This window comes from Gymnodraco acuticeps, unplaced genomic scaffold, assembly GCF_902827175.1.
Source record: "Gymnodraco acuticeps unplaced genomic scaffold, fGymAcu1.1, whole genome shotgun sequence".
NCBI classification, from domain to species: Eukaryota; Metazoa; Chordata; class Actinopteri; order Perciformes; family Bathydraconidae; genus Gymnodraco; species Gymnodraco acuticeps.
In genome coordinates this window covers 38,161-160,056 of record NW_022992247.1, presented here as the reverse complement: position 1 = coordinate 160,056, position 121,896 = coordinate 38,161, and the positions used below count along the sequence as shown (strand labels likewise).

The 121,896-nt window shown below is 43.0% G+C and overlaps 3 protein-coding genes across 3 annotated transcripts; 1 reads left to right on the top strand and 2 right to left on the bottom strand.

The window, feature by feature from the left end:
• Positions 1 to 3,531: 3,531 nt before the first annotated feature.
• LOC117540002 (xenotropic and polytropic retrovirus receptor 1 homolog) lies at positions 3,532 to 65,242 on the bottom strand. Its single transcript, XM_034206383.1, has 16 exons — positions 64,791 to 65,242; positions 28,167 to 28,218; positions 20,708 to 20,809; positions 20,347 to 20,570; positions 20,026 to 20,175; positions 15,031 to 15,114; positions 13,466 to 13,547; positions 12,594 to 12,683; positions 10,780 to 10,877; positions 10,166 to 10,345; positions 9,327 to 9,492; positions 9,039 to 9,233; positions 6,346 to 6,512; positions 6,108 to 6,247; positions 5,512 to 5,733; positions 3,532 to 5,016 (listed from the first exon to the last, which is right to left on the bottom strand). Exons 1-16 carry the CDS (start codon positions 64,857 to 64,859, stop codon positions 4,962 to 4,964), a joined length of 2,076 nt encoding a protein of 691 aa, XP_034062274.1. The 5' UTR covers positions 64,860 to 65,242; the 3' UTR covers positions 3,532 to 4,961.
• Positions 65,243 to 84,727: 19,485 nt separating this feature from the next.
• On the top strand, positions 84,728 to 87,098 carry LOC117540017. Its single transcript, XM_034206407.1, has 4 exons — positions 84,728 to 84,836; positions 85,698 to 85,892; positions 85,983 to 86,059; positions 86,177 to 87,098. The coding sequence occupies exons 1-4, from the start codon at positions 84,741 to 84,743 to the stop codon at positions 87,096 to 87,098; spliced, it is 1,290 nt and encodes a 429-aa protein (XP_034062298.1). The 5' UTR covers positions 84,728 to 84,740.
• A 319-nt stretch (positions 87,099 to 87,417) lies between these two features.
• On the bottom strand, positions 87,418 to 89,722 carry LOC117540009. The gene is made up of 4 exons (XM_034206394.1): positions 89,241 to 89,722; positions 88,496 to 88,631; positions 87,866 to 88,287; positions 87,418 to 87,833 (listed from the first exon to the last, which is right to left on the bottom strand). The coding sequence occupies exons 1-4, from the start codon at positions 89,375 to 89,377 to the stop codon at positions 87,812 to 87,814; spliced, it is 717 nt and encodes a 238-aa protein (XP_034062285.1). The 5' UTR covers positions 89,378 to 89,722; the 3' UTR covers positions 87,418 to 87,811.
• Positions 89,723 to 121,896: the final 32,174 nt, after the last annotated feature.

The following is a 121,896-nucleotide window of genomic DNA, read 5'->3' as shown; positions in this document are numbered from 1 at the left end:
TCATAAAATAAGGGCTGCTAACAGAACAGAAGGTGATGTGAATTAGAAGGCTCAGGTGCTCATAATGCCCCCCCCCCCAACATAACACCTGAATGAAAGCACAGCATATCATGTGTACATGGAATGATTGTCTGCTGCATGGACATTTCAGAAAACAGAAAGCAACGGCCCTAATTCAAAGCTAGTTACTTGGTGTGTGTGTGTGTGTGTGTGTGTGTGAGAAACCCTGAGTGTGTAACAAAAAGGGAAGGTAGAAAAAAACCTCTGCTTCTCTGTCCAGCCAAGACAAAGTGAAACCAGGGAGCTGGGACCGATTTAAAAGACCTTTTCAAGACCGAAGATGTTAGTCTTTCAAATGGATCATGCTTTCATTTAATATTATCCACTTTTTCTTTGTCAAGCTCACTTCAGATCACCACTTTTGGTCACCATGGATACGTGAAGGTTAAACAAATTCCACCATTAAACTGGAGAAAATGTTTTTGTTCGTACTCTAGAGGACAAGAGGCTATCGGGTAAGACGGAGCAGATTATCAAGATGCAGCAAAAACACAACAAAGATGTGTGTGTTACGAAGCAAGTGATAGAACCCTAAAGATGCTGTTTAGTGGCAAAGATCATATGACTAAGAAGGTTTGAGTATTTGAGTTATATGATGTGTTGCACACATGTGATCAGCTGCCTCTCATCCCGTACTCTTTCTAATTGGCCTTTCCCCTCTGCTGAGAAGCCAGAACTTCACCTATCAAATATTGCTTGGTTTTTACTATTTACCAAAACATTGTATTTCATATTAACCATGACATACTGGACACTGTTCCACTTCATGTAGAATGTCACATATTTGTCCATCTTGCACAATAAGAAGAGTGGAGAGGAAATGGGAATGTTGCAGTGAGAGATCAAAGCAGTTATGATAAGGTTATTTCTCAAATGAACTGAATAGGAAAATAAAGACCTTCACAATAGTGAGAGTTCAATCATTAGTTTTCTGTTAATGATTGGCTTTTCAACGTATTAACCTTTCAACGATATCCCATTGGCTGATAACAGGCTCCAGTGTTTAACATCACTGATGAATGAAGCACTGAATCAAGATGACGAACGTTAGACGTTAAGCAGCTCCTGGTTCGGAACGACAGACTGTCACAAGAACAGTGGGAGCATTAAAGAGTCAGCTTCTGATGAGATCAGCTCAGTCCATTCAGCCTCACTGACTCCACACGCTGCAACACACACACACACACACACACACACACACACACACACACACACACACACACACACACACACACACACACACACACACACACACCACACACACACACACACACACCACACACACACACACACACACACACACACACCACACACACACACACACACACACACACACACACACACACACACACACACACACACACACACACACACACACACACACACACACACACACACACACACACACACACACACACACACACTTGTGTTTTTCAATGCACACACAAATGTGTTCCGTTTCATATACATGTAAATAAAATCCAAATACAGAAAAATGTTTTACATGTGTATTTTTTATCCTCACTTATTAGTTTTCCGTTTAAATCCCCTGAACCTGCAAACACAAACCGCTTTCTGTGCACGGATCGCTGTGCATTCGTGTGTGGGTTTTTTGAGACTCCCCTGACGGTCAGCCGATTCGTACTTGTAATTTTTTCCAACTATAGCCAATCAGATTTCTCCTCAATTCTAAGCCAATCACAAGAGCGCGCCCCCACGAGGGTAGATTTCTTGCGTTCATGACGTAGCACTTCATGTACGCATTTTGCGCAGTCCGGAGCTGACAGCTCCATGGAGCCTGCCTGCAGGCGCTAATCTCAGGACACCCTCCACTCTCAGTACAGCGCCACTTTCCGAACAGGAAATGCACGCAAATACAAGCCTTTATATTATTAAGGTACAGCGCCACTTTCCGAACCATTGATGAATGCTTGTGTACACAAAAACGGCAGGCAAAACCGTTTTAAATGTGTGTTTCCTGTGTGGCGAATACAGCTGCTGTATTTATGTCTGTATGAAGTTGTTGTGAGTGTGGAGGGAGCAGCTACAGGTTAGCTAATCGATCAGTGCACTACGAAGCCAGTGCTCGACAGTGACCTGTTAACGGGGGGGAGCCCCGCCGGTCATTATCGGCCGATATTCACTCTTAATAGTTTGATCGGTGCTCTCTATAAAGGCTGATCAGGAGAGCTGGATCTGATCGATATGGACATAAACGCGAGTGAAGTATAACCGGACGCGAGAGAGAGATCAGATCAGCTGCTGAGTCTGATGGAGACACGCTGCTCTGCATGATCACCTGAAGCTCCGCCCTCTGTTTAGCGAGCTGACAGGACTGCGCAAAATACGTAGGCCTACATGAAGTGTCATGAACGCAAGAAATGTATTTGGATTTGATTTACATGTATATGAAACGGAACACATTTGTGTGTGCATTGAAAAACACAAGTGTGGATCCGGAAATACAAGTGTGAGTCCTTCAGTGTGCATGTGTGTATTATGAGACTGTTCTGCGCGCGCACACACACACACACACATTTCCTGCTCTCTTCCGTTGGTCAACAAGATGAAATCATCACTAAAACGTCCCTTTTCCCGCTCCCTTTCTGTAGCGCGACCATGAGTGCACGCGTGTGAGTCTACAAATATTTAAACATACATTTAACTATATTACACGATACTTACGTGACGGGCAGCGAACGGAGTTTCGCCGCCGTCTCCCCAGCAAAGGGAATGTGGAAAACGAGTTAATTGTGTAACCTGTTGACGGTAAGCCTGTGGGGAGGGGCTTTGGGTTCAAAGGGGACGGTGTTGGCCCTGGAAGAGTCATTCGGGAGATTGTTGCAGTGAAGGCAACAGCTAGGATGTGTTTAGAGGGATAGACAACCTCATTTGGTAAACTTTGATTTTATTTAAGTTATACTGTTTCCCTTTTGTCAAACAGTATACCATTTTTTGTGGCGGTTATAAATAAAGTTTTTGGAGCTTAATTCAACCGACTAAGCCTATGTTTGCAAACGGACAAACAGATTCATTTAAACAGAGAGAAGAAAAATAAAAAGCCAAAGCTCCTCCACTGCTTCAAGCTGTTGTCTCAGAGCACAGCACGAGCGTTAGTGTGGCAACAACTCACTCTCTTAGAAACATTTCCTCCAGTGTTATCACATGTAGGCCTACCTGTCCTTATTATACAGAAGAAGATGCTTTAATGTAGCTGTGTGTGTGGGGGGGGGGGGGGGACAGTAACAGTAACAGCAGTCAGTAACATCAACAAGCTGAAAGGTCTGGGATGCATGTTAGAGAACGGGCAGGAAGTAGCAGAGTGACTGTTCTGTGGAAGCCAACACGATACTGTGTTTCGCATTTAGGAATGCAACACTGTCTCTAATACAGGTCATTAAGGCCAGAGCCACTATTGGAGAATTTACTGTAGACTGACTAAATGTGTTAAATACCACATTTACACTGAACATACATTAAAATGACAAAAACCTTATTTATTTCAACCAACATTATGTGTTAGGAGCAAAGCGGAGTGTTAAAGGGAACTGAGGTATATTAGCATGCATCTCATGTAAACACATTCACTCCACAGCCAGAAGAAGCCGTTTGAACCAGCATGTGACAGACAGGTGCGCTCCCCTTTTCTTCGTCAGCACATTGCAACTCTCCCAGGAGACAATAACTGTTTCAGGCTTCATCGACACGGCAGGGCGCAACAGAAAATGTTCCTAGAACTCATCGGAGCTCTCAGGATGGTAATGGGCCCGAAAGCGTGGACTGGTGGTATTTAGGCACCTCTCCCACTCATACATACATAAATAGGTTGGCATACATTCAGTAAAAGCATTTTTTAAATGAAGGATACTTTATCAACATGGAGTTAGCGCAGGTCTTCATCTTTCTTCTGGAAACAAAAGAAAGGTTCCTCTCAGCTCACGGCCGCTGGTCCATGCAGTCTGAACAGGATGTACTATGTTATTTTCTAAGTACTTTCATACTGCTCCCTAACTTGGTCCGTCTCGTATTTAAAACCACGGTTACAAATATTTGCAACGCTTTGGGAGTATTTCTTCTTCCATGGGTCTCAAAAAGATGAATGGTCAAGTTGTGCACATCCATGAACAATACAACACACCAAAGTCTGTGTGAACAAAGTCCATTTCAATTCACATCTACAAAGTGCATCTTTCTAAATATGTGTGTGTGTGTGTGTGTGTGTGTGTGTGTGTGTGTGTGTGTGTGTGTGTGTGTGTGTGTTTCTAAAGCGTGTAAGGTGCAGGTAGGCAGCTCTGTGATGATTTGAAGGGAAGCTTAAGAGTGAGGGAGACTCACAAATGTTCCCCAGCAGTCTGTCGGCCGGGGTGGCTAAAAGTCGCTGAAAGGGGGGGTGGGACTTATACTATTTTCTCTTATAGGAAAAAAGAGGCCAATTTACAAGTCCACTCTGCTCTCATGAGGTGTGGTGCAGGTGGAGACCAATCACTGAAGCTTTTGGAAGCAGGAACACTTCCTGTCAGAGGCCTGTTGGTCCTCAGCTCAGACTCACAGCCCAAGCAAAGGCTGAGCAGTGGGTGTAGTTATAGGTCCACCTCTGGGGGGTGTGGATGAAAGGAAGAGAAGTTCTTCACCCACTGCTGCGATAAGGTAGATGCTCAGTGAGGAGCCCCCTAGTTATTATTGAATGTGGGAGAAATAGATTGATGGCCGTGGTGCGGGGGTGTTGCTCCGCTGAAATACTTCAAACAGTAGTGAACCATGTAGAGGCTCATATCTCGTAGCTTTAGAATCCCTCTTGGTGGAGGGTTCTACGCCCGACTCGCTGGGTGAATTCTCGGTTAGGAGGTGGAGTTTCCTCCTTTAAATAAATTCTGGACCCAGGCGAGGGGCGTGGCCTGATGTCAGGAGTCATCGTCTGTGTCCTCGATCAGAACCTTGGTGTCCCGGGTCTTGGATCTGGAATGGGAAAGAGGCAGAATGTGTTGATATGAAGGTACAAGTCAAATGGGTGCCGAGTGGCTTGTGACAACAACAAAATATCTGCCCGCCCCCGCCCCCCATTACTGCACCCTCTCTTCTCCTTTTCTCTCTATTTCCTAACAACTACACGGTAATCTTTATTGATTTGCATTTTAGTTTTAACAAACCCCGACTGAACCCTGACGCCCTCACCAACACTGACGGCTCCATTGTCCACTCACGACCGTCACTTTAACTCCCTCATGAAGACCAGATCTCCCCCCTAAGGAGCGTCCTCCCTCATCCTGATCCATGCCTTCATCCAGACCTGATACTGCAGCAGCATTCTTTACGGTTCACCTGCCTACATCCTGAATAAACATCAATATGTCCAAAAATCAGCTGCATACAGGCTGACCTCCCTGACGCTCTGACCACGCCCCCTCCAGCTCTAAGGTCCCCCCCCATGTTGCTGAGTGTTGTTGGACTCACTGAGAGGCCAGCCTCGGCCTGCGTAGACTCATGCTGTAGCTCCTCTTCCAGTTCTTCTTGCCCTGCCGGTTCCGGACCCCGTCCTCCTGGTCCATCATCTGCTCCAGCAGCGTTTGGTCGTCTGCGTTGAGCGGAGCCACGCTGATGTCTCTGACGGCCCTGAACTCACCACAGTTATTCAGGTGTTCGTTCTCCAATCGGAAGAAGTTCCACACAAAACGTCTGCGAAGTACAAACACTGACTGTCAATAAAAAACGGGCTACTTACTAAATATTTGTAACATTATTGAGTAAAAGTGGTCCACATCCTGAACCAAAGTCACATACTGTATCAGCAGGCGGTAATATTTTCTTCTGATTGAGAGAGTACATTGGTCATTACTTGACAGGAAATCAGATCAGATGGAAAAGATAAGACATCTTGGGCTTTGGAAGTTTGATCAGACAATACAAGTGATTAGGGCTCTAGGAAACATTCAGACCGTTTACTGAATAATGGACCAGTAAGAATAATTGCAAGATTAAGAAAGAAAGAGGCAAAAGAAAAGAAAAAGGGTGAAGACAGAAATCTTTAAAGATATGATGACTGTGTCTACCTAAAGACCTCCATTGGGGCCAGCACAGTGGCCAGGATGTCAGAGATGCCGTGCAGCCCAGAGACTGTGCTGAGGGACACGGTCAGAATCCAGGAGAAGCGCAGCAGCACATCCTCCACTATGGCACTGTAGTAATAGGCCTGGGGGGAGAGAGGATGAGGAGGACAGCAGTTTTAACACATCATCACAGGATGGGTTATATTGTCAGGGACTCGCGCCTCCTCCTGTGAGGAGATACCTTATGTGGGTACACTATCTCCTCTCTCAGGAAGGTATTCTCTCCTGCGTTCCGGTCAAACAGGCCCCAGTCCATCTTCAGATCCCAGATCAGTGTGTAACAGGAGCTGACCACCAAACAGCCGATATACAGGTAGAGGAAGATCTGTGTGTCAGCGTGGCCTTCAGCTGAGGAGAGACAGAGGGGGGGTGGTATCAGACAGCTTCCACAGCAACAGGTTTATACGTTTAAAAATGGCAATGCATGTCCTATTTGATTTCTGATAAAGCAGACTATTGTATTTGTACTTAATGAAAAGAAGACAGCTATAAGCAGGACCATGAAAAACCATCTCAAGCCTTTAACCTCTACATACATCTGCTAACCTGCTGTTCTACATGACAGCAAAATATACTTATACTTATACTATACTAATATACAATGTCCAAACAAGTGTGCTGAAGCACAAGTGAGAAATAAACTATATTATGTATGCAATAACTAGGGGTGTAACGGTACACGTACCCGTACCGAAATTATTCGGTACGGGCCCTTCGGTTCGGTACACATGTGTACCGAAGTGTACCGAACGAATATAACGTTAAACGTAAAAAATTGAGAACGTGAACAACTTCTTGGAAGTAATCTCAGGTGCTGCGTTGTAGCATTCAGAGTAATTTGCTCACATTGGGTTCAACGCGTCATAGAGCGACCAAGTCATTTCATTGGACGAGAGGCATACTATGAGAGCTGGTCACAGGGATGCGTTCAAATTTAGTCAGTAATTTGAGGAACTGTCGAAATGGCGAACGCAGATAAAGTTGAGCTCGAAAATCCTCCAGCATCATTGAAGTCTCCGGTTTGGGAACATTTTGGTTTCGCAGTTACGTACAAGGATGACGGACAAAGACAGGTGGACTGAACCAAAGCTGTTTGTCGGCATTGTTCAACTAACATTGGTTACGCGGCGGGTGGCAATACATCAAACTTGCACACTCTTGAAAAGGCATCACCCGAACGTGAATATCACCGGTACCAAAAGAAAAAAGACTGAAGTGCAAACCCAACTCCCGCTAGCATGTAAGCCTCCACCACTCGCAGAAAGATCAGACCGAGCCAAAGCTATTACAAACGCCAAGTATCCTTATGTTGCCATGTTAGCAAAGCGCTACCTGGCTGTATCGGCTACCTCTGTCCCTAGAGAGAGGGTGTTCTCCACAGCAGGAGACATTGTTAGTGCCAGCAGATCTGCCCTTTCAGCAAGCAATGTGGACAAGTTCATCTTTCTTTAAAAAAACATGAAAATACAATGACAAGCAAGTCCTAATGTCAAGCTGGCTGCTTAGGTACTAGTACAGTATAGTTCAAATACAGATTATTTCAGTTCATCGAAATGCTGCACCTTAATGTTTATTTTATTATATTTATTTGAGGGAATACATTATTCACAGTTTAATAATAATTAAAAAAAAATATATATATGTTATGTTTTGTGATAATTTTTTCTGCTGTATCGAAAACGTACCGAACCGAACCGTGACCTAAAAACCGAGGTACGTACCGAACCGAAATGTTTGTGAACTGTTACACCCCTAGCAATAACATATTGCTGTCAGTGTGTTTTGGACTTTTGTTCCCATTGTCTACGGCTTCAGTGGTCATATAGAATTGTTAGCTGTAGATGTGATGAGTGGCAAACATGTTTAAGTAAATAAGCGATGAAAGAATTACAATTCAGACACCTGATAATATTAATTAATTAATGATATAATAACAGCACAAGCACACCTTTGCACAACATGGAGTCATGGTGTGGGGCGTGATATGCGTAATCTGTTTCATTGAGATGGACTCATACCCTCCCAGAAATGTGAAGAAAAACGTTCTTTGAGCTGCAGGACGGCCGAACTTCAATAAAAAGGCCTTTTTAGTGTGACAGGGAATATTTGTTTTGTATTCAGGGCACGGAGTAGGAAATGACTCTGCTGTTGCATGAGTTTTCTGAAATTAAGGTTTCTCAAAATATATTGCAAAGCTGATTTCTTTTGAAAAACATATAACCACAAACCATCACTAGGTGGCACCACACAACATGTAATGCAGTGCTTCTCAAAGTGTGGTCCAAGGACCACTGGTGGTCCGTGACCGCCCCCTAGTGGTCCGTGAGTATATTGGTAACATTTCACATTTGAAATAAATAAATAATTAATTTAATTAAATTGCATGATATAGCCCAGCGCAACACCTTCATCACACATGTTGCCACTTGTTTGTACCATTTTCAGGCAGTTTGTAATCTGTTCTAGAAAAACTATGTGATTTTAGATATTTGTGGAGTTAGGTGGTCCGCAAGTGTTTTATTATTGGTAAGGTTTGAGAAACACTGATGTAATGGGACCAAAACACTTTTTTTGTTGTTCTTATTATTTATTTATATAATTAATTTATATTTCTGTATGATTATTGTATTATTTGTGTGTGTTTCCTATTGCCATCTATTTGGGTATTTCTCCTGTGCTAAATTAGAAAAACGGAAATGGGAAATTAAAAACAGAAGGGGGCTCCGAAAACAGGAAGACCTTTTACAAAATTATGTAAAATTATGAAACTACCATAAGTGAAAATGATAAATAAAGGTCTTTCTCCAATAAAAGCATGTTTAAGCTTAGCTGTCTGTGTATTGAACACCACACGTGTTGTGTACTAATATCTACCTTTATGTGTGCTGTATAGGGCAGCAAAGGTGACAACAAAGAAGGAAGTGGAGTATTTCCCAGCGTTCACAAGGTGAGGGAAAGCCCGTTTGGTGTCGCGGTAACGGCGCAGACACTGCACGAACCGGAACCAAGCAGGAAGACACTGGATCACGGCTCGCACTCCGTATGAGTAGGAGTTACACACATCTCTACCTGCAGGAGAGGGGACACAGACATGTGGTCAGGAATAGGTGTAGGTCCATCGTCATTGGATCCGGCTGCCAACCTTTCACTGTTCACTCTCACCCTCGCTGCTGATGAGTCCATCATGTTTTTTCCAGTCTAGTTCAAAGCTGTAGAAACAGATCATATACTCCAGGTCCATCAGAACGACACCCAGAGAGTTCAGCTGGTCCGCCAGCCAGAAGTCTGCAAAGCCAACATGATGGAAGGGAGCAGTCACCACTCGAAACTGTGGAGGGGAGACAGAGGACAGAGAAGAGATATTAGCAGTTTCCTTCACAATCATACTGGATAGATAGAATCGGAGGGATGAAACCCTCTTTAATGGTCACACATGCACAGCACACACAGTGACATTTGGCCTCTGCATTTAACCCATCCTAGCACCAGGAGCAGTGGGCAGCTATTGTACAGTGTCCGGGGAGCAATGGGAGTGGGGGGGGATGGGGGGGTTGTCCGGTGCCTTGCTCAAGGGCACCACGGCAGGGCCCAGGAGGTGAACTGGGACCTCTCCAAGTAGCAGTCCACACTCCATATTTAGGTCTGGTCGGGGACTTGAACCGACGACCCTACGGCACACAGTCCAAGTCCCTACTGACTGAGCCACTGCCGAACAATTGAATTGAAATTAAATGCAATGTAGGTATATGGTTTAAATCTGCTGCTTCATGTTCATAGATTAGGAGCTGCAGAATGCTTAATGTCAAATAAGAAATAAAAAGGAGGCACAGATTGCATCAAATGGTAAACTGAATATTTTAGGCTATTTACACGATCAGTACTCTCTCTCAAACCCTGAAAACAATATCATTTTCTGCATCGATTACACTTTACAGTTACACAAAGATGAACAATGGTGAGAAAAAAAACGGATTTTTGTAAAATGTAATTGAGTACTGTACCAAGAGTTTTAGGAGCCAGAAGCGTGACTTGTAGTAGCAGGTCTTGAAGGGGTTGATGAGGAAGAGGAAGAAGAGGCCGTAGAGAGCGAGAGGGTTAGCCTGCATTGGTACCAGGATGCTATCACTGAAGAGGCAGGACAGCAGGCTCACACACCACAGCACCCCCAGCAGACCTGCAATCTACACACACACACACACACACACACACACACACACACACACACACACACACACACACACACACACACACACACACACACACACACACACACACACACACACACACACACACACACACACACACACACACACACACACACACACACCACACACACACACACACACACACACACACACACACACACACACACACACACACACACACACACACACACACACACACACACACACACACACACACACACACACACACACACACACACACACACACACCACACACACACACACACACACACACACACACACACACACACACACACACACACACACACACACACACACACACACACACTATCAGCATTAAAAAAAATCATATTTTTCCAAATAATTCGGTAGTGTTGTGATTGTTGGACAGAAATATTATTTGCTCGGACCTCAAACAGATGTTGGTGTGACAGGTTGTTTCGGGGGTTGAGTTCAAATATGAGCACATGGTTAACTCCTGCCTGCCTCCAGCCGTAGGTGTTGATGCCTGAAAGAGCAGAACAGTGGCTCATGCATTAATAGGATAGACACAGCTTCCTTCTTTAGGCCTTAGGCTTTTCTCAATTCTCAATTTGTTGCCTCCTCGACTCCTTAGCTGGTAGCTTGTGAGACGGAAATCAAACTCAGCCCACAATCTGAAGGACATCAGATTCCTAAAGTGCATCTGGAGGAGCGGTAATGAGGATGGAGGAGGATATACCGGTGTATTCTCTGTAAGTATTTCCGGCATCAATGATGTTTAAAAGAGGCCTGGCACATTGGAATAATCACAGACCCAGTCAGGTCTCAGCAAATGTAACTCTTCCCCTTGTAACCATGAGTCGTACTTATTTAAGATGATCAAATGTGCGATCAAGCTTTCTTCATGTTTATGTAGTGCCTCGTAAGAAGCTGTCCTAAGATTCATCAATGACATTTCTTCTGGATTTTACTTATGTTTTTAATGAATTTGCTATAATCATGACCTGAGGCCTGTACTACGAAGCTGGATGTTCTCTTAGCGGCTAACTTCAGGGAAAACTCCGGGTTTCCGGTCCTACGACGCTGGTTCTCTTTTTAGCGGGCTAGATCTCCATGGTAACTTATGCTGAACGGCTAACCTGCCCCGGAGCAGGTTAGGTTGCAGGCTAAGAGCTCAACTCAGTGAAAGCACCGCCTGCTGACCAATCAGAGCTCAGTGTGCAGAGTTTAAAGCGATCAAGTCATATTACAGGAGAAAGGAAATACAGAAAGACGGCCGGCAAAAATCAACTGACTGTGTGAACGTGAAAATGAATCACCTCCCATCTTCAGAGCAATCTGACTATTATAACATTAGCGTTAAGAAAGCTTACTTAAATATCTGTCACAACACAAGTAACCGGATCAAAGTAACATTACGTAGCCTACAGTCCGCGGCACTGTGAGTACAGACGTCGATGTGTCCCATTATCATTCATATCACATCATAATGTATCATATATCTCCTTATCTGAGTCAGCTGAGCCGTATCTGGCCGTGCAACACTCAGTGTCACATACTGTATGCAGAAGTATTATTTTACGATAACACTGGAGTCAAATGTAATTAAAGTCAGATCGTGTTTTAGACGGGGCAGTGATATCATAAACCTGTTAATGTACGCATTCAAACACTTGTTCTGTTCCCAGCTGTATTCACCTTGCAGGTGCAGCTCTGTGGCTTTGATCCTGGATAAAGTGTTTAAGTCATGGATGTTTAAAGTTTAACTTCTTCATATGTCTAATATTATAGTTCACTTTTCATTCAGGAAGTATGACGCTGCGCTGTCAGTACGCTTCTCCATGTTTGTGATTGGTCAAATGTTGCTAACCCCGCCCCTTTCATGTGAACGCGCACCTAACTAGATAGGGCACACCGGGCTTGAGTTACCAAGTTGATAACCAGCGTCGCAGGACCGCTTAGCGAGAGAGCGTTTGTTTTGGATTAGGTAAGCCAGGTAACTCAAACATATCCAGGGTATGTTGAACTGGATTCGTAGTACAGGCCTCTGGTGTACAAATCCAGCTGCTAACGTCTGCTAACTGTGTCTCTTTATTTGCACAATTGGCTACTTTATATACAAACATGTGTAGTGCTTTACACAATAAAATATTATTATTATTATTATTATAAACTGCTTTAATATACAGAAACTTGCCTGGATTTAATTGTATAATTTCTTTGTGTGTATGTGTGTGAATACCTAACAGGAAGAGGAATTCTATCAACAGGAAGCCTCCTCTGTAGATCCTGATCATAGGCCAAACATCAGCCGTGCGGATCACCACAGCCCCTTGTGAGAGAAAAGCACATCACTTTACCAACCATGTGTAGAACTAGTTTTAAACATTCAAAAAACTGTTGTGACTATTTTTCCAAATATTATCTTTAGATAATGTCCCATTTTAAAGCAGGCCATGCTGTTTCCACATAGGGCTGGGGACCATCACCTTATAATATCAATATTGTGATATGAGACGAGATATTGTCTTAGATTTGAAAAATAGTTATATCACAAATGTGGTCTATTCCTGGTTTCATGATAAATGACAGTAAACATGATTTGAGAAATTCTCCTTATATAAACGTTTTGTTTGTCATCACATCTCCCAGCCCTATTTCCACATATCATGTTGCTGTGGCAAACAGTTTGAGGTTAGTTATTTACAAAAGCCATCAATTTGAATGCAACAAGTTGAGAGTACAAAATAAAAACCCTTAACATATAAGTCATGAAAAACTAATATAGTGTGGTTATTTCCAAGGAAGGAAGGAGAGAGGAAAGATGGAGGGAAGGAAGGAAAGAGGAGAGGAAAGGAAGGAAGGAAGAAAGGAAAGAGGAAAGATCGATGCAAGGAAGGAAAAAAGGAAGGACAGAAGGATATAAGGAGAGAAGGAATGAAAGAAGGCAGGAGGGAAGAATGCAGGAGGGAAGGGGGAAGATAGGTAGGAAATAAGGAGGGAAGGAAGCAAAGAAGTAACAAAGGCAAGGAGGAGGGAAGGAAGCAAAGAAGGAGGGAAGGGAGGGAGGGAGGGAATGAAGGGAGGGAGGGAGGACTTGTGCTTGAGGAGTACCTGTAATGACCACTGTGACCATCAGCACCAGGAACACTCCACAGTACAGCCCCACTCTGAAGGTGGTCCAGGCAGGAGCCGGCTGAGGGGACACCACAACACTCTGAGCACATTTGACAGCATTATACATACATGTGATCATTAAATAACATCACTTTACAGGCATAATGCTGTCTATCAGTGGGGAGACCACTACAGGTGTCCTCTTAGCATATTGTATCATGATTATATACAGTACAATTGCAGTGTAAGTTGAGAGATGTAAAGGTTAGACTTGTATGTTTGTTTTTGGGTCAAATAAAAGAGAGAGTAGTTTTTTGTTAGAAATCCATTCTGAAGTAGCATCAACATTCAAAAGGATCAGATCAAAAAATCTAACTGTAGATTGTGTTTAACTTTTGGGACAACACATATCCATTTAAGGGTCACTGCTAAAAGTTGCTTTATTTGACTAAAACAGGACAACAGGAGCATGTGAATGCAGAGGATGACGAGTTAGTGAGCAGAAGCTATGAGTAGGGTTGGGTACCGAGAACCGGTTCCGAATGGGAACCGGTTCCAACATTTCGATTCCAACGTCATCATTTAGACATGTGAATTTTGGTTCCGCTTTTCGATGCCTGAGGAAATGTTTCTCGCCGCTCTCCGTAGCCTACTGTATGACTGCGGCGGGGCGGGAAATTGTACCTACACTTCCTACAGCGTAACCTGAGACCAGGGCCGGCCCGTCGCACTGGCGTTATAGATGTTCGCCTCGGGCGCCAGATCTGTGGAGTCTAAGTTATCTCAGTGGGTCTCAAACGGTTTGATCACAATTCATGTAAACACATATTTCCAAGGCACTCCTTTATAATTATTGGGATAAAACAGGTTTGAAATCATTCCAATGTATACTATAGGACAGTAAACCAGACATATCGTTTTAAACTGGAGATAAAAAAACATATGCATAAATAAAATAGTAAAATAAGATATGAATGAAACACAAACATAAAATATGTTACATGTATTTTCTATTGGCTATGGTAGGTTATTGGTTATGTTCACATATTTATTTAATTATTAAAATGTAAACCGATCTTTTTCATATGGGTGTTTAGAGTTGTACCCCCTAGATCTAGTCTCTAGTCATTCTGCTTAAAGTGCACCAGATTGAAGCATTTTACTTTAAAATGTTCAAACATTTCTTCCCGGTATGCCTGAGAAGGCAGATAGGCTTGTTTTTCTCAACAAGAACTGTTTTGAAATGGGGGGGGGGGTCCTTTAAAAGTTGGACTGTTGCACTGTTGTAGCTTCAGTGGTTCTCAGGTTACATAGCAGTGAATATAAACAGACTGATTCATGTGAATATTACTGTAAACTAACCTGTGTAAAAGTTTCTCGAATAAATGTAATTTTTTTGGTGGAAGAAGCATGTATACTTTTTTTACCCTGCCCCTCAAAGAATCGGAATTGAGAACCGTTAAGAACCGGATTCGAAAAGTAGAATCGGAATCGTGGAAATACAAACGATACCCAACCCTACCTATGAGTTGATACTGTGTGTGTGTGTGTGTGTGTCAGACCTGTGCAGCTCCCAGGGGGGGGACCCTCAGTCTCTTCATGGCCCTCTGCCTGTCACCGCCTTCCAACTCTGTTGTGACCAATGCCTGAAACACAGAGAGGATGTTGATGTGTCCTAGCTCTCATGTCTTTTCTACATAAACATGTTGTGATGGCCACACATTGATTCAAGTTGTTTCTTCTAAACTGTAATGGCAGGGGAAAAGGGTTAAGGCATGTTGTTTATCATGAAATGAAATGAACTATGACACATGTATATTATCCTCACAACTGCAGTTGTTAATGTCCACTGTTATGTACGGTTTGAGGGTGTGGGTCTGCAAGCCTCATCTACATATTCACCTGTCGCGGCGCGCCCAGAGGCTTTTGAGTGGGCGCGTCACCGGGACGCCAGGGGCTGGTTCTCACGGGAGGAGGAAGTGTGTGTGTGTGTGTGGCGAATGCGGGTATTCAGGGAGATATTTAAAGGGGACGACATATGCTATATTTGAACAATATATTGTAGGGCCATACCTATATAAAGTATATAAATATAGTTTTTAGCCATGCCTCATTTCGCTCTATTTGCTCTTTCCAGCGCTGTTTTTGCAGGGAGCTGATTCTGTGAGCTGCAGCTGACCACGCCCCCCTGCAGGAGAGGGGAGCGTGCTTTGAGATCAGCTGCTAGAAAAAGAGATCTCCGTCCTCCGTGTTTTATTCTTATAGAAGTAAGAAGAGAAGTAATGGGGCAGAAACCCTCCTTTTTACGCAGCGGTCCAGACATAGACATCAAACGGCGACACATATTCAGTTGCCAGTTCCTTTGTTATTAGGGCAGGGATATCTAGATACTTCCCAAGGTTTGACATAATGAATTGTGCTACTTTTAAAGCAACGATGTTTTCAAATCTGTAATCAAAAAGCTCCTCAAAAACACTGTTGCTACGTTAGTTCAAACGGTAACAAACTATTTTTCTTAGCGGATGCATCCATCCATCCATCTTCTCCCGCTTATCCGTGGTCGGGTCGCGGGGGTAGCAGTTCCAGCAGAGAGCCCCAAACTTTCTTTTCCCTGGCGACATCAACCAGCTCTGACTGGGGGATCCCAAGGCGCTCCCAGGCCAGCGAAGAGATATAATCCCTCCACCTGGTCCTAGGTCTACCCCTTGGTCTCTTCCCAGCTGGACGTGCCTGGAACACCTCCCTAGGGAGGCGCCCAGGTGGCATCCTAACTAGGTGCCCGAACCACCTCAACTGGCTCCTTTCGACGCGAAGGAGGAGCGGCTCAACTCCGAGTCCCTCCCTGATGACCGAACTTCTCACCTTATCCCTAAGGGAGACACCAGCCACCCTGCGGAGAAAACCCATCTCGGCCGTTTGTATCCGCGATCTCGTTCTTTCGGTCATGACCCATCCTTCATGACCATAGGTGAGGGTAGGAACAAAAATGGCCCGGTAGACAGAGAGCTTTGCCTTCTGGCTCAGCTCCCTTTTCGTCACAACGGTGCGGTAAAGCGACTGCAGTACCGCTCCCGCTGCTCCGATTCTCCGGCCCATCTCACGCTCCATTGTTCCCTCACTCGAGAACAAGACCCCGAGATACTTGAACTCCTTCACTTGGGGTAAGGACTCATTCCCTACTTGGAGTGGACAGTCCATCGGTTTCCTGCTGAGAACCATGGCCTCAGATTTGGAGGTGCTGATCCTCATCCCAGCCGCTTCACACTCGGTTGCGAACCGATCCAGTGAGTGCTGAAGGTCACAGACCGATGAAGCCATTAGAGACATTAGCGGATGCATGTCAATTTAAATCAATACAACTATTTTTTAAATCAATAACACCTTCATGCCGATCTAGATCCCTCCGCTTCGCGTCGGGCTCCTGATCAGCTGTCGGTGTTCTTTTCCCCATAATGACCGCGTCGCTGCACATTATCCCTTACATATGATTATATAGAGTCATTATTCATTTGTTTTAAAGCAGGAGGCGCAAACGCTTGCCTCGGGGAGGGAGAAAAAGAGCCACAGCGGAGAATAAACAGAAGGGCAACCATGGCAACCATGCAAGGGAAGTCTTCTTCGCTGCTTTTGTGGCAGACTACAGCGCCACTTAAAGGCCTGGCATATGTACTACAGCGTCTCCAGCGCTTTCGAGCAGCAATGGCCGGCCGTGGCCCAACCTCTCATTCCCGATAGGTGGAGAATTGACCACTAAGCGGAGCACCCCTTTTGTGACGTAGAAAATAATTCAAATCTGGATCAGTCTGTATCAGATCCGTTGCAGTCCCTTTTTCAGAGATTTGGGTATGGAGGAAAATAGAGAGGGTTGTGTTTTCTGACACTTGATGAGTTCTCTGACACACCGGGGACACATATTCATGTATAAAAGACGTACATTTTGCATGATAGGTCCCTGTAGCGGCAATAACTCCCTATGAGTTAGCTGCTGAGAGGCTAAAAAATGCTCTTTGCTGTGACGCGTTCCATGTAAGAGTCCGTAGTCATTTGTAGTCCATGGTGTTTAATAAAGACGAAAACAAACAATATACAACTCCAGACCTGACGGTCAACAGAAAGTATCGGAGCAAATTCACCCTCTTCCTACATCATATCCTCCCAACCGGCATCCAACAGGTGACTACATACCAATAAACCACACCCACGTGACCATTGCCAGAAGTGATAAACAATAAGAATTAAACGCGATGCAAACAGAAATACAAGATAATAATACAAATAATAAGTAAGGCAAAAACAAGCATTTTGGCTCCTACAGTCCCCTTTAAGTTTCCTCAGTATGTATACAAAGGTAAATGCAACGGGGAAGTAACTGAAAGTAACTGATTGTGGATATTGCATCGACCGACCTGGAAGCACGTCTCCGTGGAGAGGACGCACACAGATAGAGAGAGAGATTCTCTGGAGAGATCGCTCCTTTGTGCCACGCCGATCATCGTGTTTTCCTTTTTTGTGGATTATGGCCTAAATAGGCCGACAAACATTTCCGTGTTTTGCTGCCGACGGGCGCAGGAGCAACAGCTTTTTTGTCAATGAACTATGGTGGCCTGGATTAGGCAGTAAAGACCATTTTGGTTTATCGCCGAGCGGACTTTTTGTTGAGTTTTGTTTGTGTTTTGCTTGGCTGGAAAAATGTCAATATAATTGAATAACGTATAAAACCTGCCTTTGTTTATTTTGTGACAGTAGTACTGTAAATACACTTTCGTGGGGATTATTTTGTGGAAAGAGTAGATTGTCCGTTTATCAGTTCTGTTTTGCCTTTATAATATTAATTCATATCAAGAACAAAAGATTCTCTCTTTTTGATCCATTTCTATAAAAACCTGTCTGAAAATGAGCTGATCAGATTTTGGAAACTTTATGATGTCATAACGATGTGTTGTCTTGTGTAACCATTAGCCAATCAGCAACCAAGGTAAACCCCCCCCCACCTTATCACCTGAATCTCCTCCTAGAGCACCATTGAGTTCTTTGTAACCAAATGTCTCTCAGAGGGGCGTGGGGAGGGGCTCCTTATTTTCATCTAAAGTAACAGACAGAGAATCAGCACTTTGGAAACAGGGCTGAAACAGAGGGGATTATGGGTAATGCTGCAATGATCTGTTTGGTGTTTGGAGCCAAACACTTCAGAGACATGTTCTGTATATATCTGAGACCTGTAATATATTGATGAAAAACAGTATAATAGGGAACCTTTAAGAAAACTCTTCTTGCTGTATGCACATCAATACTAATGAAGCATATGCAAATTAAAAGTGTGTGTGTGAGTGTGTGTGTTAGGGATGTTAAGATTCACCGATTCATCTGCATAAACATTCAAGATGCGAGTGCACCGGTTGAAAGAGTGCACATCGGCTACAGTTTGGGTTGAACTCATGATGCATCGATTGTAGCGTCTTTGCAAAAACGATTCATTCATATAATATCCTCTCATCCTGTCAGCACTCAGCAGAGACGATCTTTGCTTCGTACTACGGAGGCCGAGAGTCTCAGTTATCAACACACATGGAAGTCGAGGAGAAATAGAAACACAGCGCACCGAAAAATACCTTCAAATCAAACGTCTGGCAACACTTCGGATTTTTCAAGAAAGACGGACAACTTGAAAAAATCGCTCGCAAATTGTAAACGATGCCGAGCCGCTTTAAAGTACACAAGTAGTACGAGGAAGTTAGCGACGCACATAAAGAGGCGACATGGGGTCTGCGTCTGAAAAGAGAAACCTGAAAGTTAGACTATGAGTGAAATCACTCAGAGAGCTGTTCTGTCAGAGAGAGTGGTGTTTAGTTTACAGCAGCCTGGGACGGCCAATAACAGTTGAAATGTCTTCCTCACTGTAAGCAGTTATGAAAGAGCTGTTTGTGAAAGGTTCTTTGTATTCTTTATTGTTCCTATAGAAACCAGTGCTTTCTGCTCACTGGTGAGTTAGCCTATGGATGAGTGTTGAGCACATCAGTCAGCAGCTGTATGGGCATGGCACTATGGTAGCTGTTATTTGCACATTGTTAATCCGGCAATGCATCCTTACATTGTTTAACTGTGAGGTGTTATAACATTGAACTGTACTCTGGAGACAGAGAACACTACTACCCTTGTGAAAAGGCCAGCTTGTGAAAAGTCCAAGTGTTTTTTTATTTAAGGTCAAAAAGAAACAGCATGATGGGATGCACAGTACTAGTAGAGAGAACCAATTATGTGAAGCACTTTCTTGTTAATTTATGATTGTATCGCCCCGAATCGCATAATGTTGAATCAAATCGTATCGAACTATATCGCAGCAGGGGTGAATCGTATCGTATCGCATCGCCTGGTGCTTCAAATGTATCGTTAATGTATCGTATCGTTGGCAACGTATCGAGATGCGCATCACATGGCCTCAGTGATGGAGATGCACATCCCCAGTGTGTGTGTGTGTGTGTGTGTGTGTGTGTGTGTGTGTGTGTGTGTGTGTGTGTGTGTGTGTGTGTGTGTGTGTGTGTGTGTGTGTGTGTGTATACCTCAGTCTCAGAGATGAGCTGTGTGATTTTCTTGCATGTGTAAAATGGAGCCACTTCAACATGGACTACCCTCCAGTCGGCCCCTCTGGAAGTCTCCAAAATCTTATCATGCTTCTTCAGGATCTTCCTGAAACCTGTGAAGTTCAGGTTCTGCAGAGACAAGCAGGGAGAGAGCACTTTTAATGAAAGAACAATCAAAGCTGTCAAAGCGGCTGATTGAAGATGTGAAACTCTAATAATATCAAATCAAGAGAAAATAAATGAGGTGTAGAGAAGGACTGAGTGTTGGATCACGCTTTGTGTTCTAGTGTGAGAGCGTACCTGATAGTTCTGCAGCAGAATGAGGCTGAGGTAAAACTCGGAGAAGGCCAGCTGCAGGTCCTTTATGTTCCTGTGTTTGCAGCGCTCCTGCTGCGACAGGGCGAACACCGTCTTCCTCTTCCTCAGCCCCCGCCCGTTGGCCCAGCTCTCCCTCTGAGCATCCAGCGATGACTGCAGCTCGTTCTGCAGCGTGGCAAACCGCCGCTGGGCCTCAGCAAGCTTTTCTGGAGGGAGGAGAAGAATACAAGAAAAAGGATTTTAAGTGTAGAAATGATGTGCAGGATAATAATCACAACAAACTCTCAGAGGTTTATTGAAATGAGTGTGTGTATGGAGCAGTGGTAGTAGTTGTAGTCATTACCAGAGTAGAAGGTGTTGATCTTGGCCAACTCTTTTTCACACGTCTGGAAGAACTTCTCCTCAAACTTGGCATAGTACCTTTTAACTGTATCCTCATCTGTGACTGTAAGAAGATATCAGAGGTAAGATTAGTGAACCTTCAAAACCACAGTGAAGACTATCAATCACCTTAATGGACCTGAATGGAATTAATGATGAAGAGGAGGGCACAAAACAAATGCAATTTAAGAGCCAGTGTGTTGTGCTGTAACAATGGAGATGTCCCCTCTGTGGGACGAATACATGTACTCTGTTTCTCAATCTGATTCTGAAAGCTCCGTGCAGAGGCCTGCAATGGGCTGCTCCGAGCAGAGGGAGCAGCAGAGCACACCCTTCTGGATTCTTTTCAACCTAAAAAGGTTTTATTTAAGCTTTGCAACAACATGTGTACGTTTATTGCATGCCACACCTTGTTAGATGATTCTCAAATATTCTGCATGGAATGCATGGTGCATGGTGAATGGAATGCATGGTGCATGGTGAATGGAAGTGCTACAATGTTGCTACCTCAGCTCACATCATCCATCTGCACCTCTCCCCTGGCCTGAAGATACAGATAGAACGACAAGCCTTGGTTATAGTGCTGTTCTTTTGTTCACCTCCCTAATTTTAGCTAGGGATCAGCCACTTTGGACCACACTGAAATAGCGTAATAACTATTAGATGCATTGCCAAGGGATTTATTTACAAAAATGTATATTCTTCTACTAAAGAAGTCTTCTGAGTCTGGTAATGCCCTGATGTTTCTCTCCCATGATGTTGACATGTGTAGTTTAAATGTAGTAATCCTTCAGAATGAATTAACTTGCTGTGATTATCACCTGATTTTAGTGGCATTCATCTCAGCATGTAAATACATGAACTTAAAACATGGATGTGTCCATATAACGTGCAGTGACAAAGACATTGTGGTATGGCTCACAGACTGACTCATTTGCAGCATGCCTGATTTGTCTGAGCCTATTCTTAAATGGCTCTGTTATATACAGATCTCTATAGTCACATGTTGCAGTGATTCACAGTTTTCCCTACTCCATTCTCTTATTCTGATTTGGAATGTGATTTAAAATAATCCAATAGTTACTGCCCTCAGTATAAACAGACATATATTATCCACAGTAATTTGGACACCGGAAAGAGAATGAGAGAGAGAAACTGGGGTTACATATTGTAACCCAGCTTCTATGAGTATAGGCGCAGCCCTCTAAGGCTATCACTATTGGGTAATCCCACTGCGCATGCGCAGCACTGACACACTAAATCCACGCCACCTATGACGTGGGCCCACCTATGGACTCATTTCCGTATAAATAGGAAGGAGGCCCGACAATCTGCTTTTAAAATCATTGGTTGTCTTTGTAGTTGACAACAAACATATTTGCATGTCCTCAGGTACATAGAGAGGATCCTGACCTCATACAGGTGCACCATAGAGAGCATCCTGACCTACTACAGGTGCACCATAGAGAGGATCCTGACCTTCTACAGGTGCACCATAGAGAGGATCCTGACCTTCTACAGGTGCTCCATAGAGAGGATCCTGACCTTCTACAGGTGCTCCATAGAGAGCATCCTGACCTACTACAGGTGCTCCATAGAGAGGATCCTGACCTTCTACAGGTGCTCCATAGAGAGGATCCTGACCTTCTACAGGTGCACCATAGAGAGGATCCTGACCTTCTACAGGTGCACCATAGAGAGGATCCTGACCTTCTACAGGTGCTCCATAGAGAGCATCCTGACCTTCTACAGGTGCTCCATAGAGAGGATCCTGACCTTCTACAGGTGCACCATAGAGAGCATCCTGACCTTCTACAGGTGCACCATAGAGAGCATCCTGACCTTCTACAGGTGCTCCATAGAGAGCATCCTGACCTACTACAGGTGCTCCATAGAGAGGATCCTGACCTTCTACAGGTGCTCCATAGAGAGGATCCTGACCTTCTACAGGTGCACCATAGAGAGGATCCTGACCTTCTACAGGTGCACCATAGAGAGCATCCTGACCTTCTACAGGTGCACCATAGAGAGGATCCTGAACTTCTACAGGTGCACCATAGAGAGCATCCTGACCTTCTACAGGTGCTCCATAGAGAGGATCCTGACCTTCTACAGGTGCACCATAGAGAGGATCCTGACCTTCTACAGGTGCACCATAGAGAGGATCCTGACCTTCTACAGGTGCACCATAGAGAGCATCCTGACCTTCTACAGGTGCACCATAGAGAGCATCCTGACCTTCTACAGGTGCACCATAGAGAGCATCCTGACCTTCTACAGGTGCTCCATAGAGAGGATCCTGACCTTCTACAGGTGCACCATAGAGAGCATCCTGACCTTCTACAGGTGCACCATAGAGAGGATCCTGACCTTCTACAGGTGCACCATAGAGAGGATCCTGACCTTCTACAGGTGCTCCATAGAGAGGATCCTGACCTTCTACAGATGCACCATAGAGAGGATCCTGACCTTCTACAGGTGCACCATAGAGAGTATCCTGACTGGCTGCATCACGGCCTGGTACGGCAGCTGCACCGCCCTCAATCGTAAGACTTTACAGAGGGTGGTGAAAACTGCACAGAACATCACCAGGACGGAGCTGCCATCCATGGAGGCCTCTACTCCCAGCGGCTCAGGAAGAAAGCCCTCAGGTTTATAAAAGACCCCCATCACCCCAGCCACAAACTGTTCAGTCTGCTGCCGTCTGGCAGGCGTTACCGCAGCATCAGGACTAAAACCACCAGATTCAGAGACAGTTTCATCCCACAGGCTATAAGACTGTTAAACACCTGAACTGTTGAAAGAATATCCACAACATTAATCTTAGAAATTATTTATCTAATATATCATATTCAATCACTTGCATATAGACTCTTATTGCACTATTTTGAACTATTTTTCTTTTTGTATTTACTTGCACCATTTTTTCTGTTTTATTGTGTTGCACTGTTGGAGGAGCCTGTGACCTAAGATTTTCATCGTCATAACTACACTGCAGCTTTGTACGTATGACTAATAAAAGCCTTGAACCTTGAACCTCACTAAGCATCATTCATTGAATATTGAAAATAAAAATGGCCAATTATACCAAAACGTTATCATAAAAGGCCTCTAGGTTAACTTGTTTTCTACATGTTAACACTGGACCTTCATGTTTCCAACCTATTGTAGGTGCTTACAGCAGACAGTAGCTAGCAGATTTCGACAGATACAGCCCACTCAAAAATATATTGTTTTATATCAAATGAATTGATATATATATATATATTAGCTGTACACTTTACGAATATAATAGTTTTTTATGGACAACTTCACCAATAAATCTCGTCCAATTAATCTTGCTGCTGTCACTCCTCGGCTCTTGGTAGTTCAGGCAATGATCAAACCTGGCAACTCCGGGCTTCCTGGCAGCTGTCAATCAAAGTCCAGTGGCTCCGCCCCAAAGTGTCAGAAACTTTTCACGCGCACCCAGACAGACTCTGCGAGCGAGTGAGGCTGACACTCCCGCGAGCAAGCAAGAGGGCTGTCTCTCGCATAGCCGCTGTCACTACCCGATATGCCGCCCTGCCCGATCTGCAGTGCGCATGTGCGAGATGGTCCGCCATATTGGACAACTTCGTATGGCAACCCAAGTAGGACACTTGACACAGTGGCTTTTGGCAAAGCTCAAAAAGAAAACTCGAGAGAGATGAGTTATTGTTATTACAATGTGACTTCACTATTATTTTGTCAGAATAAGTGAGAAATGAATGTAACTTCTGTTAGACAGCTATATGCCATACATTTTTGCATACATTCACAGTAAATATTTATTCAGTATGATAGCTGTCTAACAGAAGTTAAATCCATTTCTCACTTCTTTTTGAGCTTTGCCAAAAGCCACTGTGTCAAGTGTCCTACTTGGGTTGCCGTACAGGGTTGTGCAATATGGCGGACCATCTCGCACATGTGCACTGCAGATCGGGCAGGGCTGCAGATCGGGTAGTGACAGCCGCTCGCGGGGGTTTAATCTGCGCGCCAGGGTCATTTTATGCTCGTGTAAAAGCACATTTTTCGCTCGTGAGTAGCTTGTTTTGCGCGCTACAATATTGACCCAATTCTGGCTCCATACCAGGCAGGACTCACACCGTGAGCGCCGGTCGTAACTCATAATGTATCCTGTTTGGCATCTTAATAATTGGAACAAAAGCTTTTTAGAAGAGGAATCTTTGCTTTTTAGCTTGCGGCTCTGAAAAGAGCTTGTGCCTGACAGTGCTTCTGCAACGGACTGCTGAAGAAAAATGGGAGCAGATTGTCGGGCCTCCTTCCTATTTATACGGAAGTGAGTCCGTAGGTGGGGCCCACATCATAGATGGGCGTGGATTAAGTCTGTCAGTGCTGCGCATGCGCAGTGGGATTACCCAATAGCGATAGCCTAAAACTGCGTTCACACCGGACGCGATGCGATATTTGGGGGCGGCGCGATTACATCTAAAGTCAATGCAGAGACGCGGACAGAAGCGAATTGGCTCCGACGGCGAGCATGAAGCGGTGGATGCAAATTCTGCGGCGCGATTGAGGCGATTGAAGGGGGCAGCGACAAACGCTCGAGTTCAATTTTTTCAACTCAAGCGTCATATTCGCGTGACGCGATCTCGCGGTAGCCAATCAGCGGTGAGGATCTCAGCCTGCCGTCACTGACGTTCAACCAGAAAACATCAGCCGTTAGCTATTAGCAATTAGCACTCAGAGCTCACAGCTCCTCATATCTGTTCAGAAACTGGACAAAAGCTAAACAAGTACAAACCACAGACTGTCTGTGTCATGGTGAATACAGTCGCTGGTTTATTTATGTCTGTAGGCCGTTGTTATGAGTGTGGAGTGAGCATATACAACGTTAGCTTAGCCTGGTCGACCCGATCTCCATTCAGATAACAAGCATTTTAAAAGGTTTTTCGCCTGCAGACTTGTCAAAGCATTAATTCATGGTTTTTACTAACCAGTATCAGTATGTTGTTACTTCGGCATCATTTTGAAACGTGTATTACAATTTAATCACGGTAAAATATGTTCATTTTGTTGTAGTTAGCTCCCGAGCCAGCGCGTCTTGTTTGAATGACGCGAGTAAACACAGCTGGCAGCCTCGGTGAAACTTGAGCGTTTAGAGCGATGCGATAAGAGCGAAGCGAATATTCGCATTGCGTCCGGTGTGAACGCAGCATTAGAGGGCGAAGCCTATACGATATAGAACAAAGTATTTATTTGTAATGCTCTGAACAACACAACCAAATGTGAATGTGAATGTGAAATGTGAATGCATTGCATTGATGTGGATGCATTCATCCCAGAGAAAGACATTTGCATGGCTGGATAGGACAAAGTAAGAGAGAACATGTATTTTTGGTTACCTTTAAATGACATGTTTTGCTATTCACAAGCTCTAAATACTGTTTAAGTGCCTTTGAGCACGATACAGAGTTCTGATGGCACACCTCCACAGTGTTAATGTGGGAAACTGTGACAGTAAAGCAGGGTGTTGCTGGAAAATGGAGCCAAAAAACATCAATTGTCAAATGGAAAGTATAGCCTATTACCGAAAAACAGACATGTCATAATGATAATAATTATAATAATCACGGTACATGAGCCCAGTCACAGAGAGAAAAGAGCAGAATAAGGCAGAGAAAGGATAAGGAGATTACTGGAGTCTGACTGCTGGCTGTTTTGCACCAGGGAGGGGGGGGGGGGGGGGGGGGGGGCACTCCAACTGAGTTAATTTGATGTCTTGTTTAAAAGCTGAAACAGTGAATCACTGAGTGTGCAGAGTCTGACTCAAAACCACCTGCAGTCTGCGTCTGGCTGACAGAGGGGAGCTGGGTCCACACACAGCTTCCTGTCTCCTTTTTGATGAAATCACACAGAAAACATTTGAGGAGTACTGAAACAGATGCTCTCGCCTCACTGACTATACATTTCTTATGATCAATGCTAAATTGCCATGAAAAACTGAATCAAACTGTTTGTTTTGTTTGTCAAATATGTTTCCCAAACATTTGTGTGTTGTCTGTCTTATGAATTTGTATAAGTTGTCATTTATTTTAGAATGTTTGACAGCCAGCTGAAGGCTCAAGTGAACGGCTGTTCATGTGAAAGTAAAGAAGCTTCTGTGTCTCCTTCAGGGTCTTGAACAGGTCTTTAGTACAGCAGTGTGATAACAAAGGATTGCCATAAACTCTAACCCAAAGAAAACTCTAATTATTGATTATATTCAGATCAGAGGTAACACCACAGAGAGCATTATGGTCAGCTCTTTTTTTCTGAATAAGATCTACATGACAAAAGCCAATAATATACTTCACAGCAGAGCTTTTTAATTGTTATTAAATATAGCGGAATAGTAACCAGACACTGGCTGGTTCAATCATTTTGTATAGAAAAAAGGCCAACCTAACCAACGTTAGCTTGGCTAATCAAACGGAAGAGGGGGCACCTCTATATGGGTCCTAGAGCATGATCCCCCTAAAGAAAGTTATGTACATTTTTGAGTTCAATGGGAGATTGGGAAAGGAGCAGCGGAATTCTAACGGCTAGAGGAAGGAACTTTTTCTGGGCCTTTCTGGGACTTCGGTCACAGAGCATCATGGAGGGCTGCACGGGCTGCACGATTTGGGGAAATAATCTAATTGCGATTTTCTGACAGATATTGCGATTCGATTTGCGATATTTGTTTTTAAGCGACCCAACGGAAGTTTATTGTAGAATGCGGCCATTGCTCCGGCTAGGAAGGTCGCATCAACGTGCTCCCTTCTCTAGCACCCCCGCAGCCCGAGCTACAAGTGAAAGAACTAAACTTACATGAAACTTCCGTTGGGTTGCTTTAAAGTCAAGCTTCAGTTTAAGATTCACCCTGTGATAGAAACATGTGATGGAGCATTACTAACCTGACCCAGATGCTTTCACCAAACCATCTAGGAAAGCTCCATTGGAAGCCATTTGGAAAAGTATTTCAAAAATACTTGGCAGGTGATTGGATCAATCTTTCTATCACTTGCTATCATGGGCCACTTCTGATTGGTTAACAATGACTGGTACATGTGGAGCACAGCATTTCTGATTGGTGTGGATGACTGACACACAAGAAGAAAAAAGAAAAAAATCGCAGGCTTTGCGATTTGATAATTGCATTAATCGATTTCGATTTAAAATCGATTAATCGCTCAGCCCTAGTTGAGTGGACAAGCATTTTTGGTTCATTATGAAACTGTGGCCATATACATTTGTTAATTAATGGGACTCTGCAACACAAACAGCAACGCCACATTCAAAATAAACACAAAGATCAGATTCTGAGATCATCAATCGAATAATGTGTTTTTATAACAATATGGGTCTTTGAGTACTGTAATCATACTTGGATGAATGTGTGAGTGTGGAATTAGTACCTTCGATAGATGGGGCCTGGTCCTGAGCAGCATACAGCATCTCTTTGAAAGCCTGTAGACACAACAGGAGAGAAACCGTTTCCATCGTTAGACATTGTCACATGATCTTGTTATTCTAACGTGGCCTCGCAAAGAAGTCACTTGTCAGACTGCTTCAAAAGGTAATGTGATTTGAGCAGGCATGGAACAGTATTTTGTCAGGTTTTTTTTATGAAAAAGGGCCAAATCCAGCAGGAAAATAATTGGAGTATTGTTTGTTCTCCGATTTCTCATTTGAAACCCAATTGAAAACAACAAATGAGACACCAAAGTGTCACACTATTCACTCTCACTTATGTGACATGAGAAATACTTCAATGCTGATGTGACCAGCCCTGCTAAAAGAACCAAAATCAATCAATCATCAACGGACTGTCAGACCCTGCTGCAGTCAGAGAATATACTGTATGCACACTAATCACAATATCATCTCAACAAGAGCAGAATCTTGCCGTGTCGCAACCCAAGCTGTGAAAATAATCCATGCCTTTGTTCTCCCTGTTCTTCAGTTATACTTTTTTTTTTACGAAAAAACGAAAACACAAAGATATCTTTTGTTCTCCTGGTTTGGTTTTTAAACAGAAAAACAAAAGCACTAACAAAACACTGACTGAAACATCCAGGCTTTTTTCTTCATGTTCTGAGTCTGTGTTCTCTAGTGTTGTCATATTTGAGGCTCTTGCTATTGTTTGTACGGGAGTCCAAATCCAAGAAGAAAACTAGAAAATGCATTTCCTGCTGAAAATGCGTGTGAATCCTGAAAGCTGTGCACATTTTGGAGAAAAAAAACGTGATAAAGCTTAATATAAAACAATATATAATATAAATTATTATATGTTATATGGTTATATGTATATTGTCCTTAAATAGCCAAATATTTTAATAGTTGAATGGTTTCTGTAACTGAAAGAAGTTTGGTGCCAAAATAGGTACATAGTAATATAAGTTCTAGTAGTAATTTTAACTGTAGTAGTAATTCTAAAAATCCCGAGCTTATTGTTTGCATACAGTGATATTCTAGGGCGATTATTTGCAGAAAAAACATACTATTCCTACGCTACCTGTAAGGATACAGTAACTATATAGTGCTATTAATTTATATTGAAGGGGTGTGGGGGAGTGAGAGGGGGAGCGAAACCAAATGAGATGACTGATGTCCATATATGGGAGGTTATTCCATAAGAACAATGGTTTAGTGGGAAAGGGCCGTGTGTGTGTGTGTGTGTGTGTGTGTGTGTGTGTGTGTGTGTGTGTGTGTGCGTGTCCCATTCAGAATGCATTGAGGATTATCTCATTGCATTGAGGATCTGACCTGACTTGCTTGTCTGAAGAAAGATCTAGACAGATTTAACATCTATTGGGAAGCTTGGTGGACTTTTGATATGATGAAGGCAATCGAGCAGGTCTGACTAATTTTGCTCCTGAAATATTTAGAAATGATTTGAATAGAGGGTTTATTTTGGGTGTGAGAGCCGTTTTAAAATATTTTCTTGGAAGATTTTAAAGACTCTCTACACTCTAAGTGATGATGTCACGCACTCTAGCCCTGAAGAGTCCCTGCCATAGACATCCATTATAAAATCTAAAACGGCCTGAAAGTGTACCAAAACTTAAAAGTCTAAATCTGTATAAGATATCAATAACAGCATTCACACAATAACTTTATGGTCTGTATGGTGATTTTACACCCCTTCTTGACTAAAGAAAATGAATGCATTAGGATGTGTTGTATTGTGATATATAAACTGTGTGGTTTTATCTACAGACAGTTCCTACATTTATTTTTCAGAAACAATGACATAAGTTATAACAATATACAGTGGGGCAAAAAAGTATTTAGTCAGCCACCAATTGTGCAAGTTCTCCCACTTAAAAAGATGAGAGAGGCCTGTAATTTTCATCCTAGGTATACCTCAACTATGAGAGACAAAATGAGAAAAAAAAAAAATCCAGAAAATCACATTGTCTGATTTTTAAAGAATGTATTTGCAAATTATGGTGGAAAATAAGTATTTGGTCAATAACAAAAGTTCATCTCAATACTTTGTTATATACCCTTTGTTGGCAATGACAGAGGTCAAACGTTTTCTGTAAGTCTTCACAAGGTTTTCACACACTGTTGCTGGTATTTTGGCCCATTCCTCCATGCAGATCTCCTCTAGAGCAGTGATGTTTTGGGGCTGTTGCTGGGCAACACGGACTTTCAACTCCCTCCAAAGATTTTCCATGGGGTTGAGATCTGGAGACTGGCTAGGCCACTCCAGGACCTTTAAATGCTTCTTACGAAGCCACTCCTTCGTTGCCCGGGCGGTGTGTTTGGGATCATTGTCATGCTGAAAGACCCAGCCACGTTTCATCTTCAATGCCCTTGCTGATGGAAGGAGGTTGTCACTCAAAATCTCACGATACATGGCCCCATTCATTATTTCCTTTACACGGATCAGTCGTCCTGGTCCCTTTGCAGGAAAACAGCCCCAAAGCATGATGTTTCCACCCCCATGTTTCAAAGTAGGTATGGTGTTCTTTGGATGCAACTCAGCATTCTTTCTCAGTATGTCTTCCATTTTGTAATAATTGCTCCCACAGTTGAGTTCTTCACACCAAGCTGCTTACCTATTGCAGATTCAGTCTTCCCAGCCTGGTGCAGGTCTACAATTTTGTTTCTGGTGTCCTTTGACAGCTCTTTGGTCTTGGCCATAGTGGAGTTTGGAGTGTGACTGTTTGAGGTTGTGGACAGGTGTCTTTTATACTGATAACAAGTTCAAACAAGTGCCATTAATACAGTTAACAAGTGGAGGACAGAGGAGGCTCTTAAAGAAGAAGTTACAGGTCTGTGAGAGCCAGAAATCTTGTTTGTTTGTAGGTGACCAAATACTTATTTTACCGAGGAATTTACCAATTCATTCATTACAAATCTTACAATGTGATTTCCTGGATTCTTTCCCCCCATTCTGTCTCTCATAGTTGAAGTGTACCTAGGATGAAAATTACAGGCCTCTCTCATCTTTTTAAGTGGGAGAACTTGCACAATTGGTGGCTGACTAAATACTTGTTTGACCATATACAATTAGATGCACTGTGGTAGAAGATGATATCCATACCCCATTCTTAAACTCATTCCATACTATAACACATACAGTACAATAAAAGAAAGGTTTAGTTGTAATTCTCTGTCCAATCATTGGGAACCAATTCCTACTATGAACTGGCTGTTTGTTGTCTTCATTTATTTACAAATGTGTAGCTAAATGAAGAAGACATACACATGCATGTTTGAATGAACTTGTAGGTCCATACTTTAGAACAGGGGTCTCCAACCTTTTTTAAGATGAGAGCTACTTTCAAAAAAATAAAACAAGTTGTGAGCTACTTTTATTCCTCTTTTTTTTGTTTTTTTGCAGTGTATATATTTAGCACATTTTAACATTATTATATGCTGACCTTTAACCTTTGTGTGCTGTTTGGGTCTGTGGGACCCTTTTTCAGTGTTTACTAGGGGTGTAACGGTACACGTACCCGTACCTAAATTATTCGGTACGGGCCCTTCGGTTCGGTACACATGTGTACCGAAGTGTACCGAAGTGTACCGAACGAATATAACGTTAAACGTAAAAGATTGAGAACGTGAACAACTTCTTGGAAGTAATCTCAGGTGCTGCGTCGCAGCATTCAGAGTAATTTCCTCACATTGGGTTCCACGCGTCATAGAGCGACCAAGTCATTTCATTGGACGAGAGGCATACTATGAGAGCTGGTCACAGGGATGCGTTCAAATTTAGTCAGTAATTTGAGGAACTCTCGAAATGGCGAACGCAGATAAAGTTGAGCTCGAAAATCCTCCAGCATCATTGAAGTCTCCGGTTTGGGAACATTATGGTTTCGCAGTTACGTACAAGGATGACGGACAAAGACAGGTGGACTGAACCAAAGCTGTTTATCGGCATTGTTCAACATACATTGGTTACGCGGCCGGCAATACAACAAACATGCACACGCATCTGAAAAGGCATCACCCGAACGTGAATATCACCGGTACCAAACGAAAAATTACTGAAATGCAAACCCAACTCCCGCTAGCATTTAAGCCTCCACCACTCGTAAAAAGTTCCGACTGAGCCAAAGCTATCACATTCCGTTTGTGGAGAATATAGGGTTCAAACACATGTTGAGAGTGGTCGAGCCTCGTTACCAGGTTCCCTCTCGTCCGCACTTCAGCCAGGAAGTGATACCAGCACTTTACAATAAAGTAAAAACGACAGTTGTACACGACCTATCCAAGGCATCTTCTATTGCTCTAACGACCGATGGGTGGACATCTAGGGCCACCGAGAGTTATTTAACTGTAACGGTGCACTACATTACACCCGACTGCAACTGGAACATGCAAAGCCACGTCCTGCAAACTCGCCCCCTTTACGAACAGTACACAAGCACACATCTGGCAGAGGTACTGAAGGAGGTAGTGTCAGAATGGAAGTTGGAGAGGCCAGGTAACACAATTCCAGTCACAACAGATAACGCTAGAAACATTGTCAATGCAATCAGTGAAGCTGGACTGGGCCCCCAAATTGGATGCTTTGCTTACACAATTAATTTAGCAGCACAAAAAGCAACAGGAATCAACCAGGTGTTCAGGCTGCTAGGCAGAATCAGGAGTGTTGTGTCTTTCTTCCACCATAGCACAACAGCTGCACATATATTGCAGTGCAAACAGGAGATGCTCAATGTGCCAAAACACAAACTCATCCATGATGTCCCCACTCGCTGGAACTCCAGTTATGACATGGTGGAGCGGTATCTTGAGCAGCAAGCTGCTGTTTACTCAGCATTGACAGAAAAGGCCCTCAAGAAAAACAAAAACATGAATACATTGAGTGACCAGGATGTGAGAATGGCAGAGGAGGTAATTGAGGTCCTTAAACCCCTAAAAACAATTACAACACTGATGTGCACTGAAACAACTCCATCAGTGTAAATGATCCTGCCTCTCAAAACAATGCTGATTAAATCCATGGGACCAAATGAGAAGGACTGTCCAACTGTGAAGGAAGTCAAAGCTGCCATCAGAGGGAGCCTAAAGGACAGATACACTGACCCTGCTCTTCAGGACTTTCTTCATAAATGCACAGCTGTAGATCCAAGGTTCAAGGCCCTTTCTCATATGGATAATGCCTGCCGTGAACAGTCTACAACAGTCTCACCACAGAGATTGTGGCCATTGAAGAACAGGTATACAATTAATTAATTTCCTTATGCATAAATTCAATTTTTGCTTAATTTGAAACATGTTATAGCTGTTACAATGTGAATAGTACTCTCATTTAAAATATAACATTATTTCTGTCATTTAATTCTGCAGAGGGAGGCCACAGAGACAGCAGGAGCCATGTCATCCGCAGGGAGAGCAGACCCAGAGGAATCTGGAGAATCCTCCTCCTCCTCCTCCTCCTCCTCCTCCTCCTCCTCCTCCTCCTCCTCCTCCTCCTCCTCCTCCTCCTCCTCCTCCTCCTCCTCCTCCTCCCCCTCCTCCTCCTCCTCCTCCTCCTCCTCCTCCTCCTCCTCCTCCTCCTCCCCTCCTCCTCCTCCTCCTCCTCCTCCTCCTCCTCCTCCTCCTCCTCCTCCTCCTCCTCCTCCTCCTCCTCCTCCTCCTCCTCCTCCTCCTCCTCCTCCTCCTATCAGGAAGTCAGCCATGGCAGAACTGTTTGGTGAGCTCTTCAACACTGAGGAGAGAAACAAGCCCACTTTGCAGCTGGTGAAGGGAGAGGTTACCTCATACGTGGCAGCGGACAACACTTCACTGGACTCCGACCCACTTGCATGGTGGAAGAACAATGAGGCCAAATATCCTCATGTTGCCATGTTAGCAAAGCGCTACCTGGCTGTATCTGCTACCTCTGTCCCTAGCGAGAGGGTGTTCTCCACAGCAGGAGACATTGTTAGTGCCAGCAGATCTGCCCTTTCAGCAAGCAATGTGGACAAGTGCATTTAAAAAAAATACAACTGAAAATACAATGAGAAGCAATCTGCCGGCTAATGTCAATCTGCCGGCTGCTTAGGTCTGAATACTAGTACATTACGAAGAGAGTACTACAGTACAGTTCAATCACAGATTTCAGTTCATCGAAATGCTGCACCTTAATGTTTATTTTATTTTGTATTTATTCGAGTTCACAGTTTAATAATAATACAAAAATATATATATATTTTATGTTTTGTGAGAATTTTTTCTGCTGTACCGAAAACGTACCGAACCGAACCGTGACCTAAAAACCGAGGTACGTACCGAACCGAAATGTTTGTGAACCGTTACACCCCTAGTGTTTACTAAAAGAAAATGTATAGAATATAATTATTTTAACCTGCTTTATTTGGGGTTGGACCTCACCTCCTCTAGGGGGGTCCAATCCAATCCATTTTATTTCTATAGCACATTTAAAAACAACAGAGTTGAACAAAGTGCTGTACATCAATAACTGTATAAAAACATAGTATAAATACATAAAAACAGACAGGACATGAAACAAATGTAAAACAGGAGACAATGAAACCAGATCAGAAGCCACAGACTGAGAAACTTTCCTACATGACGTAAAAACAATACAAAACACTAGTAAGATAAAAACCCAAATGTAAAAGCACAAGTGTCACCTGGTCTGTACATGCAAGGGAAAAGAAGTGGGGTTTTAAACGAGATTGAAAAACAGGCAGAGTTGGAGCAAGTCTAACCTGGAGGGGCAATTCGTTCCATAATTTTGGAGCTGCTACAGCAAAGGCTCTGTCTCCTCGCTGCTCTAACCTCGATTAAGGGACGACCAGAAGGAGTCTGTCAGCAGACCTCAGTGACCGTGGGGGTGTGTATGGTTTTAAAAGATCTGCCAGGTACGGTGGGGCTAAACCGTTTAGGGCCTTGTATGCGAACAGTAACATTTTAAATTGGATTCTAAAGCAGACTGGTAGCCAGTGTAACGAGGCGAGTACAGGCGTAATATGTTCACGTCTGCCTGTCCTTGTAAGGAGGCGTGCAGCAGCATTCTGGACCAGCTGTAGGCGTGACAGGGAAGCCTTGGTTACTCCAATATACAGAGCATTGCAGTAATCCAGTTTAGTGGATATAAAACAATGTATTACTTTCTCAAAGTCATTAAAAGAAAGGAAAGGCTTGACCTTTGCTAAAACTCTTAGCTGAAAGAAGCTGGATTTTACCACAGAGTTAATCTGTTTGTCTAGTTTAAAATCACGATCAATCCGTACACCCAGGTTTGTGACAATGGGTTTCACACATGGGACAAGATAATCCAGCCCAGGCGGGGCATTGGGGCCACCACTGGGTCCACATATTATCACCTCTGTCTTTTTTTCATTGAATTTTAAAAAGTGCAAGGCCATCCAGGCTCTGATGTCCTGCAGACAGTCAGACAGACGTTGCTGGGGTTTGGGTCATTTATTTTCAGGGGCATGTAGATTTGCGAGTCATCTGAATAAAAATGAAATGAGACACCATATTTCTTAATGATAGCGTCCAGGGGGAGCAGGTAAAGGGAAAATAAAATCGGCCCAAGAATGGAGCCTTGGGGTACCCCGTACGGGAGAGGAGCAGAGGAGGAAGTAAATTCATTAAGATTTACATTAAAACTTATTTCAGACAGATATGACTTAAACCAGTCTAGAGCAGTACCACTGATTCCCACAAAATGTTGCAGGCGAGAAATGAGAATACTGTGATCTACAGCAGTGATTCTCAAATCGGGGTACGCGGACCCCTGGGGGTACGTTGGGGTACTGCAGGGGGTACGCGAGATTTAAAAAAAAAAAAAAAAAAGGTTAATTAAAAAAATAATCATAATAAAGTTAAATAGAAAACACAATTGTATATAAAACATTCCTAGAACCACCAAGGGGGTCCTCATATAAACATGTCAAATGTGTGTATTGTATTTGATAGTTTTTCACAATAACATATTACTTAAATTGAAAAACTCCTGTTTTATAAAAGTGTTATGTTATTTTTTTTCATGCATAAAGTGAAAATATCCTTAGTTTGTTGTAATGCATACCACGAAGGAGTTAATACATCACACACTGAGGGAACATCACTATATTGTAATTATTTATATAGGCTTTTTCGATCAAAAATGTTCTGGATCGGTCAGTGGGTACTTGGCTGAAAAAATGTTTCAAAGGGGGTACATTACTGAAAAAAGTTTGAGAAGCACTGATCTACAGTGTCAAAGGCAGCTGTCAGGTCTAAAAGTATAAGAGCTGTTCCCAGAGTCAGTAGCTAAAAACAGGTCATTAAAAACTTTTAAAAGAGCAGATTCAGTGCTGTGAAGGCAGCCTGTCCTCCTACAAAAAACGACCATATAGGTCGATTGTTCAGCAGCTAAATACGACCCAGAGTCACGTTTTAAAGTGTAGCACCTCTAGTGGTCGTGTAAGAAACAACATGCTCCTGTCGATCGCAAACGCTCCGGAGGGTCGTTTATTCACAAATTACCCTCTGGAAAATCCTAAATTGTGGAATAGTTTGGCCATTAAAATTATTTTTTATTAGATTTCTAGCGAGAAGTGTATATTGTACTTTTATAATCTACGTCCAGTGGATGTGTAGGATCTACAGTTTGATAGACGAAGATGATTTGAGGTCTCGCCAGGAGAACGTGTACTGTATATGGGGCAGCTTCCATGTAAAGTTAGCGTGGGTGAAAACAGTATTTCCGGTCTCGAAGTTTTCATAATAAAACCGGAAGTATTCCCCACACTGTCAAATTATTACACAGTAGGCTTGTTTGAGACGCGTTGCGGCCCGCCTCGAAAGTAGACGAGAATAGCCGATCGCAGCCGGGGGAGGTCTCAAAAAGCTCGCCTGAAGTCTGACAGCTCGGAGTCGGCTTGACTCGGTTTGCATTTATAAAGAATGCACACATGTGTTTAATCGTTAATGTCAGATATGTACTAAGTAAATACATTTGTTCCTGCTCAAGATTAGATTCAACTTTATAGTTATTGCACAGATTACAGATAACGAAAGGCAGTTTAGCTTCTAACCAGGTGCAACAAGCAGTAAAAGGAAAAGTAATGTACACAATAGACAGAATAAAATATAATGAATTGAATGATGAATAAACAGTGAGGGGTATGAATACACTACATATCAGCCTGTGAGCAGTATGAACAGTGTGTATGAATATGCTAAGATATATAAAGTATGAAAACGGTAAGCAGTGCAAGTATAGTATAACATATATAGATATTAATGTCATGATGATAAACATTGTGGAACAATTATGAAAAATGTTAATGGAGGGGACGACGTAAAACTGACACAAAACAACAACAAACTTTTGCCGAGCCAATTGGAGAGTTTCATCAGCAGCACGGGGTAAAAACCACCAATGAGCGCTCAGCTCGAGATACCAGCGAGTCGTTTCCCATCAAGCATTTCGCTTCCGCAGCCCGCGCCGCCTTGCTGCGCCTCGCTGCGCCTCGCCTCGCTGCGCCTCGCTGCGCCTCGCTGCGCCTCGCCGCGCCGCGCCTCGCCTCGCCTCGCCGCGCCGTTTTTTCAGAGTTTAGACACTCCAGAGTTTCCGAAGACACTACACTACCCAGAATCCCCAGCTATCGTTTGGGACTACAACATCCGCCTTGCTTTACAAACCCCGTGATTAGCCCTCAAGCTCTGTGATTGGATGTTGGAGTGGCAGTGCAACAAGGTTACGCCGAGTGTCAAACAGCTCTTTGAAATGGAATGGAACCACGCCAGACTATCCAAAACTGGACTTGGACGGGTCCAGCCCAGCCCTCCCCCCCCAGAATTACACATGCTGGCTATTGTGTGTTTCGCAACATGTTCTATGGCACGTCTCTACTGGGAATTGTAGTTTTAAAAGACGTTTTCGTATTTCCCACAATTAGAAGTTGCCAGTATTAAACTGTATACATCCCTGGAGGTTTAGGGGATACGAAACACATTGGTGTTATCAAATTTAAAATATATAATTAATACATGGGTGAAAATTGCTTGTGTCCATAATGGGCAGCATTAATATACCCACATGCCAGCTAAGGTCAGAAGAGCTTTATTTAACAGCTGGTCTTATGTCTGTGACCCCTCCTGTTGTTAATTGATAAGCCTGAAACATGCACTTGTCAAGGTTCAGATGCACATTTAGCAAATATGGCAGTAGCCATCGATCATCTTAAGATAAGATACTTTATTGATCCCAAGTTGGGAAATGTTTTTGTTACAGCAACTCTTCACCTTTCCCTGTAACCTTCAGGGCTGGAATGTAGAGTAGGCCTTGTTATAGAGTATGAGGCTGATGTTCTAATCCAGGTGGGTCTAGCCTGTGTTCTGAAACCCAGGCTGTTCTAGCTGGTTCTGATGGTCCTATGTTCTGAGCCCCAGACTGTGTACTAGCTGGTTCTGATTATGGGTCCATGTTCCGACCCCCAGACTGTGCACTAGCTGGTTCTGATTGTCCTTTGCTCTGACCCCCAGACACTAGCTGGCTCTAAAGGTCCTGTGTTCTGACTCCCACACTGTGAATGTTAATTAAAACATTTTGAATTATATTATGTTGTATTTGATTTACTTTTTAGTACTTTGGGTTACTTTCAAGTGTTTAAAAAAATGTGCTTAATTGACCAATCCCCATGATTCTGATACTAGTCCGACATTAGTTTTGGAATGTGTGGTTGTCAATCTAGCTATCAGGTTTTTAATTGTTACAACATGTGTTGTTATGGTAGTTTTAAAGTGGAAAACGTAAGTGCATCAGCTTACCCCCAACTGGTTCACTTTACCCCCTTGATTTCTCTGGTCTGTCTAAGTTTACCCCTTAGCTGGGGTAAAGTGAGACACAAGACCACTTTTTTTTAAACAATCATATTTTCATTGCCCTTTGTCCTGAAGACATTCTGATCATTTCCATAGCTAGGAAACATCCTGAATTAATAGGAAATGTGTACATTTTACTGATATATCATTTTAGCTCGGCTAGAGGGGAGCATATGTAAAAAATGGCTCACATTACCCCGCTCTCCCCTACTTTGTTCTACTCCACTACAATTCAGAGGTTAACCTGGTATTTTTACTCTACTACATTTATTTTTGTTACTTTGCAGATTCTGATTAATGATGTGAAATATAAACAACCCTTAAATCAGACTTTAGTTACACCTGAGTAAAATTCAGCCTTATCAGTTTGTCTGTTTTGCACATCCTCCTGTTAATATCTTTGGACGTCCTGCACTACACTGTTTTATTGTAGAGATCACTACAGTATCTTCTTGATATTTTCTATTCTATATTTCTATCATTGACCCCTATTTTGTATGTAGGCTACTCTTAATATTTAAATGTTTTCATCAAATATAACTTATTCAACAACTAATTTCAATAACGTGCTTTAACCACTAGGAGGTGCGGTTTAAAAAAACAGTGGTCTAGTTAATAAAACATAATAATATCAAACATAATATGTAATATGTATGTACATAATTTTACTAATCACTCCCCTATTAAACTGTTTTTAATTGTTGTTACTGTCCTATAGTACACATTGGAATGATTTCTTACTTTTTTCTTCTTTTTTTTTACAACTAGGCTATATTAAATAGATGTGCTCTCTCTCCCTCTCTCTCTGTCTCGCTCGCTCACAGAGGCTGTGTGCTCATCCGTGGCGATGACGGCTTGCGTTAAAAAAAAAAAATGCGTATGTGTGCGTCAAGTGCAATATACACTGAACAAAGATATAAATGCAACACTTTTGTTTTTGCTCCCATTTTTCATGAGATAAACTCAAAGATCTAAAACATTTTCTATATACACAAAATAACCATTTCTCTCAAATATTGTTCACAAATCTGAAAAAATCTGTGATAGTGAGCACTTCTCCTTTGCCGAGGTAATCCATCCCACCTCACAGGTGTGGCATATCAAGATGCTGATTAGACAGCATGATTATTGCACAGGTGTGCCTTAGGCTGGCCACAATAAAAGGCCACTCTGAAACGTGCAGTTTTGCTTTATTGGGGGGGTCTGGGGGGGTCCGAAAACCAGTCAGTATCTGGCAGAGGTGGGACCAAGTCATTGTTTTGCAAGTCCGAGTCAAGTCTCAAGTCTTTACGCTCAAGTCCGAGTCAAGTCTCAAGTCTTTGCGCTCAAGTCCAAGTCAAGTCTCAAGTCTTTGCGCTCAAGTCCAAGTCAAGTCTCAAGTCTTTACGCTCAAGTCCGAGTCAAGTCTCAAGTCTTTGCGCTCAAGTCCGAGTCAAGTCTCAAGTCTTTACGCTCAAGTCCGAGTCAAGTCTCAAGTCTTTACGCTCAAGTCCGAGTCAAGTCTCAAGTCTTTGCGCTCAAGTCCGAGTCAAGTCTCAAGTCAGGATGGGCAAGTTCAAGTCAAGTCCAAGTCCTAAACTTTGACAAAACGAGTCTTAAACAAGTCATTATGTGCTTTTCACCAAATGTAATGACATCGATCACCAGAATAATACTTAATTATCAAACTGCTCTTTATTAGTCACATTCATAATTTAATAATCCATTTTCTCTCTGCTGGTAAAGTAACGTGTTTTTTCTAATTTAAGAGGGATCAGTAAGGTAAGGCTGTGTACAACATGTTGTAAGGGACCCACAATCTATCTTTATGCAAGGGATAATGTGCAGCGAGGCGGTCTCTATGGGGAAAAGAACACCTGAATCTAGATCCCTCTGCAGGTGGTACTTTAACTATGTTTTGATGCTAATACTTTTCTACTTTTACTTGTAACATTTTGAATGCAGGACTTTTTATTGTACAGGGTTCCTGCAGGTTTCGCCAACTCAAATTAAGACTTTTTAAGACCACTTTGAATAGAATTTAAGACCTATTTCACGGCAATAAAGTATGAAGGAAAATTGATATGAAAGAAGAAATACGTCCCATAATCACTTACAAAGTAAATGTATTCATGTTCAACATAAGAACAGTTACTGAACATAACAGCATAACAGTACAGAACTGTGTTAGCGTGTTAGACAAAAAGTGTGTATGTGTGTGTGCTTGAGTGTGCGTGTGTGTGTGTGTGTGTGTGTGTGTGTGTTGTGTGTGTGTGTGTGTGTGTGTGTGTGTGTGTGTGTGTGTGTGTGTGTGTGTGTGTGTGTGTGTGTGTGTGTGTTAGGGCTGTGCAATTAATCATATTTTAATCGCAATTACGATTTTGGCCTGCCACAATTACGAAAACAACATAATCGGAAAAAACGATTATTTTGCTTTGCTAGGTTGTGACAGTGCACTACAACATATTTGATCTAATTCATTTTTTAGTAATGTATCATTTATTTAATTAATTTTTGTATTGGTTTTTCAGTTGAATTATACGTTCAGGGTAATCAACAGTTAAAAATATACTGTTCAAATTATTATTTGTTTTAAAGTTCAATAAATGGATGTTTTCAAAGTCAATGAATAATCGTATTTAATAATCATGATATTAATTACAACATAATCTTGATTATTGCCATAATCGAGCAGCCCGTGTGTGTGTGTGTGTGTGTGTGTGTGTGTGTGTGTGTGTGTGTGTGTGTGTGTGTGTGTGTGTGTGTGTGTGTGTGTGTGTGTGTGTGACAAGAGCTATATTCAGAGCTCTGCTGCCTTGGCTACACTATTTCATCGTTGCTGTTGTATGATTGGTGTTTAGCTACGGTATTTAGCGTCTACAGCACCTCCGCTTTTAGGGTTGACGTAGACCCAAACTTCGCCCGGAGGTCCCCCGGTGTTGTTGCGGGAGCTGCTGCACTAGCTAACGCTACATTAGCAAAACAAACGCTAATTTCTTTTGCAAAAGGTGCAGCGGGCTTCAAACACGTTCCCTCCACTGGTTTCAACCAAGCACTAAATTAGATGTTTTCCAACCAAATACGGTTGAACTTACACTTCCCCATATTTATTTGTAAGTAGATTCGAAGATAGGCTACATGAGCTGAAGCTTGGTTGCTAGGTTACTAGCTGGGTGTTCTCCAATAAGGGGCCGGGGGAAACAAAGTTAGTGATTACTGGTTCCATGTTGATTTAATTTGATTTAAATTTGATTTAAATTGTTGGGGGGAACTGAAAGGCTGTTACCGTACTGGTTACTTTGCAGCCCGGACATTTCCCCCAAAACACATTTAGACGCTATCGCAACACAGAAGTACATTTCAAAATCCGATAATTTTTAAGACCTTCTAAATCATATTTAAGACCTTTTTAAGGCCTTAAATTCAGATTAACAAATGTAATACTTTTTAAGACTTGTTAAGACCCCGCGGAAACCCTGATTGTAACTTTTTTTTAATTGTCTGAACTTCTCCCACCTCTGACAATAAATCCTGAGTGGTTACCAAAAAAAACCTGCTCTGAAGGTTATTTTCATTTTACAAATCCTGCACTCAGCTTTGCTTTCTCCAATATCATTGAAAATAAGCCAGATGGTGCTTCTTTTTTCGGTTTTCGCTCATTTCTTGACTTTTTCCGACGCGCTTGCATTTAAATCCGGCTCTGTGCAGCTGGCCTGTACCACTACACATGCTGTGCCCCCCACCCTTCTTTCACATAATGGTATGATCCTTGTGTGTTCTCGCATATGATTGGCCGCATGGTGGCCCAGCTAAATAAAGACCCGCCCCTGCCTGCAAGGATTCTCAGCAAGAGTAGGAGCGGCTGCCGGCTGAAGATTCTGCTCTCCCCAACGGGAGTCTGCTCTTCTAACGGCAGCTCGCGATCGGCGTGTTGGAGACCTCTGAATTAAAGTATCAAGTCACCTCAAGTCAGAAGGCTCAAGTCCAAGTCAAGTCCCGAGTCATTGGTGTTCAAGTCCAAGTCGAGTTGCAAGTGTTTTGTGATGTTGTCAAGTCGAGTCTCAAGTCATCAAATTTGTGACTCGAGTCTGACTCGAGTCCAAGTCATGTGACTCGAGTCCACACCTCTGGTATCTGGTGTGACCACCATTTGCCTCACGCAGTGCAACACATCTCCTTTGCATAGAGTTCATCAGGTTGTTGATTGTGGCCTGTGGAATGTTGGTCCACTCCTCTTCAATGGCTGTGCCAAGTTGCTGGATATTGGCAGGAACTGGAACACGCTGTCGTATACGCCGATCCAGAGCATCCCAAACATGCTCAATGGGTGACATGTCCGGTGAGTATGCTGGCCATGCAAGAACTGGGATGTTTTCAGCCTCCAGGAATTGTGTACAGATCCTTGCAACATGGGGCCGTGCATTATCATGCTGCAACATGAGGTGATGGTCGTGGATGAATGGCACAACAATGGGCCTCAGGATCTCGTCACGGTATCTCTGTGCATTCACAATGCCATCAATAAAATGCACCTGTGTTCGTCGTCCATAACATACGCCTGCCCATACCGTAACCCCACCACCACCATGGGCCACTTGATTCACAACATTGACATCACAAAACCGCTCACCCACACGACGCCACACACGCTGTCTGCCATCTGCCCTGAACAGTGAAAACCGGGATTCATCCGTGAAGAGAACACCTCTCCAACGTGCCAGACGCCATCGAATGTGAGCATTTGCCCACTCAAGTTGGTTACGACGACGAACCGGAGTCAGGTCGAGACCCCGATGAGGACGACGAGCATGCAGATGAGCTTCCCTGAGACGGTTTCTGACAGTTTGTGCAGAAATTGGTTATGCAAACCAAAGGGGTGTTAGATATAGGTGTTAGATAGATATAGAGCTGTAGTAAGTAGATAGAGTTCGCTAAGATTGAGGTTTCATTTATGCATAGGGTAGATCAGTGGTTCCCAAACTTGTTGTCCCCAAGGCACACCAAAGGACAAGTAAACATCTCAAGGCACACCAATTGTGCAAAATAGCCCTTATAACACGTGTTATCACTCATATCATGTAAAATATCTGTAAATGTGCATAATTATTTACTAATGCCAAATAAAATGTGACAAAGACAACTATATTACTCATGAAATATTTATTAACGAAATATTTCAGAAATTAATTTGAAACTTTATCAAATTAGGCTTCATCAAAGCAGCAACACACTCATTTAAACCACCAGACAGGTCACAACATTAAAAATGAGGCAAAGGAAACTCAGCAGAAATTCAGCACAGAGAACTGTCAAGGAAGCTGCATTGTCCATGGTCCTGAACTACAAATTATAAATGTAACATTTCAGCAATCAGCATTGAAACATGTGCTATTGTAAATATTTTTGCCGACTTACAAATTAGTGAGATACATGTGCCTGTCGGGGTGCACAGCATTTTGTAATCCTTGGTGGCACTGAGGAGAGGGCCACTCGCAAGTCCTGTTCAACAGAGAGCCGTGACCTCCTGTTGTTCTTCATGTAAATCAGAGTAGAGAACGCCAACTCCAGAGATGGGGTCGTTACTAAAAAAATGTAATATATTACATATTACTTTTTAAAAAAAAGTAATATATTACACTACTACATTACTATCTACATAAAGTAACTCGTTACTTTACTCGCCGAGCACGTACGAACTGCGCATGCGTGAGTGGCAATAACTTTCCTTACCAGCAGGCGGCGGTAGTGTGTATTTGTCATTCAAAACAGTCAACAACCGGACGACAGAGAAGAAGAACAGACTACGTGGTATAAACAAAAAACCATGTGTTCTTTGCAGGTGCTTGTTGAGGTTTGACCACGTGGTGTTTACAGCAGTGGATAACAGCTTCTGGCCTGGACACAGTTTGCACCTCACCGTCACATTCCTGTCTATTCTTCGGACGAACTCAAAATAATGGGCATACCTCCACCCCTCGAAAGTTATCGCTGACTCAGCCATGTTTATGCAGCACTGCACGTGGAGATGTGGACGCGCAATTCGCGCAGATTACGTACATATAAACCTACAAAGTACTGATATAGTAAATAAAAAAATAATTATTTGTGTGTAGTTGTATATTGCAATAATAACGTATGGTTGTCACAAAATCCCACGGCACACCGTTTGGGAACCACTGGGGTAGATTCTTTCAATTACATTTCCTTTTTTTCTGTGTGTATTTTTACATTTTGGATTTGCTTGGCGAGCTAATTATTGAGGGCTTGCGATCGACGTGTTGGAGACACCTGCTTTAGAAGGACGCAGATGGCCAGGAACATGGGAAGGCTGCGTCATGCAGATGGGTGCTGAAAAAGGAGGTTTCTTTTTGGTCTTTGATCCACTCTGCAGTGTGTTTTGATAATAAAATACTTAAGGGAAAACGTAATACCTTTTGATATTTATTTTTAATTTAAATACAGTTGTTTGAAGGAGATGTTTTTAAATAAATATATAAATGTGACTCATTTTAGCAGTGCTGATAATATAGCCGTTCATGCTCTGTGTTAGTAAAACGTGGGTGAGTGGACCACAGTCATTGAGCCTCAGTAAGATTTGAGTAGGACAGGAGGACACACAGCCTCTTTCATACACTCTCAGAGTTAGACAGTAAGCTGCCAGTCAGTGTTTCAGAATGCTATCAGAGCAAAGACTACAATGGCCTCACTGTGAGCTAGCCGCTTATAAGAGTTGGAGAGCTGGCTTCTGCAGCAAACAGCAGAGCAAGTCAAGGTCATGCTGTCTATGCTCAGTGTTTCAGAGTGCAGCCCTCAAACAATGTAAATGACAGCAGCACAGACAACAATCAAGAATCAAGATTTACATTTAGAGACACTATGCTAACAGCTTGTTTGTTTGTCTATGGTCATCAACCTCATGGCGAGCCAGCTTTGGCCTTTCCGCACCCATTTTCTCCTGCCCCCCCCCTCCCTATGAACCCAGTGGCCGTCTGCGAGACAGCGAAACAGCGAGACACAGCCCGAACACACACACCCGCAGCCTGGCTGGGAGTTTGTGTGTGTGCTCACACACCGACTCACAGCCTCGCCGCGTCACGCCGTCTCAGGGAGGAGAAATCGGTGGAGCTGCAGCTGAGAAAAGATTGAGTGTGTGTGTGTGTGTGTGTGTGTGTGTGTGTGTGTGTGTGTGTGTGAGGAAGTCACTTAACGTAACGGCTCTGTGGACGTAACATAACGGCTCCACGGATTGGTCCATTTGGACCAATGGGTCCATTTGGGTATGGGCACATCACTGTACCCAGGAAGAAAAAGAGAAATCTCCAAGGAGGCGTTCTGGGGCAGCACAGACAGGTCTTCTCTGTGTTAGAGTTTTACTCCCTACAGGGTGTACTTTGAGGGTTTGTGACTCTGCAGACCGTTTACATGAAACAGAAAAACCTTCATAACACACAGGGGGACGGGAGATAACCGGAAAAGCATGACATGGGACCTTTAAAGTGACAAGTTCATAGTGACAGAGTGCTTTCTTTGTACATCTGAGTGATGACTGCAAAATGTCCATCCAGAGCTTTTAATAACAAACAGCTGTCTACTCATTAAAGTCTCGCTTGTTACTCTTTTATATTGATTTTTATATTGATTTTTGTATGCATGTACATTTCACTATCACCAGCCCTGGCCTATTGTTGTTTGTTGTTTGTTGTTTGTAGTTTCCGTTGTAAAGTGTTTTGAGTGGTTGCTTAGACTAGATAAGCACTATATAAATACAGTACTGCGCAGTGAGCATGACAAACTCCACTGAAAGAGCTGGAAACAGGGAATATAGCCATTAGCCAAAGTAACAGGTCTATGTGTGCCTCTGACTTTAAGCAGCTCATTATCAGAACTTAATGAATCATTCCCTAGACCTGTGATCTACTGTGCGTTTAAAGATGTTTCTGTGAAGCAGCATGTCTCCCTGCTTCTTCCTGAGTGATACAGAGAGTACGCTAGGGCTGCGAGCGAGTGAGGGAGCGAGCGAGCGAGCAGTAGGCAGGCTCAGCATGTGCTTTGAGTGAGTTTCCAAAACAAAAACACACGCAGCTCAGCAGAAAGAGGGCAGCTGTGATCCTCACAGATTACCCTACTTCTGTGCTTTCCCCTTCTCAAGCCTCCACCTCTTCACACACTCACAGTGCTCTTAACCTCTTGCTGGCCTTGTTAATCAGCCAAGGGCATGTTCTCTTCTCTCTCACACACCTGCCTTGATCCAGACTCATGACTGGTGGCTATCCCCCTCAGACAGAGCTGTGTTCTCTCTCAATTGTTTTCAATTCAGTTCAATATGCTTTATTGGCATGAATGTCAGGTGAACAATATTGCCAAAGCGTCAAGGATAATACAATTCAATAGTGATATGATAAGAAAATGAAATACAACTCATTCATTAAACAATTTACAACAATATATTATTACAAAACCGCAAGTATCAAATGTAAAAAGAAAGAAAGAAAGAAAAGAAAGACAGTTGTTAAGTGTTGTTGCTGTCTCTTAGGCTGTGACATGCGCTCACATATTTTGCTGCTTCTATGCTGCTGGCACTATTTTCTCCAAGTACATGTTGCATTTTATTCTGCTCTGACAGTGATTCAAAAATCTTGGAGTTTACATTTTATCTTTGTAAAGAACTTTGTTCTAATGTCTTGGTATGTTTGACAGTGCAGCAGGAAGTGTTGCTCTGTCTCCACCTGTCTCTGAGGACAGAGCTGACACAGCCTCTCTTCTCTAGGCAGCCAGGTCTGCCTGTGTGGGCCAGTCTCTACAGCCAGGCTGTGGTCACTGAGTCTGTACATTAGGGGTGTAACGGTATCCGTATTCGTCCCGTACCGTCACAGTTCAGACGTCACGGTTCGGCACATGCAGTCACACGGCGAATACGCCTTTTTTTACGAGTGGGAAAAAAGTCTGTCACTCAGGGCAGTATTACACTATATATAATCCAGGGGGCGGTATTGCGCCTAAAAGCCAGCCGCCCGTAAATAACAAATGAAGAACAAGAACAAAACACACCAAAAGAACACAATACATGAAGAAGAACAGTTAGTATCTATGGCGAGTTCACACAACACACAGGAGCTAGAACCCACCTGCTTCTTTTAAATCAGAAGTGTGGGAACATTTCGGGTTCCCTGTGGACTACAACAATGATGAGGTGCGAGTTGTGGATCGGACTAGGATGGTGTGTCGGCGTTGTTCGACAGCGGTGCGGTATGCTAGTGGTAACACGTCAAACATGCTCAATCACATCCGAGTCAGTCTCAGTCCCCAGCGAGAGGGTTTTCTCGACGGCAGGTGACATAGTTACCGCCAACAGATCTGCCCTCACTACTGACAACGTAGACAAACTCGTCTTTTTGAAGAACAACTTGAAAATAGAGTAAAGCTTGAGTACCTTTATTTAGGCATAATGGCCTCACACACTCACAAGTTAATTACACATGTTAGACATTGCTCCTAAAGGTACAGATGTTATTTTGTTTTTTATTTATCATTGTATTTATTTTATATTTTCACATCAGGAGATGTTATACAGTTCTGTATTGCCTTTTATTGATTGTGATTGAAATACTTTCTTATTTTTTATTTAAATATTTTCAAGACATTCTTATTAGTTGTACAGCTTATTTAACCTTTTAGTTTGACATCAGCCATTATAAATAATATGGCCATCTGAGTGTTTGTGGTTTGTTTTTAACTGTGTAATACAGTTAATGATTCCAAATGTTAGAGTTCCTTATTTTCATACCAAAACTTGCACTACTGTTAAAAATAAATAACAGCAAAAAAAAAGTATGCATTTGGGACTTGTTGTAACGAACCCGTACCGAACCGTGACCCCCAAACCGAGGTATGAACCGAACCGTGACTTCTGTGAATCGTTACACCCCTACTGTACATTGTTAATGTCTTCCTCAGTTTGGGATCAGTCACGGCGGTCAGATGGTTTGCCACCGTGTACGGTCTGTTTAGAGGCAAATAGCATTGAAGTTTGTTTTGGGCATTCGTGGTACATGTCCAATAGTTGATGTCATTTTCTTTTTCTTTAGCTATGATTTGGTTGGGCCAGATTGTGTGAGGGCTGTCCTGAGGCCTTGTCCTGTTAGAGGAGGTGAGCCTCAGGGCCAGCTGGTTGAGGGGACTCCTCTCAATGGAGGGCTTTGTAATGGTAGGACTTGGGATCACTGGTTTTTAGGTGGTTGTAGAATTTGACTGCTCTTTTTTGTATCCTAATTAAAAGGGGGAATTGGCCTAGCTCAGCTCGGTATCCATTGTTGGGGGTGTTCCTGTGGACTCTCGGGATGCTCTTGCATATCTCCGCATGTAGGGTTTCTATTGGGTGTTTGTCCCATTGATCAAAGTCTTGATTTCCAAGAGGACCCCACACTTCGCTACCATATAGTACGATTGGTTCTATTATTGAATTGAATATTTTGAGCCAGATTCTAACAGGTATATCTATATTTGAAGACTTTTTGATAGCATAGAAAGCCTTTCTTCCTTTGTCTCTGAGATCATTAATGGCCAGATTGAAATTTCCTGTCAAAGTAATTTTGAGTCCCAAATATGTGTAGCTGTGTGTGTTCTATGTCAGTGGAGCCCAGTAAGAAGCGGTGTGGGTTTCCCTGACCCCTGGGTCGTTTCTGGAAGACCATAATCCTGGTCTTTTCCAGATGAACTGTCAGGGCCCAGGTCTGACAGAAGGTTTCCAGATGAACTGTCAGGGCCCAGGTCTGACAGAAGGTTTGCAGATGAACTGTCAGGGCCCAGGTCTGACAGAAGGTTTGCAGATGAACTGTCAGGGCCCAGGTCTGAATTTTGACTTGAGCCGTCCCTTATAGATACTATCTTTTTACGTTAGTGAGCCGGATCATTTGGCTCGGCTCTCTTAAAGCGCCGGCTCTTTCGCCTCCCAAACGGCTCTTCATGTTACCACAGTTTACCACGGAGCCTCAGTTTCGCCGCTGCGAGGCTATGGTGCTCGCAGCTCACACGCGTGCTCCACTAGCACCGCTCATCGCGTCCAAATCGCGCACATTCCGTGTTGTCCTGTAGCAGGCACCGCCGATGTCGGGGAAACGATCTTCAATACTCCGAAAATAATCCCACCAGACTCCTTTGCCCCTCCAATAGAGGGATGTCCTTGTCCTTTTCCTTTTCGTTATTTCAAGCGATAAAAACTCTCGATCTTCTCTCGAATTATTAATATGTCAAATGACGGCAAGACGCCCCCCTGGCGGAAACGCTGTTAGATCATCTGCAAACAGGAGGCATTTAATTTGTGTGTCCGAGAGGGTGAGTCCAGGGATATTGGATTGTTCTAATGATTTTGCCAATTGATCAATATAAATGTTAAATAGGGTGGAGCTGAGACTGCAGCCCTGTTTCACCCCTCTACTTTGGAGGAATACATCTGTTTCCATATTGCCAATTTTCACAGCACATTTATCATATGTTTTCCCCCCTACATTATTTTCAATCAACTTCAGGAACAGAGTCGAATGCTTTTTTGAAATCTACAAAACAAGAGAAAATCTTCTTATTTTGGTGGACATGTTTATTAATGAGGGTGTGGAGGGTATATATATATGGTCTGTAGTCCGATGTTGTGGTGTAAACCACCGGTGCCCGCACCCGCGGCCGTGCCGCCGGTGGTGGAACCGCCAGTCAGTCGGTCCGCGGCAGAGCCGACGGTTTCACACACAGAAAGCAAACGGGCAGGTATACACAGTATCACACATACAGACACTCAGGTCACACAGAAAGCAGACAGTGAGCACACTGTAGCCAGAGTGGCTGAGTCTGTTCTGGAGGATGTGGTAATGGATGAGGACTTGTTAAGGTTACCTGTGGAAAAATGAGGAAGTGAGCAAAGGCAGTGTGGCACAAAAAGGGAAGGTGTCAAAGAAGGAGTCGCTGTGTTCCTCCTCTCAGCCAGAGGGAGTCTCAGAGGACAGTAACAGTGAGTCCTTCTTTGACATTGTTGAGGTAGCAAAGGGAGAAGAGTACTCTTTCCAGAGGATCAGATCCTTTCTGAAGGAAACTAAGGGGATGAGGGCGGTGAAGTTAGACGACTTTTTTGCTGATTTGCAGATTTTCATAATTCTGCCAAGGCTCTCATGCGGTGCAAAGAAGCCTTAGGGGAACCTTTCTTCAGCGGCCCAGAGAAGGTTAAAGAAGATACTTCAGATGATTAGAGAGGAAACTGCAAAGAATGATGAATAAGTACATCTTGTTTGAACTTTTTCTATTTTATTTTTCTTCAGCCAGGTTTTTGATTTTGTTAGGATGCAACTATAATTTCATTATGAGTGACATAAAGCTGGGCTCTTTAAACATTAACGGTGCTTGAGGGGATGCTAAGAGAGCATCTTTATTTACTTTATTAGGAAACAAGAGTTTAAATGTGACGTTTCTCCAGGAAACTCACAGCACTGCTGAGAACGAGAGTGACTGGAGGAGGGAATGGGGGGGGGGGGGGGGGGGGGAGGGCTTCTTCAGCCATAAGCGCAGCAATAGTGGAGGGGTTGCCATTCTCTTTGCGAGGGGCTTTACACCCTTCTCCTGTACGGTCGATGAGGTCATCAGGACACTTGCTCAAAATACATGCTGAATTTGAAAAAGTTAAAATATGTTTTATAAATGTTTCTGCTCCCAGTGTGGGCGCGGAGAGGCTTTGTTTTTTGAGAAACTGAAACACACTCTTAGCACCTGTGATAGTGGGGAGTATCTGTTCCTGGGGGATGACTTCAACTGCACAGAGAACCCTGTGCTGGATAGGAACCACCAGGAACCGCATGCTGCCTCGAAGAGTGCCTTAATGAGACTAACAGAAAGCTTTGAGCTGTGTGATGTTTGGAGGCACTTCCACCCTGGCCAGCGGCAGCACACGTGGGTGCACTCTAGGGATAACCTGTTGTCTCTGGCTAGGCTGGATCGTGTCTATGTTTTTAATCATCACATTAAAAGGTGGGGTAGGTAAGTTTGAGAAACCGACTATATCTTAAGTGCTTTGACAAAAAATCCATAAAAAAATGTCATCTGTGGAAGCCGTAATACTGTAAAAAGTACAACCAATCCGTTTAGCCGGCCCGGCTAAACGGATTTGATTGCCGCCTTGTCCGTCAGCCTTCCATCTTGTGCACGCACAAATGTATCTCGTGCCCTCATTGGGCGTGCATTGCAGCAGTTCTTCAATGACTCGCCAGCAACAGGCGGCCACTTTCACCAGTCTGCTGACGTCATGTGCGCATGTGTGTTGGAGGAGGTGCTCTGTAAGGAAGTCTGAAGGAAGGGGCGGATTTTTTTCGGCTGTGTACTTTCAAATTTTAGTGCACTCGAGCCGGTTTCTGAAACTTACCTACCCCACCTGTAATGTAAGCAGAAGCTGCTCCATCAGTCCAGTGGGAATCTCTGATCATTCCCTCGTACAAGTCTCGCTTTTTATTAATCATGTTAAGTGTAATAGTGCGTATTGGCACTTTAATGCTTCTCTGTTGGCCGACAACCATTTAAAAAAATGTTTTACATTTCTTTGGGAAAACTACCGTTTATCTAAGAGAGAGTACAATTCTCTTCAGCAGTGGTGGGATGTAGGTAAAGTGAAGATCAAGCAGCTTTGCCTTCAGTACACTTTCAATGTCACAAAGGACATGGCTAGATCTCTGAGAGCTCTGGAGAGAGAAGTGGTGGAGCTGCAGGGATTCGCAGACTCCACAGGAGAGCAAGAACATGTTGAAGTTTTCAAAAGTAAAAACCCAGCTCTGTCTGACCTGCTGGGGGTTTCTGCTCCGGGTGCTCTGGTCAGATCCCGGTTTCAGAACATCGTGAAAATGGATGCTCCCTCTCACTTGTTCTTTGGTCTGGAGCGTAAGAATGGTCAGAGGAGGCTGATGCACTCGATCCAATGCTGGGCAGCTGCTTCAGGAGTCCGCCGACATTCGGCAGTGTACTGTGGAGTTCTACAAAGAGCTCTACAGAACAGAGTTCCAGGCCGAACCAGAGGTGGCGCAGTCGTTCTATGAGGGCCTTCCTAACGTCCCTGAGGAGGACCATGCTGAGCTGGAGGCGGAGCTCTTTGCCCAGGAGCTGCAGGAGGCCCTGCAGAGCATGCAGAGTGGGAAGGCTCCTGGCATAGACGGCCTGCCTGCAGACTTCTATAAGGCTCTCTGGCCAGTTATAGGCATGGGAGCCTGCCTGCAGACCTCCACTCTCAGGACAGTTCCGGTGCAGACCTCCACTCTCAGGACACCTCCACTGTCAGTACAGGAAGTGACGATTCTGACGCGTTTTTTTTCCCGCCCACCGAAGGACTCGTTTGATGGAAGTTTTCAAATCACAATGGAGTCTCATCACGGAGGTGATGAGTCCGCCCACCTTGCACTTTGGGTCGGCCTTGGTCAAGCCCTTTTGACCCCCCCTCTCAAATGACACCATGGAGGAATGTAACGAGAGTTGACAGGGAACTCTGCCCGCCTCACGAGTGCCTATTTTCGGACACTTTTTTTCACTTTTCCCCGGTTTTATTATTTATTTATTTTTTGGCTATTTCACCCGGTTTCTACCGGGGACATTGCCCGGTCCCCCCCACTCATCCATATATTAACGGATTTTGACCATTTTTGATGCATTTTTCTCCTCTCCTCTCACTGATCGAATGGCAAACGCGACCCACTGTTGGAGGGCCTCCCCGCCGGCCCGGCCTAGTGCCCTTTGCCGGGAGGGTGTGCTCAGTTGGGGTGGGGGACTTCCCCCACTCTGCGTGTCTCTTCCTTCCCAGGCCGGCCGATATGAAGCGTGACCAAGACGCACCGTCCAGTGGTCCCACGGGTCCCGCAGCGGGGTGGAGGTTCCCAGCTGGAACCTCCCCACCTCCGCCGCGGTGCACCCGGCAAACACGGTGGTTTCTCGAACCTTCCACTGTTGTCTAGCGGGGGTAACTAAAATACAAGATGTCGTATTTATATTAGGGCTGTCAAGTTAACGCGTTAATAACGCAAAAAAAAATTAACGCCACTAATTATTTTAACGCATGTGTATTTTTTTTCCTCGGCCGCCCCGTAGTTTCAGAGCGCATCGAGTTTAAAATACCGTCTACAAGCTGATGCTGACAGCCCCGCTCCTGCCGCCCGCTTGTGGCAGACCACACTTCCACGCTCACCGGCAGGCACCGACTGGCTGTTGGGAGGACCGGGAGGGTGTGTGTGGCCCGAGCGAGCGAGAGACCTTACGTGCATTGTTGTTGTTAGCATCTGGTGCTAGCTAGCTGCGCTAACGGATATGGAGCTGTTTAAATGAAAACAGAGGAGCGACATTTCGCCACAACTGCGCCGAGCACTTGACTTTATGCAGGAAGCCAGACAGTGGGACATTGTACGAAAAGTCAGCACACTCAGCACGGATAGTGCGCAACATGATTGCAGCGTCCAGGCAGCTCCCGTTCGAGCATATGCCTTGAGTTGCACATAGCTCCAACGATCCATCACACACACACACACGCGCACACACACACACACACACACACACACACACACACATATTGTATTATTGTATGAGAGAGGTTCCAGGTTGAATTGAGGCGAATATTTGTAATGTTCAGAGGTTGTTGTGTTTAATATTCATGAGAATATTTGTCATTGTTCAAATGATAATAAACATTAGCATAAAGCATATTTGTCCACTCATATGTTGATAACAGTATTAAAAACTTGAAAAATATTCCTCTAAGGTACATTTAGAACAGATCAAAAATGTGCGATTAATTTGCGATTAACTATGGACAATCATGCGATTAATCGCGATTAAATATTTTAATCGACTGACAGCCCTAATTTATATATATAAATATATATATATATATATATATATAAATATAAATATATATATAAATATATATATATATATATATATATATATATATATAAGTGTCAGTACGTTTATATTTTGTATTTGCGTGCATTTCCTGTTCGGAAAGTGGCGCTGCGGCTGTACTGATAGTAACAACAATACAAGGTGTCCGTATATATATATATATATATATATATATATATACACATATGTATATAATAAGTGTCACGATCCGATTTTATTTTGTATTTGTGTGCATTTCTTATTTGGAAAGTTGCACTGTACTGATAGTGGTGATTTTATTTTGGAATTCTTAGCGTGCACTTCCTGTCCTGAGAGTGGAGGTGTCCTGAGAGTGGAGATCTGCACCGGAACTGTCCTGACAGTGGAGGTCTGCAGGCAGACCCCTCTCGTTATAGGTGACGACCTGCTGAGTGTGCTCAGAGACAGTCTAAGTAACGGGAGGTTGCCTCTGAGTCACAGGAGAGCTGTGCTCACTCTCCTCCCTAAGAAAGGAGACCTGCAGGAGATTAAGAACTGGCGTCCTGTGTCTCTACTCTGTACCGACTACAAGCTGCTTTCCAAAGTGTTAGCGACGAGGCTGAGGAAAGTGATGGAGCATGTCGTTCACGTAGACCAGACATACTGTGTACCCAGCAGGTTGATAACTGACAACGTGACTCTGATTCGAGATGTTTTGGACCTCTCCGGTTCATTGGGCTGTGAGCTTGATCTGATTTCTCTAGACCAGGAAAAGGCTTTTGACCGAGTTGAACACCAGTACTTGTGGCAGACGCTGGAAGCTTTTGGGTTCAGCTCTGGTCTCATAGCCAAGATCCAGGTCTTGTACAGGGACCTTGAGAGTGTACTGAAGATAAACGGTAGTTTGTGTGCTCCTTTTGAAGCTCAGAGAGGAGTCCGACAGGGCTGCTCTTTGTCCGGGATGCTCTACTCCCTGGCCATAGAGCCCTTTTTACACCGGGTCAAAGTTACAGGGTTTCTCTCTTCCTGGCTGTAGGAATGTTTTTAAATAGTCTGCGTATGCGGATGACATAATGGTCTTTGTTAAAAAACAAGACATCATCAATGTTTTAACTGAAACTGTGAGCAACTTTTGCAAAATCTCATCTGCTCGAGTCAACTGGGGGAAAGTGAGGCCTTAGCAGGAGGAGAGGACAGTATTGATCAACTGGGGGAAAAGTGAGGCCTTAGCAGTAGGAGAGGGCAGTATTGACAGCTTGGTGTTACCTGGGGGCCTTGGTTGGAAAAGGGCAGGGTTAAAGTACCTGGGTATTTATCTTGGTGATGACACGTTTTGTTTGAAAAACTGGGACGGGCTTATAGAGAAAGTGGAAGGCCGGTTAAAGAAGTGGAAGTGGATCCTTCTCAAACTTTCTTTTAAAGGGAGAATCCTTATTTTAAACAACCTTGTTTCCTCCATGCTGGCTCACCGGCTGGCGTGCACCGACCCACCCGTAAACCTGCTGTCCAGGGTGCAGGCTCTCATGGTGGACTTCTTCTGGGACCGCATGCACTGGGTCCCTCAGAGCGTCCTGTTCCTGCCAAAGGAGGAGGGGGGACATGGCCTGGTTCACCTGGCAAGCAGAGGGGCGGCCTTCAGGCTCCGGTTCGTCCAGAGGTTCCTGACTGGACCTGCTGACCTGGTCTGGAGACCCGTAGCTCGGGCCTTATTGGAGCGCTGTGGTGGGCTGGGTCTGGCTGAGTCGCTGTTCCTGATGGACCTGAAAGGATTACGCCTGAACAATCTCTCGGGGTTCTATGGAGGTCTCTTCAAGGTGTGGGGACTACTCAGAAAAGAGAGACCAGAGTGCTGTGGCTCACTGTTCTGGCTCCTCAGAGAGCCGGTAGTCCGTGGATCTCGTTTTGTGTGTGGAGTGGGGCCTTCTCTACAACAGAGACTCTGTGAGGAGAGGATCCTCATGCTGGGCCAGGTGGTGGAGGTGTGTGGCCCCCGTCTGGACAACGCTGCAGGCCTGGCCTCACGTCTGAGCCTCAGGTCAGTCCGGGTGGTCAGCCTCCTGCTGCAGAGCTGGAAACAGCAGCTCAGCCAATCAGAGCTGGCACAGATCGCTGTTCACTGTAACGGACTGAAGTCTCCAAATGACAATGACTCTTTTCCAGAGATGCAATGTTTTCCTGATCTCAGTTGTGATGTTTCTTTTGTTAAAGTTGAACAATTTTACTGTTTTTAAGTTTAGCACCATGTCCAACAAAACATTTTATTATTTGGTGATAATGTGTCTGTTTGTTTGTTTGTTTTGTGAATAAAAGTGGTTTGAAAATCAAATCTCTCTCTCATATTTGTGGATTACGGTTTTAAAACTTATTTTTGATGTTTTGGCCGTCGTGACATAGTTTGGGGCAAAATGAACATTGTGCATGCTTTTCGCATGAATAGTGACTATGGTTTGTGCTGCTCTTATAACAGTCATATGCTAGCCAATGCTGTCAGCACTCAACCTTTGTACTAGTTTCCTCTCTTTCTCAATCTATCAGTGTTAAGGCTTTGTACTTCTTCTCCATTTGTTTCCCTTTGGTACATGAAAGAAGTTTAATTAGAGTTTCTCAATACAGCCTGTAGAGATGTAAGATGATCTGCTCTTCTCTCTTTTTATCCCTCGATTCTGTCTCTACAGTTATTTTCACTTTCCTTCTGTGGACATTTTCTGGAATCTATTTCTTGTGGGTCACATAACTCCCTTTGTGTAGACATCATTCCATCTGTATTCTCTTTAAAGCATGAGAGATATAAAAGATAGTAGTTAATACATTTGGCAGAATTAGAAGTTGTCCCACATGACTATAATTGACTAAAAGAAGCATCTTTTATACCAACAACTGGTCCAAAAGACTTCGATAAAGACAGCGCTGCTTCTTCTTAGGTCTGCAGCTTAGGGCTGGATGTGTCCTAACATGTGGATAAGACCTGTCCCATTCGGAAGGATTCTCCAAATGCGGCAAAAAATATATAGTTTGTAGCCCAAACACAGATGTGTGGCCCTGTCTATCCAACAATGCAGTGCATCAGTTTCACGATGCACTTGGTATAAATTCACATGATCATGTCATATTTGCCAGGTGTCAGTGTTCAGACGTGTAACACTCACTTGTGAATAGAGAGGTGCGGGAATGAGTCAGACAACCCAGAAATGAGTCAGCATTTGACCACTTCAAATCAGTTTTAAAATAAGGAGTTAAGAGAGGATAAAACGTCCCAACAGATGAGACTGAAGGAGCAAAACAGCTGCTATCTTCATGTGGATATGGCAATAGACTAGTATAAACAATTCACATACACTGTAGGTGCTCCTGTCTGTAGCTTCAACTTACACACACACTCAGTTTCCTTCAAACCGTAGATAAGAAACTGGACACAGTATTATCATTTTTCTTTTATAGGCAGCGGACTCATGATTTTAACCATGAAAGTATAAAGGAAGAATTAAGATAAGACTTCATTGAGGAAATTCACAACATTAAATATAATTCCAAACAACTAATAGTGTAAGTTATTTAAGTCTGTCAGTGTTGTTTCAGAGACCCTTCTCTAAAAATGTGCTCCCTGGGACTGCAAGTGAAAAAAGGAATTGTTTATTCACCCTTATTTTGGGCTTCTCCCTTCAGCCCAGTGAAAACAGCTATCGTCAGCAAACACCCTTCCCATGAACTAAGGCTGCTGCGGCATGAAGTTTCCATCAATGCTGCTGTGCGCAGACTCCATGTATTAAGTTGAATACAGGTCAAAGGCATATGGGAATTATATAACCAACAATGGTAGTTTACAATGGAAGTAGTAAACGAACGTTGACATTTGGCAAAGTGCTACCTCAGTCCCCCAGCAAGAGGATTTTCCTGTCTTTGACACTTGCACTACTTTAAACTCGATGAAAGGAAAGGTGATTAGACTTTGAGTAATCACTTTAACCATTCACTTAGCCTCATCTTCCTAATAAGTTTGGAGGGTAAACTGGCTGTTGCATAAAACCTGCATGATCATCGCTAGACTCTTATCCCTTTTTCCCATTTCACGTTAATGAGCAACACGACAGTTTCCGGTGAGAAGAGGGCTGAATACCGAGGTAGAAAGACAAATAATACTTCAAGACGTGTTGATAATTTGTTTCCTGAATTACACAATATCCTTGGACAGAAGAAGAAGAAGAAAATAAATAATAATAATAATATATTCTCACATTGTTGCGATGGTTAGGCCCGCAGGGCGGCAGTTTATAAACTGTGCTAAAGAGGCCGTAAGTAGTGACGGACTCATGCGCTAACCAAAGTCTGCCCAGGTGGCACAGGTTTTCATAAGTTTCTACAGAACAGCTGATCCTAATATCATGAGACAAGGTTTTTGATCGCCATCTTTGTATGAAAAATAACTGACAATTGATAAATGATCAAATAGTTGGTTCTTGGTTTTCTGTTGATTATCAGTTTAATGAGTAGAAACCTTGATGGCTGCAAAGCACCAAAGCCCTGTAAAAGCCCAAGGGAAACCCCTAACATGAGATCAAAACAGCTAGATACACTCTGCTTATCCAACTGTCCTGCTAAGTGTCTGACCCAAACACAGCTGCCAAGACAAAACATGCCGTCCATGGAGAAGCCCTGGTCAGCATGGCTCTGCAAACCTCACTGGCCTTGGTCCCCCATCTTCACAGGACCCAAACTAACCGGGCTCAGGGCCAGATGTACAGCTGGGTGGAACAACACGCTACATCTGGCCTGCATCTCAACACTGCAAGAGCAAAAATAAACTGGATTCAAACTACAGTGGAAATAAGCCAAAGACAAGAGCACAAGGAGAATTTGAAAACTCATCCATATATACAGTATATATTTGGCCGGATTTTATTTAATAATGATGTTTATACTCACAAAAATCAGTGGATCCACAGACAGAAAATATCTAATCATTCAACAACTATTCTATTCAATAGTTTTCAATTCACCCAAGGCTATTTGGTTTGGCCATAACAAAAGCTAATTCCGATTTGGACCTCTGGAGCGGAGCTAAACTTGGGTACATTTTTAAAAGGTGGTAAGCTTTTTTACACTGAATAGCACTGCTGAAGATGCTCTCTAAAACACTCATTACCAACTCCAAAAAGGACTTTTGGCTCAAAGCTTAATGTAATGGTGCTGCAAAAGGAACTAAAACAATGTGTCAGAAGTGCAGAGCAGATGACTGATTGCTTCTGATTTGGAGCCACAAAGCTAAGGCATGAATAAATTGTCTAAATTACCTAACTCATATATATATATATATATATAAGTTAGATAATATATATAAATATATATGTTGAGGTTTTGATTGTGACTAAAATATTATACTACAGTCACACTATGCAGAGCACCGCGATGACTGATGAAACACTGCAACCAGCAAACACTGGCTGCTGCTGCTACAGGTAAACACAGGCATTGGATGCAAGGCTGTTATAGCTGTTTCTGTATACATATTGGCATGAGCTGTAACAAATGAAAATGTACTTATATGAGTCCTTAATGGAGCAAAAATACATTGCTGCATTGTCTGAAGCTTTAGAAAACATAAAAGGCAACTCTATATAGTTAATAATATACAATCATAATATCACGCATGAACAAGAGCCCATGGTCCACAACAGTAATTAATGGGTTGGCTCCCTTCAGTTTGAGGTCTAGTTTAGTTTCTGATCTGTGTCAAGGTTGATACAGTCCCTGCATTTGGAAGGTCCGAATCTCTTGGCTTCAGTTAATTAGTCAATTATTTGGTGTGTGGCGTAGTGGGTAGTGCGTTGGTGTTCGGATCAGGAGGTCACAGGTTCAAACCCCAGTGCAGTCAGCATGTCGTTGTGTCCCTGAGACACTTCACCCCTAATTGCTCCTGTGGTGATTGTCCACAGTACTGAGTATGTTAGTCGCTTTGGATAAAAGCATCTAACAAGTAACATGTAATGTAATGTAATCTTGATAATAAATGTATTTCTTTAGCAAAAAATACAAAATGTTCATTCTTGCACCAGATGTGAAGATGTACAGTTTTTTTTGTACATCTTATAAACAAATCTTTTTATCACATCATTAACTGACGTTGAAAGATTAACATCACCAGTACCGGTAGCTTGTCAAATAATCCTATCAGTAACTTGCATGAAGAGCTAATAAGAAACTCATTCCTGTTATATGGTTCATGTGCTTCCTGCAAACCAATGTCGATTCGGAGCAAAGAAAGATTGTAGGGGTGCGGCAGAGAAACTCCCTCTGGCGGGAACACATGGATTTTAGCCTTTGCAGGATTGTATTTTAGCCTTTGCAGACCAACGTGGTCGCCAACCAGTCGATCAAGTGGCACCTGCTAACGGGGTGGTGGATGATAGGTTTACATCTAAAAACATATTTTAAGAAAGACAAAAGACAAAGACAAATTCAATTAAAATAATAATGTTTGAAAAATACGTTTTTAGATGTAAACCTATCATCTACCACCCCGTTAGCAGGTGCCACTTGATTGACGTATATTTGAGACACCTCAATAATATAATACATTAACCGTGCTTTACGTGAACCTCATCATGACACAAGAGAGGACGGTAGGACTGCAATTTCCCGTGTTCAGTGAATGCAACAGAGGCAAGTCACCAGACCAATCAGAGAGTTGCATGGAAATACACGTGTGTCATTCAAGCTCGGCTCTGTGTGTGTGTGGCAATAGCGAATTTAGTGTGATAGAGAGAGAAAGAGAGAGAGAGAGAGATAGAGGGGGAGAGAGGGAGAGAGAGAGAGGAGAGAGAGAGAGAGAGAGAGAGGAGAGAGAGAGAGAGAGAGAGAGAGAGAGACAGACAGAGCAAGAGAGAGAGAGAGAGAGACCGGTGCTAGCGGGGACCGTGATGTTAGCATCTGGTTAGCTAGCTGCACTAACGGACATAAGGAGCTGTTTCCACAACAGGCTGGAGGAGAGTCCTCCCCTGTCAGACTGAGGGGCTCAGGTGAGCTAAAGGACTCTCTGAGTGTTTAGAACAGTTTTGTCACAAAGTATTCAAAAGATTATTTCCGCGGCACACCTTCATATGATCATTATAGTTATACAAACAATAAGAGAATAAATGAAAAACAGGTATGAAATACTATATGGCAGTAAAACAAGAATACAGTTTGAAAGGGGAGTGATTTGTAAAATATCCATAAAGAAAAAGAAAATCTGCTTACAGTTCTGTTTCATATGGGTGTTGAGAGAGGTATCCATAGATCTCTTCATGTTGCTCTCAAAGTGCACCAGATTGATGCTTTCAACTTCAATATTTAAAAAAACATCTTCCCGGAAGAGCATCCCCCCGGACCCCCCTAGAGGAGGTGAGGTCCCCCCTAGAGGAGGTGAGGACCCCCCTAGAGGAGGTGAGGACCCCCCTAGAGGAGGTGAGGACCCCCCCTAGAGGAGGTGAGGTCCCCCCCCCACTCATAAAAAATAGCACTTTACCCCTGCCTATATGCCGTGAGCTGATTATGGAGCCTTCATTGTAACAGTAATTCAGATGCAATTAGCCTATAAAAGGCTTCAAATTGGAAGCACTGTCTGGGCCGTCTTTTTCACTCAATAGGTAGATCTCGCCTTTCACCTAGGCCAAGGTCGGTGATCTTGGGCTTAAAAAGGTTGGTGACCACTGATTTACATGCACAAAAACACACCACATGAGAGGGAAAACCCCAAAAAGCATAATAAAGAAACTAGTCCTACTCCGAGACAAATCAGGCACACCCCTACATCGTCAGCACGGATGTATGCACATCTTTGCATGGTCAGAGTACGGTCTGTGCAGCAGTCTCGATCCTCTCAATTTCAGGTTGTCAGTACAAATGGCAGACATTATGCTGGCACCAAATGTAATTACACTATAAACAAGACATATATACACATGTACAATGAACATCCCAAGGAGCCTTAGGCATTTTTTTTACCTGACTTTTGTAACTGTATTTATCTTTCACTAGGCGCTTTCACACCGGAGTACTTTTCCCGTTTAGTTCCTGGGATTGCAAACCACGCACCGTAAAACTAAAGAAAAGTTTTGTGAAGCCACCATTGTATTAGCCCAGCGCACCAACGGAGAGAGACTAACTTATGGCAACACAAAATAAAACATGGGAGCGGTGGAGATGAGGAGGTGTCGGCGTTCTGGCGATTTACTCGGAAGGCTTCAGTAGAAGCTGCTGGGACTCCCAGCAACTTCTACTGAAGCCAGTCCCCAACTCCGGGGACTTCCGGCCGGGGACTTTGGGCGGCAGTATACGCCGTGAAGTGGTTTGCGGCCTGCCAGTAAACCCGAAGAAGAAAAAGAAAAAGAAAAAGAAAAAGAAGAAGAAGAAGAAGAAGAAGAAGGGACTTATTCCGGTGTGAACGCGATCTGTACTTAGTTCCGGGAACTAAAGAGTTCCGATGAACTAAGTAATGGGAACAAAGTACGGCAAAGTACTTGGTGTGAAAGCGCCTACTGTGTGTAACTTTAACTGGATTATAAATGAAATAAATTTTTTATACAGAGACGTTAAAAACCTATGGATTAACCGATTCAGCCGTGTTTTTTCTCGTTTTAATGCCATTGAACACGTCTTTTGATCAGATTGACAGCTACGGTGAGACGATCTCCCCTAGAAGCTCCGTAAAGGTACGTGTTGTGATGTCTGTGTTTGCTTCCCCTGTCCGAGTTCGGATCACTCAGTGATGATACTATATACCTAAATAATCTGTGGAACCTCAGCTTTAATCAGATATCTTGTATGTGCAGCTACGATAAGTAATAAGGGTACTTTTATCTTGAGTTCTGTGCCAAAGTGCGTTAGCATTTTTCACTCAGGGGTCATTTAGATGCTTCTTATGAGACTTGTGTTTTGTTTTGGTAAAAATTGTTTGTATCGTCAGTTAGCTGAGATTATTTCCGTTAATCTGGTATAACACATTAATAGGTTCTTAAATATTAAGATCCCCTGAGACACAGTGTCGTGAGAAAAAAAAAAAGTAAAGTACCCGCCGAGACTTTGGGGCTTAACAGGTTTAAAAAAAACGCAATATATACCGCAGGGGGGGGGGGGGGGGGAATCGCGATGTCAGTTTTTTTCAATATCGTGCAGCCCTACTAGATATAGCTCAATTAAGACTATATATTAACTGGCATTCTCTTAGGATCAGCACTAAGTTCCTGCTGTATGAAAATACTGCGATCCAAATAAACCTGCTTATTTGGATCTTAGAATAAGAAGTTCAAATATAGGCTAGTGGCACAAATGTAAAACTATTAAGAATGTGTTTACCTGAAGCCCTGTATAGGAATTAAGGCAACATACAGAATTGAATTGCAAACGTGAATGTCTTTAGTGGGTCAGAGGTTGTAGATTGAGCGATCAGCATCCTGGCAGCTTATGACAGAACACCAGCAGACTTGTGAGCTGGCTCAGCAGTTTAGGAAACAGAAAGGGTGGTTAACAGGCTCAAATACATAACTAACGTTAGCTCAATAATGATGAGTCAGCCGAATGGCTTTTGTCTCCAAAACACATTCCAAGCAGCTTATCGGTAGAGGACAGACACACTCTGCAGGCCGGGGTCGTATCGGCTGGATGTGAGCAGCCTGCGGAGCAACAACAGAGCCTCTTGCCTGTCTGCTAGCTAACGTTAGCTAACACTAGCTGGCTGCTGTTGGTTTGCGGTTGCTACCATCCAAGCAGTTCATCCCTTCCTGTTTATAAAGACAGGAGTATGATAGAAAATCTAGATATCGCCAATTGTACTCACATAGTTGTCAAAAGACAATACAGGTATACACGGACAGACATGAGACAGCCAGTTAGCCTGTGAGCTAGCAGTTGGCTGCAGAGCAGGTTCTCACCTCATACTGGATGTACTGCTTCCTCCACTCCGGGGTGATGTGAGCCGAGAGATGCTCCGTGAACTTCATGTTCACAATTTGCTCGGTAACTCTCCTCTGCTTGTATAGTAACCAGGACCGGTGAGTGAGTTAGCAGCGGGAGGTTTAGCAGAGCTGGTTCACCGACGGTAACACAGACACTGTCATTGAAGACTGCAGTCACAGCCTCAGTCTCAGTCTTACAGCAGTTTGTCCTCGCAGTATCCGAGCTATCTACCGGGGCACATCTCTGCCGTTTGTGACACAGTCGACGAAGGGCTGGTGGGGTCACATCTTAGCCAAAGCACACGCTTATATGTGCTCTTATCTATTGCGCAGCGCCAGTATCGCAGAATAGCGGCTCGTTTCTGGTAAACACGCTCCTGTATAGCGCGAGCTGGTTCTCTCTCTCTCTCTCTCTCTCTCTCTCTCTCTCTCTCTCTCTCTATCTCTCTCTCTCTCTCTCTCCCTCTCTCTACTCTCTCTCTCTCTCTCTCTCTCTCTCTCTCTCTCTCCTCCCGCTGCATTCAGGTGCAGTTGGAAATATTAAATCAACCCAAAGTGTGGCCCAATCCTGCTTCAGGAAACGTCATCCAGCCGTGGAGCTGTGGAAGGGGAGGAGGAACACACATTGATGTTCCATTCAGAGACAGTTATCATGCCATTTTAACTGCCATCACTGTTCCTGTGGTTCATCAGCAGTGTGTTCATGATTCATTTTACTCTGCTGGATTTTGTTTGTGCTTCGGAAGGCATGTTTAAACTTCACTAGTGTCCTGAAACTCCTATCCAGGTGGAATGCAATTTTGAATTTGAACAATTATGCTTTTTGCTCCAGAGAGCAACCCTTTTGCATTTATAAAATACTGCTTAGTGTTTATCTCTGTGAACATATTTAATTGTATCTCTTTAAAAGTAGTTAATTTCAACACTGCTCATAACTTGCTTAGAGAACAAACCTTGTCCTTCTATATATTCCGATGATACATGAAAGTTACGTGTGACGTCGCCAGCCACCCATGCCTTTGTGAGCAGATGACGTACTTCGTCGTGGAAGGGGGAAGTTCACACTATGGTTCAGGCAGAGCCGTTTATGAGAGTTGCGACAAATCCAAATTGCTTGATCGTCACGTGGTTCACGGAGACTCATATAGTTCCCGGAAGTTCGTTGCGGGAAAAATGGTTATTAAAAAAATAATCATAATTTGAAAAATTATTGATTCTAAAATAATATGATACAGTGTGTGGTGTTATTGTATATGTGTGTGTGTTAGCCAATAGGAGTGAAGCCTTACGGGCACGGTTGATTGACGTCATAGGCAGAGGACATGTTATGGTAACGGAGCATGTGAGCTAGGTGTGTTCTAGCATGTGGGCTACCAATAAAGAGACACGTAATTGTGACAGTTGAACTCACGTGTATTATTGAATAACACGACATGGTGTCAGAAGTCCTGTCGACAGTACGTGGAGTGTGACCGGGAAAAAGTATTGTTTGGAGCCATTTGACGGTGAAAAGGGAAGAAAGAGGACATGACAGACGAGAATGCTAACGGAGATGCAGCGCGACCCGCGGCGGGACAGAGTGCTACGTTTAGCACCCAGCCACCGGAGCCTTTCGACTTTTCAAGACCGCAGGAATGGGCCAAATGGATACGGCGGTTCGAGAGATTTCGCCTGGCAAGTAGTCTGAACAGTAGCTCAGAAGAGAATCAAGTCAACACATTGATATACTGCATGGGAGATGAAGCAGATGATATTTTACGTGGATTGACTCTCACAGCGGCTCAGAGAGACACTTACCAAGGTGTGCGGGATGGCTTTCAAGGCTTCTTCGTTGTCAAGAAAAATGTTATATATGAGCGGGCAAAGTTTAATATACGCAGACAGGGAGAAGGTGAACCAGTGGACTCGTTCGTCACAGCTCTATATGCACTAGCGGAGCATTGTAGCTACGGCGTGCTACATGATGAACTCATTCGAGGCAGGCTTGTTGTCGGATTGACGGATAAGCGGCTGTCTGAACGGATGCAACTGGACTCAGACCTTACCTTGGGAAAAGCTATTACCATGGCTCGGCAGAGTGAAGAGGTGAAACAGCAACAATCTTCTCTGCGAGGTGACGATAGAACTGAGGCATGTGACGCTAAATTAGTGGACAGAGTGTTTTAGAGCAGTGGCAAATATGCTAAAAACAAAGCTCAATCTGCTAATAGCTACCAAGCCAAGCCACAATACAACAAGGGTAATGATGCAAAGTGTTATAACTGTGGTTTTTCTCCTTCACATGTAAAGACTGAGTATCCAGCCAAGGATGTAAAATGCCATGCATGTGGGAAAATGGGACATTATATGCGCGTGTGTAAAGCAGCTAAAAGCGTGCATGAGATTAATGAAGAAGAGGAAAGCTTGTTCTTAGGCAGCATTGAGGCCGACAATGATCCGTGGATGGCAGACATTGACATTAACAACAAAAGCGTGCAGTTCAAAATTGACACTGGGGCTGATGTTACAGTCATTCCTCACTCCGTGTTTAAGGAGGTCTATAAGCACAAAGCTCCACCAGCTCTTCCAAAGCCAAGGAAGCCACTTTGGGGTCCAGGGAAAAATCCTTTAGACGTAGTGGGCTTTGCTAGTATGCTGCTGAAGAAAGGAGAGAGAGAACTTATGGAGGATGTGTATGTCATTCGACGCTTGCAAACAGCATTGCTCGGGAGGCCTGCCAGTGTAGCGCTGAAGCTAGTGGCACGACTAGACAACGTCACTATGGACACGCTAAAGACTAATTACCCAACAGTATGCAGCGGTCTTGGAGAGGTGCGGCAGCCATATGCCATTAAGCTGAAACCAGGGGCCCAACCGTTTTTTCTGAAGACGCCTAGAAGGATTCCACTGCCACTGATGGACAAAGTCAAAGAGGAATTGTCCCGCATGGAAGACCTGGGGGTGATCAGCAGAGTTGAGGAGCCTACAGATTGGTGCGCTGGCATGGTGGTGGCGCCTAAAAAGACAGGGGCTGTTCGCATATGTGTGGATCTAACTAAACTGAACGAGTCTGTGTGTCGAGAAAAATACATTCTACCTTCAGTGGAAGAAACACTGGGAAAGCTGGCTGGAGCCAAAATATTCAGCAAGTTGGATGCAAACATGGGGTTTTGGCAAATACCTCTAACAAAAGGCTCAGCCAAGTACACAACGTTCATCACACCCTTTGGCCAATACCACTTCAATCGGCTACCTTTCGGCATAGCCTCAGCCCCTGAGCATTTCCAAAACAGGATGACAACTGAGGTAACTGAGGGACTAGAGGGGGTCGTCTGTCACATGTACGATGTACTGGTGTGGGGCCAAACACAGGAGGAGCACGACGCTCGTCTGTATGCTGTGCTGGAGAAGATCCAAAAGGCAGGAATCACCTTGAATGTGGAAAAGTGTGACATATCCAAACAGGAGGTGACATACCTGGGCCATGTGATCACTGCTAGCGGCATTAGACCAGACCCGAGCAAGACAGAGGCGGTAAGGAAAATGGAAGAGCCGAAAAATGTGAGCGAGCTGTGGAGCTTTCTAGGCATGGTCAACCAGCTGGGGAAGTTCATACCGCAGCTAGCAGAGCGAGACAAGCCACTTCGAGACCTACTCTCCAAAAAGAACTGCTGGCTGTGGGGCATCGATCAGGCCAGAGCCTTCCAAGATCTGAAAGACTCTCTGATATCTCCACCAGTGCTAGCCATGTATGACACAAACAGAGAAACCAAGGTCTCAGCAGATGCATCATCATACGGCTTGGGGAGTGTGCTTCTGCAGAAATGGGAAGAGGATTGGAGGCCGGTACGTGATATGTCACGTTCTCTCACACAGACGGAGCAGAGATACGCACAGGTAGAAAAGGAAGCTTTAGGCTTAACCTGGGCTTGTGAAAGGTTTCGCAACTTTCTCATCGGTAGACACTTTGAGCTGGAAACAGATCATAAACCTCTACTGAGTCTCCTGGGGTCTCAGGCATTGGATGCGCTTCCCCCATGGATTCAACGTTTCCGGATGCGCCTGATGCGTTATTCCTACCCAATCACACAAGTGCCAGGGAAAAGCCTGTGGACGGCTGATACACTGTCACGTGCACCTGTGAAAAGAGACTCCACACCAGATGAAAAAGAGTTCCTCGAGAGCACGAATATCTATGTGGACATGATTATCGATGGTTTGCCAGCAAGCACGGCTTACCTGGAAGAGCTAAAAGAGCAGTTGGCAAAGGACAGTGTGTGCGGAAGAGTGATGCAGCTGTGTGAAGAGAAATGGCCAGCACACAGCAACAGCGAACCAGCCATAAAGTTATACTGGGCGGAACAAGCGTTCATAACTGTAAAGGACGGACTACTGTTAAAGGGGGACAGACTCGTCATCCCCGCAACAATGAGAAATGATGTGCTCGCCAGACTACATGAAGGTCACCAAGGAGTGGTGAAGTGTAGGGAGCGTGCCCGACAGTCTGTATGGTGGCCAGGGCTAAGTCAGCAGCTGAATGAGTTGGTTCTCAACTGCCGGACATGCAGCAAGGAGAGACAGAACCCCAAAGAGCCGCTGATGCCAACACAATACCCAGGCCGACCATGGCAGAAACTGGGTGCCGACTTGTTTATGCTGGGAAGCAAGTCATATCTTCTGGTAGTGGATTATGCATCAAGATATGTGGAAATGGCTTTGCTGACACCCACAAGATCAACAGATGTAATCCACCATCTCAAATCCATCTTTGCACGACATGGTGTCCCTGAGACGCTGCTCACAGACAACGGGCCGCATTTCTCGGGAAGGGCATTTGAAGAGTTTGCAGAGTCGTATGGATTTAAATACATCACCAGCAGCCCGAAATATCCACAGAGCAACGGTGAGGCAGAACGGGCTGTGAAGACTGTAAAGAGTCTCCTTAAGAAAGCAGCAGACCCATATCTGGCTCTGCTGGCTTACAGAACCACCCCACTACAAAACGGGTATAGCCCTGCGCAACTTCTCATGGGGAGGAGGCTTCGCATGACGGTGCCAACATTACCAGCGCTGCTGGATCCGGCTCTTCCCGACAGCGAGGCTGTAGTTCTGCGAGAAAGAGAGAGGAGAATAAAGGATGCACAGCGGTACAACCTGCGTCATCGAGTGAGAAGTCTCGAGAGGCTTGCACCGGGAAAAGAGGTTTGGGTCACGGATCAGAAGGTGAGTGGAACGGTTATGGGAAGTCACAACACGCCGCGATCCTACATTCTTGAGGGACCTCATGGGACAGTCCGGCGTAATCGCCATCATCTCATCCCCATGTACTCCTCGTCAGAGCAGAGCGGCAGGGATGCAGCTGAGCAGCATTCAGGAGGTGGTCCAGAGCCGCATATTGCAGAACCTCCGGAGCCCAGTGCTCAAGATCTGCCACCTACCCCGAGAACCAGGTCTGGGAGAGCCGTGGTGAGACCGGCTAGGTTGGACTTGTAAACAAACCAGAAGCCTAAGAGATATTATAGTTTTATAAGAGAATAAAAAAAAACTGGTTATTATTAATGTTGTGCATTAATGTTGTGTAATACACAAAATATCATAGGGTTACATTTAGTTCATGAAGGTCTGGAGTTAACTGTTATTTTATATCTGGTTCACATAGGAACAGACCTTCCACCCTACAGAGGCAGAATAATCCTCTAAGGTCTGTGGAGTCAATGGCAGTCTACCCATTGGTTCATAAAAAGGGAGATGTGGTGTTATTGTATATGTGTGTGTGTTAGCCAATAGGAGTGAAGCCTTACGGGCACGGTTGATTGACGTCATAGGCAGAGGACATGTTATGGTAACGGAGCATGTGAGCTAGGTGTGTTCTAGCATGTGGGCTACCAATAAAGAGACACGTAATTGTGACAGTTGAACTCACGTGTATTATTGAATAACACGACACAGTGCGTGCGCGAGCGAGAGAGAGCGCACCGGTATCAGAGATCGTTGTTGTTAGCTTCTGGTGCTAGCGAGCCACAACAAGGTGGAGGAGAGTCCTCTCCTGTCAGACTGAGAGGCTCAGTCAACTAAAGGACTCTCCGAGTGTTTAGATAGTTAACTTTAGTCTAAGTTATCTCAGTGGGTCTCAAACGGTTTGGTCACGATTAATGTAAACAATTATTTCCGAGGCACACGTTTATATGATCATTATAGTTATAAAAAAATAAGAGAATAAATGAAAAACAGGTTTGAAATACTATATGACAGTAAAATAAAGTTTAAAAGGGGGATTTGTAAAAAATCCATAAATCAAAAATAAATCAAGCAATCCCCACAGCACCTCCAAAAGAAATCTCTTGCACCGCCACTGAGCCTGCAACCCCGTTTGAAGAAATTTGCAGTGCAAAACAGGCTCATTGCAGCCACTAATGCTGTGATAAGACAGCAAATATCAGCATTTTCTTTCTTTTCATTTTTTTGCACAGATTGCAAAGTGGCAAAGTATTATAACTTATTGTTCTAGCAAAGGGATTACACAATTGTATTATGTATTTATTGGTTTGACCACACAGACTTATGGAGCATTGTTTTTTTATTACTGTTCTAGCAAAGTGATTTTTTTGAAAGGAATGCTCATGTTCATATTGATTTATTTTAATAAATGTTAACTTGGCCCATTATGTATGGAAGCCCATTTCCGCCACTTGAAAAAAATAAAATCCCCATGAAAAGTCATAATTATGAGATAAAAAAGTCGAAATTATGAGATAAAAAGTCATAATAATGAGATAAAAAAGTCGAAATTATGAGATAAAAAGTCATAATAATGAGATAAAAAGTCATAATAATGAGATAAAAAAGTCGAAATAATGAGATAAAAAGTCATGAGATAAAAAGAGACACTTTGTCACAACAGACAAACTAGCAGCTCTTTGGCTCGAATTCTCCTATTTATCTTGATACGGAAATGGATTATGAGTACATTGAGGACTACTTTAAACGTGGATTTACAACAGATGTAATACTTAATTTGCTTGCTGATTCACATGGAGTAAGCAAACGCACCCTTGAAAGGATTTTAAGCAAGAAGCAGCTCTGGCGTCGAAAGAATAAAACCGATGTGGCTGAGGTGGCAACCTTCATTGAACAGCAACTGGAAACATCTGGTCAGTGTCATGGTTACAGATGGATGCACCAAAAATGTTGGTTACATGGAATTGTGACTGACAGAGAGACAGTGCGAATACTGCTACAGTTATTGGATGGTGAAGGTGTTGATCTGAGGTCAAGAAACAGACTGCGAAGGCGCATCTACCACAGCTGTGGTCCAAACTATGTATGACACATTGATGGTTACGACAAGCTTAAGCCATTTGGAATTGCAATCAGTGGATGCATTGACGGGTTTTCCAGAAAGATGATATGGCTTGAAGCTTACAAAACAAACAAAGACCCGAAGATCATCGCTGGCTACTTTATTGATGCTGTTATCAATGCTGGTGGGTGCCCTGCCAGACTCAGACTTGATTTAGGAACAGAAAATGGCCATATGGCTGAAATGCAGCAGTTTTTGCATTTTTCTGAGAACCAAGCTGAAACAGACAATGTAACCTTTGGTCCAAGCACTGGAAACCAACGTATTGAACGATGGTGGCTGACCTTGCGAAGTGAGTGTGTCCAGTTTTGGATGGACCTTTTTGACAAACTGAGTGTAGATGGCTACTTCTCAGACAACTTCTTGGACAAGTCCTTGATCCAGTTCTGCTTTCTACAAATAATACAGGTACTTGTCACATTATGAAATAAATAAATGTTGAATGTGGTGAATATTTTTAAAGAGCCACAAATGACCATGTGTAAAATAGAAATGGCCTGTTTTCCGTGGAGAGAGTGAATAATAAGTTATTGTTTCTGGCTAACAAAAATATGTGGGTATTCAGAGTAGCTGTGTCAAATAAGTAGGGTTTATTTTCGGGTTTATCCACCACATTTTTATAGCTGTTAAGATATAACATTAATTGCACTGCTGCAATTTACATTTTACAGTTATTAATATGATTGTGCCAACCTACCATAGTACAACTAGAAGACACATCTCACAAATATAACAAACCATGGGTCAGGAGTATACTTGACTAAGGCAGTAATCACCACTGCCCAGTATTTTTATACATTCTATTTGACTGAATATTATTTGCCTCCGAGGAAGAACTTAATGAGGTTGTATTGACTTGGAACAATCACAGAGTCCGTCAAGTCCATAACTCACGATCACCCCATGGACGTCCCTCCATATTGCATGCAGTCCCTCATCTGTATGGAGGCAGAGATTGTTTGCACCACGTGGACCTGGAGAAAGTTCAAGTCTGTCTTGATGAGTGTGTGTTCAAGGACTTCCCATGTGATGAAGATGTGTTCCATATCTGTGTGGATCTAATGTCAGAGTATAATCTGAAATTAACAAATGATGTGTTTGAAACTGTTAACCTGTATATCACACTCAGACAACTGATGAACAATGAACTGGATCATTAACTTTCCTGGGGCAGTGTCACAATTTATATTTCAGAAATGTGTATTTGTTTCCTGTTTCATTCCAGAACAAATTGAAATATATATACTGATTGCAATTGTCAGAATTATGATATACTTTAACCTGTGATGAATGAAAATATAATTGTAGCTGTTTGAGACACGTCAAATATGTACCAAATATTCTCAGTACATATATTTGTATGTACACACAAACAAAGTCATGTGTTGCCCTTAGATTGACTATGTGTAAAAACAGGATACAAATGCAAAATACACACATGTATTAATATAATTATTTATTCAATTATTTAAACAGATAGCATACAAAATTGCTGTTTTCATTCATGCTCCATTTATCTGAATCCAACCAATCAGCTGGCAGACTTCAATAAACCTCTGAAATCAAAATTGCTGTTTTCATTTTGACTGCATTTTAATCTAACTTGCTACAGTATCAGCAATACGAGAGGTGAATTATGTCCAATAACGTGTCACCACACTATAAACTATACTCCAAATTCTCCAACTAAGGAGGAAGGGGAGCATTATTTCATTTTATTAGATTTTATTGATCTTGTAATACTTAAAATAGGACTCTTGGTTAAGTGTGTGTGTGTGTGTGTGTGTGTGTGTGTGTGTGTGTGTGTGTGTGTGGTGTGTGTGTGTGGGGTGTGTGTGTGGTGTGTGGTGTGTGTGTGTGTGTGGGTGTGTGTGTGGTGTGTGTGTGGTGTGTGTGTGGTGTGTGTGTGTGTGTGTGTGTGTGTGTGTGTGTGTGTTGTGTGTGTGTGCATGTGCATGGTGCGAGAGTGAGCGAGCGTTTTTATGTTTCTGGAAGTAAAACGAAGCAGCAGAAAATATAGGTCTGTGAAGTATTTTGTGTAACAAGAAGAACTAAACAAATGCAACAGCCTCTCTCCAGTCATTTCGATATTATTGAACCTGAAGCTTGTTGCTTCGGCCCTGGGAGACCACAGAGTAATCCCCTGTTTCCTCGACTACGGTCTGGGAGCCGACAGGAAAGTTCAACACATGCATAATGAATGCTATCCATGCTATCTGACTGTACCACTTCGGTTTTGGTGATGTTACTGAATAATCGCTATGGCATTAGCATTTCCCCCAGAATAGCAAACTGAAAAGCGATAAAGAACGACAGTGCAATGTACAATTAACGCATGACTTTTTAACCACTGCGTTACATGTACTGTAGGCTACTATAATTAGTGGTGTATGTACCGTAGCTGAGATAACATTTACGGGTTAGTTAGGCTAGCAGCAACAGTATGCCTACACTATTGTCATTAGTGGCGTGAACGTTACCACAAAACTATAGGCATAGGCATATTATAGTTCATAACAGGTAATGTCAAAGCTATGAACTGCATTGTTGTAGTTTAGCTGCAATATAGGCTATATAACATCTAACATTTACAAAAGTCACCTTATTTAGGACTAGATGCCGTTTGCATGGTGGAGAGCAGCAAGGTGATGAAGGGACTTTTGAAGACAGCGCCACTGCAGCGCATGCGCACTTCTTATCTCATAATTATGACTTTTTATCTCATTATTTCGACTTTCTTATCTCATAATTATGACTTTTTATCTCATTATTATGACTTTTTATCTCATAATTTCGACTTTTTTATCTCATTATTATGACTTTTTATCTCATAATTTCGACTTTTTTATCTCATAATTATGACTTTTCATGGGGATTTTATTTTTTTCAAGTGGCGGAAATGGGCTTCCATAATTACGTGACTATTTGTGTTGGGGGGCCCGACTTTTTTTTTGCTCCAAAGGGGGGGCCTGACAGAAAAAGTTTGAGAACCACTGAGTTACATCAATAATGTTTTAAAAAATAAAAAAAAAGGAAAATTCGCTAATATTTGAGGATTAGATATTAGATTTGAGGATAAGATAAGAAGTACTTTATTGATACCAATTTGGGAGTCAAAGGACTAGCAGCAGCAGCAGCATGATGATGATGTTAAATGTGTTGTTTTAGGAACATCCATTGTAAATAAATGGAATTCAATAAACATTGAATAGCATGTCATGCAGTTTGTCTGTGCCTTTTCCTCCGTGTTGTCCTGGCATATAGTCTCCCCCATGGTTTGCTGTGCTGCCGGGGGATGCTCCAATCGCTCAGAGAAAGGAGTACAAATGTAAAGTTTCCCCACTGACACAGAGAGGAGGAAAGAATGGCTGAAGTCAGCAGGAGCAATTTAACTATCACAAAAGACAACATCAACTAAATATGTGAGGTAATCATATTTTTCACAAAACGAAGACCACACCATTGGGAAGCTTAATATCTGTGTAATCAAAATAAGGAACAGGGAGAGGCTTGTAAAACTCTGGGAGTTGAGACTCAGGTGCAGGGTGAGGGTCTCATTGCAGGTCTTCAGGCTCCATTGAATCCCCCTGGGGTTCTTGTGCTGAAAAGGGAGACAGGAGAAAGGGTTAGATACATCTAGCAACCTATCGGATGGGACATTGCTGACCTATTTTAAACTTACCTTGTGTTTTCACTCTCACTTAAGTCCCTCTCCCTTTGCCATCAATCCCAAATCAGCTGAGCTGCAACATAATACAGACAGGTAATAATCAACAGAATCACAAGGACATTATATGGCTCTGCTAAAAACACTCACCCATAAGTAACGTTTTAGTTTACTGTTTGGAAGTCTCAAATATCCACTCTAAATCCATATCAATAGCGATGTACCACAAAAATAGCTCTCTTCCTTATTATTGTGTAACGTTAACTATATTATACTAGCTTGAACTCCAAGATGAATATCCTCATTTCACCACCTCCACCCACTACAATCACACGCCGCAATGTTATATTTAACTAATATGTAACTCCCTCCACCCCGGATAAAAGCACGTTTAGAAGCACCTTTTCTCTAATTCCACATTGTTGGACGAAATGACATTAAGAGAACGGAATTTAATAGGCTGATCATGGTTAGTGTGTGTTGTTAACTTTATCCGGTATACTAGCCTAATCTGTTATCGTTCCCTAAATCTACTCATTTAGAACGGAATAATCCACTAACATGCTTTAATTCACAAGTTAATTTGATTCAGATGTGCTGATAATATCCGCAATATAAGTATTTTACTTGTTGAGCCCTGAGCCTGTTTTTCAGGCCTCAGGCTAAAAAATGACATGCCCAGAACAAAGGACTATCTTCACTTCTAAAAGTGGTAAATTAATAATCTTTTTTCTCAAAGCAATGATAAACCTGTGAGTTGGATGTAGAAGAGTCAGAATCAAATTCAGATTGAACATAGTAAAAAAATGTAAATTATAGTGTCCGTCCAAAAAAAAACATGATTTATAGTGAAAACCACCCTTGAATGATGGGATAGTAGACTAAAAGCTTTAGGAATCCAAACTATAACATATAATAAGTACCCTGTATCAAGATTGATGCAAAACAAGTGACATTTGACCTTTTTAGAGAGGTTTAGAAAAATAAACCCACCTCTGGGTACATTTGGGTGTATTTGCCGTATCTCTGGTAGATTTTGGGGATTGACACCTCTTTTTAACCGTTAGAGCCAAAAGAATCGAGGGGGGGCTCCTAAATCCACCTACACGTTACCATTGGTGAATGAGAGTGATGTGCACGCAGTTTGCCCAAACCGAAAGCTCCGTTACACTCTATATGAAAACTACGTTTATTGCCATAAATGTTATGATGGATTATCAGTAATCATTTCAAAGTGACACAGAGACATTGGATTAACCTTCAGCAGCATTTATATGCGTTTTAATGCCCTTGAACACAACTTTTGATCAGAAAACAGCAAAGGTAAGACGTATTTGCCGTTTTGGCCCCGTAAAGTGAAGTTGTGTGTTGTCTCTGCTGGCTTTCGCTGCCGTGAGTTTTGGTTGTACAGTGATGATAGTTATACCAATGGAATCTGTGGAATCTCAGCTTTCATATGATTTTTCGCTTAGTGCTAATTCAGAGGCTTGGTGTTACCCTTGTGTTTCGTTTAGCTAAAAATGGTTAATATTGTCTGATAGCTGAGTTTCTTCCCGTTAAGTGGGTATGACACATTAATAGGATGTTAAGAAGCCCTGAGACCAGTTTGTCTCACTCTTAGACTAGCAGGGGTACCAAATCTATGCAGACTGCTGCAATAAGTACATTAATTAACTGTCTCATCAATGTTTGTCTGAATGAATATGATACTATTAACAATCATATTATTCCTATCAGCTGTCAATCACTGTTATGATTCACATATTCATTTATTATTGAATAAACTATATTTTTTGGAGGAGTTAATGATGAATGTTCCTCAAGATGCTTGCTCACCCTCCTTCAAATTTGAAAGACAAGTAATTACTATCATGTATCAAAATACAAAAGACTCAAAGGAACAGTTCAGCGCCCCACAACTTTACTGCAAACAGTTACAACCTGGACTAAATCAGAAAGAACAAACATTAAAGAAGTGACTAACTGCATCAGTTAGGGTTAAAAACGTGTATTCAGCTAACACATATACATTGCTGCAGTTATTATCCAGTGGAAAGTCCTTACCTACTGGCCTAGTTCAATCAAAGTGGTTACTTTTGTTTGGCTGGGCAGTGTAGTTTTACACACCGTCTTATTTGACTTTCTCAGGACTGAAAACTGTTTTTTGGGGGCAGAACCCCACAAAGAAAAAAATATATACACACATACAAGGTCATCATTTTAACAGTTGTATATGCTCATCGAGTCATCCTTGAGCAGAGCATCAAGTTAGCATGTCTATTACAGCTGAATGCGGCGATTACCATGTTGTTCAGCAAAACGCCTCACAAACTTATTAAGATCTACAGCTTTAGTGAATTTTGATTCAATGCTACATGCAAACTAGTACAGCCAAACTTGACAGTCTCTTCTCTGTCATTGTAGGCCGCAAATACCTCATTCCTTCCATCTGCTTGGATCCGAATGGTTCTCGTTATGCGCCGTCCCATTCAAATGAAATCGCCGCCAATCATATTATTTCCAAGCTCGCGCCAGGGCCGGGGGAGGGGTTACAAGACTCGCGTCTTGTGCTGCATTCACTTGCACTCTGACATTAGAGATTTTTTCTCATAAATGTCCGATTAGCCACAAAACTGTTTTTTGGGGGCAGAACCCCACAAAGAAAAAAATATATACACACATACAAGGTCATCATTTTAACAGTTTGTTATGCTCATCGAGTCATCCGTGAGCAGAGCATCAAGTTAGCATGTCTATTACAGCTGAATGCGGCGATTACCATGTTGTTCAGCAAAACGCCTCACAAACTTATTAAGATCTACAGCTTTAGTGCATTTTGATTCAATGCTACATGCAAACTAGTACAGCCAAACTTGACAGTCTCTTCTCTGTCATTGTAGGCCGCAAATACCTCATTCCTTCCGTCTGCTTGGATCCGAATGGTTCTCGTTATGCGCCGTCCCGTTCAAATGAAATCGCCGCCAATCATATTATTTCCAAGCTCGCGCCAGGGCCGGGGGAGGGGTTACAAGACTCGCGTCTTGTGCTGCATTCACTTGCACTCGGACATTAGAGATTTTTTCTCATAAATATCCGATTAGCCACAACTTTTCTTTCAAAACAAAGATGCCAACTGGGGTGGCGAGGCTATTTTTTAGGGTGGCAGCTGCCACCCCATGCCACCCCGGTAGATCCGCCCCTGCCTGAGACATAGTTTTGTGCAATATTGTTGTGTTTGCCCCCGCCGTCTTACCTTTAAAAGTCCATCACAAACGGTCTATTCTGCTGCAACTCTACTGCTAGTCTTTGCCGCTAACTTCCGGGAACTATTGAGAGGCTCCACGATCCGCCATTGCTGTAAAATAAATAAAAATATATATGTTAAGATCATGTTTAATCATCTGATTCGTCTGTACATTGCTGTTTTAGTCTGTGTTCTTCTAATTAGTGTCTACAGTGTGTGCCTATTGAGCTGTTTAGAGCCATGTGGGACAAAACCCGATCCTGCCCCTCCCTCTCTCTGTCTAAGTGAACGGTGACTGTAAAAACTACACTGCGCATGCTCAGAATATTTTCCTATTTAATGTGTGTGGCAAAAAAATAATGACCATAGGGGCATAGTGCTGCCATCCTCACCATACGCCATCTCACATCATTCAGAGCTGATTGGCTGTAAGTACGTGTGCCGCGAAAAGTGTGGTGTGTGAAGAGGAGACGAGAGAGCTGCAGTGAGGCGTCCTAAAACCAGGAAGTAAGCTGCGCATGGCTTCCCTCGACAAAAAAGCAATGAGATTTCTCCATAGGATTTTAGAAAATAGCTCCAAATAAGGTCTGTGGGAAACGTAGCTGTTAGATAAATGAACGTTTTGTTCAGCCGGATAATATCCACATGTCTACCCTACTTTTATAATTTCGAATCATAAATCTATTGATTAGATTAGATTTATGATAGACTTTTGAAACTACAAGAACATAAGGAGGACTTTTACAAAAAAGTTTTTTGAGATTTTGAGATTTTTGTCCAGAAGGATAGGCAAATGGACTTCATCTTCAAGTCAAGGTAAGACCACCATTTTATTGAAAATGGGATCTTACTAAGAGAGAACAATTCAATATTTAAATGATAAGATTTCATTTTTTGGGTATCCTTTTGTTGAACCGTCTGTTTAAAATTAATTGAAGCATCAGATAAAAAAAGCTTTTGAAAATAATATTATATTTTGGTTTAGGTCAAAATATAATATTTGTAAACCTGAAGAGTCAGTGCCAGTGCCTCACCAGCCATGAACCTCACTGCAGAAGCTATAGACATCTAAGTTTTTTGTGTCCCACCACTTTTGTACATGTAAAAACGCCACTGGGCGCAGCACACACTCGCCGACCAGATACTATGTTTGGAGAGGACTTATCTGGACTGCCTAGTTATTGTTCTTGGTGACTTTAACAAAGGCAACCTCAGCCATGAACTCCCAAAATACAAACAGTTTATTAAATGCCCCACCAGAGGGGAACATTTTGGATCACTGTTACACCACCATCAAGTGAGCCTATCACGCCATCCCCTGCGCTGCACTGGGCCACTCTGACCACACCATGGTCCACCTGATTCCTGCATACAGGCAGACACTCAAACTCTGTAAACCTGTAGTGAGGACATTCAGGCAGTGGAGCAGTAAAGCTATGGAGGAACTTCAGGCGTGTGACTGTGTGTACTGACTAGGACATGTTTAGGACCGCTACTCATAGTCTGGATGAGTATACATAGGCTGTAATGTCATACATCAGCTTCTGTGAGGACAGCTGTGTACCAACACGCACCAGGGTGAGTTTCAACAACAACAAGCCCTGGTTCACAGCTAAACTGAAACAGCTAAGATTGCAAAAGGAGGAGGCGTTTAGGAGTGGCAATAAGGCACGTTTTAGAGAGTCGAAGTACGTCTTTAGCAAGGCGGTGAGAGATGCTAAACGACAACTCTGAGAAACTCCAACACCAGTTCTCAGCAAACGATTCTGCTTCTGTCTGGCGTGGACTAAAGGCCCTGACACACCAAGCCGATTTCGGCCGTCGATACATGTCTGGCCGTCGATGAGCGTCCTGTCGCCCTACTCAGATTGGTGTGTCCAGCACCGTCGTGTCTTTTCGGCCGTGCCGACACCCTGTCGCCAAAATAAATCACTCTGGCTGTTCAGCTTAGCAAATCAGTGCATGAGAAGCAAAACGGAAGTGATGTACGCAAACAAACGATTAGGCACACACAGACGGCTATTATTTTTCATTTTCATCTCACCTGGACGCAAGAATTATACGATAATAAGTCGCTATGTGAAACAGTCTGTGAAACAGTCTGTGATGGACGAGAGTGAAAATGTAACGCACATGCTAATTGTTGTTTGTATATATCACGCAGTCTGTCTTCCGGTTGCCTCTTTTGAATGACGAATACACACTACCGCCGCATGCTGGTAGGGAGAGTTATTGCCACTCACGCATGCGCAGTGCATACGTGCTACTTGGCGGTCGGTTGAAGTCTTTGCGGTGTGTTCCAGTGCGACTGTTGGCCAAGACGCAGGAGACGTGAGGCGACACAACAGTCGGGTCCGTCGGGACCTGTTCTTTGGTGTCAGTTTGTTGTGTCAGGGCCTTATGACAAATCACAAACTACAAGCCAAAAGCCTCACTCTCTATGAACGACCGACGCCTTGCAGACAATCTGAATCAGCTACTTTAGTTTTGAAAACAAATAGTTCAGTCCTGACACCATCCCCCGTGAAACCTCCCAACAGCTTCAGTCTCACACCTCCATGTCCCCCTCCCCTTCAGTGTCCCACTTTCCTACACCACTGACCTCCCACGACACATCAAATTCTCTCTCAATCAAATGTGGTAACCGTGACTGAGGTTACCACATGTAAAGCTAGTCACTGACAACGCCACCTCCTGCTAAGGGGCAGGAGGAACCCGTGGACCCTAAATGGATGCCAGTTTGGTAGCAAGGGTGACATTGGTATATGCATTGTATCTCGGGAGGCGACGTCGTGTGCGTCGCTGTTGGGTACATCCGATACTCCGAAAACGTCTGCAACGGGGACAATACCACGTTTTGGTCCAAGAGCTCCGTCTGGATGATGAACTGTTTCAGCAGTATTTCAGGATGAGCAAAGACCATTTTGACGAGTTGCTCGGCAAAGTGGGTCCACTGATTACAAAGGCGGACACCACCATGCGTTTGTCAATCGGACCCGCCGAGCGACTCGCCATCTTTCTACGGTAAGTTTTGTGTATTTCTACTTCTGTAATATGACTCTGTATAGAAAGAGAGAGAATGCATGCCATGGATGAATGATTAATTAAGTCTGTGATTTAGTTCAGATGGATAACATTAATTAAGATAGCTAAGTAAACACAGTATTGCTCCCCTGTGTATGGGGGGGGTCTGTGTGCGTCTGTGGGGTCTTTGTGTGTGTGTGTGTGTGTGTGTGTGTGTCTGTGGGGTCTTTGTGTGTCTGTCTGTCTGTGGGGTGTCTGTGTGTCTGTGGGGTCTTTGTGTGTCTGTGTTGTGGGGTGTGTGTGTGTGTGTGGTGTGTGTGGTGTGTGTGTGTGTGTGTGTGTGTGTGTGTGTGTGTGTGTGTGTGTGTGTGTCTGTGGGGTGTGTGTATGTGGGGTCTTTGTGTGTCTGTCTGTCTGTGGGGTGTGTGTGTCTGTCTGTGTCTGTGGGGTCTGTGTGGTCTGTGTGTGTGTGTGTGTGTGTGTGTGTGTGTGTGTGTGTGTGTGTGTGTGTGTGTGTGGTGTGTGTGTGTGTGTGGGTGTCTGTGGGGTGTGTTTTGTGGGTCTTTGTGTGTCTGTCTGTCTGTGTGGTGTGTGTGTGTGTGTGGTGTGTGTGTTGTGTGTGTGTTTTATTGTGTCTGTGGGGTGTGTGTGTGTGTGTGTGTGTATGTGGGGTCTTTGTGTGTCTGTCTGTCTGTGGGTGTGTGTGTGTCTGTGGGGTGTGTGTGTGTATGTGGGGTCTTTGTGTGTCTGTCTGTCTGTGGGGTGTGTGTGTGTGTGTGTGTGGTGGTGTGTGTGTGTGTGTGTGTGTGTGTGTGTGTGTGTGTGTGTGTGTGTGTGTGTGTCTGTGGGGTCTGTGTCTGTCTGTCTGTCTGTGGGGTGTGTGTGTGTCTGTGGTGTGTGTGTCTGTGGGGGGTGTGTGTGTGTGTGTGTGGGGTCGTGGGTGGTGTGTGTGGGTGTGTGTGTGTCTGTGGGGTATTTTGTGTGTCATCTGTCTGTGGGGTGTGTGTGTGAGTGTGTGTGTGTGTGTGTGTGTCTGTCTGGGGTGTGTGTGTGTGTGTGTGTGTGTGTGTGTGTGTGTCTGTGGTGTCACTGTGTGTGTCTGTGGGGTGTGTGTGGGGTGTGTGTGTGTGTGTGTCTGTGGGGTCTGTGTGTGTGAGAAAGGCAGAGAGGGGTGCGGCAGCAGTACTGTGGCACACAGAGCAGGTGTATGTGTGTGTGTGGGGGGGGGGTCTGTGTGTGTGTCAGAGTTCCCGTTAGAATATTTCTTCGCCGGTCAACATGTCCGTTAAAGTTGAAATCTTCCGGACAAAATGAGAAAAGTGCCGGTCAAAGGTCTTTGTTATTTATTGAGCTTTAAAACAAATTGATATGATTCAATATTAAACTAAGTATAGTAGATTAACTACATTATTCAAAAGTGAACAGTAATTTACAATAACACGGGAATAATAAACGGAGCGCTCTCCCTCTCCTGACAGCCCGTCAGTATCATGCAGCTCGCGGACAGTAAAACTAAACATATCTATAACTAGTTACGGTAGTTTGAGAGGTAATTAAAATAGCTACGTGTGATATTCTAACCTGAAGTGTGTGTTTTGTCCGCTCACCGCTGATCATGCAGAGCTGCGTGTCGACTCGTCAGCAGCAGCTGATCTCTCTCTCCCGTCAGATTAGACTTCACTCGCGTTTATGTCCATATCGATCAGATCCAGCTAGTTCTAGCTAATGATAGGACTACCTGCTTATTAAAAGACACCTAAACAATAAGTGTCGCTATGCAACTGGGTGAGGCCACAAAGTATAGCGCAGCATTATGCATTTGTTTACATGCCCACCGGAACCCCGAGGCATTACCAACAGATCAACGCACAATCAACCCATACAGGACATCTCTTTCTCCACATTAAGTGTTAGACATTAGAATTGACTATTCTTGTCTGTCACATACTCTTTTGTCACATAAATGGTGCAAATTGCGCAACTGATGTGGTATTGCGCTAAACGGAAATTATTTTGAACGGACACTTTGACCGGAGAGATTTAGATTTGCCGGTCTTCAGCATATTTTACCGGTCGTAGTCCGGTAATTACCGGCTAACGGGAACTCTGGTGTGTGTGTGATCTGAAATTGTTTTATTTTTGTATTCATGTATATTACTTTTTTCTCAGGTACCTGGCAACCGGTGACTCGTACAGGACCATAGCATTCGGGAGTGGCTATATACAGGACCGTCCTGTACACAACGCCAAATGACTATATACAGGACCGTCCTGTACACAACCCTCTGAAATGGCTATATACAGGACGGTCCTGTATATAAGGTCTCTGAAATGGCTATATACAGGACGGTAAAAACCGTCGGTAAAAACGTAAAAAAGCTGATCGCGGAAAGCAGTTGATTCAATAATCCACAGAGCTTTTTACTGAGGTGTCAGATCGCCGACAATGTGACGTTGCCTAACATTTCTGAGATTGACGTCACAATATAGCGCTAAACGTAACTGGAAACCTAGAGAGCTCGGATCTCCCGTATAGGCTACATGCACAGTCACTTCCGCATTCTACTCATAGCGGCCGATTCATTTCCTGTTTGAAAATGACGACCTTCTACACCCGCTGCCTACAAGAGCTGCCGAAATAAAAAATGTCAGATGTTCATCGGATTTGCCGGACGACTAAAGCCCCAGCCAGCAAACTCGATAAAGGCTTCAAATTATATGCTGCGTCATATATACACAACTATGAAGGTAACCGGTACTAACCAGCTAGCTTATGCTCCGGGTTACGCTAACATTAGCTGTCAAAAGCTAGGTAACGCCAGAGCCCTATAGTATAACTACTATTATTATTATTATTATTATTATTATTATTATACTACTACTATAGTAGACTACTATAGGGCTCTGGGTAACGCTATGTACTGTTTCTGGTGTTAATTATTTAAAACATTAGCCATTTTGCTAACAAATACTATCGTTTAATAGCCTTATAGCCTAGCCAAGGTTGTCTTGTTGTTAGCCACACTGCATAATGGTATCAGCTTTTGTAAAGCAATGTTGCCATAGATGTTTTGACGTGAGTATATATCTAACGCTGTTGCTCTGTTTTTCTTCATTCAGTGTCCAATAAAGACAGGCTGACAGGGCAGGTCAGCGTGATAGCCTTGTGCTACAGGTCAATGCGGAAGAGCGAGACAGCACACAGTTTGAGTGTAGGCAGGCAGCATTGACACTGTTCCCCCCTGTTTATTGAGTTTCAGTTCAGTTAAACATTAGTTTACCTTAAGGGAATCTCAACAGTGTCCTACTTCTCCCTGCTTTATCACAGCTGATTGGTCAGATATTATTACATTGATTATGGATGTGTAAGTTTGGGGGTTAAAATATATAGTCAAAACTGCTTTAATACAATTTTCAATATCTTAGTTTCCAAAGAAAGTTCATTGTGGTATTGTAGGGTAAGAGGGTAACACTAAGCATTCAGGAATACATGCTTCTTCTAGGATAATGGGTCAGTAAAAATAACCAATAATTCTACTCATAATAACCTCCTGGCTCATAGTAACAAGTGAGGTTACTAATCACTAGTATTTCTTCTCTCTTTTTTAGATAACGCTTCGTGATTCATCACCAGTGGTGCTCACGCACAACCAGTGCTCCTGTGTTGCAGGAACTGTTTTGTGCAATCACACAGTAGCATTGCTGTTCCAAACAGCACACTACACTGAACTGAACATGCCAGTTGTGCCACCTGTGCATAGCTGTACTGAATCGGAACAGCAATGGCACAAGCCGCGAACAATGGTAATTTCAATGAGGTTCAAATACTTGTAATCTTTCACAGAGTTTTTGTTTTAAAGTGACTCAACGAACAGTAATTGTCTTTTCCTTAAGGGTGTGAAGCCAGGGCCCATCAACTCCATGGTCTTCACCAAGCCTGTACCAAATAGGATGGTGCAGACTGGAGTAAGGTCATTTTAGCTGGAAAATTGTGTTTCCTGTATTTTAAAAATTCATAATTCTGGTGCTGTATTCCTAACCTTTATTGTCACATTAATGTGCTATATTGTCTTTGCCATTCTTTGTAGGAGTGGATTCTACAGAGGCATGGTGGGGCCATTACCAGATCCCTGCCTGTTCAGAGTTACGGAGGCATACTCAGCATTCAGCATTGAAGACAGGCCGCTTGTGACCACAATGAACATGAGACCTGACAAGCCCCTTGTGGAAAGTGCCTTCGGGATTGTGCAGGAGGGCAGTGTTCTGTCCTATCAGATGCCTGCTTTGACGTCTCGGTACACCACACTTCACACTGACACACCACCAACACCCCACTTGCCCATAGAGGGGTATATGATCTTGCCATGTGATTTACCGCTGGTGTGCTCAGAAGAGGAGCAACTACATATGAACAGCTTATCTGTTGATTTGGAAATGTCTCACAAAATTGAGGAGGCTACCCGTGAGCAAAGCTATAGCTCAGAGTGGCATCTGCTCCGCAAACCCAGGGTTACTGCCTCTAGGTTTAGAGAGATTTGTCACGTCAGAGGTGAGAGCTCTGCTAACTCTCTTGCAGAGCGAATACTCAAAGGTACAAGGCAGACTGCAGAAATGAGGAAAGGTGCCGAGATGGAGCCCACAGTAGCAGCTGAATACAGTAGACTGGCAAACGTGAACTACTCCCCTTGTGGCCTTGTCATTCACCCCTCTACGCCCTGGCTTGGTGCCTCCCCTGATGGAGTTGTTTTTGACCCAACAGAATATCCCCAATTTGGCCTTGTTGAATTCAAATGTCCCAATGTCCCAAATTATGTCGACTGCAAATATGTGCAGATAGAATGTGGCTCCCCTAAGCTCAAGAAAAGCCATGCCTATTACTGGCAAGTACAGGGTCAACTTCTTGTATCTGGGATGCAGTGGTGTGATTTTGTAGTGTGGGCACAAGAGGACTACCTGGTGCAAAGAATATACACAGATCCAGAAGTGCAAGAGCAATCAGAGAAAAAGTAGACTTTTTTTTTGTTTACACATACATGCCGAAGTACCTGTCATTAAAAAAGTAGTGGGCACTGTAGCCATTGTTAACTCTGTAAGCAGTTAGCTGCTAGACCCTGGCTCAGCCGTCATTGTTTTTAGGATGCAATCCCTCAATCATGTGTTCTGAATGACAACAAAATGTGATTTCAATATTTAGTTTTTGATATATATTGTTTGTCACATTTCATATATGTAAATAAATATACAATTGTATTTAAAAAGACAATAAAGTGAAGTGATTTGTGTAATGAATAGTAAATCATTGCATTTGTAAGAAATCATCAACGCATTGTAATTTGCTATTTACCATTTATTCAAACAAAACACTAGCGTGTGTCAGGCAACACGGGATTACGGTGTGCTCACCCAGCTTAATCACAGCTACCTGCACAGGTGTCATCATCTTGTCTTATTTCACCCATTTCTTGACCAGTGCTTTGTTCTGATAGTTTGACAGCATACATGCTACTGCAAACAGTTGGTTGATGTTGTAGGCATGGGACAGGAGGATGACACCATCAAAAAGGTTGTTCTCTTTTATCCTCCTAATGACACGCTCCACATGAACCCTCAGTCTGGCAATGGCCTGTGTCTCCCTCACCTGATAGGCTGGCATTTGCTTCTGCTTTGACAGAAAAGGTGGGCAGTACACTTTGCATTTGCAGCAATCGCTGATCAGGAAGCCCTTATCTACCATCACTGCCATGTTTTCAGTCAACAACGCAGCTATTCCAGATTATTTGAAAATCTCCTTGTCGCTGACAGAACCACCATACAGACTGGAAACACATGTCACTGCGCCATGTGGGGCTATGCCAACCAGGGCTTTCATGGTGCAGTGAGATTTGTATGTAGAATACATTTCACTTTGGAGGAGGAGTGAGGATGGTGTTTGACACCTCAGCTCTGTGCAATCCAGGATCACCTGTGTGTCTGGGAAATCTTTGAATGCCTCTGGGAGGTGGGCTTGAACTTCTGCAGGTGTAAGCCAGATGCACTGTGACCCCAATAAAGTTGTAAGAAAACTCGTCCATGTTGCAATGATGCGGCTCACAGTGGACTGGTGTACGTTGAAGCGGTTTGCAAGGTCCCTCTCTTTCAAACCCACCGACAGGAAGCAGAGAAAAAGGAAGAACTCGTCAATTGGCTGAAGCAGCTGTCTCTGGAAGATAAACAAAAAAAGGGTACTATATTAATGTCATGAGTGTAGCACACCATGGGAAAAACATTAAGTTGTTTTAGTTCTCTGATGTATTCAAAAAGGATTGAGTACTATAGCCTTTTAGCCTACACGAAAGCAATGAAATGTTGGAGAAACATTTTCCCTTCAGTTTGTGTTTAGATTGTGTGTTAAAAGAAACGTAGCCTACCGTTGATGGACGTGCGTGTGTAACCACTTCTTCATTCCTCTTGGCAGCTGATATCGCTCTTGTAACACGAACCATTTTATAAATGGAAGGCTCAATCAAAAACCAGAAGGCCATCAGGTGGTTATAGCTCGGGAATCTGTACACAAAAGACACATGTCAGTCATTAATTGACTCGTTAACTGTAACACATGGGCTAATGCTTTCCTCTTGTTTGCTATAATACATTACAATTCAAATAGACTGATTAAGAAGGCACTTGGTGCAGGTATAGTAATATACAGCAGTAACATGTAACAACTACATTAAAGCAGCAGTAATAATAATCTAAAACATACAGGGAACATTTTACACAGAATGACTACTTTTACTCTTCATTCTTAAGTGTGCAACTGGGAGAAACGCAGTGGATATTGACATGTACTTTTACTTTGGTAAGGTTTTGAAGATTTTACTTGTAGTAAAGTATTATCAGTATGTTGTTAGTATTAGTATGTTTTACTCCACCACATTTAGTTAACCTTCATAGTTTCTAGTTACTTATGAAAACACATGATTTATGATTCTACATGTTCAGTTCAGGAGTATTTTCAAACCATAGTATTTGTACTTATACTTCAGTTAAGTTGAGTAGCCTACTTATTCCAACACTGCATGCAAATAGTCAGCAGTCAAACGGCAGGTAAACAGGATTCTTTATAAGCTAACCCATCTCAAAAACTTGGATAGAATTTAGCCAAAACATTACCTGGTATAGAATCGGATGTTGTCGTCGGAGCCAGCAAACCGCTGTAAGCAAAACTCTCGCTGGACTCTTAACTCCTGCAGTTGCTTCTGCAGAATCTCCAATGTTTTGGAGTTGTCTTCTGTAGCTTGAGAGGACATGTCCAGTGAAGCTGGTTCAGGGGTTGAGCAGTAATCATGGTCACGGACATCGATGTGCTCTTCCTGCTCCTCCCGAGAGACTGGTTCAGTGGGCCGCTCCCTTCTCTCCCAAACACTAGCCCGCGGTGTTTGAGCAGTGAAGTGATTCCACTCAAACAGAGTTGGGACAGCACCTTTCACAAGCCTCCTACGGCCATCAAGGGTTTTTGGCTCTATTAGTTGATCCGTAGCGAAGTGACGACTGCAGACCTTGGAGTGAGAGGAGATTGTAAAGTTATCGCGTCGTATTTTAACCAGCCACTGTCTTCGCAGCTCGAGTTCGGTCGGAAAGCCATGGAAACTTAGGACGCCGTACAAAGTGGGACACAGCAGTGCTCGGAGCAGGGTCGGCTCCAGAACAAATCGAATGGGGGGGAAATCATTTATCATGGGGGGGCACATACTGCCGTCAACAACCAACACACAAACACCAACGCAACTTCAATTAAAAAAAATGCTGTAAAGTGTATTTCACACACATTGCAGGGGTGTAGTGCTATTGTATAGCGTACTATGACTTGTGCATACATGCACGGTTGTGGCACGACCACCAAAACAGAAACATATGGACATAGGCCACCATATGAAAAGTGTGCAAATGTATTTAGTATCCTATCCATGTGAACATGTTTTAGGTGGGGGGGACCTAACCTCCTCTAGGAGGGTCCGTGGGGCAAGCTCCCCCGGGAAGATTATTTTTAAAATATTGAAGTTAAAAGCATCAATCTGGTGCACTTTGAGAGCAAAATGAAGAGATCTATGGATAGCCTACATCTCTCAGCATCCATATGAAACAGAACTGTAAACAGATTAACTTTTTCTTTATGGATATTTTACTAATCACTCCCCTTTTAAACTGTATTCTTGTGTTACTGTCCTATAGTAGCCTATTTCATACCCGTTTTTCATTTAGTCTCTTATTCTTTAATAACTATAATGATCATATAAAGGTATTCCTCGCAAATACTTGTTTACATAAATGGTGACCAAACCGTTTGAGACCCACTGAGATAACTTACACTCAAGTTAACTATCTAAACACTGAGAGAGTCCTTACCTCACTGAGCTGAGGTTATACGATCCTCCCAGTCTGACAGGAGAGGACTCTCCTCCACCTTGGTGTAGAAACAGCTCTTTATATCCGTTAGCATAGCTAGCTAACCAGATGCTAACAACAACATTCCACGTTACCACTCCCGCACTCACAAAATGCGCTCGTGCCACACACACAGAGCCGAGCTTGAATGAAACACAGAGACCCAGAAGTAGGCTACTTGTACTCTACTGTATATCATATTATTTTCGATGGCTTTACTGTATAATCAGTGTAACAGATGAACAGATCGCCACTGGGCTTTCATCTAAACACACAGCCACGTAATGATAACAAAACAAAGGTCGGGGGTCATTGGTCAAGCAACACACCAATCAGAGAGCAGCAGTGAGCACACCTCAGGCTGTGTTTTATATTTGTATTCTTTATTTATGATGTATTTCACACAAAAAACCTTTAGTGGAAACGTTTTCACTGATATGATTAAAAAAAAAAAAACTGCAAAGTGGCAAGGCTTGCCCACCCTGCGTTGGGGGGGCACAGTGACTCATTTGGGGGGGCATGGCCCGCGAATGACCCCCCATGACGCCGACCCTGGCTCGGAGTAGTTATTTACTTGTCTTTGCAAATGCTCCGTTTTGAAAATCTTCTGTCGACTCATATTTAAACCACAGATTTAAACAGTAAAACATTTGTGGACGCTCAGCTACGCAGACCAGAAGCAACCCGGAAGCGTCCGAGCAGTATAACGGCTAAGGCGGAAGTGCGTCTCAGACCCTAGTGCATGTAGCCTATTACCGATACCTAGATTACACTCAGTATAGTTACGACTAGTTTTTTATGTGTTTTTTTTTTATAGTTGTAACACTTTGTCTATGAAGTAAGATTGCATCAGTTTGCTTGATCGTGTTTGTCTTACTTTTAATTGGTGGTATGACTGTAGTGATCATTATGATAATAGACGTAATGCCAAATGATATATTCAAGAAAAACTGGGAACTCTGTGTTGTTATATAATAAATACGTTAATTTGTTGAATTCTTTTACTTTCTTTTTTCTCAAATAACCATTGTCCTTTTTGGTGGAGAAATTATCTTTCATCCGAATATTAAAATTGAACAATCAGTGTATGAACTTATTAAATACCTTTGATGTTATTCCACAATAAAAACAAATTCGGAAAGACCTGCCCTGTCGGACTACACATCTGCGGATGAGCTAAAAATATATACGCACGTAAGATAGCTTTGTAATATGGCCCGTATCCAACTAGTTCTCTTCATCAAAGTATTGACAATTTTACTTGGTACACATAACCGGTATTTGACAACTGCGGATTGGTATTTCAAAGAATTCATATCAAAGTGAAGAACTAACGAGCAATTTATTTGATATTAAGAATAATTAGAAACCACGTACCCTTTTAGGAAACGTGCACTCTTTCACATTGCGTATACTAGTAGCTCTTACATGAAAGATGGACCAGCTTTAACGGGTTCAACCATGAAAATCATTGCAGCATGGTCGATACGGCTTTGATTCTCCGAATATTACTTCACTGGCATTAACTTTTGTTTTTTAATAACAAAAAAATAATTTGCTAGCGGTAGACAAGCTTCATGGAAGAGTTAATACTTGTTATGTTTAAAAGGTCGCGCTGAAGATCAACCGGTGTTAACACGCCTCACCCGTTAACTTATAAATTGCCACTAATTTGGTTATTTGTATATATAGTATTCTAAGCAAAAACGACAATAACAGATTGATCACAGGCAAAATTCAAAACCTAACTACCGTTAATGTAATGTGATATTAATTTAATTGCCTGGTAAAAATAGATTGTATTGTGGCAAGGGGCCAGCACTTGGATTTACGAAATGACAAGATAAGGTATCAAAGGTGTTCCAGTTTGAAACCAGAGGGTGACCTTCACCAATTTTAGAAATTAAACCTGACATTTCATGGGATTTTCACGTCTTTATCGGCAGAAAAATCGAGTCGCTTTTTATGTAGTCTACAGAAATATGGATATAATTGGTGTACAATTAACGTTTACAGCAGGATAAATTACAAAAATGTACAGTATACTACATACAATTCAAAATACGGTTTCTCCGATTTCTAAAATAAAAATGCCGGCGTAGCCGATAAATGATTTGTGTTGCTTTCAATGCAAAATCACTACACGTCAACGAAATGTCGGCGTATTCTTTAAAAAAAAACCTTCAGTTTTAATAAAACCGAGTAGTCTTTAAAGTATGCAGTGATATCCTTTACAAGTAAAACATTGTGCATTGGAAAATATAAAGTAGAAAATGATTGAAACAACATAAAAAGATAAGCCAAAAAAAAGACTGAAATCAGCATAAAAAGCTAAGCAATTGGCATGGAAAGAGATTTAATTGCCACAATTTTATATTGAGGGGAAACTCATTGAAAATAATGTTGTCGTGAGAATATTTATCTGTGAATCCTATCCCTACATTACCACCTGCGAAACTTGCTTAAGCATGCTATAATAGCCCGGTCTGTATATAGTCATTTGACGTTAGCTGCAGAACGGTCCTGTATATAGCCATTTCAGATATCTTATCCACAGGACCGTCCTGTATATAGCCATTTCAGAGAGCTGTTTACAGGACCGTCCTGTATATAGCCATTTCAGAGAGCTGTTTACAGGACGGTCCTGTATATAGCCATTTCGGAGCTTGTATACAGGACGGTCCTGTATATAGCCATTTCAGAGACCTTATATACAGGACCGTCCTGTATATAGCCATTTCAGAGAGCTGTGTACAGGACGGTCCTGTATAGTGCTGCGTACCTGGACTCACATTCAGGTTCAGGTCCGGACTCAAGTCCAGAGGTTCAGGTTCAGGTCCGGACTTATAAGTCCGGACCTGAACCCATGGCTTGTGTCAAGTTGTGTGAGTAACTAAAGTGAATTTATTGTGAGCTAATTATCAATTAAAAATAAACTCATAATCAACTCAAATTCAAACTCGTCAGGTTTATTGTGCTCCCTTCCAACTTGTGTCTACATTTCTCTACAAAGTACAAATGTAAAAAAAACACTTTTTGCCACTTAGTCTACAAATGACTTATGACAGCAACTATTACAAAGTACAAACATTTATTTCATTTAGCAAACTAAAGTAACCAAACAGTCCCTGAGCTGACTGAGCCTAAAGTGTAGAGTAGACTATATGCATTACACTGTTACACACCTACTGTACAGTACACACTGTAGTGACTGTACAGTCAGAGTGTACTCTACTGTCTGTACACCATGTATTTTCTACAACTCTACATGTGTACATTATACAGTACATACATAGTGATATACATACTGTTAAAAATTAAAATCAATGTTGATATGGCGTAATTTTGAATTAAATACACTATTTAATTTAAATCAGTTTTATTCTGAAAAAACCGGAAGTTCACACTATTAACTTAATACTTTTATTCTGAAAATTATTCACTTCCGGTTAGCATTAGCATGTGGCAAATGCTACGTTTTCAAACCGTGAATCGAAGGTGAAATGTCATGTGATGTTGTACACTGAGCACACTGGGATTAGCACTCATTTATTGAGGCTGAATAACGTTTATCAGGGAATGTTTAAATAACCACAGACACCAGAATATACGTAAGTGCTAGTTTTTTTGCGAGTCCAAGTACCGGTTCCCGACGTTCCGGTTTTAACCGGACTTGAACCGAAACTTTTTACAAGTCCAGTACCGGTTCAGCGTACCGGTATGCAGCACTAGTCCTGTATATAGCCATTTGGCGTTGTGTACAGGACCGTCCTGTATATAGCCTCGGCCATAGCATTCAGCTATCGGGTCGGGCATGCAACAGTGGCTGTCATCGCCAGGGAGGTTGCGGGTGCCATCTGGACCGCCCTGGTTGAGGAGACCATGCTGGTACCACAGATGGAGGACTGGAGAGCCATCGCTGTTGAGTTCCAGGAGCGCTGGAACTTTCCTAATTGCGTTGGTGCCATTGATGGGAAGCACGTGGTGATCCAGGCTCCGGCAAATTCTGGGTCCATGTACTTCAACTATAAGTCCAGCCACTCCTTGGTACTGCTGGCTGTCGTGGATGCTGAGTAACTCTTCAGGGTAGTGGATGTTGGAGGCTTTGGTAGGAGCAGCGACAGTGGGAGCCTGCGGAATTCCGCTTTTGGAGAGAGCCTCAGAGATGGCAGTCTGCAGCTACCACCTGACACCGTCATCCCAGGAGCAGAGTGGCTGGGCCTTCTTGCCCATGTGTTTGTAGGAGATGAGGCTTTTCCGCTGCTGAACAACCTGCTGCGTCCGTTCCCTGGATGCCAGATCACACGCGAAAGGAGGATCTTCAATTACCGCCTCAGCCGGGCCAGGTTGGTGGTTGAATGTGCGTTTGGCATCCTCTCATCTCGGTGGAGAATGTTCAGGCGTGCCATCACCACCAGCCCAGAGGTAACAGAGTTGTGTGTGAAGGCCGCCTGTGTGTTGCACAACTTCCTCCGCAGGAAGACGATAGGAAGGAAATCACGCACACCTGTCGAGGAGTCCACGGATGAAGCTCCAGATACTCCAACCCTGTGTGATGTACCTAGGATGGGCTCCAACAATGCCACACGCAGATCGCTCCAACTGCGGGAGAACCTCTGCTCCTATTTCAATGAGGAGGGTGTAGTGCCATGGCAGCAGAATGTGGTGTAGTGTCACCACGGCTCTTTTAAGAGCCTCCAAACCAAAAGTTATTTTAAGAGCTACCCATATTTTCTTTAAAAAGCAAATATTCCAAATGAGCCATTTAAAAATAAAACATTCCTAATAAACATGTTTCTTGAATTGATATTATGATATTGCTAACAACCTTTTTCCTTCAGCCCTGTTTTTACTGATAAACCACTCATAACTTCAACAGGTTTTCACATGGACAATTATACAGAAGACAGCACATTATATATCAACATACATGAAGCTTCTGATATGTTGCAAATGACAAACCACATGAACAAGTGAAGACACTGTATAGCAGTGATCACCAACTGGCGGCCCGCGGGCCACATCCGGCCCGCCAGACATTCTCATCCGGCCCGCACGACGGGGGTGACTGTGGCGTTGGCGGAGTGGTTACTGCGTTCGCCTCCCACCCATTTATTTTTTTTACAACGTCTCGTGAGTAAGGTCCAACAGAGAGGCAGCAGCTGCGGGTCAGTAGACTGTGTACTGCGAAACCTTCCCTGCCTTGAACAAGAATTGATCCTTCGTTGTGAAGAGTCTGGTTTGTGCGCTCCGCACCACAGCAGTAGCCCCGCAGCGACAGAGTCCAACAGAGAGGCAGGAGCTGCGGGACAGTAGCCTAGAAGCAGGGTTGGGTTGTAACGGAATACATGTAACGGCGTTACGTAATGAGAATGCAAAAATCAAGTAGGCTAACTGTATTCAGCTGGCGTTACATTTGAAAAACGAGTAATCTGATTACAGTTACTTTCGTAAACCTGAAGTGAATACATTTTGGAATACTTTTTGGAATTATTGGTGGAAAAGTTTCCTCACAAAATGTAATATTCATTACCGGCAGAACTGTGTGCACACTGCACAGCGCTACAGCATGTCTGTGACTGTGAGCGAGAGAGAGATGCAGAGTGTCTGTGAGGCCCCGCCCCCGCACACAGATGAGAGAGAGAGATCTCTTTTAAACTATATTGAAAGTTAGAAACGGAGATGGTTCGATAAAATGTGCAAGATAACGTTTATGAAGCATTTATTTATTGTCGAAATGATGACATTTATAACGGGATCAAATCAAAGTGAATGGCCTGCTGCTGCTGAATGCATGGGGCAAGTGACTGGAAAAAGTTTTAAAAGTTATTACATCATTTCAGATAATACATAATAATGATAATTCATTCTATTTAGGGGCGCCTTTCAAAGCACCCAAGGACACCTTACAATTCATAACATATTCCAAGGAAAGGTTTTAAGACAGTACAAAGAATGCAGTCTGGGTGATGTTTTTTATGTGGGGTGCAGATGAGAGGGAGCTGTCCAGAATGACACCAAGATGTTGTGTTTGAGTTCTTGATAATCCATTAAAACAATGAAACAAGTGTCTCCTGTTCACCAAAACATACCCATCTGTTATGGAAAAAGAAAGTATTCTAAAAGTAATCTGAATACATTTTTAAGACACGTAACTGTAACTGTATTCTGATTACTTTCAGAGCATGTATTCAGTAACTGATTACATTTACAAAGTAACCCTCCCAACCCTGCCTAGGAGTGATCCTTCGTTAGCGTGAAGAGTCTGCTAAGCTTTATGCGGTCCACAGTACCTGAGCGTGCTCCACTAGCACCCCCCCCCCCACTTCAAAATTCTGGGCTATATAAAAATCGCTGGCCCGCTATAGTGTCTATTGGATACATTTTGGCCCTTGGACAAATGTAGTTGGTGATCCCTGCTGTATAGCCATAACATACTTTTAAAATAACTTTTATTTATGTCAGTGTGTGATGAGTGGATAAATGTAAAACATGTAGTGTGGTGTAGTGTAGTATGTGTGTGGATAAAAAAAAAAAAATCAGTTCTCTTCCACCTCCTGCTCTGACTCAAAAATTATTTTGTGGAACTGAAAACGGACTCTTGCCCTCTGTGACAGCGACATTCTTCGGATGGCAGGCAAGAGGCTCCTTAAAAATAACTCGTCCTCATCCTCCACCACTACTGGTGGAGGATGAGGACGAGGTGGTGGCATGAGCAGAGGACTGATGGCTGACATCAAGCCCTTTTCAAAGGAGGACATCTCCCTTTCCCTTCTCCTTTTTCCCCGGTCCTGGTCCTGAACAATCGCCACCTCCTCCTGTCCTGTCTCCCCTGCCTGGGCTGGCTGACTGTCTAGCTCACTTTCTTGCTGGCTCTCTGTCTCTGGCACCAGGTTGGATGGGGCAGGGTTTGCCGGGGGACATTACTGGACGTCTCACGGTCAATGAGAAATGGGGTTAAAAAACCCATCACCGCCGTGAAACGCCAGGGCTTAAATCCCCCGGATGACCCTGCCCCGCTTCTCTTTGTCTCCTTCTCCCTTGCCTTCTCCTTTCGGAACCTGTCCCTCATCGACTTCCACTTTGTCCTGCATACTTCCTCTCATGAAATGAAATGAAATAATAAAGTTAATTTCTTGAATTACTTGAAGAATTTACTAAATTGTTCCTCCATTCATGAAAACCAAATCCCTTTATCACTGTCAATTGCATAAAAGGTTTGACATGTCACACTTTATATGATGAACATTAATGACATTAATGTCTGGTGCTGTTTAATGCAACATTCCATGCTGGTTAAATATACTGTCTATGCTAGCTGTCCATTCAAACGAAGTAAACTGGATATAAACTCTCCAAACAGGCGAAAATCTACCAGTTTCACCCACTGTCTCTGCCACCTCCCTCCATGCCTGGCTCCTCCGGTTTAGATCTCTGTAGATGAATAGGGACTGATCATGTAGGACCGGGTGATTCCCTACCACCACGATAATTTTCTCCTCCATTTTTTGGATGAGGAAATGAACTGCAGTCTGTCACTTCCAGCATACACGCGGTTTGATTGGCTAGCGCTTGTACTGGCAGATTTGCATAAACGGGATTTGATTGGCTGACGCCTCCACCGAGGCGTCAAAAGTAGAACATTGCTCTACTTTTGAAGCGAGCAACGCGAGTGAAGCTACGCTTTGCAGTTCGGCAAATCGTGATGTCACCCCATTCAAAGTGAATGGGCAGAAGCCTTGAAGCGTCAACGCCCACGGCCGTGTGTTGGGGCCGTAAGAAATGACTCATTCCCGAAACACAGGCTAGCTCAGAGCATGGTTCAGACGCCGCTGGAATGAGCCACAGCTCCCGCACGACACACATTCAGGTGTCCCTTCCGTCCTCATCTGGAGTAGCTTTTAATATCCTTTGGGCCAGAGGAAGTCCCGAGTTCTACGCCAGCTCCGGTAACGGCCCGTCCACACACAAGCACGCGGTTTGATTGGCTAGAGCTTGTACTGGCATATGATTCGATTGGCTGACGCCTCCGTCGAGGCGTCAAAAGTTGAACATTGCTCAACTTTTGAAGTGAGCAACGCCAGCAACGCTCCACGTCGCTTCCCAAAATGCAGTTCGGCTAAAAGTGACGTCACCCCATTCAAAGTGAATGGGCAGAAGCGTTGGAAGCTTAAACGCACGCCGCTGTGTGGACGGGCCGTGACAACCCCTCTCTTGTGTGTCAGCTAAGAGTCGCACTGTCTCTCGGTCGGTGGGTATTTAAACACCAAAAAAGGCAGGAGCAAGCTGACTCCGGCATTCCCAAAGTACCTGCCATCCTGTCCTACCTTCTCGAAGTAACATCAGCGCTTGAAGCCTTTAATTGCACGATATATTCCCGTGAACAAACTCGATTTCCTCTACCTGCAATGTAAACAAATGTTTCTACTTCCGCGTTCAACCACGTTGTGCCGCTGACGTCACACTCCCGAGGATTCTTGGGAATTGGAGTCCCAGATCCAGCCACAAGTTCTAGCTTCCTGCCCCCCACAGCAGCAGTTCCTTAGGAATCGCATCTTGGCAGGTATATAACTATTCTGCATAAGCAATGTTTTATTATGGAAATATTTGGCCTGCAGTAAGTCATATTTGAGGCAATTATACAGAAGTTGTATGTGTATAAGTATTTATACTAGGCCTACTATAAATCAATGAAATTTAAAACGGAATTAAATTAATAATTTCCATCACGTGAATATTACATACATTTTGACCATCATTTTAGACTTCAATCTCCTACAGTGTCTTTTCTATGAATACCATGAATCATTCTCTGCCAAGCGGCCATGTACATTTAATCACCTACCAAAGAAGAGTTTTTCCTCAAAGGAATTAAGCTCTACCTGCAATATCTGCCCCTCGCTGGGTGTGCCTCAGGAGGCTTCATGCTGCAAATCGTTTCCAAGCTCTTTCTAATCACAGATGTTCGTCAAATGACCTTATCACAGGCTTAAATCAAGGTTTCTTAGCAGGTTATGCTGGCTCCCAGGGACTCATGTCTGTTGAAACCTGCACTCAAGACTGAAGTTTGCACTGAAGGAGCCAGGAGTATTACACGTGCTGCTATTTAAACGTTTAAAAACACGACAGGCCCCTAGCCTAGTGCTAGGAGGAATTATTCTAGCAACGTTTCTTTGTTGAGCCGTTAGTTCCTCACGATTATTCTGTCAAGAGTATTATTAACTACTAAAGATTGTTCCCGTTTCTTTGCTCTGTAGATGACATGGCAGGGAAAGCAGATATGCCTTCTGTGGCATATATATTTTAAGGTTTTACAATCAAATGTGTATTTGGTTTCCATAGTAGCCCACGTTTCTTTGACACCTCATCAGAAGCATTATGCTGGATTATCTGCAACACCTGTAAGCACCCCTTGGTGTCCATCTTTTAACCATTTCCTAGTTGTTAACTTTCCCAGATAAAACTTTTCAACAGCTAGGCCTACCTCTTTCAGAACAGGAACTGGAAGCCCTTCCACACGTCTAGAATTATCGGTATCATTCTCGATAGTGTGCTGATGCAAGCTTCACTGCCACCAGACAAGCTGTCCCGCATCAGAACAGCCATAATTACAATTAATGTTATTTATTTAGCGCCTTTCCAAATGTTCAAAGTGCTCTACGTTATACTACATATTAGACTTGTAATACATTCAATACTGATTACTGCCTTCAATTATGGTCTCCCACTGGTAGTCTCTCTAAAAGAGATGTTTTATATTTATAAGGAACAAGCGCTAGCCTTTCTGTTCAAACCTTAAGGCACCATAGTCTTAGGTCACGTTCACACCTGCTTGGTTAGTACTATTGAATCGGTCCCTGTAGCGTTAACCCCTTGATGCGGTTCGTTGGATTGGTGTGGAAGCAGTCCGATACCTCTGCTCCGCCTAAAAGAGGTGGTCTCGGGTCGCTCGCTAGTAAACTCTGGAGAGGTTCATTGCTGGTGTGACGTAGTCCGCATCAAAACATGGGAAACAAATATTTGTGCGTCATCGCTTGTTTTGCTATCTATGCGGTGTGCAACATCCAGTAACCTATAGGGTCATGCATTCATTCTGGTGACTGCTTACCTCACTGGTCCCCTGTGTACAGAGAAAAGGCAGTGGTACAATCTCATCAGAGCCACCTGTCATCGGTGAAACCTCCTCACTGCATAACGTCTCATTATGTGTTATAATGTTTTTAATGCACGTTGTCTGATTTATAATCCTATGCGCCGGCCGCAGAGTCTGTTGAAGTACTCTCCAGATTAACAGCAGTATGTATATAACCTGCCAATGCTCTGTGAGGCAGGCTACTGTAGAAATTGCTGGGATCTGCATTTTATCCGCTTAATGTCCCGCCAATTGTTGAGAAAGCATCTCTGTACAATGACTTTAGTTTACAGTTCATAGTCTGTTTGAGGTTGCCTGGGTGAACGCAAACCCAACTTTCTGCAAATGAAACGATGTAATACACTTGCGTCTGGTGTAAAGACGCGGACTATTCGGCATGAATGCAATCTTAGAGATGGCTATTGCTCAGATCTTTGGTCCTTAGCCCCTCTGCGACGAGTGGAAGGTTATGTTCATTCTTTTATAGGGGTGTAACGGTATCCGTATTGGTCCCGTACCGTCACGGTTCGGACGTCACGGTTCGGCACATGCAGTCACACGGCGAATACGTCTTTTTTTACGAGTGGGAAAAAAGTCTGTCACTCAGGGCAGTATTACACTATATATAATCCAGGGGGCGGTATTGCGCCTAAAAGCCAGCCGCCCGTAAATAACAAATGAAGAACAAGAACAAAACACAACAAAACGAACACAATACATGAAGAAGAACAGTTAGTAGCTATGGCGAGTTCACACAACACACAGGAGCTAGAAGACCCACCTGCTTCTTTTAAATCAGGTGTGTGGGAACATTTCGGGTTCCCTGTGGACTACAACAATGACGGGGTGCGAGTTGTGGATCGGACTAGGACGGTGTGTCGGCGTTGTTCGACAGCGGTGCGGTATGCTAATGGTAACACGTCAAACATGCTCAATCACATCCGAGTCAGTCTCAGTCCCCAGCGAGAGGGTTTTCTCGACGGCAGGTGACATAGTTACCGCCAACAGATCTGCCCTCACTACTGACAACGGAGACAAACTCATCTTTTTGAAGAAAAACTTGAAAATAGAGTAAAGCTTGAGTACCATTATTTAGGCATAATGGCCTCACACACTCACAAGTTAATTACACATGTTAGACATTGCTCCTAAAGGTACAGATTTTATTTTGTTTTATATTTATCATTGTATTTATTTTATATTTTGACATCAGGAGATGTTATACAGTTCTGTATTGCCTTTTCTTGATTGTGATTGAAACACTTTCTTATTTAAATATTTTCAAGACATTCTTTTTAGTTGTACAGCTTATTTAACCTTTTTGTTTGACATCAGCCAATATAAATAATATGGCCATCTGAGTGTGTGTGTTACTGTTTGTGGTTTGTTTTTAACTGTGTAATACAGTTAATGATTCCAAATGTTAGAGTTCCTTATTTTCATACCAAAACTTGCACTACTGTTAAAAATAAATAACAGCAACAAAAAATTATGCATTTGGGACTTTTTTTTGCTTTTCCTTGTTGTACCGAACCCGTACCGAACCGTGACCCCCAAACCGAGGTATGAACCGAACCGTGACTTCTGTGAACCGTTACACCCCTATTCTTTTATAATGACCTTGCGGTGTCCTCAGATCCTCTCTAGTTACTTACAGATGCTGCGCCTTCTGCTGGTTCGGGGGATTTCACAATGAGTGGTTTGCCCCACCAGCTTGCCATGCCCTTCGTTCAACCAAATGACTCTCGATCTACACGTCAAGCCCCTCAAGGATTTCCCATATTCTGCCTCCAACCAAGAGCATGATTCAAAGCATACAATTCAGCTTGGTACTTTATCTTCTTCTGTCCCAACCTCCTCTGTGTACTTATGCAATAGATATAATAGTTGTTCATGCATTAATTGTATTTTCATTCGAATCCTGCAATCTTCAAGTGCTAAGTATTAAGCCACGCTAGAGTTCATTCATTTGCTCCTCAAGGGCCTTAAGAAGGCACGTCCTCCACGCAATGATAAAGACTGCCTCTTAACTTTGCACCCGTGCAAAGGTTAATGTATAAGTTCAGGCAAAGGGGTTTCACTATACATTGATAAACGTCAGATGCAGTTGTTACAGCTTTCTATTGGTTTCTCAGGTGGCGAATATACACAGACCTCTCCCCTTTTGATCCTCAGCATAATCTCTCCCTTACTGAATTAACTTTGGAGATCAATATACACACTGTTTTGAAACATTCAATGTCTGACATTTCTGTTTGGGGAGTCAAGGAACCCTGAATAATCATTGCTAAAACTAACACTGTTTTCTTTGTCCTTTATCTTCCATGCTGAACTTCTCGCATCATTGCCCTCTGAAACATGGGTCGGCACCCATGTTTATTCGATGGCTGCAAACCCAACGACGAGGGTTCTCCTCCAAGCTGCGTGATCTCTGCCTAAGCTGCGACCTGCCCCCAGATCGCTATTCCCACTGTGTAAGAATCTGCACAGCCACAACCGCAGCTCTATATCTGCCGACCTCAACCCTGAGTATCCTGGGCCGTCGGTCATCTTCTGCCCACCAGCGCTATATCATGCCTCACATGAATGAGATCCTTGCAGCACAAACAACCATGAGCTCTTGCACTACTCGATGATGAGTAACGTTCAAAGATGTATATCTGTAGAATTCTGTTATTGCATACCAGGTGGTTGCTGGGCTAGATTATATTTATTTCATTATAGTATATTCCCCTCATAGCTGCATGCTTGGGGGGGAAAGCTCATTGTCACTGCCTCAAAGACCTAGACACAGTAGTCTTGATAGGTAGTATATTCCCCTCAAAGCCGTGGTGCTTAAGGCAAGGCAAGGCAAGGCAAGTTTATTTATATAGCACTTTTCAACACAAGGCAATTCAAAGTGCTTTACAAAAAATGAAAGAGATTAAGAAAATGGCATTTAAATTCAGTCATTAAAAAGAAAAGCTAATAAAATAAACATTAAAAGAAAAAAATACATGGCAGTCAATTAAACATTAAAAGAAAAAAGTACATGGATAAAAGTTACAGTGCAGTCTAAGATATGAATAGTTCAATTAAAAGCAGCGACAAAAAGAAAAGTCTTCAGCCTGGATTTAAAAGTAGTCAGAGTTGCAGCGGACCTGCAGGTTTCTGGGAGTTTGTTCCAGATATTTGGAGCATAATAACTGAATGCTGCTTTACCATGTTTAGTTCTGACTCTGGGGACAGAAAGCTGACCAGTCCCTGAAGACCTGAGAGATCTGGATGGTTCATAATTTAGCAGGAGGTCAGAAATGTATTTTGGGCCTAAACCATTCAGTGCTTTATAAACCAGCAGCAGTATTTTGAAATCTATTCTTTGACACACAGGAAGCCAGTGTAAAGACTTCAGAACTGGAGTGATGTGATCCACTTTCTTAGTGTTAGTGAGGACTCGAGCAGCAGCGTTCTGAATTAGCTGCAGCTTTCTAATAGATTTTTTAGTGAGACCTGTGAAGACACCATTGCAGTAGTCGAGTCTACTGAAGATAAAAGCATGGACAAGTTTTTCCAAATCCTGCTGTGACATTAGTCTTTTAATCCTAGATATATTCTTTAGGTGATAGTAGGCTGATTTAGTAACAGTTTTAATGTGACTGTTGAAACTCAGGTCAGAGTCCATGACTACACCTAGATTTCTGGCTTTATCTGTTGTTTTGAACATTGCACACTGAAGCTCAGCGCTAACTTTTATACGTTCTGACTTGGCTCCAAAAACCATTACCTCAGTTTTATCTTTGTTTAATTGGAGAAAGTTCTGACACATCCAGTCATTGATTTGTTCAATGCACTTACTCAGTGTTTGAATTGGAGCATAGTCTCCTGGTGAAATTGTCACGTAAATTTGTGTGTGTTAAGGGGAATGGCTTTTCGGGCTGTTCCCGGGCCTTCACATAGCAGTCACTAAGTAGTATATTCCCCTCAAAGCCATGGTGCTTAAGGGGAATGGCTTTTCGGGCTGTTCCCGGGCCTTCACATAGCAGTCACTAGGTAGTATATTCCCCTCAAAGCCGTGGTGCTTAAGGGGGATGGCTTTTCGGGCTGTTCCTGGGCCTTCACATAGCAGTTTCATTAGGTAGCATATATAGGTAGTATATTCCTCTCAAAGCCGCTGTGCTCAGGGAAGAATCGGCTCTGGGCTATTCCTCAGGCCTACACATAGCAGTCTCACTTAGTAGTATATTCCCCTTAAAGCCGCTGTGCTTAGGGGGAATGGCCACATGGCAGCTCGCCAGGCCCTCTACTTATCAGTCTTACATCACCAGCGTCAGGCTCGGGCTACGCAGTTTTGGGGGATAGTATCTAATCTCCACGCAGTTTTGGGGGTTAGTTATTTAATCATCACTCATCGTGCTATGTATATCTATGGAGTGATGATGCCCGAGCCTAGTCGCCAAACTCAACTATATGCTGCTTCTAATAAACATGTTAAAGGAACACGTGAGTTGTCTGACTGAAATGGGGCGAAGCCTGCGAGCTAGTTCAGGCAGTCAACTCGAGCACTTATGCTGCATTCATACATAACCCCCCCTTGCCACTCTACAACCAACCAAACAGAGTCTCCTTAATATGCCGCTCTATTTAACCTGCAGATCTCTCTCCATGCATTGCTTGCTGCTGCTATTGCTGCACCTACCTCTACGTCGCTGCTGCTTGCCTGCCCCACCACCACCCCAGCTTCCACCCCAGCTTCCACCTGTAGTGTCACGATCTGTCTGTGTTGTTGTTTTGTCTTGTCTTTTTCTATCTTTGGGTTTCCTGTTTTATTTTGTAAATTGTTCACCCCCGTTTCCTGCCTATTGCTTTGTCTGTTTTCCCTCCCTGATTACCCGATTGTGTTCACCTGGTGCCTCTGTGTTTTCGCCTCCCTCCTCACCTGTGTCTTGTTTGTGTGATTAGTCTTGTGTGTATTTAAGTTCTGTCTTTGTCGGTTCGTCTTTCGTTGTTGACTGTGTTCACCGGTGAGTGTTCTGTCTGTCCTAGTTCTATATTTCACTATCCTTGAAATAAAGGTATTATCAGTTTATCTGCATTTGGGTCCTGCTTCCTTCGCTCTACCGTGACATGTAGGCTCTGGGGGTTAGTTATTTAATCATCACTCATCGTGCTATGTATATCTATGGAGTGATGATGCCCGAGCCTAGTCGCCAAAATTAACTATATGCTGCTTCTAATAAACATGTTAAAGGAACATGTGAGTTGTCTGACTGAACTGTGTTTCATTGTTGTGATGAACTCAATGGCGGGTGTATAGGCTGGTCGTGTAAGACTACCGTTAATTGTGCTGTTGTTGGAGAGAAAGGGTAGAAAGTCTATGCGCTCCTGATTGGGGGTGCATAGCGCCAGAGTAGTGGTGTCGCAAGAGGATAAGCTAGTTATCGCTCTTGGACCGTCTTGAGGCACAGATCAAGGACTTGTATACAAGGGTGGACGCGTGAGTCAAGGCACCCCACTATATAATTCCATACCCCCTCTGAAACCTCTTAATTCGGACTAAATTGAGCTGGATGAACTTTGCTGTCATGCTGGTGTTTATTACGAGTTCATGTTTGTTTGTCTAATTGTTTGTATGGGGGGTCTATATTGGTTTGTCCCGCCGTCTTGTGTATGTTTTGTAACAACTAATAATGAATCAGTCCAGAGCCAGGGTAAAATGAACTAAACTTTAGTTAACTCACCAAAAGTAAATGACTTAAATAAATAATATAACGATGTAAAGCAAAATTCTGGTAGTATAGATGTGCTGCAAAATGAAAATAAATAGCAAAAGAGTGTTTTTATGTCCTGCATCTGAGTGTGCAGAGGAAAATGTAAACAAGAAGCACACTGTTCAGGGTGTGCGCTGTTGGTGTAAGAAACTAAGATTACAGTATATTGCTTTAAGAATACATTTTAAATTGTATTGCTGGTATGTTAAGATATGTTTGTGACCTTGTATAAACCCTATGCCCCGTCTTACACCCTGAGACCCTCAGAGGCATCACTGCTGGTCGTAAAGACCTGCCTGAGGAGATCAGGGTTGCAAAATCTGTCTGTTCTTTTAGGTCAATGTTGTATTTGTTTCATTTATTCTTAAATCTATGTATTGTATGGTAATAATGAAAAATAAAAAATGTAATGTATTGAAGACATTCAGAAACAAAGCTGATAAGACGGAACTAGACTCAGACATAATACTAATTATTGTAGAAACCTTTTGTGCTGTTGCTGCAAAATGGAAACTTTGTTGATTGTCTGTTCCAACTGGCCACTGGAATCAGATAATTAATATAAGTTGAAGTTCAATTACAGTTTTAAAGATAGTTTAACATTCTTTATTAAACTGCTTCAAATGATTTCTCGTATCAACCAATTGGTCTCTATAGACATTACTCAAATTAAAATAGTTGTTAAACTACTGACAAGTTTTCTGAAACCAAGCTTATGAGCAAAAGAGTAAAGGTCGCTGGTTAAGCCAGGATCAATATATTTGTTGAAGTTTTTATTGTGTGCATAATAAATGTGTTAAATGAATTGAACAATTCTTTAAAAGGTATAATGTTGCAATCTCTTTAAAATAAGTAATTACAGTTCAAAAATAGATTTTGTTTTCCAAGGGTCTCTCCTTCACAGGCCCACACTTTGAATCATGAGACTTCCAAATCCTAACAGACAGAGATCAGTATCACTTTGTGTTGCAAGCCAAATCCATGCAGGGGTTCTACTTGAGCCCAATTTAAATACCATAAAGAGAGTATTGAACCCAGCTCAAGCTAAATGTCAAATGTATTTACTTAATGTACAAGTGTTTTGATTTATTTAAAATGTTCCAGTCTAGCTTCCGTCGAGTTCAGTCTAAGCAACAAATTGTTTCTCATAACATTCTCACTGCTGTCCCAAATGTTTTAACCTTGGGCAGACAAGCTGTTCACACACATATGCACACACACACACACATGACATTATGACCGGGCAACTCTCGGTCACAAATGGTTTTTGATTGTGAGAACGCTGGCTTCGAGCCTAAGGGTCAGACAAGTGATTCAGTGTCTCCAGATGTTGGGGCTATCTCCAGTGTTCCCAGATGTTTACGTTATCTCCCCCAATATGTTGATTAACTCTCTGTAAACTAGTTAAAAGGTCTATCGAGAGAGAGGCTCTTCAGAATTGATGTGGCAACCCTCCCGTGCAGTCAGAACCTCTGGCTGCTGTGACTTGTGATGTGAATTCTCCGGCCGATACTCGTAATAAACCATCAGTGTTTGACATCAAACTCATAGAAAACTACCTGTTTCTCAGAATTGAAGGGGAGAAACACAAAAGCATTGTACACAATTTAAACTTATCAATGTCGTTTAATTAACAAAGACAATATGGTGTTTTTGAGTTGATGAGTAGTGGAGATATCACTGTCAAATCAATCGACAGTAAGGAGAATACCTACTTCCGGGTGTAAAATCCTCCGTTATCCAATGGGAATGGATTTACATTGTCTTTAACAGCCGCCGACATAAACGGATGTGGTGCTTCCATGAGCGTCAAATACCGCCGCCGATGGGAATACATTGCAATCAGTTGAAAGCTCTTTGAGTCCGTTTATGGACCAAGCGTCGCTCCTGGACGTTTAGGGAGTGAGAGTGTGTTGGTAATAAAGACTGCTGAATCACATCACGTCTCATTCGCGTAGCGTTGCTTAGCTTACAGATCGGTGATATTTGATCATTCTTATAGACTACAATCACAAAAGCTTTTACATAAAACGCTGGAAAAAACGGCACTTACCTACAGAAGATTACGTTTGTTATTATAACTTACTCAATATGATTTTAGAGGATCAAAAATACTAATAATTAGGAGAATAAATACTTGTGGTATCGGCTAAGGCAGGGGTGCCCAACCTTTTTTGACCCGAGAGCTACTTTTAAAGTTGCCAGTCTGCCGAGATCTACCAGTCCAAATAGAGAGGCGTAGCCATTACTGACAGCCTACTACCAGGTAAATACACACTTCTACTTGTATAAAACTGACCTTTGTATGATTAATACCTCATAAAATACTGCAGATCCTTTATCTTACCTCTTTCTAATCTACACACATACAAGTATTTAACTGAAGTTACACAACAGTGTTGTTGATACAGAGTTGGAGTTTATTCACACGTCACTACAGTGGGTAATGTTTTCAAGAAACATTGAACAGTGCTGCCACATATGACACAGGGAAAAAAGAAAAGACTCTGAACCCTTTCTTTGCCATTATATAAAAATAGTGTTGCTACAAAAGTATAAATGAGGCTTACTAATAAGACAACTCAGATCTGAAGCTGCACAGGAATCTGCTGCCAAAGTGCAATAAAAAAGACAAAATTAATAGAATCAAACCATTTTTTTGTTGCATTTTAGTAGAGTATAAAAAGAAATGCCTTTAATAGGATGCCAGCCACACTAGTTTCTTAACCTGAATTGATAATAGACTATAATCAATTTAAGTTTGCATTCTTATACCATTTTGTACAATAATTATAATGAATAAGTTCAAACAAACTCAAACTTACAGCTGATTAATAACGGTATCTAACTTGAGTTTTTATTATATCAAAAACCTGTTGAAATGCTACCGTTTTTTACTGTCCCCCAAAAGCGCATCGGCAGCCTCCAGGAAAGCTTCTTTCACAACTTCGCCGTCTTTGAAAGACTTCATGTGTTTCGCAAGAACGTGACTGACACGATAAGATGCTATGGTAGCAGCCTTGCTCTTGTTGTTGGGCCTGGTGAAAATGGACTGCTGTGCATTTAGCTGTCCTTTCAGGCCCCTCCCCTTTTGGAGCGTAGGGCAGAATTAGGAGGGAATTCCGTCTCGTAGCGTTTGTGCACTGTTTTGAAATGCCGCTCCTAAATTACTTTTCTTCGATAAAGCTACGCTCGCATTGCAGATGAGACAGATGGACTTTGAATTGGAATAAATACAAAAATAATCATTCTCCCACTCGGAGTGAAAATTATATATGTTTTGCTTCTGCCATAATTGCGGTCTTGTTTGTGTGCGGACTGTCACTGTCTTAAATGTCCGGTTAGGATGTATTAGAACGACATCTAAAATGAAAATTGTAAATAAGCAATCTGTATGTAAAAAACCACCTGAATGTAAATTGTAAATAAGCCATCTGTATGTCAAATATGTCTTAAATGATATGATGAATTGGAAATGGGGGACCCTGATGTAAACAAGACGAAAGTCTTTCTCTGGTCTGCATCCCCTTAACAATTGTATGTTTTGAGCTGTGCTGTACTGTACCCAATATACAAGCTGTTAATAAACTTTTCAATCAATCAAAAACTCCTGTTGATACGGACAACGTTAGCGAATTAGTGCACTGCCCACTAGCCACGCCCCGACACATGGGGTCACGGCGGCCAATCACAAAGCTTTGATGCGTTCAAATGCATTATTCTGGCACAGGAACATTATGTTACAGGACATTAACGATAAAACAGAATATTGTTGTTCTATTTTTAGACACATCTCGCGATCGACTGGGAATCTCCCCGCCATCGACCGGTCGATCGCGATCGACTGGTTGGGCACCCCTGGGCTAAGGCCTAGCTTTACAGCCTTCACACAGATCGCCATTACAGCAGTATGTCTGAACAGCTTAGCAAATGCCTGATAGTTTAAATAGAAAAGACTGCGGAGCTTACAAAATGAAATAAAATGGTACAAAAACATATAAACACCCAACCGATTACTGTTTGGGTTTGAGGCGACATTGATACGGCGAAGCTACATGCTACAAGCTACGTAGTAGAGATAACTTTATCAGGAAAAACACCGCTAAATAAAAAGGAATGCAAATATTAACATGGAAAAACGTACAGCTTCCAAATTTGATGTGTCCTGGTCCCGGATGGTTGGTATTGATCCAGTTTTTAGCCTTAGATTGGAAGCATATCCTCTTTTCACTTGAGGGAAGTTGATAAACATGTCAGAGGTCAAATGTTTAGACCACACAAGCAGACATTTGCCGAGGTGTTCTAATAATAATAATAGATTTATTTTGTTAGCGCTTTTACAGGTGCTCAAAGACGCTTTACAGATATAATGAAAAGAAAAGAACAACAAATAAATATATAGTTAAAGTCAAAGTCAAATAATACAAAAACAATCACACATTAAAAGCCAGATTGAAGAGGTGAGTTTTTGTGAGTTGTTTGAAGGTGGTGAGGTCAGGGCAGTCTCTGATGGGTTGTGGGAGTGAGTTCCAGAGGGAGGGGGCAGCGACGGAGAAGGCTCTGTCCCCCCAGGTCCGGTGATTGATGCGGGTGGGGATGGATAGGAGGTTGGCTTCTGATGAGCGGATGCAGCGGGAAGGGGCGTGGTGGTGCAGCAGGTCTGTGAGGTAGGGGGGGGCCTGATTGTTGAGGGCTTTGTGAGTAATCAGGAGGACTTTGAAGTTGATTCTTTGACGGACGGGGAGGCAGTGGAGGTTCTGGAGGACGGTAGTGATGTGGTCTCGGGAGCGGGTGTGGGTGAGGAGGCGGGCAGCAGAGTTCTGGATATGTTGGAGTTTATTGAGGAGGTTGGATGGTATGCCGTAGAGCAGTGGTTCCCAAACTTTTTGTGCCCAAGGCACACCAAAGGACAAGTAAAAATCTCAAGGCACACCTATTGTGCAAAATAGCCCTTATAACACGTGTTATCACTCATATCATGTAAAATATCTGTAAATGTGCATAATTATTTACTAATGCCAAATAAAATGTGACAAAGACAACTATATTACTCGAAATATTTCAGAAATTATTTTGAAACGTTATCAAATTAGGCTTCATCAAAGCAGCAACACACTCATTTAAACCAGACAGGTCACAACATTAAAAATGAGGCAAAGGAAACTCAGCAGAAATTCAGCACAGAGAACTGTCAATGCAAGGAAGCTGCATTGTCCATGGTCCTGAACTACAAATGATAAATGTAACATTTCAGCAATCAGCATTGAAACATGTGCTATTGTAAATATTTTTGCCGACTTACAAATTAGTGAGATACATGTGCCTGTCAGGGCGCGCAGAATTTTCTAATCCTTGGTCGCACTGAGGAGAGGGCCACTCGCAAGTCCTGTTCAACAGAGAGCCGTGACCTCCTGTTGTTCTTCATGTAAATCAGAGTAGAGAACGCCAACTCCAGAGATGGGGTCGTTACTAAAAAAATGTAATATATTACATATTACTTTTTTTTTAAAAAGTAATATATTACACTACTTCGTTACTATCTACATAAAGTAACTCGTTACTTTACTCGTTACTTTACTCGCCGAGCACGTACGAACTGCGCATGCGTGAGTGGCAATAACTTTCCTTACCAGCAGGCGGCGGTAGTGTGTATTTGTCATTCAAAACAGGCAACAACCGGAAGACAGAGAAGAAGAACAGACTACGTGATATAAACAAACAACAAATAGCGTGTGCGGTAGCTTCACCTTAGCATGTGTTCTTTGCAGGTGCTTGTTGAGGTTTGACGTGGTGTTTCCAGCAGTGGATAACAGCTTCTGGCCTGGGCACAGTTTGCACCTCACCGTCACATTCCTGTCTATTCTTCGGACGAAACTCAAAGTAATGGGCATACCTCCACCCCTCGAAAGTTATCGCTGACTCAGCCATGTTTATGCAGCACTGCATGTGGAGATGTGGACGCGCAAGTCGCGCAGATTACGTACATATAAACCTACAAAGTACTGATAGTAAATTAAAAAATAATTATTTTTGTGTAGTTGTATATTGCAATAATAACGTATGGTTGTCACAAAATCCCACGGCACACCCGTACTTGTCTCACGGCACACCAGTGTGCCGCGGCACACCATTTGGGAACCACTGCCGTAGAGGATGCTATTGCAGTAGTCGAGGCGTGAAGTGATGAATGCATGAATCAGGGTTTCAGCAGCAGAGGAGGAGAGTGATGGGCGGAGACGGGCAATGTTTTTGAGGTGGAAAAAGGCGGTCCTGGTGATGTGGTGGTTGAATTTGTTGGTGAATTTTTTCTGGCACATTCCCCTTGAAAATGAAGTCCAGCCACAGATTCTTCTGTTTTTCTAGGGATGGCATTGCATCCAGTCCCATGTCCCGATTTTTGCAGCCAACAACAGCACAACTTTTCACTGCCTTAGACATGCTGGCAAATTACACAGATGGGTTGGCCCATGGACGTGGCCCATCCTCCCATTCCCATGATAGGTGGAACGTTGCCCATGTAGGCGGAGCGTCGTCGCCCACTGACGTCGGGTCGGATGGAATCTGTATCCGCTCGTTGTAGCCCTGTTTTTAAAAGATTTGGGTACGGAGGAAAAGAGAGAGAGGGTTGTATTTTCTGACACTTGGTGAGTTCCATGGAACACCGGGGACACATATTCATTTATAAAAGACGTACAAAAGTGCATTTTGCATGATAGGTCCACTTTAAGATCCATATTCAAAAATACAGATTCTAAATTGTACAAGTTGAAGCGTTTCTTTTAAAAGTTTGCAAGAGCGCAGGTACTTGCTTTCAAGCAGAACAGGGAAAACAAACTTAGAGGGAGTGTTTACGTGTTCGGCGTAATGACGTACAACGTCCTCGACAAATGTTGTAGTCCTATTCAGCCACTTTTTAACAACCATCGTTTTTCAGACACGTAATCTCTTCAAAAATCCAATTGGCTCTGAGACGAGGGAACCGGTAGTAGTAAAATGCTAACTTACTTCCGAGTTTTAGGACTCGTCACTGCACCACTCGATTGGCAAATATTGCTGCGCCCCAAGCAAGAAACACGTGACTTATCAGTAACTTTAGACATCGTAAAACTATTTTTATCGATATTTTATATGAACTATATAATGTAAGGGAAACTTCTGCAGCAATGGAGAGTCAGGACTCAGAGAGACACGAGGAGAGTTGGAGCTTTGATGCCAAACACTGGTGTTTTATTACAAATATCGGCCGGAGAATTTCACATCACAAGTCACAGCAGCCAGAGGTTCTGACTGCACGGGTGCGTTGCCACATCAATTCTGCCCAGCCTCTCTCTCGATAGACCTTTTAACTAGTTTACAGAGAGTTCTGGGCACACTGGAGATATCCCCAACATCTGGAGACACTGAATCACTTGCCTGACTCTTAGGCTCTGTGACCGAGAGTTGACCGGTCATAAAACTGAGAATAATCAACATATGACTGCATTAGCACATTCCTTACGGAGATAACAGAGTCAGGGTTGGTCGTAAACGTCAACACACAGAAAAGGTTAGACTCCTAGGAGTAAGACAGAATTAATCCCCAACATATAATATGTACGTACAAAAATGTTTTATGACAACCTACAATGTGGGAAGAGGTGGGGCCAGCTGCCACTACTGGTTACCCAGTTAAACCAGTTTCTGGGGCTCAGAGCCAGCGCTGCTGAAGTGAAAATAAGAAAAACTGGTTTGGCTCGTTTACATTTTTCATCTGCAGCTCATCTGATCATTTGAATACACAGATAGTTTCATAAGGACACGGCAGTCTAGAATGGAGCTAAGTGGTTGGAGAGACAGGTGATAAAATGATCGGGAAACAACCCTTTGTCAATGATGAATACAGACTACGGTAGTATAGGGTGTACGGAGCACAAGGAACTAACACAGGACTTTCCTGGGTGCCAGAAAACCTCCTCAGGCTTAACGCAGGGAGACCAAGGAGCTGGTGGTGGCCTCCAGGAGGCGCCATCATTCTCCCCCCTCACCAGTGAACATCCAACTCTTTATTGAAATATCTGGCTCTTTAACCAGAAGCCCTGGATGAACAGCGAGGTTCGCCTTCTGCTCAAAGCAAGAGATGTAGCCTTCAGGTCTGGTGACCGGGAGACCTACAGCTCAGCCAGGGCCAACCTGAGGAGGGGAATCGCACAGGCAAAATACTGTTATAAACAGAGGATCGAAGAGCACTTCAGCTCCGCAGACCCCCGGCGTATGTGGCAAGGCATACAGACTCTCACCAACTATAAATCACTACGCAACATGCCCCCAACAAGCTCCGCCTCTTTCCCTGAAGAGCTCAACCACTTCTACGCTCGTTTCGACCGGAAGAACAAGGAGGTCCCCATCAAATTCGACCTACAGATGTAGCGCTTCATTTCAGACAGTTTGAAACGCGAGGGCCGTGATTGGTACGTGATCTGCCCTCGCTCAAGGGAAAACCTCCAGCTTGACTTGAGACCTCCCCCGTGATAAATAAATGTAATTATTATGAAGCCAGCTGCAATGGATCATTGATCCACCAGGGGGTGCAGTGGGGTTCCACACTGGAGCTCATGTGAAATAAAGTCAGATACAGTACGCTGGATGTACAGCGGAACTTTGTTAAGATCCATATGTCACAGATATCATACTCTGTGCTAAATAAGAGACATGTAATCATTTACAAAACATCACCATGTTGTTATTTAACAAAATAATGTTGGTTAGTCAAAAAAAACGAACGGGAAGAAATGCAGCCCGGCTCTCGATTTGTAATCCTAATTTAATCATCATCTTCACCACGATCATTTATGTGTATGTTCGCCGAATTGACATGAAATCACTGACACATATGAATATACTGTATTCAACTTCATTAAAACGTTATTAACGTGCCTAAACTCAGTAATTCACTAAACATATTTATATTTTAATGGAGCCTTGTCGGCAGATCAGAATCCCAACGCGTAGCGGAGGGATCTTGATCTGCATGAAGGGTGTTATTTTCCCCATAAGGTACACGTCGCTGCAAATTATCCCGCTTATTACATGGCCACATTCTCAACAAAGTAACGACATGACTCCCAATATTAATTTAAATGCTTTTATGGATTTAGAAAATGTTTTTATTGATTTAAAAAATAGTTGTATTGATTTAAATTGACATGCATCCGCTAAGAAAAATAGTCCGTTGTTACCGTTTTTAAAACAGTCTGAATGAAACGGCAGCTCTCAGCTAATGGCCCATCAACCACAGCTCTCTCCCCCCCTCCCCCCCTGATCTTTCTTCTCCAGCAGCTAAATTAACTGTAGGTTACTCTGAGTGACAAGCTTACAGTTAGACACAACACTGTCATTGCAAGTGACCCTCAGTTAGTTTACTTTTATGTTCAACTGCTAAATTCGTTACTGATAAAAAAGGGCTTCTACTGTACCTAATTACCTTAACACTAGAACCGCCAGAGGTTTTTGTATAGGCCTACCTAACACCGTCAAATCCCGCTATTAGAATGCAATTTTTAACAACATAGGGTGCTACATAACACACTTTCAGGAAAACTCACGGACTGGGAGACTTTAATATTTTATTGAAAAAAAGTTACATTGCGCACACACAACACACATCACACAAATTGACCCGATTGGCGGTTCTAGTGTTAAATAAACTCACTAATGAATGAAACCAGTTCAATACGCATTATTCTTATTCTTATCATTCTTTATGAGCGCAGAAATAGTCTTAAAATCAGACCTGTTTTTTAAATGAAATCTGACGGCAGGCAGTTAGCTCTGATCACCTATGATAAATGTGCCACACCTAATCGCTGGCCATTCAGCCACACAGCTCCCTCTATACAAATCAAACTGTAGACGGTGTGAAAGCACCCTATTGTTCTAAAATGTTCAATCAATAAAGTAACATCTTATCTTATCTTAATAATATCTTCATATTAATAATAATAATAAATCATACAGTATGTGTCCGAAAGGGAGCAGGAGGAAGCAAACACAAAAATATACAAAAAATATACTATATATTAAAGCAAACGATTGTAAAGGTAAAAGTATGAGCATAACAAATAAAGAAGTGTAATGTAAACATTTACATTATTATTATGATTATTTAATATATAAAGACTATATATTATTGAATTACAATATTAGATATACTTTAGTTGATCTAAAATATTGATGTGTTCAAATGCTCTTCAAAACACAACTGCAAGTCCATGAAACGTGTCTTTCTGTATTTGTGAATCAAGCGCCATCTCCTGGTTAAAACCTGAAATTGAAAATCTGGCAACGCCCTCTTGGAAAATAGTGGGAGGGCTTAACATTCCTCGATACTGGTCTTAGGCAGGTCGTAGGCAGGAAGCTGTAAACTGGAGTCTGAAATGAGGTGCTACATCTGTACCACCAGATGAACCGCCACTCACACTCCATCTCCGATGTCTACTCCACCCTGAGTAAGGTGAATGCTCGGAAGGCAGCTGGCCCTGAGGGAATTCCTGGACGTGTGCTCAGAGCCTGTGCAGAGCAGCTGGCAGGGGTCTTTTGCGGACATTTTCAACCTGTCCCTGGACCAAGCAGTTGTTCCCACCATCTTCAAGACCGCCACCATCGTGCCAGTGCCGAAGCTCTCAACCGCTACAGCTCTTAATGACTTCCGTCCCGTTGCGCTCAACCCCATCAACGCTAAGTGCTTCGAGAGACTGGTTCTCTCGTACCTGAAATCCTGTCTGCCTGCTACACTGGACCCATACCAGTTTGCCTACTGCTGCAACAGGTCAACATAGGACGCCATCTCCACGGCACTCCACTCTGCCCTGACTCACCTGGATAGCCCCAAATCTTACGTCAGAATGCTGTTCATAGATTTCAGTTCAGCATTCAACACTGTGATCCCCTCCAAGCTGATCTCCAAGCTTCGCCAGCTTGCTATCAATACATCGCTCCGTAACTGGATGCTGGACTTTCTGACTAACAGACCCCAGTCTGTGAAGTTAGACAACCTCTCCTCCTCCACTTCTACCTTGAACCTTCTACCTTCTACCTTGTGTGCCACAAGTAGGGGTGCAACAACTAATCGACTTAATCGATTAAAATCGACGACCAAATTAGTTGCCAACTAATTCAGTTGTCGATTCGTTGGTGACGTCATCACGTGTGTTTACGCGCCGTTAAGCTCCAACGTTATCGGTCTTTTTATCGGTACTGGAGACATTTAAAAAATATATGTCATGTATTATTGCTACATAAGCATTATATCGCATTCTTAGTGTCGCCAACTCGTTTCTAATATGCAAAAAGACAAAAATATGCGTCTATGGTGTATTTTCGACCTTTCCAATCCAGACGCGATCTCTCCCTGTGTGCGAGGGGGCGGGGCAGTTTACACACACGCGGCTGCTACATGCAGCAACACACACACACGGAGGAGATGGCGGAGAGAAGCGCTCCAGGGTGTGGTTAAATGTTACCCGTCTCAATGTGGACAATGCTCGTTGCCAAAAGTGCAATAAGAGTTTAGCATGTAAGGGCGGTAACACGAGCAATTTGTCTAAACATTTAGCAAAAGTGCACCACATTCAGACGGAGGCAGGGGCGGACTGGGACTACATTTCAGCCCTGGAAACTGACCCAGTCCGGCCACATGAAATGTCAAATGTTAGAAATCTGCTGTTTATTATTTCAAGTTTTACGTCCGATTCGCTCCTTTTTTCCTCTCAGTACACAGCTCCAGTTTGGGCATTGACCTGTCATCAGATTTTATTTGTAGTTGCTGCTGTAGCGGAAGTTTAGTAAAATGATGTTTGATGAAATACTTCAAATCTCCACCCTCCATAATTGCACTTGCTTCAGTTGCTTGCTACTTTCTAAGGGCGGTGATGACAGTAACAGTACGAACTGAAGTTGATGCGATTTGATGGGATTGTGAGGCAGCCAGCCGCCTCTGGATTGGTCTTGGCATGGCCCTGACCAATCACAGGTTGGCAGGGGCACGACGTGGGCCTCATCTGATTGGTCAATCCCTACTTTTTTTTCACCAAGGGAAGCCAATTTTGGCTAGCCTCCTCTGCAACAGAGAGTGCAATCTACTGTTTCACCATAACATCTAGAGGGGCGCTGTTTCACTCTTTGTAAAATGAGAATGGGGGAGAGACGGGCCGGCTGCAACACACAGCACAGAATAATTACCGAAACTAAACAAAGTGTTTTTATTTATTTATTAAAATGGGCCGGCCGGCCGTCAACGGCCCTTGACGACCGGCCGTTCTGTGGTTCTCCAGATTCTACAGATGGCCAGTCCGCCCCTGGACGGAGGAATGCACCGGGTTCGACTGTCTTTCTAGTAGCTCTGTAGCCCCATCCACGAGTAACGTTTCCAGGTCAGGTGTTATGTATGCTAGCAGCAACACACAGAGTTAACAAAATGATACAAACATGGGTTAATGATTAGAGGTAACTGAGTTATTTATTTATTATTTAAAGTTTCAGCTATTCTGTTTACAATTATGTTATCACATTATTTAATACGATTTGTTAAAACATTGTTGTTTCTTTTGATGTGAAATATTATTTATTTAATTGAAATAAAAAGCAATGTTAATTTTGTTCAAAATGTGTTTAGTTAATTCAATAATATATGTATTTTTGAATCAAGTATTCATCTTTATTGTCTTCATTGTTAGTTTCCACATGCCTAAAACAACATCAAGCTACATCTAAAAGTTGATGGCTAAATAAGAGCGTTTGAGAAATTGTGCAAGGCATACAGTAATAGTCCGAATAGTCGATTAATCGTTTAATTAATCGATAGATTAATCGATTATCAAATTAGTCGTTTGTTGCAACCCTAGCCACAAGGCTGCGTGTTGAGCCCTCTCCTGTACTCCCTGTTCACCCATGACTGCGCTGCTGTTTATGATTCTAACACCATAATAAAGTTTGCAGACGACACCACGGTGGTAGGCCTGATCAGAGGTGACGACGAAACGGCCTACAGGGATGAGGTACAGCACCTGGCCTCGTGGTGTGCTGACAACAACTTGGCTTTTAACACCAAGAAGACCTAGGAGATCATCGTGGACTTCAGGCGGGACAGGAGCCATGCACACACCCCCATCTGCATCAACGGAGTTTGTTAGAAATTAAAATCAATGTTTTATGGCATAATTTGGTTTAAACATACCGTCAGCTTAAAAGCTGTTTTATTCTGAAAAAAACGGAAGTTCTCGCACAATCTTAATGCCAAGTTTATATTCTGAAAATCCTTCATCGCCGGTTAGCATTTAGCATGTGGCTAATATTACGTTTTCTACAAATGTGAATGTAAAGAGCAGAGTGTTGCACACCAAAACCTACTGACTTTAACACTACATCTATAGACGTCGAGATATTATTATTGCTGAATATTAAATGAAGGTACAGTTTATTTGAATATGTTTTGTTTACAGACGTGGTTAGCTATGACGACATCCGGGGCTACCGTAAATGATAACTGCCGTAAAGTACTTTCAGTATTACTAAAGTAACTATTATAGCCGTTATAATGCATTAAATAAAAAGAGATAAGGAGGAGAAAAAGGGGGGTGCTGAGGGCACTGCAGCACCCCCTAGCGGCAGGCAGGGGGTGCGGAGCTCCCCTGTCTGAATTATTATTGGACGGTTATTGCTGCTCCCGCTGTGCATAATCTGTGTAATATGTAGCCAATAAATTCCACATTGTTGGTAAAATAATATTTTGGCCTGCCCCGAATGTTGTTTCTGTAGCCCCGGACAATTCTACCTCCATAATATAATACATTAACCGTGCTTTACGTGAACCTCATCAAGAGAGGACGATAGAACTGTAATTTCCCGTGTTCAGTGAATGCAACAGAGGCAAGACACCAGACCAATCAGAGAGTTGCATGGAAATAAAAGTGTGCTTGTGTCATTCAAGCTCGGCTCTGTGTGTGTGCGGAAATAGCGCATTTAGTGTGTGTGAAAGAGGGAGAGAGGGAGAGAGAGGGACCGGTGCCAGCAGCAGGGACCGTGTTGTTAGCATCTGGTTAGCTAGCTGCACTAACGGACATACGAAGCTGTTGGTTCCACAACAAGCTGGAGGAGAGCTCTCCTCTCAGACTGAGAGGCTCAGGACCAGGTGAGCTAAAGGACTCTCTGAGTGTTTAGATAGTTAACTTTAGTCTAAGTTATCTCAGTGGGTCTCAAACGGTTTGGTCACAAATTATTCAAAAGATTATTTACACGGCACACCTTCATATGATCATTATCGTTATAAAATAAATAAGAGAATAAAGGAAAAACAGTTATGAAATACTATATGGCAGTAAAACAAGAATACAGTTTGATTTGTAAAATATCCATAAAGAAAAAGAACATCTGCTTACAGTTGTGTTTCATCTGGGTGTTGAGAGATGTATCCATAGATCTCTTAATGTTGGTCTCAAAGTGCACCAGATTGACGCTTTTAACTTCAATATTTAAAAAAAATCTTCCTGGGGGAACATCCCCCCTGACCTCCCTAGACGCTCCCCACTCGTAAAAAATAGCACTTTACCCCTGCCTATATGCCGTGAGCTGATTATCGGGCCTTCATTGTAACAGTCGCGGGTGTCCTGTGTGTTTGCGTGTGGGGAGTGCTTTTGTGCGTGCTCTATAGTGCCCGTAATAGTGTTCACTGGAGTCCAGCACCTCAGCCAACCCGGTATCACGGTGAGACGTGAACATGTGACGCTTTACCATTGTTGGGAGACGTGAAGATGTCACGGTTTCGTCTTTTCAAAACGTGAAAAGCGTGACAGCTACACGGTATTGTTAACCCATGTTAACCAGTGGAGAAATAACCGGAAATACCAAGCAAATGCTACCCCGACGTAATGATTTATTTTGTAATAGTCACACTCGATTACAGCAATTTTCTTGTTGCCCCAGCTGGTCGACACCTCTTTTAGCATAAACAAAGGCTACATTCATGTATTAAATCGATGTTAATCCATGCGTGTGGATGTGGAATTAACGGACGTGACGTTGTGCGATTGAGTTGCCAAGCAACAGCTTCGGTTCATGTTAATTTACAAACTATTCAACTACAACCGTAGTTATATTTAAAAACATGTTAGAAGGCCTCACGAAATACTTTAATGCACATTAAAATGTAAATGTGAAGGAATGTGTGTATAACAAAATACATCGGTCATTAAACGAAACCGGAAACAGACGTAGGCAAGATCCTCAGCTTGATGATTGGATGGTTATCCGTAATGCATGCTGGGATTTGGTGTTTATGTGATGTGAAATCTGAAAACGTTTTTTAAAAATACAATAATACTTTATTCCGAGTGTGCTTGCTTTTCTCTTTGAAAGTCATCACATAACGGCATTGTAATACACGGTTCGGCTGCATTAAATATTACATATCTGCCGTAATTCTCTATTTATAGAGCCCTGCTGAGAAGACTTCTGGACATACAGGAGAACTGCC

Excerpts from the sequence above, each read along its gene's own strand:
- LOC117540002 (XM_034206383.1), bottom strand. The coding sequence starts at position 64,859 with ATGAAGTTCACGGAGCATCTCTCGGCTCACATCACCCCGGAGTGGAGG. Across the intron at positions 15,115-20,025 it reads AGCTCATCTCTGAGACTGAG|GCATTGGTCACAACAGAGTT; the intron begins GTATACACACAC and ends TCTGTGTTTCAG. Across the intron at positions 6,248-6,345 it reads AGATAGTGTACCCACATAAG|GCCTATTACTACAGTGCCAT; the intron begins GTATCTCCTCAC and ends CTCTCCCCCCAG.
- LOC117540017 (XM_034206407.1), top strand. The coding sequence starts at position 84,741 with ATGTTCATCGGATTTGCCGGACGACTAAAGCCCCAGCCAGCAAACTCG. Across the intron at positions 84,837-85,697 it reads ATATATACACAACTATGAAG|ATAACGCTTCGTGATTCATC; the intron begins GTAACCGGTACT and ends TCTCTTTTTTAG. Across the intron at positions 86,060-86,176 it reads ATGGTGCAGACTGGAGTAAG|GAGTGGATTCTACAGAGGCA; the intron begins GTCATTTTAGCT and ends CATTCTTTGTAG.
- LOC117540009 (XM_034206394.1), bottom strand. The coding sequence starts at position 89,377 with ATGTCCTCTCAAGCTACAGAAGACAACTCCAAAACATTGGAGATTCTG. Across the intron at positions 88,288-88,495 it reads CACACGCACGTCCATCAACG|AGACAGCTGCTTCAGCCAAT; the intron begins GTAGGCTACGTT and ends TTTATCTTCCAG. Across the intron at positions 87,834-87,865 it reads AGCGACAAGGAGATTTTCAA|ACATGGCAGTGATGGTAGAT; the intron begins ATAATCTGGAAT and ends TGTTGACTGAAA.